Source organism: Tauraco erythrolophus, chromosome 15 (genome assembly GCF_009769465.1).
Source record: "Tauraco erythrolophus isolate bTauEry1 chromosome 15, bTauEry1.pri, whole genome shotgun sequence".
NCBI lineage: Eukaryota > Metazoa > Chordata > Aves > Musophagiformes > Musophagidae > Tauraco > Tauraco erythrolophus.
The window spans coordinates 20,479,940-20,601,866 of record NC_141479.1 but is presented as its reverse complement, the minus strand read 5'-3'; the positions used below and the strand labels follow the sequence as shown (position 1 = coordinate 20,601,866).

Sequence of the window (121,927 nt, the reverse complement as noted above, 5' to 3'; positions counted from 1 at the left end):
GCAGCTCTGACAAAGGCATGTGCACCAGTTTGAACTGATCTGTTTTTCTAACGTTGCCATATTCAGAGCAAAATTGTGCTGTTGGAACTTTTTGGTGGGAAAGAAACATCATAAATATTATCCTTACACAGAAAAAAAAAAAAATAATTAAATGTCCAGCTGCAACTTCTGGGCTCAGAGCACAAACATTCAATTCCTGCACTTTCTGCCATAGTGACATTTCTGGATTGATTCATGTTTTCCAAAGGGCTTTCAAGCTTCTCTGTTCCTTGGTACCACCTAATCTGGATAAAAGCAAAGCAAAAATGTGAAAAACCTTCCCCTTCAGAGGACACATCGGGCACAAGACACACTCTGGGACTCACACTACATTTCTTTTCCTGCAAGTAATTGATCATCATGCAGGACATTTTAGAAGTAGCCCTTTTAATAGAAGACACAGAAAGTTGGAATCAATAAGAAATAGTAAAAGAAAAAAAAAAAAAGGTGTTGCCGAGGAAGCAGGCACCAGGCCCATTCTCTGAGGGCTCCGTCCTGCTCCCACTGAAATCAAAAGGAGTTTTGGAGTTGGCTGCAGTGGGAACAGGAACAGTCCTTAAGGCACTAATTAGTACAGCTGGCTGAATAATGCATAATGAACAGTTCATTCAGCTAATTTCATCTCTTTTCCTATTCATGAATTGCCCGTGAACCAATCCCAATTTTCTCATTTTGGTCGTCATTCAGAAGTTATTTGTGGGTTTCTTCAGGAAACCATCCCCAGCATGCGATTCCAGCGCGCATCGCAACACGTACGTCTTAGATGTTTGCACAGAAGTGTCTGAAGTGTGGGACTAGCAGGTAGGGCAGGTGACATTCTCTCTCTTACACGAGCTGATATTTCTGTAACTAATTGTACCATGAATTTCAAACATTGCGAAGAAACACTGAACTTTGCGCTCATATTCGGTAAATACTTGTGCACGTTCCTTTTCTTCCTCCTGCTTTCTCCTTGAGCAATTTAAACGGATCTAGCAAGTTAGTGGAATACTGACCAAAGGCAGAGAGAGGAGGGATATGATGTGAAAACAGCCCTAGGAATGTCACTGGAATAGTCAAGTAAATACTTCCAGGCTTTCCTTGCCAGCTGTAAAGTGATTTGGCTGCAGCCAAGAGTAAATTAACATCGTGTAATGGATGAGAGTTGGGATCAGTCTGTGGATAGGAGAGGATGGCTCCATCCTGGGTTGCTGCACATCCCTGCCGGGCTGCCGGAGCAGCACCCTGCGCATGGAGTGAACGTTGGCTTTGGCAACCTGGACCGCGACGTGGCAAGCAGCTGTGCTAGCTCAAGTGAAAGGAAACTGAAAACAATTGCAACATACCCTCGATTTGTAGAGTCACCCAAAATGTGACTTTCCTGGGGTGAGATTCAAGTAAGGAAGAATTCAGAGCAGGAATCCAAAGGAAGTAGCTGCCCTGTGACTCGGACAAGAGGGGACAAGAAGGCCATCCAGCTTCAGGAAAGGCTGAGACATCCCTGTCCTTCCAGCCATGCAGAGCAGGAGAGGGAGGGACATCCCAAAGCACAGGCAGTGAACAACAGGGAAAACCAAAGGTGTTTCTTCCGCAGCAGTTTCCCAGACGGATGCAAGGAGTAAGGGAAGGGAGCTGGGGGAAGCGTTTTTGGCAGCCAGGGACTGTGGATTTTCACGCTGAAGCAAGCCCCACTGGGAACCGTGCAGAGCCAGAAGGTCTGCCTGGCTTCCGTGGCCAAGAAGGGACATGCCAGGGCTACTCCGCAGGGGAAGGGACACAGGGGACACGGGGCGAGGGAAGTTCAGGGCTGACTTGCACTTTGAATTTTGAAAAGTGACAGATGAGGCAGGGTGGTGATCGAGGGGGGAACCTTTACTCAGAGAGAGGCAAGTCTATCCCTATGCCTTCAGCTGGAAAAAAAATCTGAAAAATCTCTATTTAAAGCCACGCCTGTGCCTGCCGGAGTCTATCAGCAGAGGGCAGTGACATTCGTGCGCACACCACCACTGCCAGCCTTTAATCCCTGCTGTCGCAGCAGGGACACCTTCCACCACCCCTCTCCAAACCAAACGCCTTTGGTTTCTTGTTTGAAAGGCATCCTGCAAGGGATGCTGCAGGCCCGACATCTGGCTTCACTTTTTTTTTTATTATTATTTTTCTTTTTGCCTTTTCCCAAAGCCCACGTGATATTTTTCTACGTGCTTCAAAGCCGGGGTTTGTTTGTTTTTTCAAAACCAAGAGCTCCGATTCCAGCATCTGCGAGAAACCTTACAGGAAATAACCCGTGTGCACAGAAGTAGTTGAGTGAACATGCAACAGCAATATTTATCTTTCCCTTCTGTATAAATTGCTCCCGTCACTCTCTGCATCCCAGCAGAAAAGGAGATGGGGGAGTTTAGAGCAGAGCTGCAGGATCAAAAGACTTCACCGAGGCTGAGTGGGGAAGAGGAATGGGAGAGGTGGACGTCGGGCAGGTCAATGGACAGTTTTATCTGGCAATAAGGAGCAAGGTTTTGGAAGAGGGCAGTCAGGAAGGGCATGTGGGGAGAGGCAGGGGATGATCAGCAGCGGAAACGTTGTGAGAGGTGGGATCGAGTAGAGGAAAGGCCAAGTAAGTAGCAGGGAGTAGCACAAAAGGAGCTAGCAGCTCCAGGGTGAAAGTCCACAGAGGTCCCCCTCAAAACAACACAGAGGTGGTCTGTCAGGTTTTCCGTACAGAAGTATGCTTTCTTCCAGTACATGGTCCTGGGACAGCATTCGATCTCCAAAAGGGAGCAGAGCTGGCTTGGGGTGGAACCCATGTGAAGGAAGGATGCCCATCTCAGCCAGCTCATACCCAGTGAGACCAAGACAGCAGCAGGTTCATCTATGGCTTTGCAAGTCATTTGAGGCAAAGATTTAGAATTTCCAGGTTTAATTTCTGGTAGAAGGGCTAAGATTTAAGCCACATTTGGGAGGTCCAAAAACGCCAAACGTGTAAAAACTTCAGCCCGTTTAATGACAAGTGTTGAACAGCCTTCTAAAGGAACTGGAGAACTTTTTAAAAAATGATAGGCAAAAGCTCTGAAAAGGTCCCTGTGGAGGTGTCCTGTGGGCTGGGAGCACTGGGCACAAGGCAGATGTGGGTAACGCAACTGGCCTTTCAATCAGCAGCCTCCTGAACAAAGCTCCTTCTCTCATTTCTCCAGGTAGAGACTCTCATCTCCTGTTGACTCTGTGGATGGACAAAAAAAGTGAATTAGCTCCTTTCACACTAGACCCGGTTACTCACCATGCTGATTTTTTTCCAGTTAATTTTTATATGCTTTTGGACGTTCCATGTTTCATTGAGTCAAACTCACATGAAGAAGAAATTATCTTTGCGGATTTGGCTACGTTTGCTCTGACATGCTGTTTAAGGGAAAAGAAGGACTTTGGCCAGGCTCCTTGGTTAAACAGAACTGAGGAAATCCAAGTATAAGGATTCAGATCCTCAAGATGGCAAGTGAGAAGTCAAGTAGATGTGTTCAGTGTTGAAGAAACAGACCTTCTCTCCTTGCCTGACTGAGACAGCGTCTGCCTGTGTTGAAAATATGAAAAGAAGAGAATAACTGCACTCTCAGTTATTGTTTACCGATTACTCTGATGAGGAATCTTCCCCAGCTGTTTGTCTCAAACATACACAAGGAGAATTTACAGGAAGGGAGAAGATGCAGGAAACAGGATGATGTGGGGATGAAACAAGGAGCCAGTTTTGGCTGTACAGGCACCCCAGCACGACCCTTACTCACAACCCGCTGTCTTGAGCAAGCAGTAACACAAGCTCTTACAAAGTTGATTTATCTTGCTGATGGCACTTCCTTGCTTTGCCTGCTGGCTAGCCAGGCATTTTTGGTGGCTTGTGACAGAATTATATGTCATGCTCTTTTTGGTTTCCTCGGGCTTCACCCAAAGCCACTTTTAATCAGAGAAAAGGCTCCAAGTTCATACACTATGCTTCAGATTAGAGTTTGTCTTGCTGTCTGGCACTGAAGACAAACAATTTCTGCTCTAGCTGTAAACCACAAACTCACTCTTTAGCAGCAAAATTCTCATTCAAACTTTCATCTGAGCTCAGGCTTAGACCTGGTTCCCAAGCAGAAAAGTTTAAACCTGCAGCTTGCTACAGACCAGGCAATCGTTAGACACCTGACTTTGAGCCCAGCGTAGTGCTTTTAGGATGGATTAACGCGGGGCTAAAGACACCAATATAAGCAGAAAGGCCACCAAAGAACTCGGTGTCCTCGTGCCTACAGCCTGGCCTGTGCTGTGATTCCATGCAAACCTTTCCTAGGGGACCGAGAGCACTTCCTCTGTTTTCTGCGTATCCCTTCCTCTGATGGACAATACTGGGCATGGCAGGAAAAGGAAGCGCATAAGGTTTGCACTCGACGACGGGTCACTACAAGGAAAAGACACGGAGAGGCTGTGGAATTTTCAAGGACCCTCTCACAGCAGGAGTCTGCAACACAGAAGCAGAGTTGTGTAGCTTTACAATATAGGACATTATGCAACGCCAGTAAGTGTCCTTTGCCTGCTTACTCTTGCATCTCAGTAGGACTTCAATAAATGCAGTCAATAGTCTACGACAGTCCACAGGGAAATAAAAAGGGATAAACTACCAGCATTTGGAATTTTTGTGGTGCAGCTGTTTGTCTTAGCAAGGTGTATAACGAGATTTCCAATAAACCGTCACCCAAAGGAGTAAACCTTTTTCTCTTACACGATACCAACACAAGTGTTCCCATAACTCATGTGACGGAAAAGCGGCCCGCGTCTGGGCATCGTGCACATCCCATAAAGATCAACTCAACACAAAATGCAATTGCGCTTATAGAAACATCAATGTTTAGATGGAAATGTTTAGATAGAAACATCTTTTGTTTAACCGCATTGCAGCAATACTGCACTTGCTAAAACGACACGGTCCATCTTCCAAGATTACAATCATATAAAAATCAAGTCTGGAATCATCCTTTGCCTGTCTGGGGCTGCATTTAAAAATGTCATTCCTGGTCTGCTCCACTGAAAAGATCTCCGCCCGTATCATATATCTAGCCGATGCACAGTCTGGCTGCTGGGGTTCAACAGACAGCCGAGTCCCATGGAAAAATATTGTGAAAGAAAGAAATTGTGTGTCCGCCCCTGGGCTGCTGGATGCCGCCCGTGCAATCCGTAGGCAAATCTGAAGACGCTAAAACAGCTTCAAAACGTGCATCGCTACCAGCCAGAATAGAATGGAGAGTGGGAAAAAAGATGCCTTTAGCATCTCTTTTTGTTTCCACACTGTATTTAGAGACAATCTGAAGCCAAATGCCAAACTGGCCCCGACTGCAGAGCGCGGGCTGGTTCGGTGGGGCTGCTCAGGCACGCACCAGTGCCAAAAGCTTTACTGGGATGTCGGCACCGCGCGCCCCGCCATGAAGCCAGCTCATGCCACCACGAACCCAGTTCATGCCACGCTGCGCCCCTCCGCTCCATCCTTCCAGAACAACAGCTAAGGGCACCGCGGCCATTCCTTGCCCTCCGTGAGGCTCCCCGTTGCTGAAATGAGGCTGCTTTTGACAGGAAAGCCGGGGAAAAGGCTGGTACCACACCGGGGGCAGCAAAGAGCGCGCGCGGCGCTCCTGGAGCCGGCGTGCAGACCGCGAACGTGCCCGCGGCGAAGGGGAGAACGAAGCCGGTCAGACATGACTTCAAGTCAGTCAGGAGCGCGCCCGGCGGCGCGCCTCAGGCAGAGGGGCCGCCCCTGCCCTGAGTGGGGGGGGGGGGGGGGTAGGAGCCCCAAGCCCGAATCCCACAGCCCCCCGGGGGGGCTGCGCGGAGCACGGCAAAGGCCCAGCTCTGCCCGGAGGGGGTCACTGCCCCCGGCCCGGCTCCCACAGGCGGCGGCAGCACCCAGACGGCTCCCCGGTGACCGCCCCTGCCCCACCGCCTCAGGGCAGCGCCGAACCGCCCGCCGCCCCCCGACAGCCGCACACAAAAGGCGGCCGTTCCCCCGCCCTTCTCCTATTTAAGAGCCGTTTTGACCAATCAGCGTCAGGGGCGGGATTAAAGGGGGCTAAAAGCTGGCGATTGACAAGCCCCCGAGACCCCACTCCAGCCCGTGAGGAAGGGGGCGGGGAGAAGCGCGCTGGCAGCCAATCCTCAGGTGCGAGTAGACGGCTCGGCCAATCGGAAGCGCGGTGGGCGGGGCCCGCCGCGGGGTCAGGCCGGGAGTGAAGACGCTCCATCGCTCCTTCCTCTCCCTCTCTTTCCCCCCCGCTCCGCTGCACGGCTGGGACTGCTCACCGCGGGATCCCTCCGCCGCGGACCCGTCCCTCTCCGCTGCGCGCCGGCTTCCAGCGAGGGATTATTTCCCGCGGTTGTGGCGGCGGCGGGGCGGCTCCGGCGGCGGCGGGGCCCAGCGCGGCGGGACGGGCTTGCGCGGAGGATGGAGGCGGCCGGCGCCTGGCTGAGAGAAGGAGCCGCCCCGTGAGGGAGGACGCGGGAGCGCCGAGGCCTGCGCGGGGCCGCCGGGCCCTGCCGGGCGGGGACCCCGCGGCCAGGCCGCGCCTCAGCGCTCAGGCCTGCTCCCCCGGCGCCGCCGGCGGCCGCCTTCGGGGGGGCCCGGCCCGGCCCTGCCCGCCGCCGGGGGCTGCCCCCCGCGCTCCTCGCCACCGGGCCCCCTCGCCCCCCGGGGGGCGGGTTTGCCGGGAGGGCGGGAGCGCGGAGGGGGCCGCCCGGGGGGTGTCGGGGCGCCGGCCGTGCGGGCTCCCCTCGGGTCGCTGCCGCCCGCCGTCGCCGCCGCTGCCCCCGCCAGGGCGTGCTCCCTCCGGGCCGGGGGTAGGCGAAGCACCATGGTGGAGAAGCGGTGCCCGCGGCTGCAGCGGGACGGCGTGTACCGCTGGTTCTCCGAGCTGCCCTCCCCGCAGCGTGTGGAGTTCCTCTGCGGCCTCCTGGACCTCTGCATCCCGCTGGAGCTGCGCTTCCTGGGCGCCTGCCTGGAGGACCTGGCCCGCAAGGACTACCACTCCCTGCGCGACTCCGAAATCAAGGCCAACAACCCCGCCGACCTGGGCAGCCTCACCAACCTGACGGACGAGGTGGTACGCAGCAAACTTTTGGTCTCTCTCGCCCTGCTCGGGTCTGCCCACCGAGAGGCAGCCGGGGTCCTCTTCCGTACCCTCACCCACATCGATTCGGTCATCAACAACTACGGGCTACAACTCAACGAGGGCCGTACAGGGGATGAGTTCCTGTTGCTCTTCACGATGGCATCCAACCACCCTGCTTTCAGCTTCCACCAGAAACAGGTGCTGAGGCAGGAGCTCACCCAGATCCAGAATATCATGGCCAGCACCAGCAAGAATCCCAGCACCTCTACCCTCAACACCATGGCAACCTATCCTGGCTGCCACAAGGTGAGCATCCTGCTTTTACACACCGTGATGGCACTGCTGCAGGGCACCGGGTTGTGTCTTCGACAGTGATTTTAAACCTTCCTTTTAGTACAGGCGTTCTGGTGACGATTGGCAGAGATCACTTGCTCAGTTGATAATGGGGATGGTCGACTGAGGGCAAAAAGAGGGAATGCACGTAGTTTCTATGGGTTCGTGACATTTAAATGAGAAGGGGGTTCACAAGCTGCTCAACAGGCAGCAGCATAAACCTTAACTGTTTGCTTCTGGCAAAGCGTCTGCTGAGGGAACAGTCCTACCAGTTGCATGGAAGACCAGTGATTTAGCAGGGGCAACAAATGTGTAGTATCTCTAGGTGTGGGAACAAGCATCTGTTTAAAAGTTTCCCTGGGAGAAGTTGGAAAGGAGGATCAGCTTTGGGAGTAGCTGTCCAGTGGCAAAGGCATCTTGGTGCGTCTGGGTTTTGTTTAGATGAACGTGATGGCAAACAGTTTGAGTTTCTGATACTAAACTTCAAGAAATGTTGTGGTTGCCTGTCACCCTGGCTCTCTCGGGTATTGATCCTGGTGTCAGTGGTTCACCGTCATTAACTTGCCGTTCATTCATTCAATTGCCAGCAATTAAGCTAGACAGTAACGTTTTAAGACGTGCTGTTAGTAATTAGATATGTTACTGACTGCTTAAGTGCTCTTAGCCTGCTAGGAGTTAGGGAGTCAGACTGACTTCTCCACTGAATTTAACCTGCTGGAAAGTTCAAAGTGAGTACCAGCTAAGTGAGTGTGTGTGATCAGTTAATGGGCTGCAGCTTTTGAGGATGTGGGATCAGTCAGCAAGTAACTGTGTTACCCTTCTGTTGGGAAAGATGGTGTATGCCTAAAGGCTATGAAAATCCCAGTGTTGGAGTAGTATCCTAAGTAAAGCTGTTTCTGAGGGCTCAGTACAGATTCCATTAAGTTGAGCATTGAATTTCAGGCTGAGACAGAAATCTATGCTTGGTCTTCCTCTGAATACAAATTTCCTTCCAGTTCCGTGTTTCTTTGAATACCACTGCTTTAATTGTAAAAATTCAGATGAGTATTATTAAAATTTGTATTTCTCTTAATCATCCCTTCCTTTGTCTTTAGACAGCGCTTGTTCCTGACATTTTGTTTAAAGGGGGGAAAAACATGGTATGGGAGCACCTCGGTTTAGAGCTCTACGTGAATAAAATATAGATGGAAGGAATATTTCACACAGAATGTGGAAGGGTATAATTAAAACCAGAAAAAGCTTCCTTTCAGATACTTAACTGCTTGCAACTTCCCTTTATTCAAAAGATGCACAAACCCTAGGTTTGAAAGGAAAGACTATAAATCATACACAAGTTTCCCAAAAAATCATGTACAAGTTTCCCCAAAATAAGATGAGCAAGAAAAAAAAAAAGACAAAATTACGCAGGCAGGAACATTTTTCAGAGTGTGCTTTCGAAGCTTCACAACTAGTGCACGATTTACGTAGCTGAAAAACTCCGGCACTATTTATGTCAATCTAAGATGGACGGAGAATCCATCCTACCATTTTTCGTGCCAACAGTAAGGCGTACAGAACAGTCACTTGGTTATTGTGTGTTTTGTTTTCTTTTGAACTCATTGAAGGGTTGTCTCTTAAATATTTTTTTTAAGAAATTGGCGTTGAAGAATACTGGTTGCTAAGTACAGAATAGTTGAGAGGGAACAAAAAAGGTGACTTTGCTTTTGGTCTCTTGAATATGCATTTTGTTTCAACAGATGCAAATTTCCTTTTTTAAGATTGTTAATTTTTTTCGATGTTGATAGCTGGGTAATTTTGCTACTTTTAGAGTAAGCAGCTGGCTTAAAACAGGAGTTGGATGCAGCAAATGGAAAAAACAATGTCTTTCTCCATTCAACCCTGTTTAAATATGCACAAATAAATTCCAACACTGCGCACTTCGATCTTGTGATGTTACCAAGTTATGTTGTGACAATACTTGTGTTGTAACATCACCTAGAAAAAAACAAAGCAGATGTCAAGAGAAAGTGAGCTACGCTGGGCTACTGCCTGCCAAGAGTCCGGCGCTCCTCATCCTCTTCGGAATTGGAGGAGAATTTCTTCCCCGGAGCCAGCGCTTGCTTTCTCATCACTCCTGTTGCTTTACTACAGCTTGAGCTACGCTGAGCTGGTACTCGAAGTCAGCACTCTGTGTTAAATTGTGTGAATGCTGCTCCTAAATTCTCAAGCACAGCCCTCTTTGAGCTCGTCCTTGGAGAATGAGCTGGAGAAGTGGTCGCCATTTGAGGTCCTGAGAAACTTTTGGAAGCGGGAATGGAGTGGATGTGTACCGGCATGCAAATAGGGAGCTCTTTGTGAACGGGGCTGGTTATCCTTCAGCGTTTCCCTTGTGCTGAGTGTGGGAACAGGGACTGGCACTCGTGTGACTACCTGTTTTTTGGTATAACTAGAGGTCCGTTGCAATTCCTGATGATTTGCGTTTAACTTGCTTAATTTAGGGAAACTCAACAAAAAAGTTGGACAGTGCTCGTTGTTCTTTTTGCAGATACAGATGGAAATGTGCTGCTTCTGCTTAGTCAGTCCTATTAAAATACGACCCAACTTGATATTAGCTACAACTTTTTTCCAGAGGATTGGAGCTTGCAGTCCTCTTTCCATCTCCTGTCTCACAGCTTACAGCAAAATCTCTCAAAAATAAATTGTGTGTAACAGTGAAGAGATTGAATGGTTGATACAAAACTACTCTAAACATGTCATGATTCTTCAAGTTGCTTTGGGGGAGGTGGACACATTTAAAGTTGGTTCGTGATGCCCACCACTGCTTTTTACTGTTGTCTTTTACTCTCTGCTGCAATTGCTGATTACGAGGAGGCTCAAAACAGCTACCAGCATCTTTTTGCTTTAATTTGTGTTTTTCGAGATTATTCTTGGATTATATAAATCTTAACTTTACAGGAAAAGGTGGCTGTGGCTGGCTTTAAGTAGGTCAGTAATTATTAGATTCATGGTTTCTTCTTGATTGACAAAATTAAGTTTCCTTGCCCGGAGTGGGGACATCCCTGCCCTCTCTACAGCAGGCTGTTGCTTTAGTCTCTGTGAAGATGGTCATTTCTGCCCCTTGTCTTGTCCTGTATTTTCTTCTTGTTTTGAGTGGTGCCAACTCTTGCAGGGTTTGAGTTGTGGATTCTTCAAACTTTATGCTGGTAGGCATAAAATCTAAGGTGACTGTATAGGTTTCAAAAATTGAATCAGTGCAAATTGTCCTCACAGGAAGCCCAGGGATGTATCTAAAGGAACAGGTCTTTAAAAACTTTTGTTCCTGGGATTAACCATAATGGGTTTATTTTTAACTCAAAATGATGCAACTGAGTTTTCAGGCTGGTTTTGTACCTTGAGATGCCTGTTTGGCTGACTTTTATACCTTTGCCACAAAGGAGAGAGAATGGTTTTCTGGCCAGCACTTAGAGCCTAGCATCTAGGGGTCGTTTCTGTGCTGATCTATAGTGCTTAGAGCTGCAAACTGCTGCTCTCCTGTAGAGGAGGTGGAGCTGGAAGCGTCAGGGCACATGAAAACCAGTAGCCAAATGTCTCCTGCTGTGCAAGTAGGTGTCCTGGTGCTTTGGTAGGGGAATTGCCACTGCTGAATGTGACCCACAGAGAGGGGAGAAATGTCTCAAAACTGTCTTCCAGCATCTTGAACTGCCCATACAGACTTCTGTTGGGTCTGACTTGTGACAGAGAACGTCTTTTTTTAACTAGAGGTGAAAACTTAATGTTTTTATTCATTCTTGATTGCTTTGAGGTTGTAGTGATGCTGTCTTTACAGAACCCCTTAGGCTTATGTCTTGTAGATAATGACATACCAGGACCAACCTGGATACTGGAACTCATCTAGACATAGTAATAGGAATCTCTGCATGGGCTAACTTTTCTATGGATGTCTGCATGTGTTGGTAACACTGAGGACATAACCTCCTGAACTAGAGGAGAAGTTATTAACGAGTCTAAGACCTTGTATTTCTCGGCGTTGTCTCATCTACTCATTGAGCTCACTCTGTAAAACCAGGAAAAATAAGATAATGCTTTGGCTGCTTAGCACCAGCTCTGCTAGCTGGCTGTGACAAGAGCTTTGCAGCACAGTTAGTGCCGTGAGCTGGTGGTGGCTTCAGCTGCAGAACCGGGGTCAGAAATAGTAGGTCTGACTGCAGCTTGTTTGCAGCTGAAAGGAAACAGGAGTCAGTGACACTGTAGTTATGTGGCTGTTCCAGGTTGATACCTTGTGAATGGGAAAAAGGGCTCTTGCCTAGTCAGCTTCCAAATACTGCACCAATGGCTATTTCAAGTTTGTAGCATAAGATGCTATTTTTCACCCGTGCTAATTCCGTAGGCTCATCTAAAACTCAGAAATAACTAAAGACTGTAGATGTTTTGGAGGCTCCATTTCAAGTACCTTCACCTTTTTGCACTGTTGGCTACAGGTGATTGAAGTTACATACTCCAGAAATATTCAGGGATTTTTATTTCATCTGTGGAATAATGAGTTGAAAAAAACTATTGTTGGGTTGCAACTGAGTCCTGAAGACCTCAGAGAGTAAGCAATCCAGCCATTAAGTGATCTGTGTCAGCTGGCTTTATGGCTTTTATGCTGTTTTTGTAGGGATAGAAAAAACAATGAAAAACCTCATTTTTAGCCTCCTAACCCACTGGAGGTATTTCATAGCTTTAGTGGATTACCACGTTAGTAGCAGTTGCTAGCTAAGATTAGAGGCGTGTAATCACTGATATCTGTAGTTGCTATCTCAGGAATGATCTCATTTAAAAAAAAACCACATGAAACTAAGCTTGGGAGCTGTAGGGACAGGTCTTGTAGCTTCCAGCTGGTGACATGTGCCAATCTTTGCATGTCCTTTTAGTATTCTGGGTACTCGAGGCAACACGGATTACTCATACCTATTGATGTTCCAGTTAAGAAATATGGGGCTTCCAGTTCTGGCTCGCTGATACTCTTGTTTGAAAGTTTTTGTGACTCTGATAGAAGGATTCAGTCTCAAACCTGCAACATTTTCAGAAATGAGCTTAACATGTAAAGGAATCTTTGGAAGACAATGGTCACATGTAGTAACAATATTAATTACCACCAAATTTGCTTTGCCTAAACGTGATGAACTTGAATTTAAGACCCTAAATTAGTTTGCTTGGGAAATGGACTGTACATCCAAACATGAGAGATAGAGCAGCTAGAAAATCTGTGTTGAGCTAATAATGATGATATTTTTTCCATGAACTGTTTTGCCTTTTTTTTTTCCGCAGGCTGAATGAAGTTTTTGTGTTAAGAGTGTGTTCCACTTCACTTTTTTAATTTACTCTTTTTTTTTTTTCCTACTAATTACCTTGTAACTGTTAGTTGTCAGTTAAGCAACAATGAAGTAGGCCTCATCTCTTCTGGAATAAAAATGCCTATTGTAAGGTGTTGGGCATCTTGAACTGTACCAGACTTCAAACTGTTTTAATTGAGTCCGTGTACAAGCTGTATGTAGATCCTGCTTGGAAAAGCAGAGCCAGCAGTAGTTAACCACACCTAACAAGCATTCCAGTGTCTCACTTCAAAGGTGCTGAACAGCATCCTTGTTTGGAAGTATTTAGCCATTTGGTTTAGCATTTTTTTAGATGTTTGAATTGCTAAAACTGAGATCCTGTCATCTTTTAGCTGAGTATTAGGTACAGCACTGCTTCTTTCTAGCAGAGCAGAACTCTGATTCTTCTGTGGACTTCTCAGTGCTGCAGTACCTGTGATACTTTTTGCTCTGGTAAAGGGACATGTGGAGTCATCTTCTACATTCAAAAACTACCATCTCCGTTTTACTACTTACTTTTGAGTCCTTTTTCTCTTAAAAAAAAAAAAAAGCAAATATAGGAATGTTATTCCAAGAATATAGCTAAGAGTTTCTGTGAATGCACAGAATCTTATTATAGAAATGCTAGATCTAATTTGTCTGTCGAAATGAGAGCCATTGTCACACTTAAACTAGGATTTGACTCTACTCTTCGGCAAAAGAATTGGAGCAAGTTGAATTGAAGTTGTTCCTTATTTAAATTTGAAATGGGTATTAAATCTAGCAAAGAGATGTTGATATGGTCCAGATCTGTATTTCTTTGTGTGGGTTTTTCTAATGAGCAAACGTCTAAATTCCTTCCTTTTGCCTTATGCTAAAATAGAATTTTTCCTTTGGTCCCATTGGCATGATTATCCAATAATAAACATTGGAAGGGATAAACTTTTTAACAGGTGTCCTGGCCAATATAGGGTTTCAGGATTTTTGTAAATAGCTGAAGTGATCCAGAAATAATAAGATCAATTACTTAAGAGTAAGATCTTAATTTTAATTAAAGACCTGCCAAGTCATGATGATAAATAGTGAAAGTGAACATTTTTCATGCATATTATGAATTCTTTTCCAGTGTTGTCTTTTCCACCGTGAGTAGTTTTATTACACTCAAGGCATTACTTAAGTGGCTATTGAGGAGGGAAGGAAGGGAGAAACGCAATTCAGTGAATTTGTGACTTGTCAGAAAACTTCTGCCAACCTTGTTAATTTGTGAATCGTTGCAGGAGAGACCAGAGTGGCAATGAACCGTTCTACCAGGGAATGGCTTGTGGTATCATTGCTTGGTAGGATTGCTTCTTTGACTGTTTACCTCCCAAGTGTACGTACTGGCCCACCCAGTATATAGTTTCCCACCCATCTGCTGGCAACGTAAGTATGGTAGCTCTAAAGTCAAGATACTATCCATGTTCTAAAGGCAGATGTCAGTAAGGGCTAAAGGCTTGTATAGCAGATAGGCCCATGCTATGCTTTGAATTCCCTTGGGAAGTGTCAGGTAGTTTTCCTTTCCAGTGCTTTTAGCTTTTGGGGGGATTCAGGTGAAGAAACAGGGACATACTTGTACATGAGTGCTGGGATGTGGAGCAGTAGTATCTCTTTAAAGGTCTTGTTATAAGCAGTTATCTGTTTTGATTTTGAGGTGTTTTTAATGATTGGTTTGTAAAATTCAGATTTGGTTTCTTTTTTGTTTTGAAGGAAAAATAAAAAAGGAATATTCTTGTCATCTGTCTTTTTGAAAACATGCCTGATGCACCAAAAGTCCAGAATGAAAGTGCCTTGAATGAGCACAATGTGAATGAACTGGTTGCACTTGCAGCTTGTCCAGTAAGCTGCAGTAAATTGTGGAAGATCGAGTAGATGAAACAGGCTGTTTTGTAGCTTATTTGTATTAAGACTTGTGCTGCTTTTTTTTTTTTCTGTAGGCTTTTATAGAAAGTTTTTTCCTTTTTGAGTTCAAACTTTAACTCGGTGTATCTTTCCAGTGGGAAATCCCACATATTCTGCCTGTTTGGCAAGCTCATGTGGCTAACGGTTGGAGACTGTAGCAGTGGCAGAAAACATTGCACTAGCTAACACTAAAGAATTCTGAAAGTTGTTTGCAGATCTCAGCTTCACTTGTTTGGCTTAGGGAGTGAGCACACGACTTTGCAGGAGCTATTGTTGCCAGGTGTCTCCAAATGCTTCTTCTGTCTGTCTTGAATGGCAAACACAGGGTGCAACATAATTAAAGTCCAGTTAATCTACACTAGATTTACGTTCTTGGTGTTAACAAAGTATTCACAAGTCTTTAAGCGAAGGATTTTTAGTGGAAATGACTTAGTCTATAAAATACAACCCAGGCTTTTTGGTCCGTCTGCTCTACTAAATTTATGATGGAGCCTTGTAGCAGGTGTGATTGTCCCGAAGCATTGAAGTACTGCACGCCTCATTTCATTCCAGTAATAGTCTCACAGGACAAAAGCATCTGATCTGTTATCCCATTTCTCTGTGAATTGCCTCTTCACCCTTTGTGTTTAAAGATGGATGTGTTTTTGCCAACTTTCTATGGGAATAGGTGTGGGCCCTTTTGTAGCTGTTGAGAAACATGGACACGTCTGACTTGATTGCACCTGGTGCTTACATCTTTTTTTTTTGGTAGACTCTGGCTGTTGGAGCTGCATGAATTTCTAGCACAAACCAAACACTTTCCAGTCCAACAAAGGAACTAAACACGTGTACATAAGTGTTGAGTAGTGTTGAGGACTTCACTGGGTACATGAAAACTTGGGTGTGTTTGTGAGTGTTCCTTAAACAACCTTGTGGAAGATCCCAAATCTTCAAAAGGAGTAGTTTTTAATTTTGTTCTCCTAGTGGCAGAACAGTCAGGTATTTGCATATATAAGTAAATGCAGAACTGGTGCCTGAGGCTGTGGTTTCACAAGCAGCTGGGCAGACTAATGGCTTGTTGCTACTAGGAGGAGGATGTTTGCTCAGTCTGCTCTTCCTGGTTTTGTCGTCTCAGTAGATTTTGAGTGTCAGATCCTTGCATTGCTTGCTCTTGTTTCTGGCTCAGACTTAGCCTAGTGAACAGTCTCATGCAGTGGTAGACTGACATCTGAGTGTTAGCAATGCTGTGTTTTGGGTTTTTTTCCAAATTATTTGGGAACCTGAGTTATGTACCTGTGTTGGGAAATAGCAGTTTATCTGCCTAAGCATGCAAGGGCTGTATCTTTGCCATCAAGCTTCTGCTGGAGCATTTTTGCAAACAGGATTGCACTGTGTTAAAGACCTTGGTGTTAACCTCGAAATAAGCTGCTGTTAATACTTGCTAATGTGAAACTGGCAGGGATGAATAGAGTTGACTGGGTTTTTTTTCCCCCCAGACTTCAGTACTCCAGTTCCTGAGTATGCTCTTACACAGTACCTGCATCAGCCTCAAACATGGATGTCAGTTTATGACTATGAAAAACCTTTTCAATGGAGACTTCCAAAGCGAGTGTGGGCAGAAGTGTTTTATCTGTGGGACTTTCCCAGGATATCGCTGGCAGCTTTTGGAAAATGAATGTTGTGTGAAAAAGTTTTCCCGCGTGATCAATGGGAGAACGCGTTCGTGTGGCTTTTCGCTGCAGCCCTAGTATCTCACACGACTGCCTCATTGCTTTTGTATTTTGTTCACTTTGCCTGTGTAGTGCGTGACCTAAATTTTGTACCTAACTAGGTGTAGAAATCAGTATTTATTCCCTTGGATCCTATATCATTGTTTCCTTAAACTGTAAGTCATGTTACACTTTAGGTAGCAAGCTATGTTGATTTGTTAGTATTGGCTCCACTTCAAACTAAGTCAGCAAATACTTTGTTATTAAACCATGTATTTTCTGTGTTCTGTTAGTTATTTTTAAAAGGAACATAAAACTGCCGTTTTGGTAAAATTCTTACCACATCATGTTTGACTTCTGAGTCCTGTTATTTTTGTGAAAGACTTTGCTATATTAAACGTTAGGCGTTGTCCCTGGGGAGCAAAGCTGATGGTTACTGAATCTGGCTTCACAGATTTCCCACTTTCCATATTGACTTGCACTGTCTTGGATGGTGGCAGAGCCACTTCAGGTAGCACTGGCTGAAAGAGTAACACTACCTGTTGAAGTAACTGCTTCTGGTGATTTCATTATGTGATTTTTAATTGTTTTCCTGTATGCTTTTGATGGATCAAGGGCTTTCGAGAGCTTTCTAGAACTTTTTTCACTGTCCCAAGAAGATCTCTGCCTGTTTGTACATCTCTGCTGAGAAGAAAATCGCTGCACTCTGCTGAAAAAATGTTATTGTTTGCTGGCAGGCGAAAAGGGGGGAAAATATGATAATGGCTAAAATCGTATCGATGGCTTCTGATACCTTGACATGTTTGTCCTCAACCCCTGAGTGAAAGCAAGTGTTTCTCTGCCTAGTTAACTCCTGGGGCTGGGGGGCTTCAAGGTGGCATTCTGCCATCCTTCTGTCTAGTGCTTGTTGGGAAGGACGTGCTTTTCAGTAGCTGATACCAGTTTTGATATTGTCTTTATTACTATGGAGAATGAGGAATTCAGGCTGAGCCCCAGTTAGTCATTAGGTAGTGATGAGTTTTCTTTGTTGTTGTCAGTTGTGGCTACTACTTTGACTTGTAATTCAAGAGACAAGCTAGGTTTTAATGTGGAAAATCAGGAGTTCATCTGTGAGCCAGATGCTTTGCTGTGGAGGCAGTAGACACAACATCAGTGTTGAGTAAAAAACCGTTTAAGAATCTCTTCTGCACAAGTTTGAGTGGTGCATCTCCTAGAGTCATTGAAAAAGCCTGCAGGCCACTCTGATGTTCAAACAATTAGTGAATAATCTAATGAAATTATGGATAGGTGCTATGGAGGGCTTGCTTCCTCCCTGCCCCTCTGCAAAATGCTGTGCTGAGGGTAAGATTAGGTATAGTGAAGAATATTTCTGTTGCTTTAACTCTCTGGGGTTCCTGTTGTATTTGATTAGTCTTCATGGACTGCTTCTGCTGATGTTCTCAAATAATTTCAGTTGAAAAATCCAGAGTCTTCTGTTCAAGTGTCTGATGCTGTGCCCTCTTAGACCTTGAATGATTCATGAATTTTTCTGCATTTATAAAATGTCACTCCTGTGGTTTGTTGTGATGTATAGCCTGAACGTTTCTGGTTTCTGTGATGCCAGCTTATCCACCTTTACTGCGGACTGCTGCTGCTTCAGAAAACAAGCCTTTAACAGCTCTCGAGCAGCAGATGCTTCTTCTTTAATGGCATCTTGGCTTTCTTCAGAGATGTTACAGACCCTAAAAGGTCCAAAGCAGTTTGCTTACGACTTCTCCAAATCTTCGTTCGGAATCTAGTGACTACTAATTGTAGTTACTTGTGCTGAGCCCAAACTAGGGATTGCAGTAGTGGTGAATGTTCCTCCCAGAATTTACTTGACACTGACCTTCTCTACATCCAGGTTGGATGAGGCTTTGGGCAACCTGGTGTAGTGGAGAGTATCCCTGCCCATGGCAGTGGGGTTGGAACTGGATGATCTTTGAGGTCCCTTCCAACCCAAACCATTCTATGATTCTACAGTTGAATTCCGACAAGTCCTTCCTCAGCATCTCCTGTTAAGCTTTTGCCAGTGTTTCTTCTGACCCTCCCAGGACAGTATCGTCTGCAGTTCATAGCTGATGGGTTATTGTTCCTCTGTGTTTTACTTGGCCTCAAATTAAAAAAAAAAAAAAAAGCTGTTACTATTTTGGAAATAAAACTTGGATTTGCAAAACATTTTTCATTATTTTACTTTTCCTAAACAAATCCAAACCTTTGCAGTATCGGTATGTTTAAGTCAGTGGAAAAAATTATTTCAGATTTGGAATGAAAAAGCTTTAAGCCATCAGATTCACTGGTTATAACACCATTCAGCTCACTAACAAAGCGCTCCATTTGGAACTAATCAGAGCTTTGTGATTTTTCTAGGCCAATTTGAAACTGCTTTGCTTTGATGTGCGACTGAATCAGATAGTATATGAGCTCAGTCAGTCAAGACATATGGGCTAAATTAATCTTTACCAAGCATATAAAAATTAAATCTTTATGGAAAGAATTGGAGGTTATGTATAAACAAAATGCAAATTTTAAACTGCACGCAATGCTTACTGTAAGGATAGTGAAGGGAGTACAAGATAGGTGATATATTTCTGAAACCCTGTGACTATGTTCTTACCCACTTTCAAGTACTTGAAGTGTTTATATTTGCTGATTATTCTCAATATTTGGAACCTGGTTGTTGAGGATAACAGAGTCTTGCCTGAATCGAATTTTCTAGCTTGCCCTGTTACTTGAAGTCACCTGTTGCCAGGAGGATGGTGGTGGCATGGCTCAGGCTGCTGGAACTTCCTCTGAGCAGCAGTCCACCAAAGCGAGAGTTTAATGAGCTCCAGGAGAGAGACGGTGTGAGATGAGCTTTGGTAGAGACTGACTTTGGCAGGGAGACTTAAACTACTCTCCACCCTCCCTCCAAGCTTGAAGTTTAACGGCTCATCTTTATCATGTGAAAGCTTGATATTACATTTTTGTTACTGGTGGAAAGCTGTGCTGAAGAAGCATACAAGTAAACTTTATTTTTTGATCAAAAAGTAGACGAACAGTGCTGAAAAGGAAAGCAGGTACTTGTAATCCTGCTTTCTTCTGACACTCATCTGTCTTTCTGGATTGATTTCTTTGCCCATTTAAGCTTTTTTACAGATGTCAAGTATACCCAGTCTGTCACTTGTGCTACTGCCTTAAACTGTGTATAAATCTATAAACTCAGTCTTAAACTGAAGCTTACAGTAGGTAATTGTGTAGAGGTGGGGATGTGCTATTTTTCACTTGCATTGTGTATTCTGATTGATGACGACGTGTGAGGCTAATGGTAGGGTGAGCAAAGTATTGTTTTACATGTAAATTGTCCTAACTCATGGCACTGTCTCAAGTAAACGGGGTCTGAGTGAGCCTTTTTCCTTACAGGGACCTGGAGCTGCTGGTATTAGTTACCATGAAGAAAGGATAGCTTCTTTTGTTATGTCCAGGTGTACATTTTCTCCTGTGATTTGCAAAAGGCTAAAAATCCACGTTAAATTCTAATTACAGCTCTTCATAGCAGGATTTCACATTGATTCAGTGTGGCAATTGACATTCTAGTAGTGCATTAGTTAATACGAGTGCTTTTGTGAGTCTTAACTACCTCTTTAAAGCACACTTTCCTCTTTAAGATACTTAAACCCTTGTGTTCAGTACTGTTAACTTTTAACTGTTAATCTATGCTTCTCATTACCTAGAAAATGAGAGTAATTGCCTTGCTTATGAGGTAGGCATTGAATGTTCTACTACAAGTAATAATATGTTTTTGTGTGTTGCTGCATAATTGTGAATGCTCTTGTGGACAGCGACTCAAGTAGGCAGTGCTCAATTCTGCTTTTTCTAATGATGTTTTGTTTGTTTCTGTAGTTTTAAGTAATGGTGAAAATATGTTTTCTTATGCTAAATGCAGTTTAGAAGGTAGTATGAGGCCATGAAGTCTGTGTTGATGATGCAGCCTTCTGCTTGGACGTTTTTAGTGTGAAGTTCTTGACTGAAGTATGATCATGATAGCAGGCTTTTAAATGGCAAAGACAAGAATATTAGATTTTTTTGCTAAATTGGAATTCATTCCTTGTAATCTGTATGGAAATACTTTGAAATAGAATCATAGAATGGTTTGGGTTGGAAGGAACCTCAAAGATCATCTAGTTCCAACCCCCCTGCCATGGGCAGGGAAATCCTCCACTACACCAGGTTGCTCAAAGCCTCATCCAACCTGGCTTTGAACACTGCCAGGGATGGGGCATCCACAACTTCTCTGGGCAACCTGTTCCAGTACCTCACCACCCTCAATGTAAAGAATTTCTTTGAGTCTGCATTTGTGTAGACAGGGGAAGTAACTTTTCAACAAGAAAACTAGGGGAAAAGGGCTCCTGGAAAATACTGGTTTTATGTGAAGAACTGCGGTGTGGGGAGGTTAAGGGTCTTGCAATATCTCTGCAGTTGACTGCTGTGTGACTATTGTTTAAAAAAAATTATACTTTAAGTAGCTTTATAGATTAGCCAAGATAATCTAGATTTGAGAATAGCTGCTGACCAAAACAACTTCCCTGAACTGTTACTTGTGGAATATCCATAGTAACACCCCTTGGTTTTAAAGGAAGCAAATGTCTCCTAACTGCCTTCCAAGTGGTTCTGTTCACTCTGGAGGAAGGTTTGCACATTTCCAACACACTTTTGTGTTTTTTTCTTTCCAGGTCACTCCAAGGTCCGAGACCCCCATCAACAGTGTCAGTAACAGTTTGGAAAATGTACTACATACATCAACACATTCCATTGAAGAGTCATTACCCAAGAGGCCTTCGGGGAAACACTCCAAAGGTGTGTCCTTTTCCGTGTGCGTGCTTCCAGTGGGGGAATGAACTCATATCTCTTGAAAGCAATTAGCGGTATTTTAATTGTGATCGGAGAGTGGAATTTTGCTTCTTTACTTCTGGGTTGGGTTGAGCAAAGGAAGTTATAGAAGGGTTTTTGTAGGAAGTGTTAGTGCTTCAGTGAAAAATGGTCAGCGACAGGCAAGTGTGCGTGTTTTTCTTTTGGAAAATAAACAAGAAGGTTCCTTATGAGTTGAAGTATCAGCTTAGCTCTCAGGAAATATCTTCTTAAGAAGTGAATATCTCTGACACCACCTTCATCCTTATAGTAGCAGGTTATTTCTTGGATGAAGCATATGGTGATGAGTGTTGCTTTACTGGGGAGAAGAGAAGGCATTTAAAATAGCAGTTAGGTTTCCACAACCACCTTTCTCTTGGTTCCCAAGAACGTATAAGTGAGAAACTGAGGGAAGAGGGTTGGAGGATAGAAGAGAGAGGTCACACGTTTCCCAGCACACGTGTGCACCGAAATGTCGTTACAAAATCAGTCTTATTTTTGTAATGTTATATTGCATGCTGACCTGGCTAAAAGCTGGGCCTACCCAATTTGAGTTAAGTGTGCATTCCCTTTTCACACTCCAGGCTATGCTTACAAATATTAAAATGTCTAGGTTAAAATGTGACTAAGGGTATTTTTGTTTAATGCATGCAAAAAGCACTGTTAAGTGAGGAAAGTCTTTGAACTACGAGCTGCAATTTGTGTAGAACAGCTTTTGTGAACTCTTTGTGGTATTAATAAAACAGCTCTGTACGGCAGAACTAATGCAGGGGAAATACACCATCACATTAGCAGCACTAGAATATTGCCTTCAAATGTCATTAAAAATACTGTCATGGACCGTATACATTTTTTTTTTTAAATTTGGAATTCGTCTTCAGAGTTCTGTTTCCTTCTCTGCCTCTGGCTTGCTGCATAACCTTGCAAATACAGTTTAATACCACATAAATTATGATCAAGAATTTCAAAGCACATTTTCACTCAAAGGAACTGATACAACTTGGAAAGGGTTAAATGTCCCAAGGAAATATTCTTAGCGTGCCTCCACTGGACCTCCTTTTCTGTGACATACTCAACTGTAATCCCTGTAGCTGTAAGTAGCAATAATTTTTTACAGCAGAATAGTGCTGTAAGTAGCTATTTCTCCAGCTGTAAAAGCTATCAGGGTGGAAGAAAATGCAACAGTAAGCAGAAGCATGGCTAGGTTTGTGGCTCTCATCTGATTAAAAATAGGACAGGGTTCAACACAGTTTTCATTTGTACTCACTGATTGCTATTCCAGTACCATATATGCCAAGATTAGTCATGGTACACTGTGAAAATTAATTAGGTTTTCCTCTGATCTGTTTCTCTTACAGAATACCTGCTGAGTTTTCAGAGAATGTAGCTTTTTCATTTATAGATTGCCTTAGTGATAGTTGGTAAAAGGAGTTGTGGAACAAATAAGGCTTTCTTACTAACTGATATTCTGCTTTCTGGTTCACCAGCAGCAAAGATTGTGTTGAGTTCTCCTTGATACATGATGATCTGTCTGGTAGGGAGTTCCATCTTTTAAGGTTGGAGTACAACTGAAGATTATTTGCTACCCTGGAGCTACCATTCCTCTCTTACAGATTTGAATTCTCATAGCAAACAGACACATCTCTTAATTTAGCAGGACCTGCTACCTTTTTAACCTAGAGCACTTGAAATTCGGTCATGAGAGTAGGAGGTGGGCAGGTTGCTTGACCAGTTGTGTAATTCTTCTGTTGATATTTTCTAGTGAGTCTTGTTTCAGACAGCTTGAGAGAACAGGATTTCTTCTCACTTGCGGTCAGAAATAGTGAGCTGCCTAAGTTCATCCTTCCTCTCTTGGCAAAGTACTGGGGCTGGAAGTGTCTCAGTTAAAAAGGCTGTAGCTGAAATGGAAGAAAAATGAGAAAGGTGCAGTACCCGTTGTGCTTAGTTGGATTGGAGACAGTTTGTATTAATCCAGTGAATAGTTTTAATCCTGATTTGTAGAAATGTCAGTAATATACTCTGTATATAGTTAAACAGTGAATGGCTTTGTCATAGGCTTGGACCTGAAAGCTATCAGTGGCTCTATTTTCCCTAATCCACACTTTGAAACTAGCTTTTAGTGTAACATATTTCAAATTTCTACACGGGAGAGAGATGAGAAGAGTGAAGTATCCTGCTGAATACTCTTTAACAAACTGTGGTGAGCGTCTATGTGTATTTGTGTTTGCATTAAGTGGTTAGCTGGAAACATTCATACATGCTTCATGCAGACACTTGTCAAATGCATAACTTCTGAATAATTTCACCATCCTATCGATACAGAATATTGCTGCCTTAGGAAACGAATTTATAAAATGAGCGTCGGTCTGGGAAGTCTTAAGCCTTTCCTTTTATCTCAGAGGCCCAGCTAACTGTGGGAACACTTGGGCATTGGTGTACTGGATCCATGCTGTAATCCCCAAGTTGTTGGGAGTAGTGACGAGCTGGGGGCAATCGTATGGTTGTTTAGCAAAATTCACCGATTTTTCTATGCTGGTCCTGCTGTATTAGCTAAAGCCCCTTCTCTCTTCTGCATGTGTCAGTGGTAAAGCAGGATGGAACAGATGGACATTTCTGCAAAATAGAGTTGTGACACTAGGAAGATCCTGTACCTGTTGCCATAGGCATTTCAGGTATCTGTGCTTTATCTGGACTTTTGTAAAATGAAGTTGAAAGATTTGGCCCATGCAAGTTTAGAAAAAACACAGGTGGGTATTGACAGAAGGATGTGGACCTCTTCTGATGTCTAATAACTGTAACATGCAGTATAAATTGTGCCTTTTACTCGTGTATTTGGATCGGTGATTTTGGATTGTTCAAACCTGTTTTCACAGATGTGCAAGTTATTTTAACTGGAGGTAACTTCAGGAAGCGGAGACTTTCCTTGTCAGGGACTGGCTATTGTTGTGCATGTAAGCTGCAGACAAGCTTATTTCCAGGTTTTAAGGTATTGACACATCTCACTGGTCAAGGAGAACCGAGGCAAATACAGCTAGATTCTTGTGTTGTATCTAACTGAAATTCCAAGAGGGATGTGTTGCTAGATCCTTCTGTCTCTTCTTCCATTGTTTCTGGAATGCAGTCAAGTTTTAACATTGATCTGAACAAGGCAATCAAATTCAAATGAAGATTGGGTGTTTTTTGCATATGGGGTTGTGATGGGTTTGTGTGAAGGGGTTCTGGTCACCACGATAGGTGTGAGTCGAGTGCCACAGTCTTTCTTGTGTTGTCCTGTAGGCTTTTTTCTGCAATACTACAAGAACTGAACCAGTGCAGATGTAGCTGCAGAAGATGAGATTTCATGCTTGCAAACGCTTGCCTGATAGGCACATACCTTAGCAGCAGTGCAGCTGTATAGTGATGGCCCCTTCCATAGGCAGACTTGTTTCCCAGCACAATGCCAACAAAGTCAACAGACTTATTTGGAGGGATTCTGATAAAGGCATTGAGGCTGGTTGTCTTAAACTTAGGATTTTACCCTGCGTTTTCTGGAGAGCCACCTCAGAACCTTTTTCCAGTAGCAAGTGACCCAGGTGGTTAAAGGAGGTCACTGGTTAATAATAGTATATTCACTAGCAACTTTTGGTTTGCAGGTAGTCCTGTGCTGGTAGCTAAGGGAAATTCGGATGATATGCCAAAGCCCAGAAGGAGCTATCTGACCCTCGGGAAGTCCTGTTTGCAGGGCTAATTTGTAACAAGCCTATGAAAGCAGAGTTGTTCTGACCTTGTTGAGCAATTCCCAAAAGAGACTGCTTACAGTTATCAAAGCTAAAGGGAAAATTCAGCTTATTTTGTATTTTTTAAAAAAAAGGTAGGAATTTCCTGTACCCAGAGATGTTGTTAGTTACTCTGACTGTAAGGCTCTGAGCAGAATGATTTGGCCATTAGGTGCATAGTGCTGTCGACAAGTACTGCTCTGTGCACGTGACCTATTTTAGCAATGTATTAAACAGTCAGTGACCACAGCATATTTTCCGAAAGCACAGTGGAATAAAGTACATTAGACCAGATGTTGAAGCGCAGAACAAAAGAATCTTTATAATAAAGGCAATGTAAGTTGCAAAACATTACAGTACAAAGACTGCGTGGTCTTCGTGCTGTAGTTTCTCGTAATACTGAGTAAAATTTTGATTTGTCACAGCCTCTGTCTTAAATTTTCTGCAGTGGAAGTTCTATGTTGGTATTTATAAGATGCTCATTACTGTATGAGGTTTTGCATGTGGCACTTAGCACTGTTTTCCTCCATAAAGCAGTCTGGAAGATGGTTTCCTCAACTCAACGAGTCTCATTTTCTGCAAAGTGACAAAAATTCCCCTATTCTTGTGTTTCCTGTATATTTATCTTGCCTTTCCGCTGTTGCCACACAAAACCTCAAAATTGTCTGCACGCCAGCCTGATTTCAAATGAAGCAACTGTTGAAATATGATCCTTATATAGCGAAGCTGAATCACAATTCTTGCAACACATGCGTCTAATGATAGGCACAGACTGCTTCCTGTGGACAGAGAGGAGTAAAGCTTTTGGATGTAAAATGGGTACAGAAGGTTTTATTCTACAGTCTCTGTTCCATTTAGTACTCCTGCTGAGCACAGGAAAACTTTTTGCTTAATTGAAGGTATGCCATTAGTCCACATACAGGGTCCTGCAAAGCCTCGACGGTGTCCCAGGCTAGAAGAAATACATGGAATAGCACATGACTCACTCGACAAAAGGAACTGCAGTCCGTTGGCATAAGGAAAACCAAACTTTAGAGAAAATGCATCTCAGTAACATATTGATTTAATTTCGGATTAATATTAGGATGTAGAATAGATCTTTGTTTGCAGTAATCCTGTTGACCTCAGGTAGGATATAAGTTGCAGGTAGGTTAAGCTGATTGTTCTGCACAGTGAGCTCTGGTATCTAAATTGTGTCGTTACACTAGTCAGCAGAAACATGTAGTGTAAGCTATCTAGAACTTCTAACTTTTTGCTACCCAATTTATTTTCCTTGGCAAAATATATTTGTGTGGTCTTGCACGTTTTTGTCTCCCACGTCCTCGACTCATCCTTTTTCCACAAGAAACTAGACTGCAGGAGCTCTCTTAGTTAACGGCGAGCAACAGTTTTGGTTTTTTTTTTCATTTCTGCAATGTTTGACACCAGTTGTTCAGCCTGTTGAAGGCAGGGAGAAAATGCAGGAGGAGAAAAAAAGCACTGAAATCCTTTTGGTTCAGTGTCCAGACTTTATAGGGCCTTGTTCCGCATCAGTTGTGTAGCTGGATTATTCTATTTTTAAATAAATACATCATGTCCAACAATATAGGGTCAACTACTGTTAGGGTAGGGCTTAAAGAAATATTTAGGCTATGATAATCCTTCAGGGAAAAATCTCCCTCTACCAACTGTATATAATTTTTCAGCTGTTTGTGTATGTCTTTGTTCATTTTATCTCTGAAGTAGAGCTCTGCTGGTAAACTTCAGCAGTGTAGGTTGTCAGATCACACACAAGGCATTGCATTCCCGACTTACTGTCTCCTAAAACAACTAGTATATTACAGTATCAAGTATTCAGAGTTAATTCTAGCAATCAAATCCAAGAATTAGTGGACTTCAGAAAAAATGTTTTGATGTTGCATGTTTTCCCTTGTGCTAGAAGGTTATTGTATATTAAGAAATTTCTTGAAGCTTGTACGTTGCACGTATGCAGCTTGGTCTTCTGGAGTTGGAGTTCACTTAAGGTTGGAGGTTTAGCTTTGCAATAAAGACAGTGCTCGTGATTTAATTTAGTTTTTAAACTGAAAAACCTTTTTAATGTTCGTGACAGAAACATTGGGTTTCATCTCAAGTGATTGTGCAGTTGTACTCTGCGCTTACGTAGGCGGGCACAGAAGCCCGCTTTACGTCCCCAGAGGGAGAGGCCAGGTTAAGGTAGCTCACCCTTGGGCTGTGTCGGAGCTGGGAGTAGAGTTCCACGCTCCTGGGGCTGCGCTTGGACTCTGACAGATTTATGTCGTTAACTGTTAACGAGTTAACTTTTGTACTCTCTAGAGGTTGGAGTCAGTATTTCTTCGTCATCCTTGTTACCTCCCTTTCTACGTAACAAGACCTGTCAGGAGAGATCTGGGGTTGCTGTGAGAAGATACAAAGGGAGAGGAGGGAAGAGAGCAGCATGGGGACTCTGAGCTGAATGAAAAGTAGGCTTCTGATCTGCCTGCTCATGCAATAATCGCTATAACCTTTTTGTGCAAATACTTCAAGGTGCTTTGTACTGAAGTTTGTGATTCATGGCCTAGATTCCTTCATGAGGGCAGCCCTTTGTGGTCCACAGGTGCTTCACGTGAAGACTGAAAGGTCTACCCCTTGGCCAAGAGCAGTGAGTTGGCTTCAGTGGAAGGTTATGCTGTACGTGTTTACCAGTGGCTCTTGAGTTTGTACGACAGAAGACACTCTAATGCATGTTTTCTATAAGCAGTTTTAATTGTGCATGAACCATATACCTTGTTCACTTACTCACTTAAAATAATCCTTATATCAAGCACATACCTAGGGACATTGTCTTGAATCTGCCAAGAGATTGTTTTTCTTTAGTCTTGTTGGGGCTTCTTGCTTGTTTTTCCCCAGTAAAGGTGATGGAATCGCTCTGCTTGGGCAGCTCTGTCAGTCTCTACCTTATTAACTGTTGAAGCTGTTGATTAAATTCATTCAAATTTGACAGAGGTATTGGGAGTTTTGATTTACACTAGTGTTTGGATAGTAGAGACTCATTCATGCTTCTGTCAAGAGGAGAGGTAAGATCAGTTCAGCCCTTATCCTGTTTTGTCTGCCCAGCCACTCCTTGTGTTTGTTTTTTTCTGGATTAGAGGCAACATGTGCTGATTGTTGCCCGGTTGGCAGCTCAAGAGAGTCCTGCGCACATCACTGTAGGGGATGCAAGACCGAACTGGCATCCGGTGGAAGTAAATGAGTGTGGAAGAGGCAGATGTCTTGGAATGGTGAGTGTGGCTGGGAACAAAGGTAGCTAGTTATATGTGTATGTTTAGGGAATATGTGGAATTGTTGGGGAAAAAAGTTAGTGTAGATGTGGTAGATATGGCAAATAGTATTGGTGTAGGTCTGTCATAGGAGATATGGGGCTGGAGTCTCTGGAGACATACAGCATAGGTCCATGGGAAATAAGGCTTCATTCTAGTCCTTACTAATTAATCTTGCTTTTACTCTTATGTTATATAAAGACTTGTTCTGAATTTGTGTACTGGGAAATATAATAAAACACTAGAAAATGACCAGCTTTCTGCTAAAGTAAGGTTTGACAACAAAGCGCTTGATTTTGAGTACTCTGAAGCCCATTCAATTGGTTTTAGTGGGAGTTGGATGATACTTCTGTTTATAATGAATTAGAATCAAGCTACTCTGAAAAACGAAAGTTCTAAGAATACTACGCTGTTGAATTCAGCCATGCCAAGGAGTTTACCTCACTGTAATGCATTCCTCAGGCAGATTCCTGATCTTAGATAATGACAATGTAGTTGTCAATATCTAATGTGAGAAGGTAAACTCATATTTATAACACTATTTGCCTTCTTCCATGGCTCTTCAGAAGCACAGGAGGCAACACTTAGGCATGCACATTCCTAGAGGGCCTCTCTTGTATTGCCAGTTCATGTCCATGAAGCCCTGGAAGTGCCTGTAATGGCACATTAGTTGTTAATGCAGATGAAATTAATAGCCATTATCTCAACAGCTATGGAAGCAAGAGCATGACCTTCTGCCAGTAATGGAAACAACGTAAGCAACTTGAGCTTTTAATGAAAATTACATTAAATGAGCAAAACTAGTTTTTTCTCAGATCTTTAGGTAATGGCTTAATACAGAGCATCTTCTGAAAAAGAAAAATGTAGCAGAGTCAGAATAGAATGAGTTGTGAAAACTTTACCTCGTGTACGTTTTGGAGGAACTGATGCTTAAACATGGGTTTATACTGAAAAGCCTTTATAAAGGCAGGAGGTGGAGGGAGAGGAAGTTTGAAATTTAAAAACTTACTGAAGGATAGAAAACATGTCATGCAGGACTTCAAGAAAAAAACCAAGGTGAACATTAACTGCTGATTCTTGTCTCCTGGCAATTCCAGCTGCAATCTGATGGCGAATAGCTCACTCAAACTGGGCATTTGTGTCTGCTGCTTGAAGATTGAGCAAGGGATGTGTGAAATGTTCAGAAATGCTCAGCTGTTCATTGCATCTCTTTAGAACTCAACACCCTTTAACATCTGGAAATATCTGTTTCGAACTTGTCTGTTTCACTGCCATGTTAAACAGAAGGATACAAGAACTTAAAATAAAGGGCTTGCTTATCCTATCTAGGCTTATGTTTCCCCTAAACTAAATTGGACCAAAAAAATCACTTTAAAGAAGAAAATAGGAGTGATTCACATGTATTCCTAGAATGTTTTTACATACTGTTGCAAGCGTACTAATGACTAGATAGCAATTTTCTTATCTATGGCACTCTTAAGAAGCTTTTATAGCTGGTTAGTTGTTAGCTGGTAAATGTTCTGTCCTTTCTCTTACCAGTTCATTGTTAAATCTCCCATTTTCCAAAGCACATTTTTAGTTTTCATATGTGTTTACGTTTAGATTCTTTTCTACAAAAGGTGGCTCCCTGAAGGTAGTAGGCTTAAAGTACAATCATTTTACCACTAGGTAGCTGGAGTTTTTACAGGTAGTTGCATTTATAAGTTAGAAACGTTGTCATCCATCGCAGATTTTTGGATCCAGATCTGAAAATTCATGAGAACTTAAAGTAAATTTTAAGAGGTGTCTTACTTGACTTCTGAAGTCAGCATTAGGATTCTCACATTGGGTCTTTTCTCTGCAGACTGAGGGGTTGACCGTTTTGGAAAGAATCGGGCTACAGCAGGGAAAAGATACTAGATATTGCAGGACTTGAGGTAACGCTGAAGAGCCTGGTGATGTTGGGAATTGCAAACAACAGATTCTGGTTTCAAGTAGGGCAGTAAGTCGCAGGAGGAGATGCGTTATCCATAGTACTGAGCGGTGACATGACGTATTGGTCTGGTTTGAAAATGAGGAGGTGGGTGGAGAGGAAGGATGAGAACATACCACCAAAAAAGGTGTTTACTTTGCCAATAATTTCTCTTTGCTTCCCCTACTACTACAGCAAATATTTCTTTACTCTGCTTCCCTTCTTTCTAATCTGGAAGTGACCTTATTTAGTAAATGACACCACTTTATTTCCATGGAAGTGATGATGATTTCTCACATTCGGTATCTGGCACAAGGGAACAGATGGACTGCAAAGAAGAAACAACGAATGCAATAATACTTAGCTAGTGTGAGGGACCTTTTGCAAATGGTGACTTGTAAGTCTGACTGCAGGACGTGTGCACTCAGAGGGGAGGAAACTGGTCGTGTTTTAGTGATTTAGTGGAGAGTCATGTTTATGTATCCATAAAGTTAGGGCAGCTCTTGCTTCAGATCAGGGCTGAATTAATATTTGTATGGCTCTCTGAGAAGCAACTCAGCTTTCGGTCAAAATGTTTGGAATTTTTCTAATTGGTGATCAGAAAGGCTCTCTGGACATACACTCTGTAGACAAAAGCAAGTTCTTCCCCTTTGTTTTGCTTAAATAGTTCAATGTTCCTTTCTTAAATTAAATGTGCCTTTACTGACTTATATCTCCTTTTGCGAATAACCAAAGTAGAAAATGGTGCTATTAATCCTGGGTTCATTATCAGTAGAATCAAAATGAAGAAAAAATACAGCTGAGAACAATCAAAGCAGTGAAATTCTGTGTATTCATTCTGTTTTATTGGGGCTGTTCAAGGAAAGTTGGATTCTTCTGTCTTAACGCAGTTTTCATAAACTTCCATCTGTTGAAAAATGCCAGAGCAGAGCCAGATACTGAGAGCTGGATCAAGAGCTTTGACAGCTGTATGGGTAATGAAAGCACGTAGAGCTGGTCATGGGTTGACACTAAGAAGTGAGTAGAGAATAAAATCTCATTTGAGGACTGCAGATAGTGGAAATTGGGAGAACTTTAAGGGGTCATACTGTCCCAAAGCTGTGTAGAGCAGAGTATCTTACACTTGGTGCTTGTGCAGTCAGATGCATTTCTGGAATAGAGGAATTGTGGCTCTGATCTGTCTAGTAAGTCACTGTGCCACACACAAGGAGAGGAGGAGACAGTCAACTCTGGCATTGTTGATGGGATTTGTCAGATCTCATTTCTAATTGCATTTTCTCTTGCTCATTTATGCTGGAAAGTCACAAGTTGTAATTATGCAAAACAAGGGTTTTGATTAAAGTAAATTTTATTTCTTAGGTGCAAGGAAATGCTAAGCTAAAAGGTTAATGCTTCATTTTCTTTCTGACTTGTTCTTTTAACTCGGTGGAAAAAAGCACTGGACCTACAACATTACTCCAGTGCCTGGAGTGGATGCATTTCATCAGTGTACGGTGCAGATGCTATTTTTAACAGTAACTCAAAGGGGTAGCCCTGCTAAAATTACATCATGAAGATACACTGCTGAAAGGAAACAGCGTAAAACACAACCGTGCCTTAGAAGATTCTCTCTATTGTGTTTTCCACTTCTGTGGATGAATTATTCAGTGTGTATCATTCAAGTAGGTACACAGACCACCGTGTTTGCAAAGCATTTGGACTTTGTTTTCTTGTAAACAGTCTTGTGGAAGAGTAGTAGAAGTGAATTTTGGCTGCGAAAACAGTAGGTATGAAAATAGGTATTAGTGGCTTGGAGAGCTCAAACTTTGTGTTCCTTCCTGTCCCTGTTATTAAGTAGTTCAGGGATTTGATAGATATCTACTACTGGAAAAGCGTGGTTTGCTTCGTTCCGTAGTGCGTACTGCAGAATGGAGTAGCAAGTGTGGAGAGTCACAGCTCCAAGACGTTGGGGATTTTGGTGGATAGGGTTTGGTTTTGTTTCTGTTTTTTCCTTCAGTTCCCAGGCATTCTCACTGCCTTGGCAAATACTAACAAAATCTGCTCTGGCCTTCTCTTCCCTTTTCTATTTGCTTCATAGACGTGTTACAGAAACAGTTGTCTAATAGTTGTCGGTATCTCAAAATAAGCTTAAATGCTGAATTAGGACTTTTTTCTGTCTCTGTGAATTACCAGTCAAATCTTGTTCTTTCATTCTGGATCCCTGACAAGATTTATACAAAAAGTATAAAAGGGAACAAGAATATTGAAGCCTGAGACCAGAGACCTGAAAATGTACAAGGACATAATTGCCAACAAAAGGAGAACTTCACAGAAGTGGTTGTGCAGAGAGATATTTGTTTCTTACTGAACTAAGCACTTGAATGCATTTGTGGCTCTTGGCAAGACTGTATGTACTCAAGGCTTTGTCTATTCTAGATTAGTCCCTTAGTCCGGTGTTTTTACATAGTATGCTAACAGAATATTTTTTTCATTGTTAACAAGGTTTTCATGCTGTAATTCTTTAGAAAAAAAATGAAGCTGATATAAAATTACTTGGTTCTTGCTGTTCATGCTTGCTTGTTATTGCAGTCTTAGTCATGAGTTTCAAGATGCTGATGCTGCTCCCAAAAATGCAGAAAACAGCACGTGCTTATTTACATGAGCATTAAACTATGCTGGTCTGGAGTAGCTCTCGTTCCAGTAAGCCTGGCTGTGTGCATTCATGTGCCTTTGAGTTGGAAATGCACATTTCTGCTGGATTTTTGCTTCGGAGCTGGAAACTCTGAACTCCTTTAGGTAGCTGAAGCAATCCTTTGCCAAGGTTGGAGGAGCTGGGCATCTGATCTGAGCACTCTGGTGCTTTAGCACCAGATTGCCCTTCAAGCCAGGGCATGCTGGCTGAGCAGCTGCTGCCTTATAATCACACTGCCAGGGGTCCTGCCATGCCGAGGTGTGGTTACACGCTGCAGCCCTTAATTTGTATTGGACTGTGCTGGAGGGAAGGGGGAATAAAAAAGGAACATGTGTTTGTATAGTGCATGTAATTAATACACATACATGTCGTGTTCAGGTGCTGACTTGGTGACTTTTAAGCTTAAAGAGTTGCTGAGCAAATCCTCATCAGATGCGACTGGGATTGATTAGGACTGTAATTGTTTTTATGCAGTGGAGACTGGGTGTTTTTAATAAAGAGTAACAGTGGATTATGGTCATCTAAGTGGGACCCAGAAGACTTAAATGAATAAAATCTTGTGCGGTGAAGGAAAACTAATGGGTAGTAGGCAACCTTAACGCAGCTCCTGTTTTCCTCATCCCCCCCAAAAAAGGTGGTTTGTTGTTAGTTCCAACTGCACTCAGCGGTGGCATCTTGTGTCATTCCACTGTGGGTCTGGTGTGTTGGTGTGAGGCTGGATTTGTCCATCTGAATTTAGGGCATTGCTCAAAACTTCAAACGCCAGCTCGGATTCCCAGCGGTGGTGACTACCTGCCTGTGTCATGCTTTCCCCATCTGGTTTCCTTTCAGGATGCACTGGCGAGGTTTGTGTTCTCTTTCTAAGCTCAGGGTTTGTGTCTGTTCCATGCAGACATGGGAACTTCAAAGGCTTCAGCCGAATTAGGTTTGTTTCCTCTGATGTTTGAGATTTAGTGAAGCATGGGCTTTCTGGGGTTTGGTATGCTTTAGTACAAAACCTGTGATTAGGGAAAGGGCCTACCAAGAGTGTTTTCCATGGAAAACTGACTTTGCGTTTTCAGTTTTGTAGGTGAATATAGCATTCAGATTAGAACTAATAATCTGGCACGCGTCGGGTTTGCGGGGGTTCAGTGAATTATGTGCCAGAGAAAATCCTTTCCAGGGAAGCATAAGACTTCTCAAGGATGAGCTAACCTTCTCTTAAAAATCAGAAACAAAGCCAAGATTTTGTTTAAAAATTATCTAACAGTAAGTAATCACTTGATCAAATAAACCTAGACTAAATATAAACCTGCGTGTTCCTTACCCAGTAAGTAGAAGTATTTATATACAAAGTTGAACATCTCTCTTGATTGCAGTGGTATTTTTACTAGCATGGGCTGCATAATTAGATATGGGCAGCCTCCCTGTTTTAATTGCCTACACCAGAACGTATGTTAGTGGTTACTGAAGCTGCCTTCACACCAAGCGTTTGGGCTCACGGTCATTTTTGCAGGAGTACTTTTCAAAATGAGCTGCTCTGAGAAGTCTACTCTCGTTAAAGCAGAGGAGGAAGATGAGTCATTGGGCCGGATTTCCAAGCAAATGAAGTACACAGCTGCATTCATAACTTACACATGCTTTTTTCAGTTGGATGAAAATAGTTAATTAGCTGCAGTTACATGTAGAATTAGCCAGCTTGGGGAATTAGCCAGTAAATGTATTTTACAAATTAAATTCTGAAGTCCTTTAAAAAACAAGCAGTCTCCCAGCCCCTAAGCAACAAAATCTGAGCACATGCTGAATCCAACCACTGTGGCTAGTGTCTCTGAGTTTGTTGCAGGATACCTTTAAGCCTTCAGTGTTGCAAGTGTTTACCTACAGTCGTGCTTGAAATGCCAAAGCGTTTCCGTGGTATTAAAAAACACAGTTTAGGATTCCTTTTTGGATATATTCTGCCTGACATTAATAGAGGGATACATCTTGGCTTGATTAGAGCTGCTCGAATTAAGGAATATGTTTTACCTCCTGCTCACTTGTGCCTAACTGATGTCCAACTCTTGCAGCCTTTCTTGGCTCCGTACCATAGCTCTCTTTATGCCCAGAGCATTATTATATATATGTCAACAGCATCTCCTTGGTAAGTATGTGTTTCAAGGCACAGCACCTGTTCAGTGACATGTGTTGGTGCTCAGATTTAGTAAGGCGGTGGAGCTGTTACACAAATATGTCCAATACAGCAGCCCTTTCTGGATAATTTATTCTGTAAGAGCTTTTTCTGGCGTTAGAAAAGAAAAAAGGCAACTTGTAAGGCAGTTGTCTGTTCAGTGGCAGTGGCAGGCAGTTCAGCAGCAGTGATGCAAAAGTACTCTTGGTAAGAAAAACCTTCAGATTAGTGTTTGAAGCTGTATCTTGATTTTTTTGAAAGCAGCTGGCTGATTCTTCTGGGTTTTACATCTTCCTGTCCAGATGGGAGTCTTCTCCAGCCTTCAGTGCAGCCAGCGTTTTGTTTTATTGGATTTTTTTGAATCCCATGAAGTTGCGAAACCGTTCTTTAGGTTGATTGGCTTTTGTGGCTGGCTAAAGTGCTGACAGTATCATTCAGTATTACTCAAAACAATGGATGAATTCAATTAAAATCTTAAAAGCTAAGATATACAGACTTTTTTTTTGAAAATGTCTGTCTCTCTTAGAGAAACATAAGAAGGTCACTCAGTTGGCAAGTTAAATAAGCCGAACTGAGGAAATAGCAGGAACATGAAAACTACTAGTTTGGGGGCGAGTGATACAATCCCAGCACATTATTGCTTCCTATATGCTGCCAAAAGTAAGCTAATGTCCTTGATTTTTTTTTTTTTAAAAAGCTGTGTAATTATTTCCTGTGGAATATTACTGTTTGTAGTCTTTAGTCTGGCTTTTAATTTAAAGTAGGATTAACTTGTCACTTAAACTCACGTTGTAAGTATGTGTTGTTCATGATCTTAAATATTCACTAAATTGGAAGAATCCTTATTTCTTACCAAGAAAAATGACAGATCTGAGAGTGTTTCTTGTGCTAATGTTGCTGGTAACAGAAATTTTTCATTATGTCCATGAAGCTTTAATTTCCAGTGTCGTCTTGTGTGTTTTTGTTGTAGAGGCAACAGCCAGCCAGAGGACTTTCTTTAGAACTGGTAAAACTGTTCTGTTTGGTTATGAGTTTTTTCCTAGCTGTAGCTTCCTTTTTAAGCAGACACCATGGAAAAGCTGCTGTCTGCTCTTCTACTTTTACTCTTCATATGAGACCAGGAGAAAACCAGTCTGTGGACCCTCTTATGAGGCTGAATTGTTTCCTAACAAGTCCAACATACCTTAAACTTGAGTGCTGTTTTCTCCCATTTTCTTCACAAAACCATCTGTCTTATGAAAAGATCAACTTAGCATTGACTTTTAACAAACCACAAACTCTTAAGAGAAGTAACGGCCAAAAAGTGGAAACACAGGGAGCAGCACGTGGTATGATGTGCTCAGAACTTCTCACCAGGACATCTTGGGTCATGTACGATGACAGACCCTATTTCATCAGCTTCAGTTACAGGAATGGGGGAGAGGCAGAGGCCCCTTTTTGTCCTCTGCTAAATTTTCCTTCCTTTGTTTTTCTAAAGGAAAGCTGTGATGGTAATTAGTCCTGTCTCCTGAATTTGTATTAGCCAGGCAGAATTAGTTCCTGCAGGGTCTTTGGTTGAACAAATTTGATAATCTGAAAATGACTGCTCCATTTGGAGTCTCAAGTGAATGTGTGACTCCTATTCAAGAGTGTTTCAATGAATTTTGTATTGCTGCGGTCATTGCCAAGTTCCAAAGATGTCATAAATGTGTAGTAGTTTTCTTCCTGGAATGTAGACTTTGATTCCTGGATGAGTCAGGCTTCGTGAAGTATTCTGAAGATACCTGACGTGGGAAGAATAAGCAAAGATCTTACTGTGCTTTCCTATCAACCACAAGTTTTCTGCCCTCTTTTGGAAGGGGGAAGTAAATGCTGTGTAACTAACGATTCAATTTAAATGTTTCTTAGCAAGCAGCAGCTTTATATTTGCATAAAAGCTCTGGAATCACTTCAGTATCCCAATTACACCTTTTCACATGATGTTTTCTCAATCTATAACCACTGTATTATGTGAAAACAGGTTAATGTCTTAATAAATTACCCTCCTGTGTCTGGAGAGTTCTGAGAATGAGATGTCATTTCTCTTCAATTCTCATATAATAGTGAAAGGTTGTTCTTACATGACACCTCAGTGTAGTGAACTGTAGAGAGGATTTCTTCATCCTTTCCTAGATTTGACTTTTTCTAGAAAAAGTAGTAAAATAAGATCCTTTTCAAAAAGAAACACTTACTTCCTTACCTGGTTTCCCTCACTTTTGAGGAAATATTCTAATGCTCTTGAGGTGGAAGCATTTCTAATATAGTTATCGACAGACAAGCTCATAGCTGAGTGATTTGCACTTGTCACTTAAGCTAAATTTACCTCTGATACTTTTTAATTGTTTGATATGCTTACATTTTAAGAACATATAATAATATGTCCTGCCTCTTCATGTTCTTTCCTGCCGCAGAAGCACAGTTTCTGCAAGTATGAACCTTACCTACCGGCGAGCATCTCTTGTTCCTATATTATTTGGACTCTGGCCCATCAGTACTTTAATGCAGATTTGGTATCTTTTAAAAGGAATAGTTTGTGAGTTAATGTGTCATGAAACAATCCAAGGTGTGCTTTTGCTGGTTGTTGAATAGAGCAAAGTCCAAGTTGGATGGTTTCTGTGTCATCCTCGTAGTATTTAGTGATTCAGAGCCTGTTAGGTCCAAGTTTGAAAGTTTGTCTGAGATTTCAAGGAAAGTGAGGCCCTGGGGGGACACTTCCAGGGAAATCCTCCTCTGGAGAAGTCTCAGGGACAGATCCATAGTGCCAGCTCTTTTTTGGCTTTAACGACAGAACTATTAGAAGTTGATGTTGTAGTTCTCTGATTTGTGGAAAGGAATTGTAGTAAATAAACATAAGATTGACCTGATTTGAGTTCCTGGGACATACCATTAGCACCAAGCTCTCTGTGACCCGAAAGATACTGATCAATACCTGAGTTACTTAAATCTCAGTTCTACTAATCTGCTCATCTGGCCAGCTGTTTCTGTATGTGCTTTGAAAAACTAATATTTGATTATGCAAGTTCTCTTCAGGCCTCCAGTATTCCAGTTAATGTATAATTTAAGAAGTTGAAGGCTAGGGAAATAAATGTATTTGATCAGAAAACTTTGCCTTGTATGTTTGTGGCAGAAGAGAATCAATTTATTTGTTGATAAGAGTGTATCTTAGGTTTTTTCCCTTCTCCATCATAGCCTAGATAAAAAGCATTAAAAAGATCAGAAAAGTGAAAGCAGGAAGCTTTCTGAAAAACAAAAACCCTCTTAGGCTGATACCTATAAGTAGTTTCTCAGCTTTGATTCAGTTGATCTTTCTGTTTAAAACAAACAAAAACCACAAAAAAACCCCACACAAACAAAAAAACCCCATAACAAACCAAACCCAAAACTCAGTCAGCTACCAAACTTTGTAATTTCATGTGCTTTGTTGCCATGAATATGCTTTGAAACTAGCAAATAAACTTTCTCCTGTTCTCTTTCCTTTTCCCAGTATGTATGGGAATGTAAGTACTGGTGGGTTTGAGGGTTGAGTGGGAAGACGCTGTGGGTTTTTGTTTCCAGTTTTTGTGCAGTCACTTGGGGATTACCTTCTGATGTCTAATGGACAACAGTAATTGAGTAGTGGTGGTTTTATTTCTTTTAGAAAAATAAAAGATGGCATTTGAAAGTCTTGGTGTTGCATTTCTGGTTACCACTTCTGTGTAAACAAGGATGTGGAAAGTATTTTATTAGTTCCTTTTTGTTAGGTAGACCTTTTCAGCAAAAATTCAATTGCTCTATTTGTGTTTGAATGCTTTCCATGAAGTCACAACTTCATGAATGAAAATAATAAATGTTCAAATCCAGAAGCATCAATTAGGATTATATACTTGGTCTCTGGTGTGACACAAACTAAAGAATTTTGCTTAAGATTTTTTCCTGCTTAAAAAGAAATTGTAGCATTTCTGTTTTTTTGTCAAGTACCATGTCTCAAGAGCTGCACAGGTTCAACCCAGCCTCATGACACTCAAATTTTACCACTTGAATGCTGGAGAACAGCATTCACTTGCTCCATGCCATGCAAACTGAACGTACATGCAGTGATTTAATAAAAAAGAAATTATAGTAGCTAGATATGGAGTAGAAATTGCTCTTTCAGACTGTGTGGTAGATTCTTCCTGGTAGTTTCAAGGTCATTCAGTGTAACCCAATTGCTCAGCTCTCATGATGTGCTCCTCGGTTGCAGCCTTACCTGTAGTTTTCATCTAGTGGTGTACAAAAAATGCTTCAGATGCTTGTGTGTGTTTTGGTTTTGGTTAAAAACTGCTAAAAAAAAATAAAAAGGGGCTGTGTAAAGCTATTCATGGAATCAAAGGAAAAATGTGCTTCTACAAATTATATTGATTTGCACAGTAAAACTGGTGGAATAGGTGTTTGATTTAATTCTAGAGTGCTGGTGTTAGTGCTGAAATATGGGGTATTATTAAAATTATTATTAATCGCAGGTGTTGATATAATTTATCTTGAACATTTTACTTTTTCAGAAGGAACACAAAAATTCTCAGTGTGGGTTGAGACAATGCTCTATCTAGTGCTTTTTCTGGTTGACAGTGGCTTGATCCAGAAGGTGAAAAAAGGGAGTTATAAAAAACCCACAACTTACAATGGGGTGCTAAGGTGGCTTCCAAAAATGATGTCTTTTTGGCTCTTGTCCACATCTATGTTTTACCTTGACTTGCTAGCAGTGGCTAATCTTAAAGCATTTGGATCAGTCTTTCACTTCATGTAGGTGCTGATGTTTGAGGAGGAGGAGGTCCAAGATCCTGCTCTTTCAGAGGGAGAGGCTGGTCATCAAGGAAGCCAAAGGGTTTAATACCTGATCAGGAGGAGAGGGAATGCGTTGTCTGTGCCTCCACAGGCACAGGCTCAACTGATCAGATGACAAATGAACTAATATCAGGTTAAAACCCCAGGCTAGAATAGGAAAACAAAGCAGAATAAAATGTCTTCAGACTCACTGGATCTGTTTTACTTGGACATGTTGGAAGAGTGGGGAAAACAAAAATGCACTATGTGAAAAGGAGAAAAGATGCCTTGGAAATCACACCCATTAGAGGAACTGGATCGGTGCTGTGGAATTTCAAATGCAAACTTACATACTTGATACGATTCTAGGTATGGTTGAAAGCTACACAAAGAACGCTTCTCTTCTGTGTTTAAAGGAAAGCAGCAAATAAAGTAATAAGAGAAAAAAAAACAACTTAGGAAATCTGATTACAGAAAATCTCTGTGAGTGAATGAAGATGTTTTTGTCTGCTGGCTTTTCAAAGTAGAGGTCACCAAAAGACACAGGTTCAGGTATTTAAAAATCTCATTCCTAGTAAGTACGAACGCACGTGTAGGGTTGTGTGGATGTGTCCCACTGCTCTGCCCTCTTCTGAGTGATGCCACAGGACACTTGTGCCATGGCGGATGGCACAGCCTCGATGGGAGCCTTTCCTACAGCACTCAAGTTCCACAACCCTCCTGTGTATTTCTCTTCCCCTTTCGTAGGTCATGTGTGATCTCATGCCGTTGTTTCACTTACCTGCTTTAATTTCCCAGATAATTATGGATAGATCTCCATGACAAAAAGTCTCCAGTGCCCCTGTGCAGCTTAGGAAGCCTAGGAGTGAGGGAGGCTTGGACATATACACGCACAAGCACTTTTCTTGGATCGTTTTACAGGGAAGTGCTGGGAGAGAGGAGCAGACAGAAGGGTATGTCTCTGAGATCTTGTATCATGACCGATACCCTGCCAAGCTGCTCCGGTCGGCTCCTGTCCCACGCACAACGACAAAGCTGGACTACTTGTGGATGAGATCCCATTGATTAGTTCCAGACCTAAAGCTCAGATTTAAGGTAGTGCAAATATCCTTGTGTTGGCTAGCTCCTGAATTAGAAACATTAACTTTTTTTTTTCTCCTCGGGATTGGGAAGCTTGAATTTTGCTGAATTCAACATCCTGAAAAGACAACAGTATCATGTGTCCTTAATTCTGTACAAAGATTTTTCTGGTCATTAAATCATTTATTGTGATATTGGGTGGAGTCAGCTCTTTGACCAATTTTCCGTGCTTTTGAGAATAAATAGTTTTAAAATTTTCTTTTTTTTTTCCCCCCCACTTTATAATTTGTTAGAGAGCAAATTAAATACCCACTCGTCCCTGCTCAGTAGATAGCACCTTTTTCGTCCTGAGTTTTGTATGAGTGATTGCTTTGAATAAAGTTAAGCTTCATGGTAGGTTTAGAAAGGCCATTGTAGTAAAATCAACCACAAGTTAAAAAATACAAAGAGTTTGTGAGAGGCCATATAACAGAAACATACAACTTGACAAATTAAACGACTCTAGAATTTTTTAGACATGATATTTTTCACGATATTACCTAGTTCAGAGAAAATTATTGGAGCACTTTATGTAACATTAGAAATTATCCAGTCAGTTGTCCCTGGAAGCATATTGGTGCTGCACAATGAGCTATATTTCATGCTCTGGAACAGACCTAATCTTACAAGATTCAGTTCAGGATCACTGTACTCAATGCAGAAATACTGACCTGATGGTTCACTTTGCTAATTGCAATCATTTTCCAGAGGATAAATTCACTGCAGCAGATTATATTACCTGAACGAGTTCACACCAGAACTTTAGCATGAAAAGGTCATGTAACTGTCAGCACAACAAAATCCACAGCGTGATTTAAAGTTTGTTATTAACCCATGTAGTAAAAGAGAAATAGCTTTATTTTATGTTGATAGGTATTCCTGTTTTGCTTGGATCACTGCAGAGGAATAACGAATAGATGGAAGAGATGGTATTTGACTACTGTAGAAAATGCCAATGCTAAGAACCATTTCAGAAAAGTGGTGCTGGATTTGCTATGACCGACAAATGTTAAGTAACACTTGCTACATCTTTCTGGCTTTCTTTGTCCTGCTCCAAAAACAGATGTTGGCAGTTGACACTAGGCTTTCTGCAAGTTATTTGCTCATCCTTCAGCTGTTTCACCAACAGTATGGTGATACCCCCTCTCAATATCCACTCTACAGTTCCTTCTAATTCTGAAGTACGTATCATTCCAATCAATATTCAGTATATTTTAACTGTGATCACAATTAAGGGTGTCCTGAATTCTCTGAAATAAGTGTACTGAGGTAGATTTTTCTTAAAATGGCAAGAAAACCTCTGGACCATGTGCATGTATAAATTTTCATGCCCCTACATACTGTCTAGCCAGCTCATCGATATCTGGCATGCAGATTTATTCCTGTGGTGCTCAGCATGCAGTGTAACAGCCCAGTAGTAGTGTAAAATCATTTCAGAAGCGTGAGAGGAATCCACTGAAAACTTTAAGAGGAGCAAGTCTCTACAAAAAGCATAATATGCAGGAGACAGTAGTAAGTAATGAATTGACATTATTCATAAGCTTAGGGATTTATGCTATTGTAATTGGGAATTACACGGAGACAGAACGGTTGAGATGATCATAAAAGGAATGTTAATTCTGTATTTTAAAGACGGGCACAAGCATCTGTAGATCTATTTAAAACTTGCCTGTTCTAAAAATTCTGACTGCAAATAAACAAGACTCAAAGAGGAGATCTTTCAAAGAGCCAAGACCTAGGTTGTAATATTTTTAGATACACAGGATGCAACAAAAATTGTTAAATGGCCACAGTAAAGTCTTCAGGTCGTGATTGTTTCAAGGTGGAGGAAAATCAAGCTCCAGGCTGGCAATAGGGTGGCTTTGGCTGAGGTCCCACTGTGGGGAACAGTGAGATGTGAGGCTGATGAAACAAGGTGCCTGTCGTTTGGGTCTTACAGGTCATACAGTGTATAAATAGTCTTGAAAACAGGTGAACATCTTGTAAATGGTGATTCCCCAGAAACACAATGGTAGGGCTCTGGGTTTTGCTTGTTAGAACCGCTAAGTGAAACCACAGCGTACACAGCATGAATCCCTTCCAGCACCCGTCGCTTGGAGGTAAAATTCTAATGGCTTTGTTCTAATGTAATTGCTTTTAAGTTTTTAAGCCAATGTAAATTGGCTTTTTATGAGAAAAATTCTGCATATGTATCCCCATGCACGCAGTCAAGAGGCAGGAGAAATTTGCAAGAGAAACAGCAAGTCAGTAAAATAATCTTCATAAAGTTTGCCATGGTGGAATTTCTATCTGTGTATATTGGGAAACAAGAATGTCCAAGAATTTAACGTATCAAATATCTGATGCGTTAAGATCGTGTCTTTAAAGGCTGCATATCACATGTAGAGATGGAAGCAGTGACCTGTACTGTTACTCAGCCCTTTCCACAGTAAGATCCTGGTTTTGCTTACGACTTACTCAAATTGCAGTAATCGAGGCTGAAATTTTCCGTGAAACTGCAGTCAAGGAGGAGTTGTGAGGTCAACACAGCAGTAAAACCACACTACTAAACTCCTTGCAAAACTGGCCCCTGAAAACATGGAGGCTTTTGCCCGTCGCTTTCTCTGCGCACCCCTTTTCCCTCGGAGGGATGGCCTTTGCCACTTGATGTTATTAAGATAAATCCGTGCACGTTTGTGTAGCGTTCCGTTGTTATGCCAATGAGTGGCATGATAAGGCTGTGAGGAAATGAAAGAACTTTGCATTTCGTTTGGGTGCTGGTTGAAACGAAGCCTGGCTAAGGCTAGAATTGAAAACCCCACGGAGCAGTGGTATCAACCTTCCTATCTGCCGAGCGAGGGAAGCTCGAGCTGGGCACCTGAAGCTCCGCCAGGAGTCGTCGGATGATCTCAAAGCAAGTCCTGGCACTACCGAGTCATCACTTTTGTATGTATTTAAGAATATCCTTCTCATTCTTCTTGTCTCTCTGTTTTTTCCTAGTGAGCGTTGAAAAAGTGGAGTTAAAGGGACTGGCACACAAGAAGAATGAAAGAACTGTTGAATATTCCTTTGAGGTAAGTTTTTGTGATTGGTTTTATTACTTTGAAAGAAGAGAGGCTAGTACTTAAGGAGGAGTTAAATTTTCAAACCTTATTTTTAGATCCTAGAAACTGGTCTAGTGGAGCTCCCTGGGGAGAGGTGCTAGTTGTATTTTATAATGAATGATTTGGAAGTGGGCATAAATTACTGTTGATGAACGTTTGTGGATGACATAGTGAGACACAGGCAAAATAAAAACCTTCACTCTGATGCAGCAGGTTGTGGCAAAGTATATATTTAGGGGAAAAATATCATGCCATGCTTACAGAATGGGTATCGTGCCTGGAATGCAGAAGCTGGAAAGAATTTAAATCTTCATCTGGACAAAGAAGAGAATTTAGACTCCTAGGGTCAGTGTTGCACGTATGGGAAAAGAGGTAGGATGGGCATTTATCTTTGCATTCAGCTTCGAGGGGAGTGTGAGACTGTGGCGTATGGTTCACGTGTTACTGGTTTTAAAAGGGATGTTGAAGAATACAGAAGGTATCTATGGAAATTATTCAAGGCTTGAGGAAAACGCCATGTAGTGAGAGAGTTAAAGAACTTGACTGAAGGATGACTTTGAGTATCATATAAAGGCGTTTTCAAAGGGAAGGAAATATTTTATGGTAAAGGAGGCGCTAATCGAGCAGAAAAAACCATAACGGGAACTGTTGTCTGAAAACTGGAGCCAGACTAATTCAAACTGGAAGTGAGAATAGTTTCTTTGGAATGAGAGTGGTTAGCCACAAGCTGCTGGGAGAAGTGGCTTCCTCCCCGTTCGTACGCAGCTTTGGGAGGTTCGGTCATTGCTCACGGTTTCTGCGGAGGGATGGCTCCATTCTGTGAGACCTTGTGTTAGCAGCGGGGACTGGGTGCTGGGTGCTGGCGGAGAGAGCGACAAACCGCTTTTCTCCCGTCTAGTTGGAACGTTGTATTCCAAAATTCAGACTGCAAAGCCCAGAAAACGTCTTTGGTTTGCTTAATGAGGCAACGGAGCCAAACAGTTGGTCAGAAGAGGAGAACCCAAAAGAAAACGGACAGTAGAATTTCAATTGTCTTCAACTTTTACCGAAAAGAAAAAGTTATTCTTAAAAACCGCCGCCCAAGATAGAGCGTCGGTTCAGCATCTTCTTGTGATGCTGACAGCATTAACCTCTGCATGACTCGATTCACGGATAATGTTCCGAATTTTCTGAATCCCACGACTGTTCCCAATGTCATCAGTATTAGAAAGGATTTTTTCAAAAAGTTTTAAAGATCTTTATGAAGTATGCAGTGATCTGGACTCCAGTAACATACCAGTATCTTGCGAAACATCTTTTCCTATTATAATTTTTTCTATAAATAACAGAAATTACTTTTACTATTGCTCTTGACAGCTTGTAACTGAGAGAACAGCACATCGTTTAGCTGAGCGAATAAATTGCTGTTTGCTGGGTTAGAAACCCAACTATTAAATGTTTTCTTTAGTAGCTTGGGAATAGAAGGTCAATAGATGGAGCAATGTGGTGTTTTCAGCATCGCTTCGCCGTGCTATTGTTCCCTCTATTTACGGCTCACATTATTGTTTTATAAGCATTGAAAATTATAACAAGCATTGAAAACGTAAGACGTAACAAATGTCGAGTTATTACAAAACTAGAAAGAAGGAGAAATTTCTCCTATATTTTCTGAAATTTCTCATGGCTCTAAAAAAAGCCTTCATTTATCACCAACTTTAAAAAAACAAGCAAAAAACCCCACAGACTTTGTAAAACCAGAAACTGCTCAAGTTTTCTTTCTTCTTTTTTTTTTTTTCCCTCCCTTACTTTTTGTGTAACAGCCCCGCAGAGAGGAAATTCCTCCATTATGTAATATATTTTGAAATACTCTCCTCTCCCCAGTCTTTTTGGCAGCATCCTGACGGCTGGAAAAACTTTGTGTATGTTTTCAGTTGTCATTGAAACTAGTGTCATGTGAGAAGACGGCCTCCTGACTCTTAAACACATAAAGCCAGCTTCTTCCCTTATAGAACCGCTGAAGATCCATATGCTTTCCAAAGGCCTTGGATAGATATCATGAGTCTGAAGGCATTTCTCACTGGCCAGCCTCATGCTGATATTCCTTGTGCCAAGAAATCGTGACTTTTGGCTGAGTTAAACTCATCATCTACCAACCAGGAAAAGCCTCTGTATCTGAGAACGTGATGACTTAATGCAGAAAGCGTATGGGAAGAGATTCCGAGCTATTTCCTTTTTCTAGGATGGTGTCTGAGCAGCGGGAACTGCAGGTTTCATGTCTGAGGTTTCGCCCTTTTTTGCAGCGGGGTGGTTGCGTGGTGTATGGAGTTGGTTAATTATAATTATACGTGGTGAGTCGTTCGTATCGTACATCACATTCTACAAACCAGCTGTTTTCCTCATTGGTGTCACACATCACAAACTTTCTTGCAGTCTCTGGGGGACATTTGATACCTATTATTGATTTTTTGGTATCAGACTTAAATCCTTGACTATTAGTTGCTAAACTGAAGACTTTTTATTTCTTAAGGTCCTGTGGTCTGATTCTTCAGTGACGTTGGTAACCAAATCTTCCGCTGAAGTGACTGAATTTATTTCAAAGGTAAAGGCAATATGAAGAATACTTTGAAAACAGAGAGATGTTTTGTCCCTGTATGTAATTTTGTTTAACGACCTTTTTCAAAATGGACTGAGAGGATACAGATAGATTGAATTTCATAAAATGTTTGACTTACACATTGCTGTGCCTTGAATCTCTTATGAGTAACGAGTCTTCTTTTCACTTATTGTTTGTAATATCCTCCACTTTTAGCTATCTCAGCTGTATCCAGAAGAAAACTTGGAGAAATTCATTCCTTGCCTAGCTGGTCCAGATTCATTTTACCTAGAACGGAACCACATGGACCTGGAATCGGACCTTAGGTATGCTGGGTTTTTTGTTGTGGTGGTTTTTTGTTCTTGACACTTGGCTTTTTTCGCCAAGTGGAAGAAAGAAACAGGAAATGGAAATATTATGTTCATATTCCAAATGACTTTCAAGAAATTAGAGCCTGATCCTGAGCATTATTTCTTGATGTTCTCTAATTCCAATGCGTAAGAATTTTTCAGGAATTCTTTCTTCACGAATACATATGGTAACGATATTCTGTATTAAGCTTCTTGGAGAACTGGCATTTCCTTATTCCTTGTTAAAAACAAATAGAGGATCATTTGCTTTGCAGAAGCTTGGTTTGGGCTCAAAAAACAGCCAAAACTGCTTTGAAAAAACACCCAAAACTCAGGAAAAAAACAAAATAGTTGCCCAAATAGTCACCCTTCTGTATTGAGAGAAGGGTTGTGGGGATTCTGCCCTCCGCCACCCTCTCACAGAGTTTCTTATTGTTTCAGTTGTTTTAAGTTGCCGTGGTGTTTATTTTATTTTAAGAAGATAGGTAGGTATGTGTATATCATAGCCATTAAATTTTTGGCAGCCGTTAACCGCTGAGAAATTAGATAGAACCTCCACAAATCACCTGCCCATTGCCTAGTCTAAACCACCACTTTAAAAACCATCCTCTGTAGCAGGTCACATCAGTTCTCTCTTCCTAAATACTGAAACAGTTTTGCTAGGAAATTTGAGGGACTAGAAATATTTTCAGCTACTACTGTCTTTTTCCACGCCAAGTGTTAAATGCCATTTTAAACTACTAATGAACTTTCGTTAGAGCTTCTGCTAAACACCTATTTTCCCTAAGTCAAGACAGACTTTTGCCCACCGTTGGCAGAGCCACACTGGGTATTGTTTTTCCATCATGAGAGCCAGCAGGTGCATGCCTAGATTATTTTTCATGGCACACAGCGTTAACGTTTCAGACGGTCCCTTCTGTGCTTTGAGGATCACAGCCCCTCGGTGAGAATTACACAGGGTAAGAGAATGTTTAGCTGCTGTTTAGCTAGCAACAGTCTCTACAAATCTAGGTTAATAGAGCAGCAATCTGCCTTTACACAGCAACAGTTGTGTCTTTGGAGCAGAGGAAGAAGCTGCTTTGTTAGGTGCTACGTCTTTGAAAAATTCAGGCACGATCTGGGATTTTTCAAGGCAGAGGGCACATCCGCTTTGTGTATGGTTGGGTTAGCTTTTAATCAAAAACTTTTTGAAAATGGCAAAGAGATGGTCAAAACGCTCTCGTTATTAAACAATTTTCTGTGTGTTTTCAAATCTGTAGAAGGTTTGGCAAAAGGCAGTCGAGTTTGCATGACAACGAGAAGTTTAGTCATGTTGATAGAACACACTTTATACATTGCAAAGTTTTAGGAGATAGCCATTTTTTCCCCTAAAAGAGGCACAGCGATCCCAGGGAAAATGTGACATAAGTTTTACAGCATTTTTCCCTACATTGCCAGACTCTGCATCTGCTGTTTGTCTCGAAGAGGAGAAAATTAAATAACAGATACGTCTATCTTTTATGGTCTTCAGGTTCATGAATTTGAAAGGAATTTTTCTATTTTATATTTGAACATCTTCTGCCTTACAAGTGTTTAGTGTTCCTAAATTAAACATCTTTACTGAAACACTGAACAGAGTGAAAGCAACACAACGGTACCATGTGCATTAAGGATAAGAATATCCATGGGTTTCAAGTCTACTTTGATTCAGAATTGCATGGTGACTAATTTGAAAGGTCTTTTAGTTTCCAAATTTCAAAGTCAAGTTCAAAATTCCATGTACAGTCTACAGTCACGATTGCATAGGCAGCTGCGAATCAATTATAACAGAATGGGGGGGGTTGTTTGCTTTTGATGAACATACAGGTATTTGGCACCATTACCTTCCCATGTGGTGAAAAATGACCATGTTAGAAAGTTCTTCAGCACTTCATCTCCTTCACAGCAACTTCAGAGTTCAAGTAAGTTGAAATAAAATTTTGAAATTTTTTTTGTACTGATGTACATTTCATAAATTGATGCTATTTTTAACTTCTGTTCCCTGTTTTTAGATCCTGGCAACCCTTCCCTTTATAAAGTAGGAACTACGCTGGGAACATCTGGAAGGTGAAACATTTGTTCTGTTTACATTTCTTCTGGTTAGTTGTAAAAACCCATTACATAGGTAATTATCTGTCTCCCCTTGGGGATTGATTTGAGTCTACACTTCCCTATTCATCTGTAGAAGATTTTAAGAAATTCTAGCCGTCGCGTGCGGTCTGCCCAAACCAGTCAAATGGTAAGAATGTTGGTGTAGGGTCCTAGCACTCCTACTGTTGCCATTTGTTCATTCTTTATATGCTTTAAGAAAACACATCTTATAATAATAACTGCAAGAGCTCAGTGTGGGTGATTGCTTGAAGTAAAAGTTTTGCAGTGAGTTGATCGCAAAGACAACAAAACTGAGGTAACAGACAGTTTGCAAGACAAAACATAACATGATATAATTACTGGAAATGGAAGATAGAATCCAACTTCAGCTTCAAAAATAAAGGATATAAAATGAAATTACCATTGAACCAAACTTTCTAGCATTGTGACAGAATCTGTCATCTTTGGTGGTTATGAAAAATCCGCAGTGGCTCTCTTGTCCTAAGAAATGTGCGTGTTAAGGGAAGAATTTAGGGAAACCTTTTGACCCATGTTATATGGGAGATGAGAGCAGATGATGGCAGTGTTCCTGCTGGCAGCAAAACCTACGAGCACCCATTCCTGAGCAGCGTTTCTCAAAACATTTAAAGCTGGAGCTACTAGTTGGCATCAACCCTTCAACGTTGAGCTGTGGTGATGGATGATTTTTTTGTGATCCGCTGCTTACTGCAGAAGTCATCATGGTCTCAATCCCATACTTTAAAAGGATTAATGATCACCTGAATTGTAGGCACGGATCTGGTCATCCCTACTATAAGTCTTCGTGAGCAAAGGGAGACCAGAGGATCGTGGAAAGGGTTTTTTCTCTCTACGGCATATTTGAACACTTCCTTGTACGGCAGGGGTTTCCTTTCAGAGGGAGGAAGGAAACTTCTTCCAAGGGAGGTTCAGGTCAGCCTTGAGAAGAGAAGGGAAGGAATTCTCTTGCTTTTTGTTAGGATTTAACAAGCTGAGAACTCGTTCACTTAAGAGGCAATTTTCGTTTTCTCCAACAAAAACCAGAACCCTCCACGGAGCCAATATTGTGGGTTATTTTGCCACTTCCACATGTAAAAAAAATTTCCGCAGGATTATATTTGGGCTTCTTTTAATAATGCAAAGCTGAACCATGGCCGTTCTCTCTAAACCTTTTTTGAATCCCAGAGAGGTGGTAAAACATATATTATCTGTGATTCTAGAAGGAAACCTCTGCTTAAGCTGAACGTGAGGCTCACTATTTGCCATAAACTGCCCTGTTTTTATTGTGCTGCCGAACAGCACAGGTACGAATCCGTAACTTGGATCAAACAGCAGGTTTCACCAGCAGTCCTGGAAGCGGTGGTTTTTTAGGGTGACACAGATTCCCCGAGCTAAATCAAACCCTGTTTCTATTTTGCAGACCTATATGTGGCGTGGCTGGCATTCAGTCTTCTCAGAATCACGTCCAGCACTCGGCTGCTGCTCCCGTTGCACTACCCCACTGCTCCCACGCGGGAGGCACCGGCTCCTCGCTGGCCTATCGCACCCCGATGGACACCTCTTCTTCACCCATGTTAATGTCTTCCAGCCCACAGACCCCTCAGACACAGGAGCAAAACGGGATCTTAGACTGGCTCAGGAAGCTGCGGTTGCACAAATACTATCCTGTCTTCAAACAGCTCACGATGGAGAAGGTAGGGCAGTAGGTGGAGGAAAGGGAACCAGCTTTTAAGTTCTCCTCATGTTCTCCAGCGCCGAGAGAGAGGCTGCAAACATCTGCGCTGAGAATTGCAGAAGTTTTTGGCAAGTGCTGTGAAGGTTTGCGCTCTCTTGGAGCAATAATATTTTGATGAAAACCTTCTTCCCCTTTTCGATCGGCGGCGTGTGCGTTCTTCACCGAACGCCTGAAGATCCAGCTTGCTGTCTCAGGAGCTCTGCTTTGGCTCCCTGTTCGTCCCTTTGATGTGCAATAGATAACTAAAATTTGTTGATTATTTTTTTGTTTATTTCTGCTTCTCAATTGATTTTTTTTTTTTCTCCCAAAGTACTTGATTATCTTTATTTTAAAAAACAGATTCGTAGAGACTTCTGACGTGAACATTAGTGTGTGCACGTACCTGCAAGTGACTGTGAGGTGTTTGTTTTCTGCAGAAATTCTTATGGAAAAATAATCCCCTATGTATTTGCATAATAAGAGCCACGAATGTTACCAATGTGTGCTGGATTTTATCTAAACAAGCTACTTTTACAGCATTTACCCAGCTCCATCTGTGAAATTCGTGTCCTCTCACTGTCTTTAAGCCTTGAACGCCCTCCAGTGGACTGAGTGCTTGGGTTGAGCCAGGTCTAAATTGGGATGGCTTTGTGCTGGTTATAGTATGTTGTATGTATTTAATTATAATCAGTTACCAGAGTCTTCTGATTTTATTTTCTTTGTTATGTGAGGGGAAATATATAGTGGTTTTTTCTTCAATAAAGTAGCAAAACTGTCTGTATTCTAGTGTGTTTTTAAAAAGCATGTATTATTATGCATGCTTTGCTGGCTTTAATTTTCATTACATTATACTATAAATGTATTTTATTTTCGTATTCTATGTCTATATTTTATTCTAAAATTTAAATTTGGAGTATATTTTCCAATTAAACTGATGGGATGACTGCACATGGATTTCTGTGTTAAATGACACAACTAGGAAAACTAGAGTGATTTTTTTTTCAAGAGAACCAGATCTTTAAACTCATTTACAGCACAAAGCTCTATTTTAACATGTACACGGATTACTTCATCTTTATTGTGAATAGTTAATATAAGCACACACCTAATTGAATTTAATATAGGGATGTTCTTTCTTTAATTCCAGGCCCCCACACTTTTATTCTACACCAATTCTATAATTTAAAACTGGAGTAGGGAATTTCTTTGAATTAACATATGCTAAAGAATGGCTTTAAAGTTGCCTTTCAGAATTGATCTGTACTGAAAATGTAAATAAGAATATTTCAGGCTGTAAAACTAAGCACACGTTTTTTCTTTTCAAGTTTCTGAGTCTTACTGAGGAAGATCTGAATAAGTTTGAATCCCTCACCATGGGAGCGAAGAAGAAGCTCAAGACCCAGCTGGAGTTGGAGAAGTAAGTGGCAGGGAAAAACTCTCTTTTTCAGGTCATAAGATATTTAATGCAGGTTTTACAGTGGGCTTTGCTTTCCAGAGCATAAATCTACCAGGATTCCCACCTATAAATATGGATAATGTTTCTCTCTCTTCCTCTGCAGTTGTGTTGGTTACTTTGAAAAGCTCACTAGATCATAGAATCATAGAATCATAGAATCATAGAATGGTTAGGGCTGGAAGGGACCTTCAAAGGTCATCTAGTCCAACCCCCCTGCAAGGAACAGGGATATCTCCAACTAGATCAGGTTGCTCAGGGCCTTGTCCAACCTGGCCTTGAACGTCTCCAGGGATGGAGCATCCACCACCTCTCTGGGCAACCTGTTCCAGTGTTCTACCACTCTCATGGTAAAAAATTTTTTCCTAATATCCAACCTGAACCTACCTCCCTCTATTTTAAAACCGTTACCCCTTGTCCTATCATAACTGGCCCTCCTGAACAGCCTCTCCCCATCTTTCCTGTAGGCCCCCTTGAGGTACTGGAAGACCGCTATAAGGTCACCCCGGAGCCTCCTCTTCTCCAGGCTGAACAGCCCCAACTCTTTCAGCCTGTCCTCATAGGAAAGGTGCTCCAGCCCTCTTATCATCTTCGTGGCCCTCCTCTGGACCCTCTCCAACTGGTCCATGTCCTTCTTATGTTGGGGACTCCAGAACTGGACGCAGTACTCCAAGTGAGGTCTCACGAGGGCAGAGTAGAGGGGGAGAATCACCTCCCTCGACCTGCTGGCCACGCTCCTCTTGATGCAGCCCAGGACGCGGTTGGCCTTCTGGGCCGCAAGAGCACATTGCCGGCTCATATTGAGCTTCTCGTCCACCAGTACTCCCAAGTCCTTCTCCTCAGGGCTGCTGTCGATCCATTCACCACCCAGTCTGTATTTATGCCTGGGATTGCCACGACCCAGATGTAGGACCTTGCATTTGGCCTGGTTAAACTTCATGAGGTTGGTACGGGCCCACCTCTCCAGCCTGTCGAGGTCCCTCTGGATGGCATCCCTCCCTTCCAGCGTGTCGACGGCACCACACAGCTTGGTGTCATCGGCGAACTTGCTGAGGGTGCACTCCATGCCACTGTCCACGTCACCGACAAAGATGTTGAAGAGGGCCGGGCCCAACACGGACCCCTGAGGGACGCCACTCGTGACCGGTCTCCACTTGGACATTGAGCCGTTGACCACTACTCTCTGAGTGCGGCCATTGAGCCAATTCCTTATCCACCGAGTGGTCCATCCATCAAACCCATGACTCTCTAGTTTAGAGAGAAGAATGTCGTGCGGGACAGTGTCAAAAGCTTTGCACAAGTCCAAGTAGATGACATCCGTTGGTCGACCCTTGTCCACCGATGTTGTCACCCCATCATAAAAGGCCACCAAGTTGGTCAGGCACGATCTGCCTTTGGTGAAGCCATGTTGGCTGTCACCCACCACCTCCTTGCTCTCCATGTGCCTTAGCATGGTTCCCAGGAGAATCTGCTCCATGACCTTGCCAGGCACAGAGGTGAGGCTGACCGGTCTGTAGTTGCCCGGGTCCTCCTTGTTCCCCTTTTTAAAAATGGGGGTTATGTTCCCTCTCTTCCAGTCATCGGGGACCTCGCCAGACCGCCACGACTTCTCGAATACAATAGCCAGTGGCTTGGCAACTTCATCCGCCAGTTCCTTCAGGACCCGCGGATGGATCTCATCAGGTCCCATGGACTTGTGCACCTTCAAGTTCCTCAGATGTTCTCGAACCTGGTCTTCAAGTACAGTGGGCGGTGGTTCATCCTCACAGTCCCTGCTAGTTCTTTCCACAGCTTGGGTGGTAAGACAAGAGGCTTTACCAGTGAAGACTGAGGCAAAAAATTCATTGAGTACCTCAGCCTTCTCTATGTCCCGGGTAACCAGAGCACCAGTATCCTTCCGGAGGGGGCCTATGTTCTCCTTGGACTTCCTTTTGTCCCCTACATACCTATAGAAGCATTTCTTGTTGCTTTTTACATCCCTTGCCAAATTCAATTCCTTTAGGGCTTTAGCCTTCCTCACTTGATCCCTGGTCACTCTTACAGCTTCTCTGTATTCCTCCCAGGCTATCTGTCTCCGCTTCCACCCTCTGTAGGCTAACCTCTTCATTTTCAGTTGGTCCAGGAGCTCCTTGCTCATCCACGCCGGCCTCCTGGTCTTTTTGCCCGACTTGTTCTTCGTCGGGATGCACCTCTGCTGAGCTTGGAGAAGGTGCTCCTTGAATGTGGACCAACTTTCCTGGGCCCCTTGTCCCTCCAGGGCCGCCTCCCACGGCACTTTGCCCATCAGGTGCTTCAAGAGGCCGAAGTCCGCCTTCTTGAAGTCTAGGGTACAGAGCTTGCTGAATGGTTTCCTTGCTGCCCCATGGATCTTGAACTCCACTGTGTCGTGGTCACTGCAGCCAAGGCTATCCATAAGTTTCACATCGCCCACCAGTCCCTCCCTGTTGGTGAGCACAAGGTCAAGCATGGCACCCCTCCTTGTCGGCTCCTCTATCACCTGCAGGAGGAAGTTGTCATCCACGCATTCCAGGAACCTCCTGGACTGCCTGTGCCCTGCCGTATTGTCTCTCCAACAGATGTCAGGGTGGTTGAAGTCCCCCATGAGGACCAGGGCTTGTGACCGCGAGGCTGCTCCTATCTGGCTATAAAGCGCCTCATCTGCTCTGTCCTCCTGGCCAGGTGGCCTGTAACAGACTCCTACCGTAACATCCCCTATCCGTCCCCGTCCTCTAATCTTGACCCATAAGCTCTCTGTCAGCTCGTCCTCCGACCCCAGGCGAAGCTCCACGCACTCCAGCCGGTTGCTGACGTAGAGAGCGACACCCCCTCCTCGTCTCCCCTTCCTGTCCTTTCTAAAAAGCTTATACCCCTCCATGTTGACACTCCAGTCATAGGAGTCGTCCCACCACGTCTCCGTGATGCCAATAAGGTCGTAGCCCTGCTCATGTACACGCATCTCTAGCTCATCCTGTTTATTTCCCATGCTGCGTGCGTTGGTGTACATACACTTGAGATGGGCCTCCGACAAAGCCGACTCGCTGGCTGGAGTGACAGGTGTTCTCTTGGACGGCAGTGTAAGATCGTTCGAACATACCTGCGATCCATCCTCAGCTTCTGGACCCTCGGTGCTGGCACTGGTGCCATGCTGACAGCGGTATAGATCTGACTTCTTGGCTGGAATTCCCTTCTTCTGTTCTACAGATACTTCCAGCATATCTTTACCATTCTTGATATTCCCCCCCTCCCCCTTCAAATCTAGTTTAAAGCCCTGCCAATGAGCCCTGCTAGCTTTTGAGCTAAGACCCTGGTTCCCCTCTGAGAAAGGCAGGTCCCATCCGGTGCCATCAGACCTGGTTCAGCGAAAGCCTCCCCATGATCAAAGAAACCAAATTTCCGTCGGTGACACCAGCCTCTGAGCCATCTGTTAATCAAATCTGATTTTCTATTCCTTCCTATGTTCTTTCCTGCCACTAAAGGGACTGAAGAGAACACTACCTGGGCTCCTGACCCTTCGACCAGTCGCCCCAATGCCCTGAAGTCCCTTTTGATGTCCTTTGGACTTCTCTCTGTTAGCTCATCAGTTCCAACCTGCATGACCAGTAATGGATAATAATCAGATGGCCGTACCAGAGCAGGGAGTTTCCTAGTGATGTCCCTGACCCGGGCCCCAGGGAGGCAGCAAACTTCCCTGTGGGTTGGGTCCAGTCGACATATTGGCCCCTCTGTTCCCTTCAGAAGGGAATCGCCTATGACAATTACCCTCCTTTTTCTTTTAACAGGGGCAGTCAGAAATCGTGGAGCAGACTGACTCCCCTTAGGCAACCCTCTGCGTGGGCCCTCATCTATGCTTTCTTCTTTTGATGAGGCTTTAATACCGATGGCAGTCCGACCCGGCTTTGGAGACACCTCCAAGCAGGGACAGCCATCACCCTCCCTGTCTTCCAGTTCCCCTCGCAGAGCACTGTACCTGTACTTACATATTTAGTACTTACTGGTTTATGGTCGCCTGTCAGGGTTGTGATTGAGAAGCAAATGTAAAGAATTTGTGAACTCTGTTTTAAAAGGATATGGCAACCCCGTCATAACATAAATGCCTGTCTTCACCTGCCACGTTGGCAGCTCTTCTAAGGAAGGGGACGTTTTAAAAATAATTTACAAAAGATACCTACTGTTGTTTAGGGTTTTGGGTTTTTTTTAAACTCCTACAACAGATATTGTAAAGCAGGTGTGCAAAGCCCATGTAGATTTTGGGCTTACCACCTACCTGAGATTCATGGGCGAGGAGAGAATCAGGCAAGCAAGCCACTGAGCTTGTAGGGTTTGCAAGCTCAGGTGCTGCACACAGAAAGTCAGGATGCCCAGCAGGACTTTTTCTTTGTAAGACCTAACAATTTTTTGGCTTCCAGTCAGTGCAGACAGAGCACAGCTACTTTTGAGAGCCCCCTTGGTGTCCCGCAGTGGCCCGAGCCAGCTCTGGCATCTGCTGACTGCTGGAGCTGAGGTGTGGGTTGCCAGATGATACCTGTAGAGGGTCTGGACTTCTGACTTTGTATGGAGACAAGCCACGGAAAGCCAGGGCTGCTGCAGGTAACCCTGGTCTCGGGAAGGTCACAGCTTTATGTGGTGAAGGTGATAGAAAGAACGCCGGTGCTCTGTGCAAAATTAATAGCCCTTTGGGGAAACTGAGGCAACAGATTGTCCTGTTTTTTATATCTCCCCTTGGAGGGAAGTGTGTATTCTGAAGCTACTGCAGTTACTTAAAAAGCAATTAAAAAATCCAAATCCATGCCCATTTATTGAAGCTCCGTGACAGCATTTTTCATCAGTTTTAGTTTTTCCAGAGCGTGCTTGCGAAATGAAAACTTTGGACTGTGTTTGGCTTCTCTTTGGTTTTGGTGTGCATGGCTAGGTTTGGGATGTGCTTAACAGTGTGTCATAGAATTTAGTCACCATTTGGTGATGTTTTACCTGGTGCAAATAAGAGCATTAGTGTTGTAATCAGATGGCAAGTAGTCCAAATGTAACTGCTGGCAAGAAGCTACGGTCAGGATTGATGTTGTTTCCAAATGTTTCCATTTTAAATCAGCGTAATGTTTTAGTGGATTATTTACTGGGCTTTGTCTGCTTCAGTTTCATTCAGAAATTGATTTATCTGTTGCTGTGCTTTAGCCAGTTTTTGTTTCTCCTTCACCCTGTAGAGAAAAATCGGAGAAACGGTGCCTAAACCCCACAACACCTTCTTCAGTTACCAGCAGCGGTGTGGCAAGAGTTCCCCCCACCACGCACGTAGGACCCATCCAGAGTATTCGTGGCAACCATGCTGCAGGTAAGGGAGAGGAGCAGAGGACACTGCTGTGCTCTCCAGGCTGAGCGTGTCCTTGCACAAGAGCAAGCTCATTCTTACACTGCTTTTTCACCAACCTGTCGTAAGCTTTATCTTCCTAAATGTCGTTGGCTTAATAGGGAGCAATCAGAAAGGCCGATTTAGAGTGCAGTAAAAAGCAGTCACCTCTTCAGGGGTGCTGTGTGAATGGCTAGCTGCACCAGTCAGCGACCATCAACCCTCCAGAGTTAGGGTTAGCTGATGCTTATCTCTCTAAATCTCGAGCTTCACAAGGGCATGTAGTGACAGGACATGGGGCAATGGATTTAAACTGAAAGAGGGGAGATTTAGATTAGATCTAAGGAAGAAATTCTTCACTCAGAGGGTGGTGAGGCACTGGGACAGGTTGCCCAGAGAAGTTGTGGCTGCCCCATCCTTGGAAGTGTTCCACGCCAGGTTGGATGGGGCTTTGGGCAACCTGGTGTAGTGGAGGGTGTCCCTGCCCATGGCAGGGGGGTTGGAACTGGATGATCTTTGAGGTCCCTTCCAGCCCAATCCTTTCTGTGATTCTATGTTAGGTGGTGTTGTGGAACAGTTGTAATTAGGTCCTGTCAAGCAGGTGTCACCCCCTCTTGTTTGCGTTCCCTGATTGCTCGCACCCCCTTTATCCGCAGAGCTGCGAGTGGATGTGGATCAGCCAGCCCACCCGCTGCCCCGGGAGGGCAGCTCTTCCGAGTACTCCAGCTCTTCTTCCAGCCCCATGGGGATCCAGACAAGGGAAGAGAGCTCGGACAGCGCCGAGGAGAACGAGAGACGTAAGCAGAAACAACCAAAGAGGGTGCCCGTGTTGCCCAGCTTTGCCCGGCGAAGCGGTTGTATTTATAGATGTTTCTGTCCCCAGGTTTAGAGATTCACTTGGACGGCTCCGAAAAGGAGAAGCCAGTGATGTTACTGAACCATTTCACTTCGAGCTCTGCCAGACCCACGGCTCAGGTCTTACCGGTGCAAAACGACGCGGGCTCCAGTCCGGCCGGCCACCACGCTCTGCCGATGCAAATGATGTCAGCGGCCCCATCTCACATCGCCCCCATTCGCATGCTAAATTCAGTGCATAAATCAGACCGTGGCAATGCAGACATGAAGCTGCTTTCATCGTCTATGCATTCACTTTTATCTTTAGAAGAAAGAAATAAAGTTTCTCCTGGGCCTAGGGGCAGCATAAAAATGGAAAAGAGCTTTGGAAACGCAGTGGTGGATGTCATGTCTGCGTCTTCTCCCCACCAGCCCTTGCAGGTGCTGTCAGGGGCTGCTGAGAACAGCTCACCCACATCTACCATTAACTTCGGTCCTCGGACCAAAGTCGTACACGCCTCGACTCTGGACAGAGTGATAAAAACAGCTCAGCAGCCAGGATTAATAGTAGAAACGAGTACTGCTGCCACCGTAACATCCAGCACCGTCTTCCACGTGGCTCGCCCGCCCATCAAACTCCTGGTGTCTTCGTCTCTTCCTACTGATTCTGCCATTGCCGGACAGACTTCCTGCTCCAGTAATATGCAAATCACGGTGTCCCCTGCAATAATAAACCCCCGGACTGCTCTGTACACAGCCAACACCAAAGTTGCCTTTTCTGCCATGAGCAGCGTGCCAGTGGCGCCAATGCAAGGCAGCTTCTGCGCAAACAGCAACGCGGCCTCCTCCAGCAGCCACCCCTCCACGTCCTTCGCAACCATGGCCAACCTGCCCAGCTGCCCCGCTCCCAGCTCCAGCCCCACGCTCTCCTCTGTGGCCGAGAACAACTTCTACAGCAGCAGCAGCAGCAGCAGCAGTAGCAGCAGCAGCAGCAGCAGCGGATCCGCGGGGAGCATCCCGGTCCCAAACCAGAACCACCACCACCATCACCACCAGCAGCAGCAGCCGCAGCCGCCCGGGTGCATGGTGTGCAGCTCCTGCGGCTGCAGCGGGAACTGTGGTTCCAGTGGTATGACCGTCAGCTACGCTAACTATTTTCAGCACCCGTTTTCGGGACCTTCCATGTTTACTTTTCCATTTCTGCCCTTCAACCCTTTGTGCAGCAACGGCTACATCAACACGCAGCAGTACAACAGCAGCACGACGTTCCCCGTGGTCCACACCGCCTACAACAGCGGGTTGGCACCGGACTCCGTCATGACCGGGCAGTCGACGTTCGCGGTGCCGCCAATGCAGAACTTTATGGCAGGGACAGCGGGGGTGTACCAGGCGCAGGGAATGATGGGCAACAGCAATGGTTCGAGTCACAAAAAAAATGGGAATCTCTCCTGTTACAACTGTGGGGCCAGTGGTCACAGGGCTCAGGACTGCAAACAGCCTCCGATGGATTTCAATCGACAAGGTAAGAGCAGGCGGAGGGACCGGCGCGGGACGTGGCGCGCGGGCAGAGCGTGCCCTTTAGCCAAGGGGAACGGCCACCCCGAGGGCAGGAGGAATTGTGATGGTGCTGTGTCTGTTCGTTTCCCACTTGCATAAAAATAATGTCGTTTTTGAAAGCTGGTGGTTTTGAGCTGCGTTTGCAAAAGTTGAAGCTTGGTTTTGTGCAGACCCAACGGGAGGACGGGGCCCAAGGAAGACCCGGGTGCTCTGCGGGGCGTGTGCTGGGACAGGGAGAAGCACACGCTGCAGGAGGGAGGGAGCTTCTGCGGGCAGATGGCAGAGGAATCCTTGTTGCTCCTTACACCTTGTCATCCGTTTGGTTACAACTGCAAGTTCCCCTGGGAGTTTACAAACCGAACATCTCTGTTCCCCCTTTCTCTTCCTCCCCAAAACAGTGACCTAAATGAAGAATCGCTGTTCAAGTGCCCCAGAATCATAGAATCACAGAACGGTTTGGGTTGGAAGGGACCTCAAAGATCATCCAGTTCCAAACCCCCTGCCATGGGCAGGGACACCTTCCACTACACCAGGTTGCCCAAAGCCCCATCCAACCTGGCCTTGAACACTTCCAGGGATGGGGCATCCACAGCTTCTCTGGGCAACCTGTGCCAGTGCCTCACCACCCTCAGAGGGAAGAATTTCTTCCTTAGGTCCAATCTAAGTCTCCCCCCTTTCAGTTTAAAGCCATTGCCCCGTGTCCTGTCACTACACGCCCTTGTCCAAAGCCCCTCTGCAGCTTTCTTGAAGCCCCTTTAGGCACTGGAAGGTGCTGGAAGGTCTCCCCGGAGCCTTCTCTTCTCCAGGCTGAACAGCCCCAACTCTCCCAGCCTGTCTCCATAGCAGAGGTGCTCCAGCCCTCGCATCATCTCTGTGGCCTCCTCTGGACCCGCTCCAGCAGCTCCATGTCCTTCTTGCGTTGGGGAGAAGGTCCCGTGTTTGCTGCTATACTGATTTTGCAGGGTGTGTCACTTACATGGTTACAGCACGGGCTTCTCCAGGAGAGAGGTGAAATCCTTAATTGCAGGCTGGAAACAACTGAGAGAGAAATGCTACTTTATCGAGAGCACTTTCTAGTCCCATTAAAAAATTCTCTTTTATTTTCATAGAATCACAGAATCACTGAATGGTTTGGGTTGGAAGGGACCTCAAAGATCATCTAGTTCCAACCCCCCTGCCATGGGCAGGGACACCCTCCACTACACCACGGTGCAGACAAGGTCTCAAGTATTCGAGCACTACAAATTAAGGAGTTGACTGCTTTTGAGGCAGCAATTAGCAGCAGTGCTAAAATGGAACTAATGAGTGGAGTTTCCGCGGCTGATGTTTTGAAGAAGTGACGCTGCCTTGTCAGCCCTAATTCGGAGAACTTCAGAAACACAGTCTGCTGTCTTTTTAAGCTGCATTTCATTTCACTAATTAAATATCCATTTACACTATCCCAAACGGGTTTTGGCCAGCCCTAAAGCTCTGTCTAAGGCGGTGACTTGTACTGTGCAAAGCCGTGCTGGGATTTTCACCGCGGCGCTGCACGCCGGCGTTACGCTGGAGTATTTGCGTCACGTGTTGAAGTGACAGGTTGTTTTAGGAAGTTGGGAGGGGGAGCGGGTGTGAAAAGGCTGATGTTGTTTAATTCTTCTGTTTCCTCTCCCCCAGGTACGTTTAGGCTGAAATACGCTCCTCCCTCGGAAAGTCTTGACTCCACGGACTGACGTTTTATATGGCAAGAAAATACTGTAAGCCATGGAGATGTAAGGAGATTGAAATACAAAACTGAGACGTCCAGTTGCTGTTAAGCTTAATGTATTTTTTAATCCAAAGGTGCTTTACTTTATTAGACTAGGTAGAAAATCTAGCTTAGGGGTGCATTGAACCCATTTCTGATTGCCAAATTCAAGCTTGGATCTCGTTGTTGGAACTTCTGACTCCGTGTCACAGGACCGATGCGTGCTGGATGGATGGTGGAGCTGGCCAGCTGCGTTTTCTGTTGCAAGTACAACATCCAACGTACTTTTTTTGCTGGAGAGTGTTGCCATACACTGACTTTCTAAGGTGAAACGTCTAACTCCAGGGCAGCTACATCCTGAAGTGGGAGCTGGAGGCTGAAGGTAGGAGCGGCCGTTCGCCAGAAGGACTTTGGCACCCCTGGGCTAGGTAAAATGTCTACTTTTTTTCAAAAGTGATCAGGCACTAATCTCTGGGATTTTTAAGGATTGCACTACAGAAGAATGTAAAACTCTTCAAGCTTTCTGCACTTTTAGCAGACAGTGTCACTCTGAGACCAGTGCAAGAGGCAAAGAAGTTCCAACTTTTAACAATTGGCACCAGCAGGCTACGTGACTTAAGTACTCAATAAAAATCTTAAGTAAGTCTCTCCTTTCCCTTCCAAAAGAACACACACGGCAGTTTCGGTTCCTTCTGGAAACAAACTTGTGCTTCATTGTCTCACTTATTACTAGATAGTGCTGGGTTCCCAGCAGCGGAATAAACTTAGTTTCCAAGGGTCCAAGTCCCAGAGACTCCAGAGTCATAAAGGCTTCAAGGATATTTTCCTGTAATACACAAAACAACCTTTACGTCCTGTTACTGTATATAGGTCTCTTTCACAGAAACCTTATTATTCTGCTTTTGTAAATGAATTTTAAACCATCCTAAAAAAAAAAAAAAAAAAAAGAGAACTCTGGCAGCAGAGTTTGTAAGCTTTTGCTTTACTTTATATAAAAAATAAACAACCTTTGACTCCTACCCCAAGGCTTTTGCTACAGGATTCGGAAGTGGTAGAAGTCAAACACGTAAGAGGTAGTAAACTTCATTATTATCAAGACTTTGAAGGATTTGTTGTCAGCCTCCTTCGTTGCAATAGATTGTAGATGACTAGCTTTGGTGTTAGCTACGTAGCGTACGTCATTTGTGGGTGACAAACCTAAATTAGGATTTGAGAGGAAGCCAAACAAATCTTGGACTGCTAATTTGAAACAGTTTGGTCCTGTCTGCTTGAAAGAAGATCCTAATCCTCACGGCTCACCCCAGGAATCCGACAGCATTAAACGGGTGAGGCCTTCTCTTTAAAACATCTGACATAGAGCTATTTGCATCCTGTAATTCGGAAGACACCTTTAAAGTCTGAAGCCTTGTTTACACTTGGAGGTATTTCTTACACCAATTTGAACCACGCCAGGATGAGTAGGATTTGTAGGGGCGCAGCCGACTTCCGCTGGGAAGCGAGGGAAGTCGTATCCGAGGAGGAGGAGGAGGTTTTGCAGCGGTGCGGAGCTGCCCCGAGGAGAACGGGGCCTTGGCAGCGAAACGTCAGCATGAGGGGTAACGTGGTAGCTTGGCAGGCCAGACCTTCCTGGACAGTGTTCCCAGGACAGACAGGTTCTGGGCCATCCTTCAGCCCCGCTTGCTCAGCGGGAGGCAGGTGGGATGGGTGAGCGTCACCAGAGAGGCACGGGGACACGGGATGGCAAGAAACCCACCTCAGTCCGGGTAGCGATCTGCGGCTCCTAGCGGGTTTGGCTTCGTGGAAACCAAAAATCTAAATTTGCGTAACGTTGGGTTTAAAAAAAAAAAAAAAAATCATCTTTTTTTTATTCCTATGCAACAAAAACAAAAATCAGTGAGGTTCGTGTGCTCGCAGCCCAGCTCACGCTCCCCGCCGGATGGCACGCGCCGTCGGAACGCCCCCGTTGGCTCTGCCTGCGTTCGAGGAGGGCACCCGTGTCCTGCTGAACCACCTCCAGACCTGCAACACTAAAGGGAAGAAACCTGACAATGCAATTTACTTTGCCTTAACGAGCTTGAGACAATGGTAGGAACAATCTGTCATAATTACGCTGAAGGAAACGTGCAGTTTTCAGACGATGTTTACTCTTTACAGCTTTGAGGGTCTCTCCCGTGGCCTGGAACGTGCTGAAAGCCAAACTTTAACTTTTTTTTTTTCTCTTTTTTTTTTTCCCACTTTTTTTAAACAGTGTTTTAAAACCGAAATGTATTTAAATAAACTGTATTTCAACACACATGTTAAAAACCCTCTCAAAATAGCAAAAATCAACAGGGAAAGAAAAAAAAAAAAGAAATTCTGTACCGGTTGCGTTTTGTTTTAACGCCCAGGGCTGGGCACAGAGTCTCGTCTAATATTCATCACAGAGTCAAAACCGTAACAAAAGGACTGTAAAACTGAACTCCTGTCCAGCAAACTGTTTCATTCCTTTCTTCAGAGCTTTCTTTGGGATTGTTTCCTTTGTGTAAAGTTAAGGCTGATGTTTCTTAAAAGTGGCTTATGTGTCCTTTTAGGTAGCGTTTTTAAATGGTGAAGTCTGGTTTTAGAGTAAGTTTAAATTCAGAAGTCTTGAGTACCTTAAAGCAACACAAGTGTAACGGAGGAATGTTTGCTGAGCCAGCAGCAATGGCAGAGCCTTCCCTAAATCCCAGCGACTCGTGGCTTCGCATCTGCTACCGAACGCTGTCCACTTTGTACCGAGAACAACCAAAGTGGGTGAGTCCGAACAGAGCACTTTAGTTCCACAAAACAATCCTTAAATCTGTTTTTAAAAGGCACAAATCCATCTTTCCCCCCCAAAAAAAGTAAGGCAGCTTGGTTTAGAATAGTAGTTCCAGCTTCACTGGCTGAAAGAACCAGTTCTTAAAACCTATTTTTATACACTGAAAGATGGAGATTTCGAAGAATGCTATTTATTCCTGTCTTTGTCTCAAAAGTAGAAGAAGAATTAATTCTCCAAATGGATTTCACTGTGGAATAGAAATGATTTTTAAGTGTAAAGACGGAAGGGGATCCCAAGTCACCTCCCTGCAGGGGCACGGAGAAGTTGGCCATGATTCTTCCCCTGGGGGAGCGAGAGACGCGCGGTGCCGTTTCAGAAGCGTTTTCCATTTGGGAGTGTTGGTGATGGAAATCCCGGAAACAGGATGGAATTTCCAGCAAACTCCTCCTCACGCTGGCAGTCTGCAAATGAAGCATTAATAAATACGCCAGGCTCGACGCTGAACAGCAGGAGGGCGAAGAGGGAAGCCTTGTTTTAGCAAGCGGGGCATCCATCCGAGAGTTCCACGAGGCTTTTCCTTAAAACAGCACGTCGCACTCCGCTTTTTGTGGAACTTTTTCATACCACCACGTCGTTAGATTTTGGTGAATTAAGCGCCAAGCTTCTGGAAATAACAGTCGAACGCGAGAGCTTTCCTGTTAGCCACGATTCTGGCTCGTGCTGTTTCTCCCTGGCACTCCAAAATTAAACGTAGTCCGCGGCGTTCAGCAGAGCAGCGCTGCTTCCCGAAATAACGCCGTCATCCGGAACCCCTGCCTGTGGGATAGCTGTCTCTTTGTTCATCGCAGGGCACGGATACGCGGAGCTGTGGATGCGGGGTAGCCTGCAACGCCTGTTAAATGAGATGGGTGTGGGCAAAGCTGGACAGAAATCCATGTAATTGAGCCTGGAAAACACTTTTGGTGGTCGAGGCCCCGGTAGCCCTTCCCACCGCTTGTAGTAAACCCTTGGAACTACCCGTCTGCTCTCTTCAATTTTTCCTACGTCAGCAAGAAACGTGTTGGTACTGAAGCAGAAAGCAAATCCTGTGTGTTTTCAAGTGCAGATTAACAGCTTCTCTTGGACATGACTTTCCACTAGGAATGAAGGAAACTCCTGCTCCCATTTGAGCCATTTCTTTTACTTCGGTCAATTCTAGTATTACAAATTGTGCATGTAACTTTATAAATATTTTAAATAGTTTTGTAAATATTTAATATTCAGCTAATTTGATTTTGAATTGTAAATGTCAAGTATTCTGGTATTGGGATTTTTATGTTTTATTATACTTTGTTAAAAGTAAAATTGTACATTTTTAGAATGTTTTTATCTGAGTAAATTTAATGTATGGAAAATAAAGAGTTAAACAGAATCCCTTTGTATTTTTTTTTTTTAATTTAAAGGGGTTTCATCTGCATGGGGGGCTTCTCCAGCTTGGCAGTTACCAGGGACATTATTATTTTTTTTTAAATTCCCTTTATTACTTTTGCTGTCTCTCCACCCACACACATCTGCTCGTGAATCACAGATCCCTTACAGCGCATCCCCCATTTCACAGGGAAGGGGAAGCTGGAAGGGGAGGAAGGAGGAGCAGGGAAGGCACCAGCCGAGCCCCCCGGGCTCTGCTCTGCCACCCTGGCTCACCCCTCACACAGGGCACATCTGCACAAGCAGCTGCAGGTTGGGGTAAGCAAAAACCTTAAACCTTTTGTGGCTGGTGCCCAGGGTCACTCCTGAGGAGCAGCAGGATTCTGAAGCCTTGAGGGAGAGGTTGGTCGAGCAGGAGCAGAAACGAAACAGGGATATGGCACCATGTCTGCGTGCGGGCACGCGCTGGTCCACACCCATCTAGAGAGCAGAACTGCTTTACACCTGGAATTCCTCCTTCTGGAGGGCGGTAGCTCCTTCTGCGAGGTGTTCATGACCATCAGGATCCAAGGTTTCAGTACAAAGTGTCTGGTGGTTGTCAGCAGGACCCAGTTCCCCACCTCGTGCGTGCTGGAGCAGACCTCCCTGTGCCCCTCCCTACAGCGGTCCGCTTTAAGCAAGGTGTCCAGAAATAACCACACAAGCCAGCATGAAGTTGGGATGTAACCCATCCGTATCAGCACTGTATTAATTTTAAAAAAAGCAACATTTTGTACAGGAATATCAGTCAATCACGTTGTAATTACAAGTATGGTTGTCAGTTATGAGTTAAACAATTTCTTACACGAACAAAACTAAACACGGAACAAGCGGCATTTAAAAGTTCACGTTGGAGTAAAAACACAAAGAACCATAAAAAATCAGAAGGAAGCGTGAACGAGATGCATGCAAGGAGGTGTAGACAGGTACAAACTGTACACCCTACTGAGCCAGCGTGCCAGGACGCAGTAGTATTGCTTCTTTTCCCCCCCGTTGTAGTAAATCAGCTTCCAGTAACAGATGTAGTTAGTTCACAGACACGTAATATACAAGAGGAATCTCATCCTGCTCCACTTCACTTGACCCTGGAGGAAAACCACAGCTCCTACGAGAGACCTTTCCTCTCCACACGCTGCCTCCCTGCTCAGGACAGCAGCAACACCCACCATCTTCCAAACCCCGTGCAAGCAGCAGGAGACTTAGCCATGGGAAAAAAAAATAATAAATCGTTTGTTCGTCAACTCTCAAAAAGCAACTCCTGGGCGTGAGCTGCTTCTAAAAGCAGTTCTCCCTGACCCCCCCCGGTGCTGACATGCAAAACAAGTGACAGGCTGGCTACAGGCAGCATGAGTCCGTAATTCCAGTGGCACGTCCCGAGTCCGGCGGTCGGTACGGAGGTGCTTCCATGCGCCCACCCCGCCGAGCAGATGGAGACGGCGAGGCCGGGCAGCGCTCCCGAGACCGCCAGCGATACGGGCTCTGCTCGCAGCTCAGGTGCACACATCCGACAGCCCCCAGTCCCTCGGCTACCTTCTCCCAGCAGACTCTCTGCCGGGCAAGGGAATGGCAAACCTCCTGGCTGGGGGGGGATGATCTTTTGGAATCGAGCTCGTATGAACAATAGTGTTTCACTAAACGCACAGATATTGGAAATTTCTAACAGACTGGAGTTTGTTTCAATGTTGCCTGTCCAGGTGTGTATTTTACAGTTAAACAACTTCCTAAAACTACAATAAAGCTGTGGTGTTTGGTATGAGTATTTCAGAAACTGGCACCGTTCCTAAGTTTTGCAGTGCCACAAAAAAAAAAAACGGAGACAAAAAGAGTTGTTCTCCCCCAGCTCACCCCAAGCACTCGCCTCAACTCGCTGCAGCACTGTCTCATCGAGCTGCAGAAGACAAAGCTCCGCTTTGGAACATTAAAATGTATTTGCTCTCATGAGAAGCCTTCCCATTTTTTTTTTAAAAAAAACAACAAAAAACTTTAAGGAATCATAGGGAGATTTTCCAGCAAACTGTCACAGGAAACACTTTAGCTCCTCCCTGGTGCCTCTTTGTTACGAGTCAATCGAGTGTCCCTTTATTTGCAATTGTCACATGCACAACCGGGTTCCGTTCGTCAAGTCCAGAAATGTAAATGTGCCTGTGTGGAATATTACAGCAGGTTTCAAAGCTGGAGGTGCTCGTCTGTTCTGTTTAATAGTCACAAACAAGGCAAGGTAAGATGAGACACCTGCTAAAGCAAGACTACGCTAAGGTACGGAGAGTGGAGGTGACATCCGTTTCTTTCCCTGGGGTGCGTGTGGGGAAGAGTGGGGGTGATGGCCAAGGGTAAACCAAAATCCTAGGCTAGAAGCCGCTCGCGTGTCTTAGACAGAAGATTGCACTCCGAAAGTCTCCTGAGAGGCGTACACCATGTAGAGGAACCCGTCCTCGTCCTTCTCGCTCTCGTACACCTCGGATATGGGCGTGGAAACGCTCACCATGCTGTGGCCGTTCACCAGGAGGAAGAACGCCTGGTTGGAGTTCAGCTGCAGGCGTCGCCTGTTGGGGGGGAGGTGGGGGGAGCGGAGGAGGGAAGGAGTTTCACAGTGATGACCACGCATTTCCACTCAAGGTAACACAGGCTTTAGGACAGATGGCAAAACAAAGTCCTCCACCACTGTCAGCAGTGACACGTCCCCACCCACAGCAGCCCTGCCCATGGAGAAGGCATTCGCTTCCCACCTCAAAGTTGTATTTTACTCATCTGCTGAGTCCAGTCAAACGTCACTGGAAAAGCTGTGCTCCAGAAGGGCGTTAAACTGAAGGGAAAAGGAAGAGGTGCTCCTCGTTTAACCTTTGGAGCATTCTGCTTCCCTCCCAGGAGAAGCATGGTGGAAAGGGCAGAGAGCACCAGCCTTCACAGACTGCGTGGCACGGTAAACATCTAACTTAGGGGATCCCTTGGATCGCCCACTCCGGCTGGGGAAAATAGGTATTTCTGCTAAACTGACTACTGGTGAGCACATTTGCAGAGAGGAGCCCTCTTACTACTTCATAGACCGAGTAAGGACAAGGAAGTCGGATATCTGGAGGTGCAACCAAAGAAAGAAGGGCAGAACCACAGATCAGAAGAGCTTCCTGCCGCTTCCGCTCGCTGCTGAGGGGCAGCAGCAGCTGGAAATAAGGATTTATTTAGCCTCCCAGCCCCAGCTCTGGGAAAGGACCCTTCCAAAACCAAGCTCTAACCACTCCAGAGACAGCAGGCTGAGAGAAGGCAGCAGCTATCTGAGGGTTGGGAAGGACAGGCTTCGCTATGCATGAGAGGAGCTGGCTGAGGACCATCTCCAGCTGGTTCCAAGTCATCTATTAACAATAAAGCCAAAGAAAAAAGGTTTGGAAAATCCTTCAGCTTGCTCTGAACCTTTCTGCCCAGGGCCTTTAATGTTCTTGAGAAATTCTGGAAGACCTAAGTAATCCAGTTCCTGCTTCATAAACCCTATCCCACTTCCTTATTCATGTATGAGCTGGGATCTGCTTGTGACAGACAGTTTTTGTACCAGCCTCAGAAGCAGGGAACTGTTTGGACACATGGGACAACTCTCAGTTTTCACACCTTGTGGCCTCCACAAACCAACTCTCTGCCACACCGTGACCAACAACAAGCAAACTCTGGTTTGCTGTGAACTTCCCAGTTTACCACTTGAGAACCCCTACTAATCCAATACTCCTCCTAAGCCAGGAGAAACCTACTTCTAGCAGAATTTCTGACCGCAGTTTTAGACCACACAACTTCTGCTCCATGGCTGCTTCCCCTTTGCCTTTTCTTGTAAGCAAAGCTCAGGCACCAGAGCAGAGCAGTACTCAACCCACAGCCTGTGCCAACAGCTGGGACAAAAAGACACTGGTCTGAACGGGTGTTTTTCAGGCCTCAACGCTGTCGTTGAGGGAAACCTCATTTCACGATCAAAAGATGCCAACATCGACCCTAAGCAACAGCTCAGAGCTCTGGCTATGAGCCCAAGCTCCCCATCCAGCGGGTGGGAAGAGGCTGGCATTCCGGAGAGGGACTCCCAGGCAGAACACTGAGAAGTTATCCTAAAATAGCCAAGCAGGAAGCACTGGAGCCCTGGGCCAGAAGCACCCATGTTAGACAGGGATTCACAGCCCCAGACTCCCTCCTACACCTCTGGGAACCAGTTATTTCTCTTGAACGCAGACTTAACAGCTCAGTTCTTTTCAGAGTTTTTTTTTTTTCCAGCCAAGCCAAAGGAAAAGCACCTTCTCATGGATTTATCCTAGCGATGATACCAAGCGCTCGTTAGATGAATTCTCCATTCAGAGAACTCCCAAATGCATACCAAGGTGGGGAATCAACAAAGAATCCTAGTCTGAGGTTGATGCAGCTTACACTGAAATCACGGCATACTACCTGATAATTTTGATTAGCTCGCTCATGTTGACATGATCCGGCACCAGGAACTTGGTCTTATCCAAAACTGGAAGCTGCTTCTCTCCCTTGTACCTTTCAATGATCACCTAAGAAGAAACAAAAAGAAAGGAGGAGAAGATGTGAAAGGCAGGAACGGTGTCTGGTGCCCTCATCTCCCCCCTCCATTTCAAACACAGCAAAGTACCGGCATTTCCGCTGAACTCCATCTCCCTTCACTTGTGAATGCAGGATCTGGAATCTGAAAAGGAACTACTGTAATCATCTTCACGTGCTCCTCCTGTTCTCTTTGCAGGAGTCACTGCACGAAGGGGTAACAGGCAGGGGTTTAACAGCAGCATCCACAGCTTTGGTGCAGTTTTAGAACAGTTCACTTGCTGGCATCATTTAATCTAGCACTGAACTACCCAGCCCCAAGGAAACCTCAGGAAAGACACGGCACGCTTCCCTCTAACACATTACGGTGGCTGACCTGGGCTGCTACGGAAGTCTGCAAACTCAAGCAGTTTTCACTAGCATCTCTCCAGTTTCAGGCCATCTCTTTCTAAGAACTACACCTCCAGATCAGTATGCTGCTCCACTCACCTTCCATGCTTACTCTAACACACGAGAGGAAGCTACTTTTGAAGGTTCTGAAGCCTCAAAGGAGAGGATTTCCTCCTCCTTAACCTCCAGACAGCACGCTCAGGAACCAGTAATTCTGTCAAGATTGTTATGTAGTAACTGCTTAACTCACGAGGAAATTGCAGACTGGCCAATTTAAGCAGCACCCTGCCCAGCAACTGTATTTAGTTCCTGCTTTTAAGAAATGATCTCAGAATTCGTGCGCTCCTGTCTCCACAGCCATGTGGGTTTTGTTGTTTTAAAATCAACAGTAGCTATGTGACACCATTCACTTGGACTGCTTCCATGCTCACGGGGTCTGGCTGTGTTGATATTCAAAAGTTGCACAGGTGAAGAGATACTGAGCCAATTTAATTGTATCAGGGAAAGACTTCCTTATGCCAGTTAAAATAAATGCTGGCTCATTCTGGAAAAAAAACCCCAAACCATGCTGTTGTGAAAAAAGTAGACCATAACCAGTAGAAAGTATTTCCAAGAGTAAAATGAAGGATGTTGACAGCACAGGAGGTGAAGAGATATTGAGCCAATTTAATTATATCAGAGAAAGACTTCCTTACGCCAGTTTAAATAAATGCTGGCTCATTCTGGAAAAAAAAAACCCACCACGCTGTTGTGAAAAAGGTAGACCATAACCAGTAGAAAGTACTTCTAACAGTAAAATGAAGGATGTTGACAGCACAGGAGGGATTTTCCATCTAGCGTGACGTTGCCAACTATCTCATCCTGCTAATGATAATAACGAGGCAGTGAGTCAAGCTAGGAAATGGACAGGCAACCTCAGGAAGACTCCAGGGATGCCAGCAGGCCTCTGCCATAGTTGTGAGTGTGCATCACTGCATCTTCAGCAAGGTGCTTGGGTGCCTCTCAGTTTTTGCTAGTAATACATCTACAGCTGACTTCAAATGAGAGCTGTGCTCTCAATCAATGGCTGTCAATCCGTGGTCACAGAGCTTGGGGGCTACAGCTAAGTGATCTGTGACAGGTGGGTGAAAAAGCCATCTTCTGTCAGGAAACAACATTTGTTAGGAAACGCCTTTCGGGAAAACTGCGTGCTCCAGAAAAGTCAGAAAATCTCTGCTATGAAATATTACTCGTTCCCGTGCCCTACAGCGTAGTGAAGCAGCAGCAGCTTTGAGGTGAAGCACTTCAAAAGCTAAAGGGAAACCGAAAATCTTTCGGTTTCAACTTGACGTGGAGGCAACAACTGCAGGAGCTGATGAATCCCTACTGGAACTGCAGACGGTTTGCCGTTTGTTCACGGAAGATTTTCCACTCACAGGGATCACCAGCTCTCATCACTGAGAGCCAAAGGCTGAGGTATCCAATCAAGTTCTCTCTTCTGACCCCTAAAATCTCCCAAGACTTTCCCTGTTCCACCAAACGGCCATAAGGACGGCTGCATTTATGGCTCACTGCGGTGACAGCCATCACAGGAAAGCCCCCCAGTTGTGAGAACTCATCAGCAATAGCTCACGATCGCTGCCTTTTGTTTCCTGGGATGCTTAGCTTTGCATGTGCAACCTTGAGGATGCCATAAATAAAAGAAAATAAAAATCCAGGCAGCATTTGGAGCTGACCAGCTAAAGAAGAGTGACGAAGTGAGAGGTGATCCCCTCTTTGAGGTGGCCCAATACTCGATGGAAGAGTTTGACAGCCAAGCATCATTTCTGGAGACCTCAAGCAAAGGCCCGTTTCCCAGAAGACAAGTGTTTCTGGCTTTCTCAGCACACACTGGTGATGAAAGCCGTATCTGTCTCTACATCACTGTGTGTTCTTCTTGGTTAGTCTTTGCAGACTCTTGGAGAAGAAAAACACTGAGATGAGAAGAGCTGAACACTCTGGAGTATCTCGGAGCTCAGCCTGGGTGTGGTTTTCTTTGAAGTTACAACATGCAACTGCAATAGACAGGAAACCCCGTTTCCTCCCGTCCCCAGCTAGCACCTCGCTCTGCCACACTCACTGCCAGTTACCAGTTTAAGAATGTTTCCGAAATTCAGGCTTAACAACCCTGAACGGCCAAATTTTAATTTGGTCTCATCAAGACAGCTCTTTCACAGGTTTCTAACTACAAAAAAGAACACGAGACTAAAAATTGAAGTGAAAAATGAAAAGAACCAGACTTACTGGTATTTTAGTTGGATGCTGATCTCGGATCAGTCGTACATCTTCCACTCTTTGCTCTGCAAGAGATTAGAAAAAAAAGTCTGTTCAAACATCCCGACTTGATTTCTCCACCACTGAAGGGATGGACTGCATGTTAGTAAAAAGCCACAAGAGCAAGTTCAGGCAAAGCAGTTTTCAAACGGGACAGCAAGGTCACCAGTAAAACCTCTCCTTTGACAGATGACGCTTTGCTCCGTAACTCAAGGTGACCCGTACTGCACGCACGCTGCCCGGGACTCCTGGAAAGTGTTAAAGGAGACAACTTCCTCCCCCACTAAAGCAGACATTTAATCTCATAAATTTATAGCATCGAATTACACCACCTAAGTTAATGGCTAAGTACCCTGTGCTATTTCTGCGAGATCTCCGAAGAGGAGGTTGTCAACAATCCTTGGAGACCCAAGCCGAGCCGAAGCCCGGCAGCACCAGCCTCTGCTGCGCGACTCGTGTTACGGAATTACAGTTTTCCATTTGGATTGTGCCGCACCTATTGTAGCAGAAGCCGTCGGTAGGTTGTTGTGCACTCAGACATTCCCCCGCTCTCCGTGCCAGCTTTCAGGATAAAGTTCACCTCTCCTCAGACATAAATATTAATAGCACAGATATTATAAACCAGGCGAAAGCACACGCCCGAGCCAAAGCAAGCAGGCGCAGTTGCTTCCAGAGGCAGTTGCATCTGCTTATACCCTGCCTACTTGCAGATGCAGTGAACTCAATTTTAACCTCTCCAGTTCTTTCCAGCGGCTTTCCAGGCCGTCTCCACCTTATAAACACCTCTCCGAGAGAAGATTTAGTGTTGCATCACAGCTTTAACAGAAACTACCTAGGGAGAGGTGCTGCTGATGGGAGAGGAAGAGCTTAGGTCAGCACCAGCCAGCCCAGCTCACTGCTGGTGTGCCAACGCACAGGACACACTACCTGTCCCGTCACTCAGCAACAACACGGCCCAGCTCTGCATTAGTCCCCATTAAGTCCGTGGGCATGAAATCCAGCCATGAGCGTTTTCACGAGCCCGGTAAGGAAATGCAACTCACGTGAATCACGGTTTTAAGCTGGAGGTGAATCAAGCAGAACTAAGGCGAGGAGTATGCAAAGCCTTCCCTGCAAGACCGAGAAACCTGAAAGCCATCCTGCTTCACGTCCCGCAGCCCGATCCACCCTCTTACAGACCAGCATTAACACTTCAAGGGCAGAGATACCAGCTCATTAAAATTAAAGCACTTTTTAAGATTAACCAGAAACACAAGAGACAGGGGAGTGAATGAGACCGACTGTCAACCCAGCAAGCACAGAGCGGTCTGATGAACTTTTCAGCTGAAACAGGCTGGTTTGCAGCAATGTCACTCAGCAGAACTCCCCACAGCAGAAAGAGCATAAACGGGGCAAATCTGAGATTATCATATACGGCGTGTTCAACATCAGGCTTCAGCCAGCCACAGATAAACACTGTTCTCTGACGACACCAGTCGCGGTGGCGACTGCTTGGCTGCCATCCTAGCTGAACTTAATACCTGCGACAGAGGCTGCTGACAGGCGACGGGGTCAGCAACAGTTTTGGAAGACTCCAAGAAACAGGGCAGCTTAAACATGGGCCCGGTTAGATCCAAATTCTCTCCGCTCCAATGCGGAGAACGGCTTCTGTTTAACAGAACAGCAAAGACAAGGGTGGGCACGCCAGAAAGCTCTCTTAAGCAGCTTGACTTGAACCCAAAGGCAGAAGGAAAAGAAAATCTGGATCAATTACATCCGTCCATTCCATTTTACGTAGGGGATTTTACAGTTCACGCAGAAATGGGTTACGCTGACAGTTCTTGTTACGCTCGGAGCATTTCGGCATCACCGACACACACGGATGGATACTGAGCTCTCTGCTCTGGTCCCATCCTCAGCACGGAAAGAAGTGCTGGCACTGCTCTACGAGGCTGTTCCTTCTAGAAAGCAACTAATCTCCTTTCCCCGGCCATCAACGCACAGCTCTTGTCGACGCCTTGCTAGTTTCCAGTAACTACGCGGAGACAGGAGCGATAAATCCCGCTCCACTCGCAGCTCCCGGGGTAGAGAACTCCTCACCCCGCGCCCAGTACCGGACTGCGAGTGGAGCTTAATGGTCCTGCCGACAGCGCAGCCGGACACCGAGCAGACAGGCCGGGAGGGAAGGGCAGGCGCAGCTCCCGGCGCACGGTGCCAAGCGATGTTTCCAGGCTCCCGGGAATTCTGCAGCGGGGGATGCAGAGCGGCCATCTCCTCCCCCCCGAGCCCAGCTCGGCAGAGCTCACCTGGGCACCGCGCTGCTGCCCACCTCCGCGCCTCGCTCACCGCCCGCTCCGGGCCCCCGCCACAGACCCCCGGCCCGCGCTTCCAGCCTCTCGCCCCGCACCGCAGAGGCTCGCCCGCCCTGGCGGGGCGGGCCCGGCCCCGCAGCCGCGGAGGGGAGAAATTTCGTTTCGATTTCAGCCCCGAGCAGGCGCCGACTCCCTTTCCGCCCCAGCAGCCGGGGACAGCCCTCGGCGGAGCGGCGCGGCGACGCCGGTGACCGGAGCGGGGCGGCCGCGCCCGCTCCGGCCGCGGATCGCCGCTGTCAGCAGGCGCCGGCCGCGGCCCGGGCTGCCCGCGGATCTCCGCGGCTCCTAACGGGATCTGCGCCCGCCCCGCCTCACCGATCCCCGATCCCCCCCCGGAGCGAGGGCCGCCGCCGCCGGCCGCCCCCGCAGCCCGCCCGCCGACCGACGAGGCCCGGAGGCGGCCGGCGGGCCCTGTCAGCGCCCCTGCCCCGCCGCGTCCCTTCCCGGGGAGCTCACCGAAGGTGCGGCGCTGCTTGAAGCTCTTCTCCGAGGGCATGGCGGCGGCGGCTCGGCCTCAGGCCCGGCGGCGGCTCTGCGCGGCGGCGGCGACGACTCCAAGTGCCGGCGCCCGCCCCCCCCGCCGCCACCACCGGCCGCTCCGCCGTCAGCTGACGCGGCGCGTCACGGCGGGGCGGGCACCGCACCGCCGCGGTGGCGCCATCTTGAGTGTGGCGGGGCGGGCGCCGCCGCCATCTTGAGTGTGGCGGGGCGCGCCGGCCTCCGCGCCCCGTTCCGCGGGGCGCGCAGCCACCGCCGCCCTGCCGGGCGTTTCGATTGACTCTGGAGCCCTCCGCCCGGCCTGGCGCGGTTTGCCAGGAATCGATCAGATCCCAAACAATTCCAGCCGCGCGCCGAGTGCGCTCACGTCCATCCTGCAGGGACCGCGTCGCGATTAAAAACATCCAACGGTTTCCTCCTTTAGCAGCTTTCTGACACAAGCTGCTGGTGGTGGACTTTCTGCAGCCTTTCCTTCTCCATCCCTCACGTATCCCTTTCTCGAGCCCTCACATATCCTTTTCTCCATCCCTCACGTATCCCTTTCTCCATCCCTCACATATCCTTTTCTCCATCCCTCACGTATCCCTTTCTCCATCCCTCATGTATCCCTTTCTCCATCCCTCACGTATCCCTATCTCCATCCCTCACATCCCAGCACCGCGTTTTGAAATACAAGGATGATTTTTGCAGCAATAGGGCTACACGATCTCCCTGTACAATCCAACTCCTGCGGCTGAAGGGACAGGGAATTTGCAGCCAGCAGTGTGCTTATCGAAAAGGGAGTACTGGGAGGAGGAGCAGTTTCTGACCAGCTTAGAGATTACCAGGGAGGTTGCGTTTTTTGGGGTGGAACGATGCGTTGGAGTGATGCTGCGCTCGCACGCTGGGATGAGGGTTCATTACCCAATTTTGTGATTCAGGGTCATGCAGTTCTGGTGGCTGTATAATTATAGGATGAGACCATTAAAAGATGTGACTAACAAAGGAAAGAAAAACAGCCCTGAGGTCTATGAATGCCCTATCCATCACATCACTGTCCGTGGATGAGCATGAGAAGGCTGATACATCTGAAACTTAAGCTAGCAATCCCAAATACTTCCCTCTGAGGGTGGTGAGGCACTGGAACAGGTTGCCCAGAGAAGCTGTGGCTGCCCCATCCCTGGAAGTGTTCAAGGCCAGGTTGGATGGGGCCTTGAGCAACCTGGTGTAGTGGAGGGTGTCCCTGCCCATGGCAAAGGGGGTGAAACTAGATCATCTTGAAGGTCCCTTCCAACCCAAACCATTCTGGGATTCTGTATCATATTAACTGGTGTCAAAAATTTTTGTTTCAACAGAATTCTTTCTTATTTAAATGACTGCCTTTTAAAAATCATTTTCTGGGCTGAGGAAACCCTGCCATGCTCTCAGAATTGTGCCAGAGGCTGTGTGCCTGCGGGCAGGAGGACAAGCCCCAGTGAAACCCCATCACCCCGTCACGTTGGTTTTGGGATGTACAGGTGATTCCCGGTGGCAGGGCCAGCAATACCGAGCGCTGCGGTTTTCCTCCATGCTACCAACTGTTAGCAGGGCTACAGCTTGGGCTGAAAGCATCCATATGGTGCTTAGGGAGAGCCACAATCAGAGTATCTGCTGACAGGCTGGGCTATCACATGTTCCGCTCATGAATAATCCGCAGAGACTGTGAGAAGGAAAACTTAGATCCACACCGAGACTCGCTTGACCTTTCCCTCGTCATCTCAGCCTTCGCCTGTGTCTGCGTGTCGACAGCACAGACAGTTGGCGAGTCTGGATTTGAGGAAGGTGTTAGGCGCAGTTGGAACGACAGCATGGACATAGCCTTTGGGACCAGCTCTGCCTAAGTGCGATTCTCCATCCCTAGTGAGAAAACGCTGCTTTTGAAAATGCTCGTGCTTCAAACTTGATGACTACACTGGAACAGAGCCCTTTAAAAATCTAGCCTGCAGAGCATTTTTGTTCTAGTCTTAGAATACTTTGCAAAGCATTTAGCCTGAAGAAGAGAAGACGTAACTGAAAGGAGACATTCTGTCGTCTTCAAATATGCAAAAGGTTGCTGCAGAGCAGGAGGGAATTAGCTCTTCTCTGCACGCAGTGAGTCTAGGACAAGAAATAATGAGCTTACATCTTGGAAAAGGCGATAGAAATTAGACGTTGGGTTAAAGGTAAGAATAGTTGAGCACCAGAACAAATTGCCTAGGAAAGCAGTGGAATAGTCACCATCGGATATTTTTATTTAACCAGAAATTAGTAAAACATCTGTTCTGAACAGTTTAGGCAGAATTGTTCTCATCTCGGGGAGAAGGGTGGGGTAACTAATCTCTTACGATATCTGTCCTAGTTGCTCATGAAGCAAAAGAGATGGGATTTGCCCAAACTTACAGAGCAGGTTAGAACACAAGCTGGGATTGGGTCCCAGCTCAGACCCTTGTGTCTGCACCCTATAAAGTAGAATATACTAAATCTTCAGTCTGAAGTGAAAAAAAAAACCAACCAAACAACAGGCTTTTCCGATATTTATATCTTCAAGAAGGTTGAGGGCTTTTTTTTTGTTAAAAAGCCAGTATGAATGATGACTCCAAACCTCAGCTGATACTTACAGCGTTTCCCTGGGGAAAAACTCCCACTTACCCCTAACCCAAGAGAGAACTGAGTTTCCATATTAGCAGCCTCACAACACAGTGAGTGTATAAATGATCCCCTCATTTCTTTGCTAAAAGAGTACTGGAAAGGCTTTTTGCAGTGAATAGGCAAAGCTATTCCTCCGCAGTGCTACACCCTTGCTGGAAGACAGCACTTTAGTGTCTAGGGCTATTAGCTCAGCAGCTGTCAGCAGTATTAAATTCACCAGAAACACAGAGAGAAAATCCCCATAAAATAAAAGAAAGGACACTATGCTGAGAGTAACTTGCATTTAAACCTGAGTCAAAATACCTTCGCTCAGTTATGTTCTCATTAATTGTTCTTACCGATCTAGCTCAGCGAAAGATTAACGTGGGCCTTGATTTTTTTCATACAGTGTGCAGCCACTGGAGATTTTCAGACAGAATCAGATTGGAGTGAATTGTTTGCAATGCCTTAAAATAACTCTTCTGAGAAGTTTTCATCTTAAATTTGCCTTGAGGTGGTGACTACCCTATGAACAAATTCCCAAACTTTAAATTTCTCTGCGGAAGTCACCCTCTAAGGTAGGAGCACTCTAGCTGGAAGTGATAAGAATGACAAAATATCTCTCTTGTGGGGATATGAAAGTGTAATTTGAGAAAAGTGAAACTAAAGAAACCACTCGCAGAACATTTTCCCTATGTGGGTTTTCTCTGAGGTCTAACAACAGATGAGCCCCTGTCTTAGTGGGAACACTAACGCTGTCTCTCTCCTCTATCTGGCCACCTATTTCACACGACTTTTGGAATATAACACTTTCAAGATTATTAGACAGATGCTTTTCTAGATGGCAAATCCAAACTAACACACAGACGTATGCAACGTTGTCACAAAAACATCATTTTCTTAGAATGTTTGGCTAAAACCTGGTTGTTTGCCCAAGACATCATCGCTATGGACCATAACCCGACATCAGTTAATGCTGCTACTGCTGTTCCAGCAAACATTTCTTGGCTTCAGGATCAAGTTTTAAATGGGAGCCAGTGGTTTCACAAGGAAAGACAGGAAATCAGTTGATGTAAGCAACAATAACTTATGTTTATGTAGTACCTTTCACTCAAAAAGATCCATAACCTCTTGGCAAGCAGTAATGACTGTGAGTGCGGGAGGTATAGGAGGGAAATTGGGGAATAATACAGCATGCAACAAAGTCTGCTGCTGATTTTTGATACTCCTAGAATTTAAGCCATTCCACACACTTTCAAATATTAACCGAGTACTACGTAGCTGATGGCTGCAGTAAACACTCTCTTTATGTGGCATCCAATTACTATTACCCAGCTGGCTTGAATTGATTGGAAATTAACTAATTAACTAAGGTTGAGACCCTGCCTACAAAAGGTGGGCCATTTCTTCCTGGCTGTGGAAGATGCAATAGCATCCTTGGAGCTGCAGATCAGGCTGGTGAGCAACATCTGGTGACCCTGATGTGATATGTCTGAGAGACCTTGAGGACTGTGACTCCCTTGCCGGAGCTAGAGTAGCCAGGGCTGGAGCGAGAGTCCTTTGGTAAAGAAGGTAAAGCTGCAAGCCCTGATGTGATATTCATGGGAGGGAAGTGTGGTGGAGTTGGAATGAATGGATTGGGTCTCTGCTCACTGTAAAGCCTTTACTTTCCTCTAAAAACAAAAAAAATGGTAAAACAAAAAGGGGGGATTGTGGCATCCAATTATTATTACCCAGCTGGCTTGAACTGATTGGAAATTAACTAATTAACTAAGGTTGAGGCCCTGCCTACAAAAGGTGGGCCATTTCCTCCTAGCTGTGGAAGATGCAACAGCATCCTTGGAGCTGCAGCCCGGGCTGGTGAGCAACATTGTTATTTGCATTGTGAGAAACTGAGGCATGCAGAGGCTTGGTGAGCTGCCTGTGATTGCACAACCATTGCTCAGCAGCTGACTTATTATAGCATCTCAAACACCTGCCTGCCTGTCCTGTGATCTGTCCCAGATAGGATAATGCTTCCGTGAACTGGGCTGCCAGAGGTGTTGGGCACAATGAAATCGTTCAGGCTGGAATGTGGCCAAAGCTGGAAAAACAACAACTGCTTCTAGTAGAAGTGCTGTTAAGTCTTCAGTGACCCCGAGCACTCATGACCACAGCTGATCATTAGAGCAACTAATACGTCATTTCAAGGACTGTATGTTGAAGAAAGACCATACCCTCTTTCATAAAGAGAGGGTGCCGAGCTCAGCTCTGCAGCAGAAGGGTGTAAAACCCTTCCTGAGTCATCTTCTGCAGTGCTCTGGATTTTCCCTGAAGAGCCCAGTCTGTCCACTGATCAGTTTATTCTGCAAAATCTGATGAGATCAATGTCCAGACAGAAAGGAAGGAGGTGGGAAATACTAAAATCGGGAAGAGAAGAGCTATTTTCCAGCTTAAAACAGCAAGGAAAGGATATCTTAGATGAAAATACGTACATCGCAAAACCCAAAGCAGAATTCTTTGGTCTTTCTATTGAAATATTCTCTCTTCCAAGTGTCCTGCCTCCAAGGATGCTTATTACAAAGCAGAAATCGCACTGCAGGCTTACGCCAAAAAAACATGCTGCAAGTACTTCGTGTGGCAAACAGGGCTTGCAAAGAGGGTTTGTTCATCTGTCTCGGGCTGCCTTGCCATACTTTTCTGTCCCTCTTGCCAAATGGAAAATAAATAATTCTCTCCTAGCTGTTCAGGTTATAATTGGCTGGATATACCATCAGCTGGCTCATCCCCGCTCAGAGGCTGGGAAGGCGTAAACACTTCCAGGATTACAGAAAATGAGGACACTAATTTTGGGACCAATCCAAAGCCCTTTAGAGTGAGCATGAAGACTAATTGACTATAGCGAGAGCTGCATCAGCTCCTTAATTGCTGAAGGGAAATAAACCAATAAAATTTTCCCTTTAGGTACATCCTTTTTCAAAAGCCCTGTGGTAACGGCTGCAAGCTGCCTGCCCGAGACAGCCGGGCTGGAAAGCTCTGGGCTATTATTCTGGTGCTGTTTCCAAAGAAAGGTGCTCAGACACTTGGTAGCGCCACGGAGGATGGGAGATGATGATAACACACTTTTACTGTTTTCCCTATCGTCACAAACAAAGCTGGCAGATTCAGATAATGGATTCAGTAACATAGATGAGAAAGTGCCAATTTTATAGTCTGATGACAGGGTGGGAAATGCTGAAGTTGTAAGTTATATTCAGTTATGAGCTCTGCTTCTGGGCCCCGAGGAGCTTTGCTGTGCCCAGCCTCCAGACTCTCTGCTTCTAACTATTGGGTGATGCTCCGCCAGAGCAGCACCAGAAACCTTTTCTGTCCAGGTCTTGAAACTTGGAGCAGAGACAATGGTTGTTTCTCCTCCCTAAGGGGATGAAAGGCTGGGATTGCCTCACTCTGCTTGATGGGAAGGGGAAAGGCGGTCACCTCGAGCACTGAGAGCCCACAGGGCTTGTCCCATTGCCTCCAACTTTGCTGGGCTTCGTTCCTTGCCACCGTGGTGGTGGGCACTGCCTTTCTGCGGGACGGACTTTTCCCCTTCTTCCTCTTAATCTGGAGGAAATGGGCATGAGGCGATGGATCTCTGTGGGAATTGGCATGGATTTATGATGGGCTGTCCTGCATGCTGCTGGGTTGGACTGGAAAAGGGGTCAGTGGGCCAGGGGGAAAGTCTCGTCACTGAGGGATGGAGCAGGATGCAGTTGGCTCAGTGTCCGTGGAGGTCAGATTATACGGGTCAGGTGGATGAGGGAAAGGGAGAGAAGGTTTTAGGGTGATTAGGGACAGCCGGAGCATTCAGAGGAAAAGGAGAAAGAAGAAAGTTCAGATAAAAATAGAAAATGCAAAAGAGGGAAAAGCATGTGTGTGCTGTAGACTACTGAATTTCTGCTCGAGGCAATGTCACCAAGGACATCTTTTGTTTCATTCACACGAAAATCCTTGCCATCAGTACTTTTCCTGTCCTTTCCATGAATCCATCAGTTCCTAGACAAACAGACATGACAAGGCCTTCGAGAGCTGTGTCAGAGACTTTGAGTACCAGCTGAGCGTAATGGAACACAGGGGGAAAACCGTGTGATTCAATACAGGTGGAAAACAGCTACAGACGTATTTCCAAACAGTTGATGTTTGGTTTAGGCGACTCATTGTCCACGTGCCTTGTTTTAGATGCTTGGAGCAGCTTTTTGTCATTTAATCAGAACTGTGGGCACTAAACTTGTCCATCACTGAAGCCCCAAAGCCTTGGCACACAATTAACAACGACATCCTCGCTCTGCACGTGGGCAGTGCCGGAGGGAGGAATGCAGCGGTTCAGGCTGGAAGAAGCCATGTGTTTACTCATCGTGTGGTTGCTGCAATTTTGTTCGTGCCACGAGCCTTGCAGCCCGGACTCATCATCCGATCGTCCCGTACGCACGGCCAGCCAGATCCTTGGAAATCAGGGTATTTTCCCCCTGACAACAAGAGCTACCCACTAGACCCTTGGCAAAATCCTTGGACTGTCCAACGCAACCCAAACATCTCTTCATGTCTGGTGGGACTGACATCCAAAGGTCTGTTCCTCCTTCATCTTCTGCCAGTTGCTCAGTCTGCAGATGAAGGGCCTCCTTGCAGTGATTCTTCTGGCGATGTTTGGAGATTTTCCGCAGCAATTAAATATCTGTTTTCCCATCTTCTTCCAATTTATACTTGATTGTCACCGTGACCGCTGCCTTGAGACCCTCGCTGAGGGTGGAGCCTGTCGATTAGGATTCAGGGCAGCATTTCTGCCGGCGTCACAGGGGACCCTCTTCTGCTGAGCCCTTCAGTGACTGCATGGAATTCATTCCAGTGCGGAAATCCCAGTCAAACAGCAACTCTCCACGGCAGAGGCGCAATCGAAGTTGGCTGTAATTTTTGTAATTATGTGGAAACAACTTGATTTCCTTGCGAGTGTGTTGTCAATGGGGACTTCACAGTCCATTCCCGGCCAGCGGAGCTGGATGAGGATGTTGGGGAATCCTGAAATCCCGTTTTGCAGAACGGCATGGGAAAGAGGAGCCATTTGCAAAAAGATGTCAGGTCTGTCTTGCAGAAAAGTATGGGAAGAGAATAAATTTGGGAAAAAACCTCGAGGACCAAGGTTTCTCAGGCAGCGCCCCGAGAAATAGCAATAACCGGGTGTCAGCACCGGGAAGGCCCTGGGAAAACCGGTGGGGGTGCGGCCGCGTGGTCCGGCAGAACAGCGCTACGCGGAACAACGTTGTTCGAGGAGCCTCGTTAGCGCAGTAGGTAGCGCGTCAGTCTCATAATCTGAAGGTCGTGAGTTCGATCCTCACACGGGGCAAGAACGGTTTCCTCCTTTTCCTCCCCCCGCGGGCAGGCAGCGGTTTCCGACTGTATTTTTGTTTTTTAACCGAATTGCGGCAGGAGGCGCGGGACCGGGGCGGCGGGGGCGAGCCCCGCGGGCCCGGCAGCGCGCTGCAGCGCAGGCCGTTAACCGAGCACGGCCGCGCGTCCACCGGCGCTGAGTCCCCCCGTCCGTGAGGGGGCGCCGCATCCCCGGCGGGCGCCCCCTCCCGCTGGCGGTTGTCCCGGTGGCGGCGGGGGATAACGGCGGGGGAAGCGCCCGCCGCCCGCCGGGGCGTGGCTAAGCAGCGCGGAGGGCGCTGATTGGCGGCGCCGCGCGGTGGGCGGGGCCGGCGCCGCCGCGGGGCGGGGCGGGGCGGTGCGCAGCGCCGCGTCGGGCAGAGCGGCGGCGGTGATGGCGGTGTGCGCCCGGCTGTGCGGCGTGGGCCCGGCCCGCGGCTGCCGCCGGCGGGGAGCGGCGCGGGAGCAGCGGCGCGGTGGTGCCGGCGACAGCGAGCCCGACACCGACACTGACCCCGAGGAGGCCGGTGGCGGCGGCGGCGGCGCCGCGACGGAGGACGAGGAGGCGGCGGAGCGCATTGAGGGCGGGCGGCCCGCGCCGCACCCTCCCGAGGGCGGCCCGGCCGGGCGGGCGCCGCTGTCCCTCCTGGAGCTGCCGCCCGAGCTCCTGGTGCAGATCTTCGGCTCCCTGCCCGGTACCGACCTGCCCAGCTTGGCCCGCGTCTGCACCACCTTCCGCCGCATCCTTCGAACCGACACGATCTGGCGCCGGCGCTGCCGGGAAGGTACCGCCCGCCCCGAGGTGGGGGGCCGGGGACGTCCTGAGGAGGTGGCCCCCGGGGGTGCAGGGTGGGGGGCACGGAGGATGCAGAGAGGAGGTGGGACCGGGGGTGCAAGGTCAGGGTCCCAGAGGATGCAGGAGGACCCGGAGGGTGTGGGGAGGTGATGGGGTGTGGAGTGGGGGTCCTAAAGGGGTGCAGAAAGGAGATGGTGTGTAGGGTCTGGGGGTGCAGGAAGGGCAGATCTCGGGTCCTCTGGGGCACGGTCCCTTCTTGGTGGCACTTGCTGCAAAAGGGAGGGCGTGTGAGCAGCTCTAGCGAAGGGCGTCAGGCTGGGGTTGTTCCCTGGGGTGGCAGCTGGAGGAGGGGGGAATGGGGATGGGGCCAGGCCCAGGGCCTGGCAGGCGATGCTTTCCGGTAGGATGTCCTTGGGTGAATCGTGAGGGTGGGGTATGTCAGGCAGCGAGGGTAGGGAGTGAACTGGGGATGAAAGGAGGGAGCATCCTTAGGGGTGCAGCTGGGGGTCCTGGAGCCGTGGAGGCACAGCAGGTGAAGGGGGAGCAGGGAGCCCGCTGGGGTCTGGTGAGTGGGTAGAGGAGAGCAGACCTGGGTAAGGTCATCTGCTCCAGTCTCATCTTGGGAGGTAGCAGCCAGGGCTCGGAAGGGTTCCTGGTTTGCATGTGTGGTTCCTGGGGAGCGTGGGTTGCAAGGATGCTGTGCTGTGTTAATGCAAACGCTCGGAGGCACTTGTTTTCAGTAGTGCCTCCGTTCTTTGTTGCTGTGGCCTTGTTCTGTTAAGCTTCAGTCCTTACTCTTTACTCCTCATCCTTTTCCTCATATCAGTGTGGCTTGGCCCCTGTTTGCTAATCCAGTGGCTGTCTCACCCTCCGAGGGCTGTCATGCTGCATTCATCGCCTCTCTTCGTAGCGTGATGCTGCCAGGTGCATCTGCTGCCAGCACATGAAGTCATGTATATTCTGTCGTTGTTTGTTTTCTGTTTTTAATACCAGTGAGGGCATCGGGATGAAGAATTTAGGTATGTCACAGTGGCTGCCTGCAGTAGGCAGTGGGATCTGTTCAAATGCATTGAACCTTGCAGGAATGAATTCATGCCTTATCAGCTCTATCCAAGAACCCTTGGACAGTACAAAGGCTGTACCTAGAAAACGTGTACCAAAACCTTCTTATTTCTTAGTTCAGCATGGGATGATCCCATTGTCCCAATAACTTAACGTTGTCTTTTTGGAGACAGGCTAACAAAATGACATTCCTTCCTTCCTTATACTCCTCTACTGACCTGGAGTCCTTATGCAAATTTATGTATTTCATGAATGGTTTGCAAAACTTCACTAATTATTTCGATAGGTTGCGATCCTGGCAAAATGTTCCTATAAAAGTGCATGTAACTTTTAAATATAGGCTAGATTGTCCTGTAAAGGAAGCACTAAATTAGGGCTGATGGGGAAACAAATTTATTTATTCCATTCATGACTGCTCCTTGGATTTTCTTGCCAGTGGATAAAGCAGTGGTCAAAAGCTTAGCTGAAATTTAAAGAAACAGTGGGCTTTGTGTGGCTAAAACTAAACTGGACAAAGAAGGAAAAGTGTTAAGACTAGAGTCCTGTCTCAAGGCCCTTAGCGTAACACCAAATTTTTATTCTCTTTTTTTGCACACTGATTCTTATATTTCCCTATCAGAGAGTGTACTGGTGGACTGCTGGTGTGATTGAGGTAGATCTTGTACCAAAGGCATGGCATGCAAGCTGTGCTGAACAGATAAGGGTCAAGTTCCTGGCTGAAAAACTTACCACATCTATGAAACTGTTACTGCAATCTTTTATCCAGTTATGGTTCTCCAAGCAGTTCCTAATCTGGACTTCTTGCACTGTTCATAGTGCATTGCATTGCTGTACACAGCAGTGTAAATAATTGCCATTTTGGTAGTACTGTAACTTTGAGGATTTGTACACGTGAGTATAAAATTGCTCACCGTTTCATGGAGCTACTTTGCAGTTAATTTCTCTGCATATATTCAGTTGCACGTGCTTAGCTACTGAGCGTGTTCAAATGTCAGCGTGCAGCTGTGTGATGAGTGCAACTACTTGAGCACATGTATGGACATCAGGTATTAGTATATAAATACACATATAAAACGTACACATAGTAACGTGTCTTGTGAAGCTGCAAGTCCTAGAAACAGAGCGAGAGCATGTGTGCCTCTCCTAGCATACTCCTTGTATTGATAGCTTATTCACTCTGAAGCCTACTGATGGTGTTCCAGAGCTGAGCTCTTTGACGAAATAACTGGTAGACTCCAACTCACGTGTCAGTTGTGCATGCACAACTATTTGTGTTTTCAGAAATGCACACCAGGAAAGAGACAAGAAAGACAATCCTAAAATTACAAAGAGCAGTTCTTCTCTGACAGAAGCTGATTGTTGCAGTGCTTCGTTTTAGCTGTTTTCTACCTTCATCTTGGACAGGAGCAGCGCTGAACGTAAGGAAGAGCCCGGCCATTGCCCAGGTCAGGTGGGGCACTCAATCTCTTGACCGTTGGTATGTTGCTCTTAAACTGCTGTGGGCCAACTCAGTTGTAGATTGGTCTTGAGAACATGTCATGATTAGTGCAAGCATCCAGAGGACTTGTCTTCTTGAAAGTGGAGTGGCTTTTGCTCAGGAGTGTGAGCTGGGAGAGTGCTGGGATTAAGCAGAAGTGGTTGTGGAACACTGGCACGGCCGTTAGGGCTGTTGTCCTTTTATCATTGCAACTGTTTGGAGTAAACAATGTCTCTTCTTTGGCAAGAAGAGGATTGCAGTCACTTTCATGTTTTCTATAAATAGGAGATTGCTGATCTCTGCAGTGGGAGTAGAATTAAGGCCTGTTTCACTCTGGCTGGTGGCCTGACCTACCTTGATTAGCACCTGATAGTTCATTTTAAATGGTTACCACTTTCATCTTAAAATAAAACAACACAAGTGCAGCAGAACATCCGGACACAGACCAGTAACTCAGAATAACCAGATCTACAACTTGGATGAAATGGCTTTTGTTTGTGAAAACAACCTCCCGCAGCTTTTGGACCTGCTGAAAGATGTCAGCCAAGGTGTTAAAGATGGAAACCTTTGGCAAGTTTGGTAGAAAGAGATGCCTGTGGAGAAAAGTGGGAAATTGGGTTTATGCACTCAGTGAGGGAACTGTTGCATGGAGCTCAGCCCTTACAAGACTCTGGAGAATCCACGTGAGAGTTTGATGTACATCTGCTCCCACAACCGGAACAACTACTTGAAGTGCTGCACTCTAGTCAACAAAAAGGTGGTTTTAATAAGTCACAAGGCTCTCATCTCCCTTCCTGGAAGGTTAAACATTGTAGAACATGTTTCTTTGTTGAACCACAGTGGGCTTTTCTTCTTCTCTGACCATGTTCTTTGTCAAGATACCTTCTCACTGCTGATGGCAGGTGCTCACTAGCTGTAGCCATCCTTCAGAGGGTCTTCCTTAGATCTGTTTGCAAGCTGTAGATCTGAAGCTACCCATCTTTTGCTTCAGGTTTTCTGCAGACACATTCGTTTTTTTTTGCAGATGAAATCTCCTTTTTGCTCAGCTCCGTATTTGCTGCTGCAAAATATCTCGATGGTAACAAGCCTTCCCCTGGGAGAAGTGTTTGGGAAAGTATTTGGTGTATTTTAATCTGATAGTTCAGCCTAGAAGCTGGTTCCAGACCTATCCACCTGGTATTTCAGAGCTGCTAGCCTGAGAATCTCCCATTTTTGTGGTCTCTGAAATCATCCACTAAGTTTCTGTGCCTTGTGTTCTGTGCACAGCCCTGTAGACACACGTTTCTCCAGGAATAATTGGAGGATTTGATTAGTCAGGGCACAGCGGAAACTTAGCCATGATAAGGGAGTCAGGCTCTACCAGACATCCTGATTTCCTCGGAATTGCGGATGTTCACATGCAGCGCTCGCAGCTGCCGGCTGGCATTGCCATGCTGCGAAAGAAAAAGCAGTAATTTGGGTTTTTGATGTGAATACAGGGGCTCTTCCCTGCCTGAGTTGAGAGATCCTTGTTTGTTTGTTTTGTGTTTTTTTTTTTTAAACTTGTGCAGGCTGCACAGAGGGAGGTGTGTGACATGGCTTCTTGTCCAAAGGAGGAGGGAACGTGAGGATTAGAAGAGCATATGGTGAGAGCAGCCCGGGGAGTAAATTCCACTTGCAAAAGTATTAGTGCAGTTGGTAATAAATGGAGGCTGCCTTTCCAAGTCCTTTGAATTCCAGTGCATGTGACCATGGAAACAGCGCTGTGCCACTCTGTGTTTGGTAAATCCTTCAAGCACTCCTTATAAACCTAATAAAACGGGCTTTCCAGCTGGTCAAGTAAGAACTTTTAAAACCAATTTCCATCCTTGCTTTTGAAGCAGGATTAAGTAGCCGTTTTCGAACGGTATGAATTTCGCCTGTGAATTTCTGTGACTATTAACTCCTTAAAATACTGCACTCAGTGAGCTGCTGCACTGAGATATGTCGCCTTAAAATAGACTTAATTGCACTGAAATGGAATTTCCCAGGAAGCTTGAGTCCTTCCAAGCTTTCTTGGAAAAGGCTTTCTATTCCGTGCAAAGAAAACCTTACCCGTTTTGTTTTTCTGTGACTATCTTGAAGCTGTACTTACTGTTAATTTTATGTCCCTCTTGTCTTCTGGATTAAAAAGAGATGGTGAGCTTTCTTCCTTATGATATTTGCAGTTTTTGTAGGCACTGTGAGACAAGAGACTGATTTTTCCCATCAAGCGGCTATCGTGGTCTTACCAGCTCATGGGTCAGAAGAGCTTAAGTGATGCACTTTCCCGGAATTAAGCCATCACTCAGGGATTTTTGCTCTTTGTAGTTGTTTGCTGAACAAAACAGGGTAAGGACTAGTCATCGTAAAATGAGATGAGTGTCAAAGCACACTGAAATGAGATTATTTTCTGTCTTCATAATACTTCCTTATAAGCCTTGGATATCTAATGTCAAATAATGTGTAGCAATATCAAAATTCTAAATCTTTGTCTTTTTTTTTTTGTTTGTTTTTGAGGAGCTTGCTATTACTCGGGAGAACTGAATCTTTCCAGGAAAGATCTGAACTACAAAACTTAGGAAATGCATCTTTTAGTAGTGATTTGGCTTTCATAGAATCTCACTGGGGGTTATCAAGGGCACTTGCATGAAAACTGGGATAGAGCTTTAACATCAAATCCCTTCCCTGCCCACCCCGTTGTTCCAAAATACCTGCTGGTAGTGGCTGTGTCGTGGCACTGCACTCCAAGTGATTTACGGATGGGTTAGGGATTTATGGACGGGGCAGGGAAAACGCTTTGCAATAAACTGGCACCTTCTGGAGGAAGAGGGAACGTCACTGTGCCGGTACCACTGTTGGAGAGCAACCCGGAGAAACGCCGTTTGGGCAGGATCCTCGGTGTGTCTCCTCCCTTTCTGATGCAGTATAAATATCTTCAGTGGCACCGAGTTTAATCTAGCTGCAATGCCTGCAGCGCAGAGCGTGCGTCTCACTGCTCCCGCGGCCAGGTGAGTATTTGTTTACATGGAAAGAGTCGGCTGTTTCCAAACAGCAGGCTGAGACCACACTGTTTCTATCACCTTCCAAAGATCTCTCAACTTTCTGATCAGCTGAGAAACATGCTGTTCCCTCCATCCCTTTGATGTCGTTACCAAACACATACCCACTTGTGTGCATAAGGCAGAGCAGTGGCTGAAAGCCTGGATACCTCTGGCAGGAGGGAGAGACACGGGGTGAATCTGCAGGGTGGTTCTGAATTTCCAGCCTCCGGCAGAGCTCTGGTTTCACAGATCTGCAGAACAGCCGTGTCGGGTCAGCTGGCTGTAGCCCAGCACTAAATAGCTTGTTTGTGCTGGGCTGCATGTACTTTTCCTGCAAGCTCGTCCCTCCGCTCTCCGGCTAATTGTGCCTCCTCGTCCCACCTTGTGTTTGATAACACTTAGAGCTTCCTCTGGCTTTTACTACGGAAGTCAGCAGGCACTTTGCCACTGACCTCTGCATCTTTTAATGAAGGGCAACGTGTTTGTTGTACCTTCTGCCCACTCTTACCTTCACCGAACTCGCTGCTTACCCGAAGCGATGTTATGCAGAACGCGTATTCCCCGTAGGCAGGCTGACAGTAAGCTTTGCGTGTGCTTTGTCATCGTGTACATGTACCACGAGCATATTTATAGATGGGAGAAAGTTGAATTAATTCAGGGAAACTTTGGCTTTTCTCATATGTGAAAAAGGAATTCTCAGTTTGCAGCGGGTTGCCGGCATTAGGCAGCGGTACTTGGCAGCCACAATAATTAGTTAATTCAAGGAAGCTCGACCGAGGATAAGTCTCATATTTAATGATTTGATGAGAGTCTTCACAGATACACTTTGGCATCAAATACCTGGCAGATGTTTGCTTTTGCTAAGGAAAGCTGGTGTTTGATCCGTGGTGTAGGTGTCTTTGATGTCGAGCAGGGTGGTTTTCTGTGCTGAGATCTATCGGGGTCGCTGCAGCAGGGTGTTTTTTGTTGGCTGATGATTTTTTGGGATCTCCCTTCTTTCATTTCCTCCTTCTGGTCTTCTAAGGATTTCTTGCATTGAGATGTTAGTACTTGCTTTTATTGTTTTTGAGTTTCTTAGAAGTATGGTGTTGACTTCCTGAAAATGAAAGGAGAGAATCTCATTTTCTGCTTCAAAGCTGCCTTTCAGATCTCTGGGTTGCTTTGTTTTCTGGGTGTTCTGTGAGCAATGAAAGGCATTTGAGCGTACAACAGACCCGTCTCAATCTGACCTGCTTTCAAGTGTAACCATATTTGTACATGCTGATGTCTGTTTTATGTCTCCGTTTCATTCTTTTTAAAGTCGGTGACCTTTTCTTTAGGATCCTAATAAGCAGTTTTCCCTGTTGGATACCTCAGTGGGAGTAGATAATTACTACGCACAGTCATGATTTGATCTAAACGGGCATACAATCCCAGCTGGAACCAGTACCTCTTCCACATTGCACACTCTTTCTGGTCTGGGCGTAAGCATCTGCAACTTGGCTGTGTTTGCGTGTTCCTTATGGTGTGTTTGTTGCAGGCATCGCTTGTAAAATGTGTTAGATTCCCAAACTGCAATAAAATTACATCTAGATTTTTATTCAAAGCAGAAATAAGATTCTCGGGCTAACGTGGCAGCTTGCAAGAATGCCCCTAATAAAATCTCATTTTTTGCTCAAACAGTGGGTATCAAGGTCCTGGGTAGCAAACACCTTTGCGCCAGAGTTGACGTTATTATCTGTGTCATTGCAGAATACGGCGTCTGTGAAAACTTGCGGAAACTGGAGATCACAGGAGTGTCCTGTCGAGATGTTTACGCCAAACGTAAGTGATAAAGTTGGTATAGATCTGTATGCCCTTGCTTAGTACCAATTCTGAAAGCATGTACATGTTGAATATTTGTTAAAATGTGACAGCGTACATTATTCAGGCTTACTTGCCAATGTCTATGAAGTTGACATGTTTGGAATTTTATTTAATGCTGACCAAATGCCAAGAATTAGGATGTCTATGCCCCCCAATCCTTTGGTGGGGGGAAAAAAAGCATGTAATTTAGCTTTATGGTAAGGTATACTGAGGGTATTTCGTCCTTCCCTATTTTGCCATTTTTAGATCTTGCTAAGGAATCAACTGATGTTTTTTCATAGCCCTGATGTAGCTAAGCCTCGATCTCAGTGAAAGGATGTGGATATATGCTGACAGTGGGAAAGTGCTGTAGGTAAAGGGATGAGCATTCCACTGGGCTGCTCCTGGAGGAGGGCCTGGCAGGGCTGCGCCTCTGCCAAGCTGTCAGTGCCTTTTAGGAATGTCTGTGGGAGTGGGACCCCAACCCCTTAGACCCACAGTGAGTTCTGCATGGTAGATGCACATCTTCTGTCTTACAGTAGGGAGAGACGGGGACTGATCGGATGAGAGAAACCAAGGTAGGCTAAGGACTGAATGGAGACCTGCATCCATGGTGAGGCTGTCCCCCCCCATCACCATATCTTGCCCTTTGCAGACAGAAGCTGATCTGGTTGCTCAGAGAGCCTCACAAAGCCCCCAAGAGCTCCCGTACCAGCACTGCTGGGCTGTATTGTCTCAGTTCCCCACCAGAAATTTTGTAAGGGAGTTACCTGTGGTCCTTAGGGTAAAACCCAAGATTTAACTTGCAGCACTTGAATTATGACTTCTGGCTGTTCAAAGAAGATCCTGCTTTATGAAACAAAAGCAGAGAGGTCAATTGTGAGAGGTCTGTGGAGGCTTTGCAGACCCAAAATCCGGCTTAGCTTCTAAATGTACTGTATTTGCTGAAACTCGAAGCAGTGATGACCTCAAGCATTGATCTTAATATTGGAAAGAAGAATAGGTAGAAGGGGTTTTGTTACCCAACAAAAAGAATACCTGCTTTCTAAAACTCCAAAACGAGTCTTGGAAAGTTCAGTTTCCTTTTCAGGTATCAGATTAATCCTATCTTTAATAGACTTGCTGAGCATCCACAGGAAAATTATTTCATCTCTTTACCTATTTGTGCACTAGGAATGGAGCTGCCATTCAGTCCAGTGTCTCTGTATGACGCTGGTGTGGGAACAGCCATACTGTACTTGCCATATTGGATCTTAATTCTGCATTGCCAGTTTTAAACGATGGACCATCTTCCACTACAATAGTTCCAGGATTCAGATTCATTACAGTGATACTTAGTGCTTTTTGTACACAAGTCCTATGTAAAACTGGCCTTGGTGGCTCAGAACAACGGTCTCTCTCTAGCCCAGTACCGTATGTCCCAGCCGTGGCTGTGGGCAGTCACCCAGGGCAGACCAGAAGAGGGCAAGCCTATGTGATACTGTACTAAGTACTCTCCCAGCTTCTGACTGTTTTCAGGTTGGGGGATTTCCAGCATCTAATGCGATTTGTTGATTTAATAGTCCTCAATAGATCTGTCTTACATGTATGTTTCCAGTCTTCCTTTGCACCAAAGTAGTTCCTGAATCCATAGCATCTGTTGGCAAAGAGTCACACTTGACGTGTGAGAACCACCTCTGTGCTAGACTTTATTGCACTTTGGAATAAGGACTGTGTCCTTATCCATTCAGCAATCCTAACTAGCAACGGTGACTCCAAAGTCAGAATGCTTGGCAGCTGTTTCTGGCTTTCAGGGATGCACCATCTTAGGTCTCCTGCTCAGATCCAGCAGTTTGCCCCGTTGCGAACACTTAGTGGAACAGTTTCCTGGTGGTGTGACTCCATTTTCTCTACTGTCCCATAAACTTAGATTGCAGAAGAGTTAATTCGGGGCTCCTGGCGCGACACACGTCACTTTTCTGTCCACTGAATGTGCTTCCGTAAGAAGCAGTGTGAGAAACAGGGAACTGAGCTTAAGTGCCAGAAAGAGTAACTAATCCAAGGGGTGGGCTACCATCCATATAGTTACTTGGCCAAAGTGGTCTTCTTGAGACAGCGGTGCTCGTTAGAGTCGTACTACAGAGTCTGAGGAGGACTCTGATTCCACTCTGAGTTCACTGGATGCCACTTGTAAATATTATCTGTGGGAATCTTGGACGTGCCAAGTTCTGTGTGAGTAATCCTGCTAACCGGGTGGACCTGAGGCTGGGGCTGATGGAAACAAATGGTGCACCACAGCTGGAAGTAAAGTCAAAAGAGAGTTTGACTTTCCCGTGTGGTTGGTTCAGATTCGTCGTACTGTTACGTGCTGGTTACGGTGGAGCGGAGTTCGCTGGTACTTACCCTGCTGTGTCTGTTCAGGTATAAACCCACGGGTGAAGTCAGGGCGTTTATGAAAATCCTTCCCGACTACGAGCACATGGAGTACAGAGATGTTTACACCTGCCGTACGTACCTCCTGCTGGTTGATGCTTCCTGCACTGAGCACACAAGATGCTGCATGGAGTGTGATGTTGCTTTAAGCAAATTATTTTGGGGTGGACCTCGGGACGGTACAGAGGGTGCTGGGTAGTCAGTTCTTTCTGTTGTGTGTTAGTGGAGCATTCTGACCCTTTAGAGTGACAAAGTAGGGCAAGCAGTGAGGTTTCTTGGTCTTTTGAAGTACTTTGAGTTAGGAAATTGTCGTGACTGGGTGCAAAAAAGATGGTCTGTTCAGAGTAGGGGAGCAGTCGCTCTGCTCTTCATGGATTGCTCCTCTCTTAGAAGGAATTATTCACATACCCTGGTGAGGGCTCCCAAAAGCAAGTTTAAATAAGCTCTAGACTGGCAGAAAGGTTTGTTTTGATCCAGGTGAGCTGCATTCAGATCCACAGCCCTTCCCAGTGGAAAATGCTGAGGGTTCCCATACTAACTCCGTCCCTGCACAGTGAATGCTTTTAACCACCATCTCCCTCTCTAGAAAACATTCTGCTGGTGTTTCAGAGGTTGTGATTTGCTTTCCTTGGTCAAGAAGCTGCTCTGGGTAAACTGTTCTTTCCCTCCTGATGTTGTGTTGAGGAAAGAATAGTAAAATGCTGGAGTTTGACGTTCACTGTTCTGCAGGAGTTGGGGGGAAGTACTGATTAGTTTACATCCACGCAGAGAACAGGGTGTCTTTAATGTGACAAGCAGCAGCAGAGCTGCAGAGGGAATCAGAAAGTTTTAGCTTTGGCAGTCCTGCCTGTCAGCACCAGCCTTGTTCTGGAGCTGGATGGGAAGGAGAGAGACGTTCAAGCTGCCCCACAGTATGAGATTCCTTTGTAGATTGCTACCTGGGTGTTTGCTCCAAACGTGCTGTTTGTGCTGGCTCTGAAGTGGCATTTTGTGCTCTTCCCTCGTTGTTAATTCTTTAGTTGCAGCCCCAAACTTCTGATGTCTCATGCCCCTTTTCTCCAGGGGCATCTGGTATTACCTGGGGAGCAGCCCGTGTGGTTTAAGATGAGATTGCCCATTTCCCCCTTTTTCCCCTCCCGTGTATGAAGACGGTGCTGCCAGGATTTACCATGTGAGTGCTCCCTGATTCATAATCAAGCAGCATTAGCCAGGTCAGCTCAGATCACTGTCCCAGGTTTTGAAGCTAGCCTGGCTGACACGTAGCTCTTGCCACTAGCAGGTCAGTTATCACCAGCTGGAGGGCAGTAACAGCTTACATTGTTCCAACTCCTTTTGCTGATGGATATCTTGCTGCATGCTGAGAGTCTAAGGGAGTTGCAGTGGTTCAGGTCTTTTCCATTCCCAGTGAGCTACCTCTGCTTTGGAGGGTGCAGGTTTCACTGAAAACTCCCGTGGTAGGTTTTTGCATTGCTCTGCCTGTGCTGTCCAAGCTGGACACAGGTCATGAAATATGATTTAGTTGTGACAGTAACATCTGAAAGCATCTGCTCTCCTCCTGCTTTAATATCCCATTCTGGAATTGTAACTTTTCTGTTTATACCTGTGGTGTCTGTGGTGTGCCAGCACCACGATGCTTGCTTAAATTGCTGTGTGTTTGCTCACTGTCCCTTCTTTGTCCCGTGTCTGACTCTGAAGAGCACAGGCATCAGACCTTTCCCAGGCAGCCTTCTGTTGATGGCATCTTGGGCATTCACTGCTTTTCCTAGCCCATCCCCAGCTGGATTTAAGCCGCCTTTCCATCCAGAGAGCGTGCAGGGCTGCTTGTGGCAACGTGGGTAACGCTCAGGCTGGGTGGGGGTTGTACTGAAGCATCCATTTGATGTATTTTACTCCATTTGGCAGGATGTGGGCTTGGAAATTCAGATAGGCAACAGGCTTCTTTGGGATTGAGAAAAATAAGCAGTGTGCATAGCAAAGGAAAACCTTGGGGAAAGACGCAATGCTGTTTTCTTTCAAGGAGCAGGGAAACAACTGACAGATCCATCCTGTCTCCTGCCAGGGAGAGCCGGAGCTGGAATTCACCAGGCTTTCCCTGCAGTGAATGTAGCTGCTGGCTCTCTGGAACCCAGAGACACCCCAGGCCTGAAAACAAGAGCTGTGTTTTTGCTTTGAGGCTTGTTTGGGCCTTTGGCCAAGTACCAGAATTTTCCCCAGTAACTTCCTTTCCGGAAAGAACAGGAGGAGAAGGGGTCCGCAGCACCGTCAGCAAGCGAGGGAGGCGCCGTGTCCGTTCAGGTGTCCCTGCCCTGGGTGTTGGTGTGTAGGGAGGCACTGCTCACGTTGCAGCCTGTTTCCCATCAGCTCATCTGGAGACTTCTGCGGTGCCAAACTGTTTTTTTTTTTTTTTAAAAAAATAACAAAAGAAGAGCTGCCCACGGTAGTGGTGCAAGCTGAGCGCAGAAGCTGGTATCCAGTGGGTAGGGTTCTTCTGGAAGGTGAATGGGATTTTTTTTTTTTTTTTGGCCTCCTCCCTCCTTTGCAGCCTCAGGTTCCCGGGTGGTCGAGGCAGCTGGTGAAGCAGGCTGTGTGTGTGATTCGGCCGCGTTTCCTGGCACGCGGAGCTGCAGCTGGAGCTGGCTGTTTGCTCGGAGTGAGCACACAAGCTGCCCTCAATAGGTGTGTGTCTTGGAGCAGAAGGGCTTGCTTTGTCAAGCAGGCACTTTCCCCACTGTTGAAAAGTCCATCAACTGTAGCTACAACTCTCTGAGTGCGTCAGGACAGGAGCTGGGGGAGAAGGAGGGACATCCTCATCACTCTTGGATAGCTTAGCATCAAGTTTTCTGTCCTAAAAAAAAAATAAAAATAAGCTGGGCTTTGTCAGCTCCGTGCCAGACAGGGTAGAAGGCAGATTGTGGTGGGTGGAGCAGCTTATGCACATACTGTTTATTAAGGAGTAATTACTGCGCTGAGACGAGGGGACTGGGAACGTGGTTCGCTTGCTTGCCTTAGTGCTCTTTGTGCTGCACTCGGTTCGCTGGGTGAAACCAGGCCACCAGTCTGAAATTGTTTACTGCACAGGAAAAAGGCTCCTCCAGGCCAGTTGGCAGCAGCTCTGGACAACCCTCCCCACCGTCCTAAACCTCTGTGGAAATTCTCTGGTTTGGTGTAATAAAAACACTGCTATAGTTCTTACTATCTTAAGTAGTTAATGAAACACAACTGTTGTGAGAGCTGCCCTGAAACCCAATTCTTCCTGTGAATTGGTGGAAAGCAAAAACCCTTATTCAAGCCAGTTCTGTGGCCTTCTGAGTTGCCCGTGAATGTCATTGTAAGGCAAGTGTAGTATCTTCTTGCCATCTTAGTAATAATCTCATCCTGTTCTTCCCACCCAAAATGCCAGATTGTGTGTAATGTCTTCACGTGAAGGTAACTGGTCGTGTCAGGAAATTGTATGGACAGAACTCATGGCTGATCGTGTAAGGGACTGGAGGCAAGTAGCATCTCTAAGCGTTCCTCAAGAGAGGAGGTTTGTTAAGATCTTTCTGTAACAGGCGCTTTCGACTGCTTGCTGAAAATATTCCTACTTGTCCTTCGATCTTGGTGGGATTGAAAGTGCACCCAGCTCCGAGATGAGAAATGGGGAAGCCTCGCCTGCTGCAGTAGGCTTTGAGAGGGACTTGGAAGCAGCTTTTGGGCACTGCTGAAATGTAGCTGCTTGCTTAGAATTTTGAAGGCTGCTTCTGACCTGGTAACTTCACCAAATCTCCTGAGCTGGCATGGTCTGTGCGCTTGGCCCGTGCTCTCTAAGTGATTTTTTTTTTTAAGGACACTTAACTCTGGAGACAAGTTTGTCTATACAAGGTGGGGAAAGGCTTTCAAAATATTCAAATTTCCTTGTTCCTCACTGCTTTTTTGTGCCCTTCCTTATTTTCTGTTGCTTTGCAGTCTGAGACATCAAGTACATTTTTGGTAACTGGAGATGGCAGCTACTTTTATTTGGGTTTAGCTCTGGGTATAACATGCGATTCGCATTAATGGCACCATGTTGCAGAAGTTTTCTGAGAATTCCTGGTGAGGTATCTGGTTGTGTTAAGTCCTGGAAGCTAGCTCCTGCCTCTGCACCGGGCCAGGAGCAGGGCTGCAGAGAACAACATAAATCTGTGAGCTTGTGGGAGGTCTCAGTTCAGAACTGCCTGGCTGTGGTTGGGTGTAACCAGTTTTCCCTTCCTTAATAAAGGCAGTTGTGGGTGGTATTGGTCAGTGGTGTTTGCAGTCTGTTAGCAGTCTTATTTTTTTTTTCTTCTCCCAAAATCCCAATTCCTTAGCTTGATGTGCTCACTTCAGTGTCTCACTGTTCCCTAGTGCTGCACCGATACCGACACATCTTGGGATTATGGCAGCCGGACATCGGGCCCTATGGGGGACTGCTGAACGTGGTGGTGAGTGAGTACCTCGTTCTGGGGGCTGTGGTGTTGAGGACTGATGAGTCTTCTGTATACTGCTTTCTAGACCTGGTTGCCATCTCCGTGCTGTTGAGAAGTCTGAACAGTCAACTTTCAAACAAGTGACTGGGACCCAGAGGTTGCTTCTTGGATCTTTTCATCATCACCACCTTTCTCCAGACAGGTTTTTTTTTTTGGCTGTGCTCCAAACAGCCACAGGAGCACACAGAAAACAGGAGCAATGTTTCAGGGAAAGGCTTGATTTCGAATTTAATGCTGATATTCCAGTGGCTGGCACAGGAGTCCGTTCCTTGTGCATAAAGTACAGCAGAGGTTTCAGCACTGGCCCGTTGCTTGCTGCATTATCTTGACCTGCTGCTGAATACTTTGCAAAGGATTTTGCACTGGAGTTCACACACCTTCCTGTAATTTGCTATACTGTCTAATACTAATTGCAATACTGCAATTTGTCACCAGCCATGTCTTAAGACTAATGCATCAGGTGTGGTGATACTGGTGCATGACTGGTGCAAGAGTCTGGCAGCTCTTGTGCTGCTGGGGAGAGCAGTTAATGAACAACGCTTGACTCTGCGTTGGTGAGAGCTGGGCCAAAAGTCTACTTGAAGCCCTTGTTCTTTGCACCGAGGTTCAAGAACTGACAGGCTGAAGCATAACAAATCACGAGGCCTTTGGGTTTTGCAAGATTCTGTTCCATGAACCGGTACAAGAGTGCATCCAAATGCACCAATACAGACATCATATTGTGACCTTAGAAAAGACAAGTGTGCCTCTGTGGTGCTGCTCTGCATTTGTCTGGGATCTGTCTGTTTAGAAAACCCTTTCTCTGGAATTGCAGGGCTTGAGGGGAAGGATTCTGTTAGGATGCAGGAAGAGGGCTGGCACTTGTACCTCTCAGCAGAGATTGTTGCTTCCTGTGCTGTCTGTGAGTAATAGAGCCAAATGATTCCTTGTCCAAAAGGCATGGATAATCACAGGAAGCAGAATTGGTCTGTTGGAGTATCTGTCAGCATGAGCTCTCAAACCAATTAGAGTTTGACTAGCTGTGTGGTCTCTTCAGTGCCGTCTCTCCCTCTGGATCCTGCGCACCAAGCATCCGTCACAAAGTCGTTTGCAGTAATAAAGCCCTGATCATTTTCCAGTGGTGCAGAAAGCCTCGTAAAGAAACCCTCTCCCTCTTCACCAAGGGTGTGCTGTGAGTGCATATGGTCTGGTTTAATTGCTGGAAAGCGGTTTGGAAATGCAGCAAGCTGTTCCACAGCTCCTGCCCTCTTGCAGAACAGGCCCTGCAGTTGTTTCCTGCAAACTCAGGAGGAAGCGTGCAAGGCTGATCTCGTGTGCTTTGTCTCCCGTCCCTCTGCAGGTGGACGGGTTGTTCATCATTGGGTGGATGTACTTGCCACCTCATGACCCTCATGTTGATGATCCCATGAGGTTCAAACCTCTCTTCAGGATTCATCTCATGGAGAGGAAATGTGCAACGGTCGAGTGTATGTATGGTCATAAGGGACCTCATAACGGCCATATCCAGGTGAGCTCCTCTAGCACTTTGAACATCTCTCCTAGGTGCAATGTGTATGTGCATGCACCTTGGCTCTGGAAAGCAATTCAGACAAAAACTGTTGAGAATTTTATTTAAGGGTTGTGACTTTCACCACCTTGTTGTATGTATGGATGCCAGCTTTACACTCATTATGTGTCTGACAAGTTGCGTGGGCTGTTCCCCACTCTCAATTTGTTCGCTGGCAATAGCACAGCAAGGCTGTTATACTGTCTTCTGTTGGGCTGGAACAGGGTGGGAGCACCAGTATGTGTACAGGCTGGAGTGAAGGATGTGTCAAATGGCCTTGCGCAGCTGGTGAATGTGCCCAAGCAGATGCACAGCCCTGTTCTGTCCTACGGGTCTCTCTAGCATGAGACCTTGAGAAGGTGATGTAGCATCCATTCAGTATGTTGGATGCTCTGAAAAGCTTCCTGAGAGGTTGTTTCCTTTTCTTTGAAGAAGGAAGCTCAGAGAAGCAACTTAAAACTCTTTCATTAGAATGCATTGAAGTTTTATTGCTTTTATTCCTCTGTTCTGCAGCTGATGCACTCGGTATGACTTTATGATTTCTCTGTTGTAGCACATTCAGTAGCACTCGTTGTGTAAAGCATTTACTCTAAGCGGTCTGAGTTACATCATCCTAGGCATCTCTAAACAGATCTGTAACCTGTTCAATTCTCTTCCATGGTAACTACAGATTGTAAAGAAGGATGAGTTCTCCACAAAGTGCAACCAGACAGATCACCATCGGATGTCAGGGGGAAGGCAAGAGGTAAGAGTGCTTTGCCAAGAGTCTGCGTTAAGGCTGCTTGTATGTCTCTCTTCTGAAGATAAAGCATTGCTGTCTTACCTGAGCTCTTAGCTAACGTTGGTCTGGGAGGTCGTCTTCTGCCTTCTGATTTCTGTATGGCTGAACATACATGGAAACCCAGGCTGGTAGTCTCTGGCTGACTTACTATGATCTTTATTTAAGTGAGTAGAATTGATCTGTGACTTGAATCAAAACTTAAAGTGGTCACATTTGAAGAATTGCAGGATCTTGGGGAACCTCTTCTGTGCTTGCCAAGGTGTGGTTTAAGAATCCAGTACAGGGGATCAGTTCACCGTTACACCTGCGGAATGTCTGGGTGCCTTACCTCAAAGCACAGCCGAGTGTAGGAGCAGGCTGTTTTGTCTGTCTTGTTGAGCAAAAAGCTGGTTTAGGCAGTTCTGTGTGGCAAGGTGCTCTGTGAGCCCCAGCACCCTTTTTCTTCCTGTGCTGTGACCCCATTCCTGTTGGATAGCAGGCCTGTCCAAAGAAAGACAGCAGCGTGCATTGTACACTGTCCAGCACTCACCAAACACTGATCTCTGTGGTATTTCTGTCTGTATAATTAAGATCTTTCAGACACAGCCCTCATATCGAGTGCCAGCTGCATTTGAATACCTGCTTCTCAGTGGGACACCTTTTTTCTGCTTGTCTTGAGCGAGGGATTAAAAGCTTCGTTTGGTTGTTTATCCCATGTCTGTGTCAGCCGTGCCCAGCAAGGCAGATTCCTGACTCTACCTACCTGTTTTAAGGTGCAGGTATAAATGTTGGGATGGAAACCTTCAGCTAATAGCTGTTGCAGGTAGTGGGGTTTGCTGCCAGCTAGTTAAACGTGACAGATCGGATCCTTCAGTTGCTTCTAACAAATTCTTCAAAATGTCTGTCTACGAATGGGAAACAGCTGGGTGAAAGGTTTAGTTAAGTGTTTTCTGGTTCTGTAGCAGATGAGAAATGCTTTAATACTTTTCAAAGCAGTGAGTTCAGTGTGTGTGGCATTATGGTAATTGGAGGATCTGGCTTTAGAAGATAAAGAAAGCAGGTTTGGAATATCACTTGGTAGGCTGCAATCTTAGTGTAAGCTGTTATCAGGCTAACTCATGGTAGGGTATTAACTTGTCAGAGCTGGTGTAGAGGTGCTTCAGGAGATGTTTTCAAAGCACCCTTTGGATTTAGGTGCATCAGTATTAAATCAGCAGGATTTAACCTCCTGAATCTTCGGTGCCTTTCAAAAGCTTCCCCTTTTATGTTTAACATGCCAGGATAGGGCGCAGGAGTCAGCTCATGGGCACACAAATGAGTTACTGCAAGGTAAGTCAAGATGTAAAGTAGTAGATCAGCTACTTTGCAGTAATAGGTGATACTTGTGCTTTTATTCCGAGGAGTCATGTTGGTTCTACCTGTGATTTATTTGAAGGGAAGCGTGTTTACTGCGTGGAGTCTGGCAAGGGTAGGGTGGTTACCACTGTCACTGCTTGTGAAGCATATTTCCAAGCCAGCTCTGTAGCAATGCGTGCTTGTTCCCAAATCCAGCCATGATCCTCTGTCTTTGGCAGAGTGTATGCCCTCTCTGGCGCTCTGACAGTGAATAGTGCTGATGAGGCAAAGTCATGTTGGGGTACATCACTGTCGCAAACGAAACGCTTTTATCTTCCTCCTTTTCTCTTCTCCTTGTGCTGCAGGAATTCCGGACGTGGCTAAGGGAAGAATGGGGTCGGACTCTGGAAGACATCTTCCATGAACACATGCAAGAGCTCATCTTGATGAAGTTCATCTACACCAGCCAATATGAGTAAGGGCACCAGCTCTTTGTAGGTATTGAGGCTGCTGCGACTTCAAGAGCACGTTGGATCATTTGTTGAGAAGATGGGGTGCTTGCAGTGGGCTTTAACAGCCAGAGGGAAGTTCTGTCTCTGCAGGCTCCGTGCAAAGCTCCAGTGAAGCACAGTGCTTTCCAGTTGTACAGAGAGCTGGGATGTAATGACAGCAGTAATAATAAGGTTCCAAGTTCTTTACAGTAACTATGCACAGTAAGATGGTTTTGAGTCATTTAACTGTGTTTAATTTGAAGACAGAGCAAATACCCGTGGTCCCAGGAGCTACCTGCTCATTACCCATATTAGTAAGCAATATGCTTTGTAGTGCACTAGGCAGAACTCACACAGTCCCTGAGAACTTGGGGTGTTGTTTTTTTTTTTTTTAACAGTCACTCCAGACTTCTAAGAGCAGCCACCTTGCTGTAGCAGGTGTTTAAATATACTTCACTCTTAGGTTCTCCAGAAGTTCCAGGGAGTGGGGAGGTTTGCTGTGACCTCGTTGCAGGAGCCTCTTGGTGTGCTAACGAGGACTGGTAGAGGGAAATGAAGGGAGGGAGTGCTGGTGTAGGTCTGAAACGAAATCTGTTAGGCTTGTTGGTATTGCTGAAAACACGGATCCCGCCTCTCCGTTGATGACAACCCAAAGCTGCATGGAGGAGCAGACTGCAAACACATTCCTCATGGTGAGGGATTCTCTTAACCTCTCTAACGTTTTGGTTTTTTTCACAGCAACTGCTTGACATACCGACGCATCTACCTCCCTCCTAGCAGCCCTGACGACCTTATAAAGCCAGGTCTCTTCAAGGGAACGTATGGGAGCCATGGGCTGGAGATTGTCATGTTGAGCTTTCATGGAAAGAAAGCCAAGGGGACTAAAATCACTGTGAGTGCATTTTCCTTTCTCTCAGATGCTTGTTAAAGTATTCTCTTCTTGATGCCGTGGATCTCTGTCTGGGACATAGTCAGTTGTTTCCACCCCAGACCCTGTTCCTCATGGGAACTGGTGGCATTGAGTAGATCTTAACACCTGCTCTGCGAAGTTTCTCATGATGCCACCTGGCACCTTCTTCCTTTTCTCTCCCTTCCAGTGCTTTCTGTGAGCAGCTGATAGCAAGTCCGAGGGTTGTTTTTTTTTCTTGCCAACTTGGTGACTGTAGAATAGGGTGAACTATGTAGAAGTCAGATGATGGACATGGGAGGATACAGGTCTGAACTCTGTAGTACCCTGCCTCTGCAGCCTCTTGCTTCCTGTCTCTAGGGCGATCCCAACATCCCAGCTGGGCAGCAGACTGTGGAGATTGACCTGGCACATCCTCTGCAGCTACCCGACATCGAGAACCTTCGTGATTTCAGTGAGCTATCTCGCATCGTCCTGGAGGTCCAGGAGCAGGTGCGTCGGGAGGAGCAGGAGGAGGAACACCGGCAGGAGGAAGAGGACGGCTGCCAGCAGGCTGCCTCTCAGCCTGCTGCAAGGCCCCTGGGAGGAGAAGGTGCCGAGGGGGAAGAGACTGCAGCTGGGGCGGAGGGCACGACCCAGGACAAGGCACCAGCTTCCCAGCCCTTTGTGCTGCCCATGGGAGTCATATCGAGGAATGAAGACTATCCCCGGACCTGCCGAATTTGGTAATGGGGACTAGTGGTTTTACAGCCTACTGGTTTTATAGCCTGGTCGTTCAGTCGCTTTTAAAGATGGAAGGGAGAGAGTCTTTGAGGCATGTCCTGTACTTGCTTGCCCTTTACCTGAATGCACATCTCCCAGCCCCTTGTGCTCAGATTTGCTGCTGCTGCCGCCCTATCTCCCATGCTCTTGTTTGCCCCCTCTTTCCTACTGCGGTCATCTGCCATCCCGTTTCCTTACTAGATTTTATCCTGCTACTTCTGAAGCTAGCACCTCTCCCATATTCCACCGCCCCCACCCCCTTTTTTTGATTGTGTTTTGTTTCCCAGAGCTGCCCAGCTCGTATATTTGGAGATCTGTTCAAGCCGCTTCTTGTTCCTGTGTGTGTCATTTGTGTTCCTTGGCCGCGGGAACACGGTGCTCTCTCCCACCCCTCCCTGGCCTCTGGGGCCTTGGGGCCAGCTCTGGAAGGTGCTGAGCACCCTAAGCAGTAGGTGCAAATATGCAGAGAGCCTTGTTGAATGGGACCCGGAGGCAGCGAAGCAGCATACTAAATGAGGTGTAGAAAAAGAGCCCAAAAGCTGAGGCTTAGGCAGGTGACCTTCAGCCAAACATCTGTGCTCATGGAAAAACCTACTGGTAGCTGGTTAATCCCAGAAGGCCCCTGCTGTCACAACTGAGTTGTGTTTGAATAAAACCCTGCTCCACCTGCTGCTTGCTCGGAGGTTAGGCTGACCTTTACTACTCCCCAGCTCCAGTTAGATTTTTCTTTTTTTAGATTTCTTCCTTCCTCCCTTCCCCTGGGTTTTGTTGCAAGGTTTGCCTCTCTGGTCACCCTCTCAACATGCCTTTCCTTTCCTGGGAGCATTGTCTCCAGGAATGTCTCCAGCCCATGGCCTGGGCTGATCCTGGAGTTGCAGAAGGAAATCTCAGATGGATGACTGGGCTGAACTAGAGAAAAATTCAGCCTTCGTGTGCAGGTGCTAATTAGAATAGCTAAAAGCAGCAGCCTCCAAATAGTACTGGATAGTTTCGTTTCTTAAAATGGTATTGACAGTGTTCTGTGCTGTGTGATGAGAACTGTCCGAGTGTAAAACTCTCTGTTCCGTAGCACCTGGCAGTGTATTTGACCATGGTTTGATCGTAGTTTTATGTTTCTTTTTAATATTTTTTTTATTAAACGTTGTTGAATTACGGCTGTTCTCACATCTCTTTTGCTGTTCTTCTCTCCCTGTAGTTTTTATGGGACGGGGCTTATTGCTGGCCACGGCTTCACCAGCCCTGAGCGAACACCAGGTGTTTTTGTTCTCTTCGACGACGATCGCTTTGGATTCATCTGGCTGGAGCTCAAGTCCTTCAGCCTCTACAGCCGGATCAAGGTCTCCTTCCAGAACGCCGAAGCGCCTTCCCGCGAGGCTTTTGATGAAATGCTGAAGAACATTCAGTCGCTGGCTACTTGATGGGTGATGTGTAACGGACAGGGCTAGGGGTTGCAAAGGCTGCTGCACTCCCCAGCCAGGGCTGGGATGGGGATTCCTTGCTCTCGGTACCTCCGAATAAAAGCATGCACTTTTAATAAAGCCTTTTTACCCCAAATGTACACATCCCGGTTAAAATATCCATGACTGCCCTTTCCTCCCTGCCACCCCACACTGCTCCCTAGCAGTCCTTGTTGTTACCCAGTCTGTAACTGAGCTTTGTATAGCTGAAGGGACCCTGCAAAGGAGGAAATAGACCTTTCTGATTGCAAAAAGAACGTATTGGAACAAAAAACGACTCGAGGGCAGAGCTGGATCAGCAAAACATTTAATTGACTGGATGGACGCAAGCCCTCTGCTCTGATTATTAGCAGTCTCCCGTGGAAGGAGCTCTTCTTCATGGAAGGGACTCATTTAAGCCTTTGCTGTGCTCTGATCTATCCTCCTGGGAGACTTTCTGTACCCTCCTGAAAACCTGTGTGGTCCCTCGCTGCAGACTGGCTGACTGCTTAATGACAGATTGCGTCAGCAGCGACAAAGTACGCCCTCCTCTCCAGAAACCTTTCTCTGGGTGCAGCGTCGTCGAGAGAGGCTGGTGTAATACCTCCATCCTTGGCTTAGTAACTGGAGCGGGTGGTTTCCCTTTGAGAAATTCCCTCGGCTTGGCAGCAAGGGGAGGATTTGCCACTGTGAAGGACAGTGCGTGTGGTGTTGCCCTGGCTTCTGGAGCTTGGTGGATGTGCTGTCCCAGGGGCTGCAGGTCTGGGTGTTTCCCTGAGCGTAGAGGAGGTGATGATTCTTTCTCATAGGAGCTGGGTACAGAACTGGAAATGAGTGTAAACTGCAGAAGCTGGTGCATTCGGAACTTTTTGTACCTGAAAGGTTCACCTCAAATCTTTTAAACTGGGCCTGAAAACAGAAAGGAAGGAGAAAGAAGAAAACTTAACTGTGAAATAAGCCCAAATGCAGCCTGCTGACTCCTGTCTTTGATGGGTAGCAGAAAGTGCAATGTGTCACTGCTACTGATGCGACCCCAGTTACGTGTTGTTCTTGTATTGGGTTGCCCTACGCAGTCTGAAGGAGCAGTGGGGGATTCACCTAATATTGCTTTGGCTTGTTCTGATGTCTTTTACAGTGGGTGCTGACAGGTGGGTGCTGCTGCCCTCACGGGACCCTTCTGTTCCCTTTCTAGTCGCGCTTGTGTCGTCCCAGATGATTGCTGCTTGCGCAGAAAGCTCCTGGGCTTCATTTCTTTCCGTGACACCTGCGTTCTGTGTGGCAGAGCTGAGCTCCACTGGGAAGCGTGGGCTGCAGGCGAGGAAGCAGGTTCCCCATAGACCGTCCTATGCAGGAAAATCCTGGCCAGTGCTAATCTACAGACTGTGAGTTGTGCCATAAACCATCAGCATTTGCATCAGCGCGTTATTAATCCTGTGTAGGAGGAGAAGATGGGGATCCTCGTGCGGAGAGAAAAGAGCTGTTTGTAAGGAAGCTCTTGGTTACAAGCAAAATACATCCTTTGTTGCAGTTGCTCTCTGGCTGTGATGATAAATTCCAGATTTCTTCTCTTCCCGCTACCAGCCGGATTAGTGTCTGACAAAACTGTGTTTACATCTGCAGGTTTGGGTTTGTAAACGTGTCTGTACATGTGTTGGGAGGATTCAGGCCCCTTCTATGGAGAAGTTTCAGTCACTGCTTAGTTTCCCTGACTGCCAGCAGCTTTTATTCTGACTCTCACAAGGGCTTTTTGCCGTTTCTGGCTCTTGAGCATTCCCTCGAGCTGCGTGAGAACCGAGGCTCCAGCAGAGACTTTGAGCAGAAGGTCACATCACTCACAGGATTAATTCCTGTCTCTTTGGATATAGTTTCACAAACCTCTGGGGATTTGAAGGTGATTTTGGGGCACTTTTTTCTTTGTTTCCTACTGCTCTGTCAGTAGTGGAAAACCTGCCTCAGTGTTCGAGGTGAGGATCCGAAGTGCTGTTATTGCTGGATCTGTAGTGAATAAGGTACAGAAAGTAGGTTGTTTCCAGGCAGCCTGTTAGAGCTGTTCCTGTTGGCATCAGCGGAGGGAAGAGTGGACTTGGATCTTGCTCCATCACACAGAGCTGGGAAGGGGAAGGCTGGCAGTTCTCTGAGCCTTGGTGTGTGGGCAGAGAGGTGAGCTGAACCTAAAAGGATGAGAAGGGTCCCCTTGGGCAGCTGTTTCAATCGCTTGTCCTTAAAACCTGCTCTGCTTAAGCTGCAAATGGATCTATAGTTCTGATTGTGGTTTCTTCTTCCTTTAAATGTCCCCACTCATCCAAAAAACCAAAACCAACCCTGAAGTTTTACATAACTGACTTTAATAGTTTTTGCTTTTTGTTTTTCAAGTGAGATTGAAGATCCAGACTGTATTGAAGGCGCTGCAAGTACTTGGCCTGAGACCCGAGACAGTGGTCTCCTAAGTACAGACACTGACTCTGCAGCCAGTCTCCTCCCTGTAACCTGCTGTGTTGGGCTGGTTGAGTGTGTAAAGACGGTGTAGGTATGTTGTAGTGCTGTGGTATAAAGTGCTTTTAGTAGTTGTTACCTGCAGGTTGAATTCCCCTGGATATCAGACGTCTGCTGGCGAGTGCCAACCCATGGATAGCAGATGGCAGGAGTGTTTCGCTCGGTGCTGAACACAGGGCAGCTTCGTCACTTGGGTGAGGAACTGTTGGTTGACTGTTGGCACAGGTTCTTCTAAGACAGTTCTTCTGCTTGTAGCTTGTCCCTTCCAAACCTTTGCAGTGGCAGTATTAAAGGTCTCCCTTCTGAAGACGAGACCTGCTTGGCTGGCTGCAGAGAAGGGCTTTGCAAAGGCTTGATTCCCTGCAGGAACTTTTCACGGCTCAGCTCAAGCCCCTGTAGTGGCATCTTTTTATTTATAGTGTACCTGGTTGGCCTCAAAATGTCAGAACGTGCTAGTCGCGATTAAAGGCGAAACTGCTGATGCACTGTGGCTTTATTCTGTCTAGAGCAAAGGCAATGAAAATAGCAAGTTTTGTATTAATACTCCTCCTCTGCTATCTCTTCTCACCTTCTGCTCCTCAAAGCCTGGCAGGCTTTTGTGGCATTTCGGAAGAAAATCCTCTCTGGTTTGGCTTTGGGCGAGAAAAGCTGTTGAGACGGCAAATTTGGAGAGATTGGCATAAACCCTCTGGATGCTCCTGTGCCTTTGCTGGTTCCTTGGTGCATGGCTACATCCGTGCCTTCAGAGAAAAGCAGAATGAACATGATAAGGAGTTACAGCTTGCAGCTCTGAAAGGTTTGGGAGAGGGGAATGAAGAAGAGGGGTGCAGCCAGACTTAGTGGCACATAATTTGGATCTGGGCATCGCCCGTGGCCAAGGGGGATGCGACCATGGCCCTGGTCCTGCCTTCCTCCATGGAACCTGTGGGAAGCAGTGCTGATGGTGCAGTGTTTTGCTGTACTTGCTCGTGTTTGGGACGGGCTGTCCCACCGCCCTGCGCAGAATGGCTCGGTGCATACCCAGCTCGTTTCCTGAACCCTGGTTGTCCAGCTCGTTGGGATATTTCTGTGAGCTGTTGACAGGGGATAACGTGTGGTGGTGCCTTGCAGATGGTGATAAATTTCTGGAGCTGACGTGTCCTCGTCTTGTTCGCTCTGTAGAAAAATCTTGGGGACGATTGGCTTGATTTCTTGATCCCAGATGGATGGAAAGCGCTGGGGGAGATGGAAAACAACTTGTCGGGGGTAGGAGTACTCTCTTGGAAGAAGCTTTTCAGAGTCAACAAAGCGATTGCAATTAGGTTGCAGAGCAGCATTGTCCCAATATCCCCAGCCAGGCCAAGGGCTTAATTCGAGCTCAGGAGCAATGAGCAAGTGTCTGGCTTACGTACTGGGGCCGTGTTGTGCTCCTAAATCACGCTTTCTGTGTTGTCAAAACACATGGGTTTGGCCAGCTGGAAACCAGAAGCATCAAAGATCCTCAGCCAGCCTGTTTGTTTGTGTTGGGCCTGATCTCATAGCTCTAAACGTGCCATCATCAGGCCTTGTGGTTGTGGGAGACTCACTGCAGTCCACATGGACTTGTCGGGCGTGTTTTATTTTATTTTGTAATTGAGGAGGAGGAAGAAGGACGGAATTTCTTGTAACTTTGGCTGTCAGCTTTCTTCTGGAGTGAACAGTGCAGTATTGCCACGGCTACTCTGGAATGGGACAGCCGAAGTCGGATGGCAGTTAGTTAGGAAACTTGGGCTGGGGAGAAAGCAAATTCATGTGCAAGCTTGCTTGGAGGTGTAAGCTACCAGGAAAAAAAGCCTAAACACCAAAACGCAGCTGGCTCAACGTTTACTTTTAAACAAGGATGACTTTTTATTGCTTTTTATTGCTTTAAAACTAGTGGAACTTAATGGGAGTGTTGGGTGTCGTGTGGAAATGGGTTGTGTAATCTCGACTTGCTAGTTTAGGAAACGATAATATATTAACTCTGTCTTGTAGCTGGGTGCTCATGTGGCTGATAATCTTCTGTTGTGTTCAGCTGCCAAAGGGTTGCACGCTGGCCCTCGCACCCCAGGCCAGACGGACGGCATAACTTAACCAGTTGGACAGTGAGATGGTTGAGATGTGTGGTCAGGCAGTGGAGTGGAAGAGAAGTTACCAAACTGTGAGTGCCACTGACTTTTTTTTTCTGTATGTGCGTGTGTGTGTGCTAAATTAAAATGTATGATTCTGATTTTTGTTTGGATTGCAGTCTTTTTAATTTTTGAGGAAAAGAGCACTCGGATTGACTGTGTTCATTAGCTTAATTAAAGCAATCTGCACTTTTTTTCGTTGATTAATCCTCCCACTTCCCCTAAGCAGGTGTACCCTGTTTCTGTGTGTATTTTGCACTCACCAATTTAACATGATGCTGATGGATTAATCTGGGCATCTCCTGTGGGCTTCAAGTGTAAATAAGCCTCTATACTTACTAAAAATGAAAGTGAAACACCAGATCCCTGCTTTGTACAGAGGGTAGCTCAGAGGAAAAAGGTGAACTTTTCTTTCTAAAATGCCATTTGACATCAAACACCTTGATTTCGTGCCACAAGCGTCCCTGTGGAACATGGTAACTGTAATTTAAACATCTCGCCTGCCCAGTCTGCTCCCCTGGCTGAGGGATGGGGATTTTCCCTGTCCCTTTGTTTGTGGCTTTGAGAAGAACGGGCTGTATAAAAGCCAGACGTGACTTTGCAGCACTTGGCCTACTTCATCCCAGGTATCCGAGCAAAATGTGTTACTTTTACACCTCGTCATTGTTACCCAAGGAGCCTTTTCCAGTTTCAAATAATAAAAAGGAAAGTTTTGTGAACTTACTTCTGTTTACTGCTTTTTTTGTTGTTGTTGTTCCAAAGGAAAGCAGCGGGTGAGTTCCACCCTTCTGAGGTGCAGCAGCCTGTCTTCCACCGCACGGGAACAACTAATTTTCCCTTGTCTGGGTACTTGGTGAGGGGTGAAACTGATTTCCTGAAGATGCAAGGCACACCCCCCCACACCTCATGCTGCAAAATCCCAGCTCTTCCCTAGTCCCTGTTTTCTTTCCCCCTGCATCTGCCATGTGCAGCTCCTACCCCAGGGTGCCCGCGGTGCCCGGCTCCCACCCGCAGCAGGTGCTGGGGCTGGCAGAAGTAACGACCTGAGCCCTGACAAAGTCCTTCTACCCTCTTGGCCACAGCTTTCCCTTTCTGAAAGGAAGCATGTGGTAATCCTGAATTTTGTTTTTCTTTTATTCTTCCTTCCACTTAGTCTGAAAGAGATCAGTGGGCACAAAACTAACCGGAGGCATGAGGAGGGGCGAGGCAGCATGATGATGTAAGCCCCCTTTATGGAATCGGGCTGAGGTTGTCCATATTCCTTACACCTTTTTTCGTGTTGCCCCCTGCTCTGCAACCTTCAAATTCACCCTTCTCACATCTGAACTGCTCTTACTATTTTTCCAAAAGAGTGGTTATGTTGAAATGGGACAATTTGTGGCGTGAGCTCAGCTGCCACCAAGGAGTTGTTGTGGTGCGGCAGGTCTTGTGTCTGGTCGTGTGCCAGGATGTATGGTGGAGTCCCCAGTTCAGCGTGAATGGCCCCGGTCCTGCCTTTACTGGAAGGGATGTTGTGCTTCCACTTAATGCAACTCGATTCTGCCAGTAAATTTCTTGGCAGATTATTATTTTTGAGAGCAAACCTTGGCTGTGGAGCACTAAACTACCAAAGTTCACACGTGAACTTTTAACCTGAAAATGGCTCTGCCTTATTGTCGGTAGTTAATCAAGGCCAGAGTGAGCTGTTCCAGCTCCTTGAGTGCAGTCATAGAATCACGGAATGGTTTGGGTTGGAAGGGACCTCAAAGATCATCTAGTTCCAGCCCCCTGCCATGGGCAGGGACACCCTTCACTACACCAGGTTGCTCAAAGCCTCATCCAACCTGGCCTGGAACATTTCCAGGGATGGGGCAGCCACAGCTTCTCTGGGCAACCTGTGCCAGTGCCTCACCACCCTCAGAGGGAAGAATTTCCTTCTTAGATCTAATCAAAATCTGCCCTCTTTCAGGTTAAAGCCATTGCCCTTGTTCTCTGTGAACGCATGACCTCTTCCATTTTCCCCTTGTTTTTTTACCACCAATACCTTCCCCTAATGCCAGGCATTAATTTTCTGGTGCCAAAGGCACGTCTGACCCCACTCCTGTATGTCAAATGTTCTATATATGATCACGCAGTAGTTCAAGCCATGGCAAGGATAAGCAGTAAAACGCTTCTAAGAAGTGTGCAGTAACTCCCACCATATGTTTGGCCCTCGAGGAGCACAAATGCAGTTTCTCAAATGGCAGCGTTTCGGAATAGCAACCACGCGCAGCTCCCGAACGCTGGCTCCCAACCCTCCGTCTCCTTCCAAAGAAACTTGGAGATGTCAAAGTTTGGTGCTGGGGGGGCTTAACACCACCTGGAGAGGAACGGAGCAGGGCTAAGCCTCCCTCACCTCCCTTGCCACAGCCCCAGGCTGAGGAGTGAGGAGGTACCTGTGACCTGGCTGAGATGTTCCTCAGCAGGTGGGTTCCTCCTCCTGGTTTGGTGATGGGACCAACTGGTTTTTCCATCTGCTAGGGGTAAAGTCCCGAGTGTCACAGCCAGTTATGGGCTGTTAACTGTGGAACAGGCAGAGGGGTTGTCCCTGTAGTTGTTAGCTTAGAAACTGAGGCCATGTGAGGTTTTTTCCTCTCTCTGGGAAGACCGTTGCTGTGAGCAGGCATGTCCCACGCTGGCTTGGGGACTGTGTTTGCAGCTGGGTCTGGGTCCCCTTCTCAGGGCTGTGTCCCTGCTCTGCCAAAGAGGCCACCACTGCCGTTTGTGGTGATGCTTCTTGTTCCTACTTGGCTTGTTTCTAAACACCTCAAGGCTTTGGTGCCTTAACGTGGAGTCAGAGGTCTCTTGGCTCCCACCAGGAAGGAAGGTGGGTCTCCCTTCTTCAGCATGTGCCTGAAAATCAGTTCCCTGTGTGAGCCCAACGCTGGGCAGCAGCTGGAGGCCTTACCCTGGGGTGGGGACGGGGTGTGAAGGCAGCGTCGGGCTTTGCCGTTCCCTCTCAGTGCAATCCTTGTGCCTTTCCGCCTGACGCTCGTTTTGGTTTTGGCTGTTGGGAGACACGTGCTGCTGGGCAGGTCTGGAGCCTCATGCTGAGCGACCGGCCGGGCCAGCCAAACGGAGTTTGGTCCGGGTGGTGTGTAAGCTGATGTAGAGCATCAGCACCCTTGAGCTGTGTGAAACACCGGCCGGCACTCTGTGTCCTTCCTGGTCTCCTGGCTCCTTCGGGAATGGGCTGGAATGGAGGATTTTCAGTGCTGCTTGGGAAGGTTGGAATTTTTTGTGGTTTTCTGTTTCTCAGCCATCTGTTTTACCCTGAGCTCTTTCCCTCCTGTGAGAGGGGAGCACCATTTGCCTTCCTTCCTGGTGCAGGAGAGGATGGATGGGGACAATCACACCCAGGGGCTGCATTAGAGGCTGGGAGTCCCCATGCCGAGTCTGGGATCCAGGGGAAGAGGGAGGAACCTGACCCACCTCCCTTCTTCATCCAAGGGCTGGTATCTCCCCAGTTTCCAAGCCCTTGGGGAAAAGTTTGGCTCTCCAAACTTGGGTCTGCCCTCTCCTATCTGCATCCTTCCCCGGTGCACAGGCTGGGAGGAAGAGGGACGATCCAGTGTGTGCTTTGCCAGCCCCACATCCCAGCAGGGCTTTGCTTCTTCCTCCTCTTCCCAGTGCAAAAGGTTAATTAGTAGCAAGCTCTGCATGGCTGATTAAAGACGCATGAGGTTCCTTGGGGTTGTCACCCTGTGGCTCGCGCGCTGCCGTCCCCGCTGACGCGTCCTTGCGGTAATTAACGCGCGTGATGGACCTGCGTGACGGTCTCTGCTCCGGGCTCCTGCCTGCGCCTTCGGGACCTGGGGTTTAGTGGCACAACGGCCCTTGGGAACACCGTCCCCATCCCCGTCCCCCCCCTTGGCAGCCACCGCCTCCGGGCGAGGGTCCCCCGGGGGCCGCGGCCGCCGCTGCCGGGCGGGGAGCTGCTGTAGCGCGCCGCGTCCGCCAGGGGGCGCCCAGAGACCGGGCACGGGCACGCGTGGGAGCGCGCACCCCCGCGGGCACGGACACGCGTGGGACTCCGCACCGTGGGGCTCTCGGCAACGGGCACCTGCGGGACTCGGGAGCCCTGTGGCATCCCCAGGATGAGGTGAAGACCTTCGGGGGCACCCCACAGGACTGGGCACCCCACGGGACTGGGTGGCAGCACTCCCGGGCGCCAGGCACCCCCAGGATGCTCCACCGTTGCCCTCTGTGTCTTTCCAGCACTCCCTTGATGCATGGGGGGCTGGTGGGGTGCCCCCGGGACCCCAGTGTGTGGGTTTGCCCACAGCCACGCCTGGAGGATGCCCGGCCCTGGGAGATGTGGGCACGGTGACTTCTCGTAACGAAGCGCTGACCTCTCCAGGGACGCAGCACGAGGTGAAACAGAACCCTGAGGCGAAGGGCAGGGAGGGCGATGGGAGTCTGTGGCCACCAGCCATCGGCTCCCTCTGCATTATTTAACAAGCAGCTCGTTAGCTGGCCTGACGCACTTCCTTCCCTGCTTCCTGTTCCGTCCCCGCGTGCTCTGTCTCACCATCCACCAGTCCAGGCTGTCGGTGGTCCCAGCATTGCCCTGGTCCAGGGTCTAGGCTGGAGGGAGCTGGGGGGGACGGTGTTGTTCCTGCTGGGGCTGGGTGTCCCATCAGGGCTCATAGGCTGCTCCAGGGTCACGCTGGGAGAGGTGGAAGCTGGAGCATCTTTCCTGCTCACCCACCGACTGCTGTCACACCACCCACCCTTCCTCCACCCACTCCCAAGCAAACCCCTTCCCATCAGCTGCCTCAGTCTGTCTCTCTGGCACCCGGGGGACAGCCCAAGCCCACCTTAGCCACTGTGAACATTTTGTGCCACCCCTGAGCCAAATCGGGTGCTACTGCTTTAGATTTATATGTAAAGTCACTCCCTTCCCTCTCTCCCTTTCAGCCTTTGGGTCTCACCTCTCTTCCAAGTGTTTTTCTCCGTGACTGGCTTCTCCCTGGGGCTTTTTCTCACCTTCTTATCCCTCGCCTCACCTCTGGGAACCCAAATTAGCCACGGGCTGGGGCAGGTCTTGCAGCTCACCCTGGTTCCTGCAGTCACTGCCCTTCCCACGGAGCTTCGTTTGACCCCGAGTCCCTCAATCCCACCTCGTTACCATAATACCCGAGCCCCACAGCAAGCGTCCTTCTGGCGGTGACCTTGTTACCTGCTCCAGTGCCTTCATCCCACCCTTGCTCCCAGCAGATTAGGGGATGATTTGCAGCCAACTGCCTGATGTCCCATCATCCTGGCTGGAGGAGGTGAGCTCCGTTAGCTGTCACTGTTATCAGCGGTGCTACCGCCGCCTGGCTCAGCCCCCTGCACGTCGCTGCTAATTAAAAACAAACGAGGAGGGGGATGGCTGGCAAGTGATGCTCTGGATGGCTGCGACCGATCCGCTCCATTTAGGAGTTCTCGGAGTCGCCCGAATAAATAATGTGGAAATTAAATTTTCTGCCACTCTGGAAGAGAGAGATCTCGGATATTTTTTGTGCTCCTTTCCGGGCGTCTTGCTTGCTGTAAAGGGGAAACCTGCCCTCGCTGGGACCCTTCCCAAAGGCTCCCATGTGGATAAATGCGTTTGTTTCATCCACGACCACGTCTTGGCTCGCGCTGGTTCGTTAGCGAGAAGGTGCCAAATTGGCCGTCTACCACGCAGAGCCTGACAGGAGGGCAGCTGGAGGCAATCACCAGCCACTGGAGGGGGCGGGGGGGGGAACCTTCTCCTCTCCAAAACAAGCAGATATGGCAGCGACTGGGAAAAATACGGCTTGGAGCTGGGAGCCAGCTGGGAGCCGGGTGGCAGAGGCCGTACCCCAGCCCTTGCCGTGCCGTACGTACAATTCCCCTCTCCCTCTTTGTTTTCTCTAATTGCACGGCGAGGCCTCCCGGGCACAGCCTGTTTCTCACCCCGCGCTGCTACAAAGCCCCATGGAACGGGACTGGGACGTGCTGACCTGGGAACTGGGAATGCGACCTTGGAAGAGGGATCTAACCAGTTCAGGCTTCCCTGCGGAGCGATGCTCGGCCGCTCAGTGAGCTGTGGCTGTGATGGTGACCCCCTTCTCGAGCGCTTTGCTCTGAGAGGGGGGTCTGTAAATGCTGCTCCCAGGGGAGCGCTGCCCGCGGGGCAGAGCGGGATGGGTCATCTCCGACCCATCCCCGAGTTCCCTGGGGTGGATGGAGGTGTTGGGGCAGCACTGCAAACAGCCGGAGCAGGGTCCTCGCCGGGGTCTCAGCAGATTTAACGCTTTTCTTTGAGCCTTTTGGGTGGGATATCAGCTTCTCCCACTGGGCATGGGTACGAGTCCCCTGCAATCTCCTTTTGCAACCTTTTCCTTGCCTGTGGCTGGGCTGTTTCGCATACGAGAGGGCTCAGGACAGCAAGGGGGAATGACAGCATTACAGACAAAGCCTTAATATAATCTTCCCTGCATGAGCGGCGTTGCAGGGGGAAGACACGGAGAACGTTCTGCGGAGAGCGGGCTTCAAATGAGGCAAGCTGCAGTTCAGGATGTACGCTGAATTGCTTCATCACCGCTCCTAATGGCTTAACCAACAAAATCCATATTCATAAATCAAAACAGGAGCGGGAGCGACCTCTGTTCGGCTCCGCCGCGGAGCTGTGGTGCATTCAGAAATAAGGGCAGATTATATATTGCAGGCAGCAGCTCTGTATATATCTTCTGCAGCTGCCACGACTTGGCCTTGGTATTTACTGAGCCCAAGGAGAGACGATACGATCAAATCTGTCTGTCGGCGTCTGAAGGATTAGCTGAGTCAACCAGGAAAAAGCTGAGCTAATTTATCATGCTATTTTCAGTACTGAAATGCACCCTGGACGTAATTTCACCCTCAATTACAGATCCCACAGTTCTGCGGAATGTAATTATCAAAAACGTTCTTTTTCCATGTATTTAGTGTTTGGATTCGGGTGTTGCGGCGGCGCGGTGGCAGCTCCGCGGCCAAGGCTAGCTGATGAGATCTGGAAAGTGGAACCAGCGGAGAGATAAAACGGATGTATCTGTTCTCTCTGGCCAAGGAAAACGTGGTGCAGGAAGGAGAACATCGCAGATGTGTTGGCAGAAGGACCTGGCGGCCTCTCGCCCGTCACGCAGGGCTGTCACTGGCACCGGGGCAGATCAGCTGCGGCTTTTTCTGTCTCCCCAAGGACAGAAAATCCACCGTTTTCCACCCTGAACCCCTCAAGGTGTCACAGGAAAGTCCAGCACAAAGTCTGGCTCTGCCCTTTTGCAGCTGCCCTTTGGGTATCTCCCCTCCATGCCACAGGAGAGTCCCCTGGGACACCAATGCCAGCCCCAAACCCTCTGGCAGCCCTGGCTGGACCCTCCCCAGCATCAAAACATCCCCAAACCGGCCCTGGCTCTCCCAGGACAGCCTCCCCAGCAGCACACCCAGGCTGCAGCAGCCTCCCTGCCGCAGCCAGCCCAGGCTTCTAGCATCTCCCCCTCCCCGGCTGATGCCCTTTGGCATCCTGATTTAACTCTCTCTGCAAATCCGGGCTGTCGGTGGCAATGCCACACCGTGCCCGCTGCAGGCTGATGTGTTGGGTCTCCACCGGGGTGATCTCCTGGGAAATAAGCTGTTTTGAGGGGAAAAAAAACAAACAAAAACCTCAAACCAAGATGAGCTGCAAGGAACCTGCAGTTCTAAAAAAAAAAACTCTCTCCGTTTTGCCAAAAGTTTAGCCGCTCACTGGTGAGCTGGGCGGGCGCGGAGGAAACGGGCTGTGCCGGGATCCCTCGGGGCTGTGGGGCTGGCTGCTTTCCCAGCCCAGCGTGGGCGAAGGCAGCGGCTCGGTGTGACAGAGGGGCCCAAAACCAGCTACTTTACTGGGAGCCGAGAGGAATAATACTTTCCCTGAAGCCGCGCGATAGCCTCGAGGCTGCTAACGTGGTGATAAGCGGTTGTTTGCCTGTGCTCTGGAGCAAGCCTGTTTTATCTCTTCCTTGTTCCAGCCCTGGAGAAAAAGCCCAGCGATTTTGCTGCCGTGGGACCACCAGGTCTGTATTTTATTATTTCTCTATTCTGGCAGCACCTGGAGACCTGACTTGAATTACGTAGCACGACACGGCCGTGCTCTTGGATTGAAAAACCAGAAGCAGAAGGCGCAGGGGAGCACAGCAGCTGTTTGGGGGGGGATAAGCTGAGCGGGTCTGATGGCTTTATCAGCGGTGTGGGTGGATTTGGGGAGTTGTGGGTGCTGATTCCCAGCCAGGCTGCTCCCCCAGAATCGTGTCGAGGGGTGAGATCAAGGGTTTCGTGGCACTGGGAGGAGGAAATATTTGCAGCCGCCTGCGCAAACAAGAGGCCCCGAGGAGGAAACGCCACGAGCCCGGCTGGGGAAAATCCCGACCTCCTTGTGCAAAGGCCAGGGCTCCGAGGAGAGGATTAAATCCCAGATAAAACTAGGATTCCCCCGTCCCTCTCCTGTCCTACCCCAAAACTCGTGCTCGCGGGGGAGGTGATGCCACTCTCTCGCGCAGGTGACCCCAGGCAGGTTTGGTGGTGCCACGTTTGGTGCGTAGGAGAAAACCTTCCTGACACCTTCCAGGAAAGACACCAGTGAAATGTTGAGCTAATTAGCTATTTTATTAGCAAGCAGCTCCGGGTGATGCCATTCGTACCAGTTTAGTGGCCGATTGCCTCTTGCCGCACCGACACCGCGCAGGCTTAGATGATTTTTTTTTTAGATGATTTTTTTTTATATTTTATACAAGTCTCTGCAAATCCCTTCCTTCGCCTCCCGTCCGCCCCGACGCGCGGCCGATAAAACCAGAGGCTTTTCCCAGCTTCACCCCATCTCCGGGAAGGAGGATGCTGTTCAACTTGAAAGCAATTACATTGCGCAGCCGAGCGAGGATGCTGGGATGCGTTTTCTTTCCCTAATGACGGAGGCAGCGGGAATTGCAGCACCATTAATTTCTCCTTTTGCCTCCTGCGAGTTGTCGGTGCCTCTTCCCCCTCGCCTAGTAACTACCGCATCCGATGGGTCGGATGCTCCACTGCAACCCCGGCATCTTTTGTACCAGCTCAGCACACATGGAAAAGCTGAAAAATAACCGGAGCAGCCCGGGAGATGCCGTGGGGTGAAGGCAGGAGCTGCGGGAGGTGGTGGGGATGGAGGGTTTGCAGCCAGCTCCGGAGGAGCCGGCCCATCCCTGGCATCCAGGGCTGTTGCTTCCCATGGTATTTCCTTCTGTTTTGTGCCTTTTGAACCTTTCTGGGTTTCTCGCTGTCGGTGGAGGGTGGGGAGACAGGGCGGCCGCCGGGCTTTAAAGCATTTCCAGCCTGGAGGAGCTGCCGGCTCTTGGGATGGGAAACAGTGGCTCAGAGGACAATAAAGGTTATTAAATGTCAGGGAGAAATAAAGCTGCCTTTTTTTTTGCTTTTTTCTTTTTATTTTTTACCTCCCCACTGCTGAACTGGTTTGCAGGCACTTTGTGCCGCAGTCAGAGCAGCGGGACATGGGGACGGAGGGCACGGGAGCGGCTGCCTCGGGGCGTCCTGTCGACCATGGATTTGGGATTGGGGGCACTGGGGGGGTCTGGCCCTGGGTCAGGGTCCTGCAGACCCAGCCTTACGCGAGGGCAGAATGAAACGGGTGTATTCCCTTCGCTGGCTCCCACCCTTTGCCAACTCATGGGTGCCGGTGACGGTGCGAGAGGCGGTGACGCTGGCTTCGCTGGCCTCTGCCACACCTCTCCTCCCAGCCCCGTGCCCTCGTGGCTCCGGCAGCGTGAGCAGCAACAGGTCTTTCCAGTCCTGCCCCGGCACTGCCCGGGGCTGCATTCCAGCACGTAGCCCCTTTGGGAGCTGCCATCGCCTCTCTCGGGGCACGTCGGCAGTGGGGCAGTGCTCAGAGAGAGGGAAAAGCGTTGGGCACATCACTGGCTTGCCTTGTTTATCTTTTATTTTGACAATCGTAGCTTTAATTAATCATCCTGCACCGGTAAACGCTTGCAAAACTGTCTGTGTAACACCAGGCTGTGCCCCTGCTGGCATCAGGGCAACGGGCATCGCCTGCTGCCAGATGCTTCTCGCCTGCTGGAAGGAGCAGCTCCAGGATGCCCGCGCCCACGGGTTGAAGGTAAAAAGCAAATGGGAGGTGCGGGGCTCCCCAGGGAGCGTGCTGGGGCTGGAGCAGCCCCTCGGGGCTCCGGGAGGGTGGGTGTCCGTCTGCGGCACGGCTGATCCCGCCTGGCAGAGCCGATAGAGTCTGCTGGGAGAAAATATCTGCTGGGGGAAAATATCGGGTGCTGGCCTGCACCCCACACGGCAAGGAGAAGGTGTGAAATGGTAAAAGTTGGGAAATTTGATGTAGTTTGGAAATGGGGTGTTTTTTTCGGACGGTGAGCAGGGTGAGCCCTGGGATCAATGGCCAATGACCAAAGCTCAGCTCCCATGAGATCCCAAATCATCTCCCCTGCTCCCCCTTGGAGGCTCATCCACGGCACCGCTGCGACGCTTTCCCCGGTATTTTTACCTCCGCCGCACCGCTGCCTGGCTCTCTGTGTTTTAACAGATGGCTGGAGTGACAATTACTGCCTCAAAAGGCTATATTTATAAATTCCTTGTTGGGCTGTTATCCGGCACGTGATAGAGCTTTACACAAACAGAGAGCCGAGAGCCACTGCTGGCTGTTGTAACTGGAAAGGAAATTATATTGCACAAAGCGCTTCGAGAGAGCGTGACGGGTTTTGCCGGGGAAGCGGCTTTGGTGAGTGTCTGCGAAATGAGTTTTGTTTGCCTGGGTTTGGTACATGTTAAGAAATAGTCACCTGGGGTGATTGGCACCAGCTGCCTGGCATCCCATCCCATCCCATCCCATCC

The 121,927-nt window shown here is 46.6% G+C and overlaps 3 protein-coding genes and 1 non-coding gene across 7 annotated transcripts; 3 read left to right on the top strand and 1 right to left on the bottom strand.

Moving 5' to 3' along the window:
- Nucleotides 1-6,875: 6,875 nt before the first annotated feature.
- ZCCHC14 (zinc finger CCHC-type containing 14) lies at nucleotides 6,876-61,787 on the top strand. Of its 2 annotated transcripts, none has more exons than XM_086621063.1 (13): nucleotides 6,876-7,439; nucleotides 21,135-21,258; nucleotides 44,024-44,097; nucleotides 46,634-46,705; nucleotides 46,916-47,025; nucleotides 48,895-48,989; nucleotides 49,080-49,134; nucleotides 50,597-50,870; nucleotides 52,216-52,307; nucleotides 57,542-57,669; nucleotides 58,341-58,481; nucleotides 58,574-60,040; nucleotides 61,732-61,787. In XM_086621063.1, the coding sequence occupies exons 1-13, from the start codon at nucleotides 6,876-6,878 to the stop codon at nucleotides 61,785-61,787; spliced, it is 3,252 nt and encodes a 1,083-aa protein (XP_086477189.1). The 2 variants fall into 2 exon arrangements, with proteins under 2 accessions (XP_086477189.1, XP_086477188.1); XM_086621062.1 differs by having other exon boundaries at nucleotides 58,568-60,040.
- A 4,910-nt stretch (nucleotides 61,788-66,697) lies between these two features.
- MAP1LC3B (microtubule associated protein 1 light chain 3 beta) lies at nucleotides 66,698-76,117 on the bottom strand. Its single transcript, XM_086620909.1, has 4 exons — nucleotides 76,043-76,117; nucleotides 73,206-73,261; nucleotides 70,440-70,546; nucleotides 66,698-68,569 (listed from the first exon to the last, which is right to left on the bottom strand). Exons 1-4 carry the CDS (start codon nucleotides 76,080-76,082, stop codon nucleotides 68,395-68,397), a joined length of 378 nt encoding a protein of 125 aa, XP_086477035.1. The 5' UTR covers nucleotides 76,083-76,117; the 3' UTR covers nucleotides 66,698-68,394.
- Nucleotides 76,118-83,992: 7,875 nt separating this feature from the next.
- TRNAM-CAU (transfer RNA methionine (anticodon CAU)) lies at nucleotides 83,993-84,065 on the top strand. Its single transcript has one exon. It is a non-coding gene; the product is annotated as a tRNA-Met (tRNA).
- A 417-nt stretch (nucleotides 84,066-84,482) lies between these two features.
- On the top strand, nucleotides 84,483-108,735 carry FBXO31 (F-box protein 31). Of its 3 annotated transcripts, none has more exons than XM_086621021.1 (10): nucleotides 84,483-84,635; nucleotides 84,702-84,873; nucleotides 92,196-92,267; nucleotides 99,063-99,139; nucleotides 100,524-100,691; nucleotides 101,401-101,475; nucleotides 103,191-103,300; nucleotides 104,055-104,208; nucleotides 104,584-104,948; nucleotides 106,181-108,735. In XM_086621021.1, the coding sequence occupies exons 1-10, from the start codon at nucleotides 84,483-84,485 to the stop codon at nucleotides 106,401-106,403; spliced, it is 1,569 nt and encodes a 522-aa protein (XP_086477147.1). In that variant the 3' UTR covers nucleotides 106,404-108,735. The 3 variants fall into 3 exon arrangements, with proteins under 3 accessions (XP_086477147.1, XP_086477146.1, XP_086477145.1); XM_086621019.1 differs by lacking the exon at nucleotides 84,483-84,635 and adding an exon at nucleotides 94,689-94,774 and having other exon boundaries at nucleotides 84,749-84,873; XM_086621020.1 differs by having other exon boundaries at nucleotides 84,483-84,873.
- Nucleotides 108,736-121,927: the final 13,192 nt, after the last annotated feature.

Bases quoted from the DNA above. Each gene is read 5' to 3' on its own strand.
- ZCCHC14 (XM_086621062.1), top strand. From the start codon at position 6,876: ATGGTGGAGAAGCGGTGCCCGCGGCTGCAGCGGGACGGCGTGTACCGC. The intron at 49,135-50,596 runs GTGAAACATTTG...TCTATTTTGCAG, and splicing joins ACGCTGGGAACATCTGGAAG to ACCTATATGTGGCGTGGCTG. The intron at 60,041-61,731 runs GTAAGAGCAGGC...CCTCTCCCCCAG, and splicing joins GATGGATTTCAATCGACAAG to GTACGTTTAGGCTGAAATAC.
- MAP1LC3B (XM_086620909.1), bottom strand. From the start codon at position 76,082: ATGCCCTCGGAGAAGAGCTTCAAGCAGCGCCGCACCTTCG. The intron at 70,547-73,205 runs GTAAGTCTGGTT...GTTTCTTCTTAG, and splicing joins AGCATCCAACTAAAATACCA to GTGATCATTGAAAGGTACAA. The intron at 68,570-70,439 runs GTAGTATGCCGT...CCCCCCCAACAG, and splicing joins GAGCTAATCAAAATTATCAG to GCGACGCCTGCAGCTGAACT.
- FBXO31 (XM_086621020.1), top strand. From the start codon at position 84,483: ATGGCGGTGTGCGCCCGGCTGTGCGGCGTGGGCCCGGCCCGCGGCTGC. The intron at 84,874-92,195 runs GTACCGCCCGCC...GTGTCATTGCAG, and splicing joins GCGCCGGCGCTGCCGGGAAG to AATACGGCGTCTGTGAAAAC. The intron at 92,268-99,062 runs GTAAGTGATAAA...ACTGTTCCCTAG, and splicing joins TCGAGATGTTTACGCCAAAC to TGCTGCACCGATACCGACAC.